This window comes from Phalacrocorax aristotelis, chromosome 4, assembly GCF_949628215.1.
Source record: "Phalacrocorax aristotelis chromosome 4, bGulAri2.1, whole genome shotgun sequence".
Lineage (NCBI taxonomy): Eukaryota > Metazoa > Chordata > Aves > Suliformes > Phalacrocoracidae > Phalacrocorax > Phalacrocorax aristotelis.
The window spans coordinates 20,847,783-20,990,735 of record NC_134279.1 but is presented as its reverse complement, the minus strand read 5'-3'; the positions used below and the strand labels follow the sequence as shown (position 1 = coordinate 20,990,735).

The following is a 142,953-nucleotide window of genomic DNA, read 5'->3' as shown; positions in this document are numbered from 1 at the left end:
TTTCAGTGTGCTGGGAAAGTGAGTGATTCCAGGACTTTATTTTTAGAGACATCTCAGAGGGTTTCAGGACTGCACAACCCATATGGAGAGAGCTTTTGTGTGAATACTGTATAAGCTAGCTAAATTCTGTCATCTCCGGGTAGTTAACATGAACTGTCTTTTGCCATGGACTTCAGCAAGCTACAGTTATCTCTTAGGAATCCTGTTCTGAAGGACCTAACCCCTTCAAGTTTTGTAAAACAAATTTGCCTTCCCCTAGAAGCATGAGGTAATAAAGCTTGGATCAGAAGGGACAACACTGAGCATCCGGCCCAAAAACACCCATGTCTTTTCTAACAAAAGAAAAAAAAATATTTCACCAAGCATTTGAAGCTGCAAGGAAAAAATATTTTAAAACTTCGGTGGAAATTTACAATAAAATCTAAATCTACAAGATTCCTCTATCCAAAAACAGTGAAATCTAAAGGAAGGAAAACATTTCCCACACTAAAAGTAAAGACCATTTTTACACAATGGAAAAGAAACCCAGAAGAAAACACTTCCAATACAAATTATTTGGCCCAGATCAATACTGATTTTCTCTGGAAATAATTTTATGGCCACCCCTCACAACTGCAAATGACAATGGAAGTTGCAACGTTGCCTTTTTCCTGGTAAATTAGCAATGACATTTTCCTGCCATCTAAAATAAAAAACTCAGTTTAAAAGTATCAGCTTTTCATTTATACACTGCTGTTGATAGTCCAGCCTGGAGATCAGTACAACTACACCATTACCTATGACTTCAGATGAACAAAAAAAACCCCCGAAGGATAATTCCTTCCAATTCCATATCTGAGAAGTACTGTCTGATGTTGACTATGCTAATGCTTACGCACCATTTTATCTTACTGCCTATGTATCTTTTGGGGTAATAAATGAACACATACAGCCAGAAAAATAACATGGAATGTATTCCTCCACTCTCCAAAGGAATCAGCTACAGGAAATGCTAAAAAGGTCTATCTCACTACTAATTATAACAAGCATGTTGATTAAGTTGTCAATTTACAAAACAAAAGCTCCAAAGGATGATCTTTTTCAATTGCAACTGTACCGTCTGCAGTCTCCTGAAAGAACTTCTGAAAAAAAGTACATCACTACACAGATGTCACAGGGTTGTGGCAGAACCTGATGTACTTTGACAGAAAAAAAATCACCATATTAGTTCAGGCCAAGCAACAGCAGTGTAGCCACTGACTGAAATAGCCTGAAAGCATCCATACACCTGGTGAAAAATGCTGGGAGACATCCTTAGTACGTAAATCCTCTCAAGACTAGCGTGGATTCCATGCCGCACTGTCATTGTTATGGTTATATGTTTCTCTTCTTGAGATGCGATTCTCCCCCCTGCCCTCCTCTTGGGATCTGTGTGAAAGGAGACCCAGGTATAAGGACTGGTGCCGCTTTGGTATCATTAAACAAGAAGAGGCAGGCTGTCGCTCACAGCCATCTCTCCTTCCAAGCTCTCTTCCTTTCCTTCCACTACCAATTTCCAAACCTAGGCAGCATATTTGCAGGGAACATAGGAATGCTATGCTAGGGAATCAACCTATAGCCCCACAGAACAGGGAATACGGGAATCCAGCAGTTTCCATCATAGTTTCTCCTCCAGTGTGACTTGCAAGAACTGTACAAATTCAAACAGTGATTCACCCATGACAACAAATGACCTGGCCAAAGAAAGAAGGGATTTTTCTGAGTGCAGTCTGCCAGATAAATCAATCAGACATTTAAAATCCTCCATGTGAGAGGTTTTTTTTGGACTACGTATAACAGATGCTGATTTTCATCTTTACATTTCTCTCTCCTTTACTCAGTATTCATAGAAAAACTTCATGTACTTCTTGACTTCCAGACTTTACTTGAAATGTAACGTCCATGTTAAAAGGTCATGAATATTTACTGCAAGGCCTAAGGGAAGACATTAAGGACAACTTTCCTCTATTTCAGAGACTTTACTTTTTTATCTGAATTATAGGAATGACATTGCCTTAAAGCAGCAAGGTTGGGCACTTGTTCCCATATATCTGTTGCTACATCAAAGCTTGTTTGTTGCTTCTGTTTCCGTAAGATCTACTGCAATATTTGTGCGTGCATATATGCCCTTGAAAGGAGGTCATTCACAGCTTGTGCAGCATGATCTATCAGTGTCACAAAGACTGAATGTTCACCCTGCAGTCATCCCCTTTCTGCAGGAAGGAATGGATGTCCCTTCTGTTTCCTTAGTGACTAGCTTAATGGACTTTCAAGCCATGACTGGAGCCTGTACAAAAACATGCAGGTGCCATTTTATGGGTGCTTAGGAAGGACTACGGCATCTTAGTGATCAGCCTCCACGGCGCTCTGATTGCTACAATTCACTCGCTAGACACAAATATCAGCATGATGGAGAAATATGGCTGCTGAGGGCAACTGAGTCAGGAATCAAGGCTTTACCAAAACAAGACATTCCTTTAAAAAGAAAATGACAGTGCTACTTAGAAGCACTAGAAATTTAATTTTGGAGAACATATTACTAACAAATGGTTTCTCAACTAATTCTACATAGAGCCTTGGTTCTCTCTTCTCCTTCTTGTTCTTCATAGCTGCTAGTTATTTCTCCCTTACATGGCTCAGGTTAGAGCTCTCACTGGCCTCCATTTGAGCAAGACACAGCTGCCTTGAGATTTGAGTCTTGACAGGTTGACTTTGGTGCTGTTTGTGCTTATTCACTGATCAGCTTTCTGTCCTAAATAAAAATGTTGTGCAGCCCACCAGAAAACAAGCACAGCATTACAAGCAGTAGCAGATACTGCTTTCATCCATGCACAGCAAAACATTTCAAAACTTAGAGGTCCTTTTTAAAAACAGAAGCTTGCCCTGAGTAACCATCATATCTCTGTAAAAGGCAGGCATTTCCAGGATGCAATATACCACAGATTGCTTGTGTGCATTAACTAACAGCATGTCTGTGCTCCACTGAGTAGCAACAGAGGAAAGTATTGAATACTGGGGACAAAATGTGGTTTGGTGGCTGCTCCCAGATTGCTTTTTCTCTTTTTTTCAAATAGAGAGCAAATATTTGTAAAACACACCATTTATCTTTTACAAGGCAATGGCTTGACCACCCTCAAGTGTGCACCACACACTCTGATGTTTGCCTCCCTCAGTGTCACAACAGTAGCCCCTCATAGGAAGGATGCTTTTCAACAACACATGTCCCTGCAATCCAAAAGTAATTCATTCCTCTGCTCCTTATCCAAGAGCATATCCTGCTGCAGTAAAATAAAGCAGAGCACATTTTCTTTTCTCCTCCCAAACTGGGACTTGCTTCCAAACCACAGATTGCACTGAGGCCAAAGCTAGGCATTTTTCAGCTCACGGCAAACTGCAAAGTCACATCTCTCAGGAGCTGTTGTTGTGAAGAAGAGGCTGAAACTTTTCTTGAAAGGTGCACATAATCTTCATGGATGCCAGGAAACAAGGCCATATCTTCTACACTTACCTTGCTACTCTGTTGTGGTTTAACCCCAGCCAGCAACTAAGAACCACACAACCACTTGCTCACTCCCCGCGTAGTGGGATTAGGGAGAGAATCAGAAGAGTAAAAGTGAGAAAACTTGTGGATTTAGATAAAGACAGTTTAACAGGTAAAGCAAAAGCCACACATGCAAACAAAGCAAAATAAGGAATTCATTCACTACTTCACATCAGCAGGCAGGTGGCAGGTGTTCAGCCATCTCCAGGAAAGCAGGGCTCCATCATGCATAACGGTTATTTGGGAAGACAAAATGCCGTAACTCCGAACTTGCGCCCCCCCACTTCTTCTTCCCCTAGCTTTTATGCTGAGCATGATGTCATTTTGTGTTCAATATCCCTTTGGTCAGTTGGGGTCAGCTGGCCCAGCTGTGTCCCCTCCCAACTTCTTGTGCACCTATTAGAACATGAGAAGCTGAAAAAGTATTTGATTAGTGTAAGCACTGCTTTGCAACAACTAAAACATCAGTGTTATCAACACTATTCTCATTCTAAATCAAAAACACAGCACTATACCAGCTACTAGGAAGAAAATTAACTCTATCCCAGCTAAAATAAGGACATACCTAAAGCAAGAAATGCAGCTTTTAGAGGTCAGTTAAAACTAGTTTCACCTCTAAAAATAGCAAAGTGCATTCAGCTTCATGTCAAATAGTTACTTCTCTATTTCTTCGTGGTCCTCAGAGGTTTTGCTATGACCAGCTCACTGCGTCTTGCAGCCAAATACATGATACGAAGTCATGCTTTATCAGAAACCATGTCACCAGTTTCCAGGAGACAGTCACACAGCATATAAATGAAACAACATGGAGTGTATAAATGAAACAACTTCACGGTTCGCTAAAGGGTCCAAGGAATTTAAACTATTTTGATGTCTGTTTCTGAGATGCAGTTCAAGTCACAGCATATTCCTTGGATTACGTGCTTCCCAATGCAAGAAAATTTTCTGTGGCTGTTGAGTAAGCAGCTGAAAGTCCCCATTAAATAAAAAATTATTGCTTGAGGAAAATCTCTAGTAGGTTTTCTTCTTTTTCTTTTGAAACACTTCTGGTCGGCTTTGTCAAAAAAACACATGAGACTAGATAACATCATGGACTTTTGGTAGTGTTTCCTGCCTTTGACAAAGAAGGAAAAAAAAAAAGGAAAAACAAAACAGACAAGCTTCCATGGCTTTGGGACAAAAAGACTTAAGAAAGGATGTAAGTATTTTTATTTTACTCTTAGATTTTCAGTCCTTTTTTTATATTTTTGTAGTTTTGCCTTAGATTAGAAATCTCTTTTTCTTATACGAATTGAGATTTTCATTGAAACGATCCTGCCCAGAGATTTTAAATAAGGTAAATCTTAAGATAAATCTTACAGAAATAAATTAACATACTTTTCCTGGTGCAGCCAACACGCAGCAGCAGTTCAGAGAAGTTTTGTATATTGAGAGGAGTCACAACCCTGTGCATTAACCAGTACCTCTCCTCTGCTCTTCATGGTGCTCTGCAGATCCTGCTTGGTCCTGCTTTTTTGCAAAAAGCCCTACATAATCAAGCTTTTAATTTCTGGCAAAGCCCACAGCTTTATCATGTCTAATTGCTCTTGTAGACAGTGCTGCAAACCCAATTAATGAGATGACTCTATATGGCAGCATTATTTCTGTCTGTAAAAGATTTTTGTAGTCTGAATAAAACCAAGAATGGTCTTTGTGCATTTTTCTAGTGTCTTGCCTCTGAGTAGAAGACAAAAGAAGGCCTCTAGGCAGTGTTTGCCTTGACCCATAGCCTCTTCCCCTTCAGGGAGTAGAGTAACACCACTCGCTGCGAACGAAGTGTAGGAAAAGCGACAGCTCACTCATTGAGCTCTGCAGAGAAATAGATCACTTAACATTTCAAATAGAAAGGAATGTACTAGATGGAAATTGGCTGAGAAGATGGAGAACTTTATGATATTTGTCATCTCTATTTTCCCAGTCTAAGCATAATATGCTATACCTACCACGATAGCTCATAAAGTGCACAGCTTCTACCAAACCACCAGTTTTTACTGAGACAGTAATGAACATAAGATAGATTTCTACTAGTCATAAAACCAGAGAAATTTCCAACACTAAAATACAAGTGAATATACTTCGTAAATTAAAATACTCAGATAACTTGGAAAACTGGATGCTTCAACACAAGCTGTAAAAAGCAGCAGTCTTGTAAAAACAGTATTTTCTGTGAACTCATATCAAAGTTCATTTTTTCACCGTTATAACTCCTTTGAGATCAATTTTTTAGCTAAAAATCCTGACCAATATAAAAGCAGCAAAATACACACTGTATCCACAACTCAGGGAAAAGTCCCACAAAACTCAAACTGCATTTTTTAATGTAATTTTTTTCCCCTTTCTGCAAATGATCTTCAGTGTGTCATGGAAAGAATTAGTTTTATGCATGTTGCAAGTCAAATCAAAATGCAACATCTTGCTTATTATTTATATTTTAGCATTAAAGATACTTTAGATCCGTCCGACCTACAGTAGTGTGAAATCCATTGACAGTTCAGGTAGTAATAAGTCTTCATCTATGTGTCAACTTTTTAATGTAGTCTAATACCATGCTTATTTAGTCTTCCTTGATGAGTGTAACACTTGATTAAAAAAGACATCTACCAAACTGCCAGCAAAACTTAGACCCTGGATATGGGGAAGGCAGACTTCAGGCTGATGAAGGAGCTAGTTAGTAAGGTTCCCTGGGAATCTGATTTTGAAGGTATTGGGGTCCATAAATGCTGGTCACTTTTTAAGAGCCATGTCTTAAGAGCCCAGAAGCAGGAAATTCCAAAGCGTTGGAACTCAGGCAAGTGGGGCAGAAGGCCAGCTTGGCTGAGCAGGGATCTTCTTCTAGAACTTAGGTGGAAAATGAAAGCGTACAGATATTGGAAGCAATGACAGGCAACTTGGGAAGACTGCAGAGATGCTGTTCGCCACTGTAGGGAGAAAATTCATGTGGCCAAATCTCACTTAGAGTTCAAGCTGGCCAGAACTCTGAAGGGCAAGAAGAGCTTTTTCCTAAATATGGGGTTTTTTCAGAATGTTAACCACAGACAGAGGATCACAGATAATATTGGTCTGTTACTTGATTACATTAGTCACATCACAAGTAGGGATGTAGACAAAGAGGAGACATCTAATGCCTTCTTTGCCTCTGTCTTCAAAATCAGTGATGGGCCCTGGGACTCCCAGAGCCCTGTGTTGGAAGATCATGACTGAGGGAATGACAAACTCCCAGCTGGCCCTAAACTTGTTCAAGACTTGCTACTCCAGCTGGATGGGCAGAAATCTATGGGGGCCAATATCCCAGGGACTGAAAGAGCTGGCCGATGTCATCACAGGACCTCTCTCCATTATTTTTCAACAGTCTTGGGAGTCTGGAGAGGTCCCAGTTGACTAGAAGCTTGCAAATGTTCATATTTTCAAGCAGGGTAAGATGGAAGACCCTGGTAATTATAGGCCTGTCAGTCTCAAATCAGTGACTGGTAAAATTATGGAGATTATTATTCTGGGAGTTATTGGAAAACACTTGAATGACAATGCAATCATTGGTCATAACCAGCATGGGTTCACAAGAGGAAAGTCCTCCTTAACTAACTTAATTTCCTTTTATGACAAGGTCACCCATATAGTTGACCAAGGGAAACCAGTAGATGTGGTCTTTTTGGATTTTAGCAAAGTTCTTGATACTGTCTCTCACAGTATCCTTCTAGATAAACTGTCCAGTACACAGCTAGACAAGTCCATTTTATGTTGGGTGAACAACTGGCTGATGGGTCAGACTCAAAGGGTTATAGCAAATGGGGTTACATCAGGCTGGCGGCCAGTCACCAGGATTCCCCAGGGCTCAATTTTAGGGCCAGTGCTTTTTAATGTTTTTATAAGTGATCTGGACACAGGAATTGAATATAAGTAAGTTTGCTGACAGTACTAAACTAGGAGGAGCTGTGGATTCCCTTGATGGAAGAGAGGCCTTACAGAGAGATGTGGATAGACAAGAGAGCTGGGCAATCACCAACCATATCAAATTTAACAAGGGCAAGTGCCGGATTCTCCACCTGGGACAGGATAATCCTGGTTATGTGTACAAATTGTGGGATGAAAGGCTGGAAAGCAGCCCCACAGAAAGAGATCTGGAGGATTGGATGGATGGCAAGTGGAATAGGAGTCAACAGTGTGCCCTGGCAGCCAAAAGGGCCAGATGTGTCCTGGGATGCATTAAGCACATCATAGCTAGCTGGTCAAGGAAGGTGATTGTCCTGCTCTGCTCTGCACTGCTGTGGCCTTCACTTTGAGTATGCATGCAGTTTTGGGCACCTCAACATAAGAAGGGCATCAGATTATTAGAATGTGTCCAGAGGGTGACCAAGATGGTGAAAGACCTTGAGGGCAAGACTCACAAGGAGCAGCTGAGGTCACCTGGTTTGTTCAGCTTGGAGAAGAAAAAGCTGAGGTTGATCTCATTGCAGTCTACAACTTCCTCAAGGGAGGACACACAGATCTCCTCTCTTTGTCTCTGACGACCAGTGACAGAACACGAGGAAATGGACACCAGTTGCATCAGAGTAAGTTTGGATTGAACTTTAGGAAAAGGTTCTTCACTGGTCGGTCAGTGGAAGAGGCTCCCCAGGGAAGTGATCACAGCACCAAGCCTGTCAGAGTTCAAGGACCATCTGGATGGTGCCCTTACTCATATGGTTTAGTTTTAGGTAGTCATGCAAGGAGCAGGGAGTTGGACTCGATGATCCTTGGAAGCTCTTTCATAACACCACGCATCAGTGGAAATAAAATAAAATAAAATAAAAATCTCCTTCCACAGTGAATATAACATGTGCTCATTCATTCCTTTATATAAAGGGTTAATTAAAACCTGAGATCCTTGCCTCAGTTTTATTCACCTGAGACCAATAACCAACAGTGGGAGTTGAGTTGAGGACAGGGATGTTTTCCTATGGAGGCAGAAAAGCCCCTAAGACTTCTAATTATATGAGAAGTGTTTTCTCCAATTTGTTTCTCATCTCTCAGTTAGAACAGCCAATGGCAGGTATTAATTCCTACCTTCTCAGCATGTTTTTCCCTCTTTTTCAGATTATTTTTTATCTTTCCAGAAAATAAGTGGCTGTTACAATTTCACCGTTTCACAATTACCCAGGTGTTTCAGGATGTTTATATTTTTTAGGTAGCCACCTGCCCTTCAAAGATGCTAGGTGCACTTTTCAAGGTTGCTTCTGGTTCACAGGCCTAGTTCCCAGGCTGGGAGGTATTTTCTCTTTCAGTATTTCAGCAGATATCTTTACCTGTTGAGTATTGTTCCCCTAATAAACAGATCGCCTTTATGGCTCCTCCCACCACCTGCTGCAGCAGAGGGAGATGGAATGTCACTAGAGAGTCCTACCTACACAAGCTCTGCCCTCAGTGATGACACAGGAGGAAGGCAGAGGAAGATGGTGCCCATAGCATAGTGAAGGGTATGGAATGGTACCACCCACCCTCCCCCACCATGGCATGTTGTGCATGTACCACACGTATGTGCCTCAGTACCCAGCCAGAGAGGACACAACCTCAGTGACAACACAACTGTGAATGAGAGTTGGCAAGCCGATGTGAGAAGCCTGGCCTAGGTCTTGGTCTGCTGCAGGTATTATCTCTGACTTTAACTCATCTTGAAACAGTACTTCAAAATTCAACACAGAGAGTGATTATGTTATCACAAAGCAGGTCCCATTACACAACAATCTGAGGAGGCCTTTTCTAAGTATGATGCCATTATATTAAAATACGGGATGAAATAATGGCCGTAGGCCCAGCCAGCACCTCAGGAGGGCTCCTGAGTGCTGGGAGAAAGGAGAGGCAGGGAGCAGAGATGGATCTGGGAAATACTAAGTCTCTAAGCATCATAATGCAGTAAGCATGCAACAATACACTATTCAGCACTGTCACCTTCATGCAAGCCATCAAGAACTTTGGCTGAGTTATTTTATTTTGTAATTTAATTGTGCCTAAGCACCTTCATAAAAACAAAGGAAGACAAGCAGCACAAAATGTAAGCTTCATTTTAAACACAAACTCAGAATTCTTTCAGTGGGAAGGAAAATACTGCCATCCAATTCAGCAAGACATTTATATGATCCTCATTTAATAAACTGGTTTTGCTTGCCATCACATGGAGCAACATGAGGTGCTAACTGCCTTCACCACAATCAGCCCTCGGCCAAAATTTCATTTCAACAACTATGATATACATCCAGTTCTTCAGAAAAGAACAGCCAGCAAATGTACTCCTGTTCCACCTGATTCTGGCATACAGGTTATCACTACCCTTGCTAAAGAGTGTAGGAGCTCATGGCTGCCTTGACAGCCCAACATCACGTACTGTCTCTGAGTTGCAGCATGACAGGAAATGAAAAATGGGAAGCCTACAGTGATAGGGAGAAACTCTGTTGTACCTAACAGATGTGGTCTTTGCCACTGTGCACCATGACAAAGGCCAACTGGGCACACATCTGAGAAACAGAAGATCCTGGCAGACTGTCTGTTTCGAGAGGCAATCTAACAGCGAAAACCCATCAAAGGTAATAACAAGCCCAGTGGTTGTCCAAGATAGTACACCTGATATTGTGCTATCTTGGGCAACCACAGGGCCTGTTATTTCATGTTTTTTGCACCACATGGGGCTTTTGCTCTGAGAGCTTTGATTATGTAGCCCAGGAGCAGGCATACCTAACCCTGCCTGTCCACAGAGGTGCAAGAAGCATCTTTCCTCATACTTGTCTCACCAAAGCATGGCTGAGGTGCTGAAATGCATCAGAAAAGCTGCAGCAGCTGTAACTGTGACCAAACTCAGGGAGAGACATGGGTAAAAACAACTTGTCTGTGTGATCTAAAGATTTGTACTTTAAGCAGACATTTAAAGGCCTGGGAAGGGACCAGAGTGTCAGTGGGGTTGCTGCTCCTTTAGGCAGATCAGTGAATAACTTGTATTTCCCAAGGAGCTCAGATAAACATAATTTCCTACTAAAAATGATGCTGACAAAAATTGTACATGCCTAAAAATGACAACAGCTGCCAAGCATCAGTAATCATTCATGACAAAATATGATTTTTTTAAAAAAATTAATATATCCTCTGATGTCTTGCATTGCACAGAAGATAGGGCACTTCATTTGTTAGTGTCCATAGCATCAGAACATCATGACCCTTGAACAGATGGAGGAGAGGCTTACAGCATGCAGAACCACGTTCTAATGGCTAATTAAAAAAAAAATTAGTTAAAAGATTCAAACCAAGGAACAAATCAAACACTGCAAATTACTCATGGTCTAAAAGGGGCTGATTTTTCATCCTGTAATTAAAATACACAGTTAGACTAGTAACTACTAGACAAGCAATGAAAAAACTATGACTATAAAGAGTTAATTTAGGTTTTGTAGTTAAGAACAACAAAGAGTAGCCAAATAATCAGCCAAGACTGGTCATTTGTAATAAAACTTCTGACAGCAACAGCCAACAATGTCCATGAAATTACGCCAGTGACTAACTGTCACCCTACTGCCCATGCCAAATCATCCTGACAGCAGTTCTGTCATCCCGCCACCAGGGTCTAAGATGATGACACCTGTCAATGAGAGAAGCGTACTCTCAGAGCACCTCCATGTAAATATTTTATCTCTATGAGGTTCTCCCTTCTTGAAAGCTGGTATTAGTTACACAAGCCCTATTTCTCCAGTAAGACTATATAGCTTCTGCTAGTCAAAAACACACTTTAATGACTAATTCCCAGAGAAGTCTGGGACCCAGCAAATTCAGTTCATGTGTGTAAAGTAGTCCATCCCCTGAGTATAACAGGCAGTGCTAATAAAGCTTGAATAATAAATGGATTAGGTGAAAAACTGCCTGCTCTAATCCAGCACTATCAACCACCAGTTCAAGACCAAACCCTCTGTGTTGGGACCTGAAGAGATGCAGCAGGATAACAGGATGAGCCATCAAAGCAGCAGGCCCAATAGGTAACTTTGTTGAAGTGCTCTTCTAAAACAAGAGGAATTGCATTTTATATCAAGTCTCTCTGTAACATGTTGGGGAAAAAAAAAATCTCTTTCAGCTTAGAAATGAAAGCAAGTCTTGTACCAATTTAACAGTATGACAGCAAACACAAGGACCTGTTTGTATAGGGTAGTGTATGAAAGAAGCATAAAATAAGAGAGATGCATCATAGTTGCAGTCTTTCAGGTTGCAATTTTTTTCATTGCCAGCACAAAGTAAATACCATCCAAGTGACGTCAGGAAATCTAAAGATCAGTGTTATGACCCCCTCTGTGTTTGGATTTTTCTAGGCTATGGGACAGCTAGAGTCAGCCGCTCATTCTAATACTTCAATGTCTTTTGCTATGTAAAAATAACTGTAAGCAGATATTTTGTTTAAAATACTTAATTGAGAAATGTTTACAAACAGAAAATACATTGCTCTTTTAGCTCTAGCAGTTTTTGCAGCCAAATTAGAAAACCAGAAGCCACACTAGGACTACTGATATGAAACACAGCCCATCTTTGAACTCCGAAACAAAACACAAAGCAAAGTTGACACTGGCAAGATAATGTACATACTGCCATGCTCAATCCACAGACCTGAGGCACAGACAAACTGCCTCCCCAGATGTCCAACAGTCTCCTTATGCATGGAGAAGCATTAGCAGTATTCAGACATCATGGTCGTCTATAACTTCCCTGGCACTGAGAGCAGGACGCTTAGGTTTTTCACCAGTTCCAGTCATTTCCTCCCACAGCACAGTTCTGCCTTTGACGCAAGAGCTGCTACCAGGAGTATTCAGAAAGGGCCACGTGCCACTGATGACACCATCAGCTGCTCCAGAATACAGCTGATGTATTGCAGATCCCACTGCTAAGACCCCTTTCCACTCACAGCAGCAGCAAGATGAAGGTCTCCACAGCAACGAATCCCGCTGATGTCCAAATAAAGGATGGTAGCACGAAGGATGTCAATAAAAGAGACAAAGGGGTAATATGAACAGAGCCATCACAGCACAGACACCTTGCTAATGCTGCAGGAAGAAGCTCCTACATATCTCCTAAGAGATACAACACAAAATTGCTGGCAGTGAAAAAAGTGCTAGTGGGCAGACATGCCAGCCAATAAAGCACTCAGTACTTAAGGACTAATATAAAAGCCTGCACAGTACTGATACTTCAAAGTGCCACTGAAAGCAGAGTACTTCATCAGGGTAAAATACAGAGCTCTGACAGCAAAGATGTGAAAATGCATTGCAGTAATACAACCAAGCATGCCCTGGAGAGTAACACAGGGAAAGGGAACTGATCACTGTAGAGGAAGAGCAGAGGAAGAATCCCTTCATGAAGAGAAACCAGAGTACACCCCTTCTCTTCCTGAAAAGGGAACACCAACAAACACATCACTGGTAGTAGTTTGCTGCTGTTAGGCCAACCTGCCCCTCCTCTTAGGCCAGGATGTAGTAAAAACTTCTGATATACAATGTTGTAAAACAATGGCAAAGTGAGTCCAAAAGCAACTAATCAAGTAAGGCCAGTTATGAAGTGATACGGTACATGCAGAAGCCATGCCTAGTCCCAGTCATTACTCAAGGGCTGATCACTCACATCCTTGAAACACTGATAAACACTATGCCAAGTGTCTGGATTAAGTAATTTTAAAACCAGTTTTGGTTTTGAGTAGCTGCAGTCCTGCATGTGTCTTAAATATAAGCTATATTTATTCCGAGGATGAAAAGAAGTAGGATGAAGAGCTTTGGAAAGAGGACGCCACACCACAAGTGTTTGTGAGTTGGCTCTCAGCCAAAGGGCAACCTGGAATCAGGATCTGGGGGTGAACAGTGGCTGCCCGTCAGATAAACCCATGTCTCATGCTAATTTTAAATCAGACCAAATAAAACATTGTTTTGCCTTTGGATATCTTCCTGCCTCCTAACTGATGAGGGACCACTCCAATAATTCAACCTCACTTTTGATTTCAGATCTGTCTGTGTTGTTTGTTTCCTATAATTTTTGCAGAGTAGCTGTTACAGAGAAGCAGTGATAAAATAAATTAATACCCGAGGCATTGTGAGCCTCACGAGTACTTTACTCTTTTAAATAATTTATAAGCTGCATGGCCTGAACCGAAGGACAGAGGATATACTGCAGCAGATGATGTTTTTTAATAAGTTGTAAAATATGCAACAACCTGGCAGAGGACTTAATGGGAGAGGAGGGAATGACATAAAGAACAGCAATTCTGACACTCTTGCAAAACATTACAAATGAAAAAGAAGCCTGTATTTGACAGCATTGCATTGTCAGAGCTGATGTGAAACATATTCAGCTAATTGTTTGAAGGCTTCAGTAGCAGCCTCTGAAACTTCCCAGTATGGTAGGCTCCTGTTCAGTCAATTTACTTGCCAGTTTTCCTTTGAACACCTTCATTTCCCCTCGTCTTTGTTCTAGGAAGGGTAGTATCATAATAAAATCACATGCCCAGGAAATAGGTCCCAGCTATAGGTTATTCAGTGGTCCTCTAATACTATATCTCAGCTCATTGCCTCATTTTTCCCTGCCCATGTGATAGTTCTTATATTATACACCTATGCAGGGTAAAAAGGAGATAGGTTGTCTGAATATCTTCAAGAGTGCTCCCTAGCCCTCAGATGCAGTGCCAAGGCTGCTGTCTCAGACAGCAAGCCTCAAAGCATCTTGCTTTGTGCTTGTGCTCATAGTGCCTCTATGGCATTTTTAATGTAACCCCTGCATTTGCATGACTATTTTGGCTTCCAGAAGCTGGGCTGCATTGTTGAAAAGTGTTTCAACAACTACCAAAATGCCAAGCAAAGAGAGAGTTGTGTGAAAGAGCCTTCTGCTCCTCAAGGGGACATATCAATGTGTGGTCAGGTGTCTGGATTCGACTTTTGCCTTATACTTTAAACAGCACTGTCTTGCCTTTCCCTTTTACAGCCTCAGTGGTGTGCATTTATCTCAGTCACTTCGTCAAGCTGTCATGGGAAACAATATTTAACATGTAGCATCAACATCAACTTCCATACACCGGGCTCAAGGGACAGCTTTCCCTTCTCTTCCTCTTTAATCTTTGCAATTAACTTGCTCTTTTCCTTTGGGAATGATGATTATTGACATTCCAAGCTAGGAAGAAAAAAAAAGAAAATGCAAATACTGTCTTTGCAAAAATTCGTAACAATCAACATACTAATTGCATGTGCAAGCAGCTACACAAAAAAAAAATCTATTGTAATAAAAAATGCATTAACTAAATATATTGATAATGCTGAAAAAAACTGTTTTGCTTCTAAAATTGCACCCATTTAAAATTAAGAGAAAAATCCCTAAATGTCTTACTGTTTACACACTCACTGGCCTGTGCAAATAGGCGTACTCAATGGAAAAATTTGTATAGCAAGTGCAGAGCCCCAGTGTATATGGGTATTTGAATAGGCTGCCAAAGGAAGGTAAAAGCCAGAAAAAGCTTTCTGACCTGGCACCTTCAGTAGGAGTACAAAGTAGACATTTTCCATTTTACAGTTTGTCATGGTTTAGCCCCAGTCAGCAACCAAGCACCATGCAGCCTCTCACGCACTCCCCCCTGGTGGGATGGGGGAGAAAATTGGAAGAGTAAAAGTGAGAAAACTCATGGGTTGAGATAAAGACAGTTTAATAGGTTAAGCAAAAGCTGCGTGTGGAAGCAACGCAAAACGAGGAATTCATTCACTGCTTCCCATGGGCGGGCAGGTGCTCAGCCATCTCCAGGAAAGCAGGGCTCCATCATGGGTAACGGTTACTTGGGAAGACAAATGCCATCACTCCAAACATCCCCCCTTCCCCCTTCTTCCCCCGGCTGTATATGCTGAGCATGACGCCATATGGTGTGGGATATCCCTTGGGTCAGTTTGGGTCAGCTGTCCCAGCTGTGTCCTGTCCCAGCTTCCTGTGCACCTGGCAGAGCATGGGGAGCTGAAAAATTCCTTGACTAGTGTGAGCACTACTTAGCAACAACTAAAACATCACCACGTTATCAACATTATTTTCATACTAAGTCCAAAACACAGCACTGTACCAGATACAGTGAAGAAAAATTAACTCTGTTCCAGCTAAAACCACGACACAGCTTGTCTCTGGCTTGAGTGAGAGACTGATGGGATCATTAGAAGGCGAAACAAGCACTGAGTCCCAGTGTTGATAGGGCTTTGAAGAGTTTCCAAGGGAAGGTGCAGGCAAGGAATAGCAGGCTCTTCTTACTCCTTCTGTTTGAGGTCCCTTGCTGGACGTTTTCTATTTGGAGCTAGTCTGGCTAGAGTGGGGGCTTTGAAGAGGTCATCAACCCTGGGGCTCTGTGCTTCCTTCCCCTTAATGATTCCCTCACTCTCTCAATACAGCCGGAGCCCAGATCCAAAAGTGAACACATCCAGCAGTGGCTCCAACACCGAAGGTGCCAGCACTGCAACCTGTTGCTGGACCGCACCTTCCCTTGGAATGCACTGCACAGCACCTCGGATACTTCAGCTCTGTTATTGTTCATGAAAAAAATAAAACCATGAGACATTACAAGGCCTATGCAATCCTTGGAAAGGTAGGCATCTGGCCTTGGCCTCCACCTTACCCATGCTAGTTTTTGTGTTATTCTAGAGAAACAGTATTTTCCTTGTGTAGACAGTAGTCCATCCATTATGTGTACCTGCAGCAGTTACTGATACTTCCAAAGACCCTCAGTGGTTCTGGTTGTTTACTTCTGTGATTCCTGATTGTACCAGAAAGAAAAGGTATTGTATTTTCTCACAAAATACCTCATATGATCATCTCCAGAAATAACATTTTTCCAAGGGACTGACTCTTTTTTACAGTTCATATTTAGCTTTTGTTCCTACAGCATCCAATTTGTGTTTTTGTCAAGCTTTCTACCTGTTGTAAAATATTTTTGGATTTTTTTCCTTCCTGCTCCACAACTTCCACACCAACCACCAGATGCAGCTCCCCCTCACTCCCACCCCAGACTGAGGAAAATTTTTCCTAGGATATCCATTACATAACAGCCGAGTTGGTCCAGCTGTCACCTGGTCAGACACATCTGAGAATTTCTCTATTCCCTGGAAGATAACCAGAAACACCTCCTGTGGTGTGCTGTTCTGTTGCCCCTTCAGTGAAATTACCTGCAATATGGCTTAATTTAAAATGTGTCAGAAGAAGTTGCAGGATACATAAATAAAGCAGTTGCTGTCTGCTAGGTATGGACACAGTATAAACATATTTCTTCCCATGGACTTCCACTCTTATGCAGCATTGTTATGGGGTTCAGTGAGTTGTTTCTCCAAGGTCACTGAATAGCAGAACACAGGAATCCCAGGCTCCACAATCACCATCAGTGCAGGACACTTTCTTACAACTACACAGACAAAGGTGTGGCTAAGGCAGGAATTAGTGGAAACGCTGACTTTTTGGGCCTTTAATTTGTGTAAGTTATAGTGCACGAGACTCAGCAGCTTACAGGAGAAGCATGCAGTGCTGCATAACTTGTAGTTTCAGTTCACATTAAGACTGTCTTCAAAGCTCCTGCCCGGTGGTGTGCCAGATGCCAGGTGATGTTAGCACCAAGACTCCTGAGGGAACTGGTTATTCTGAGACTGATAAGTATTCCTGTTCCTTTGCATGAGTCTTGTAGGACATTTCCTGCATTTTTTTTAAAGCTTATATCAAGTGTAGAGTGTGGCAGACTAAAAAAAAAGGCAATAAAAAAGGGGTTGTTTTTTAACATTACCATCTGTGGCCTAGCAGAGAGCACCATTTTGTTATCAGTTGCTTGGCTTTCTCCCTTATCAACACAGTCTCAGACTGCCAGTGAGACCTTGCTGGAGATATTCTCACTGTTTGCCAGAAGTATGTGGCTGTTATGGCCCAAGGCCAGTGAAGAAGCTGACTTTACCCGCGCATGAGTCAGCAAAATACACAGCATGCAACTTGCAGCGCCCAGGTAACCACTGTAAACTGATTTCTGTATGTGTGGTGTCACGTCTGCTGACTCAGCCATGGGAAAAGAACGGTGCACTGAAACTGTGGTGCACATTGATACATACTGCTGCATGGGGCATCATTTTGCCTGCAAGTCAATTCAAATGCTCTGTATAACAATCAGTAAGAGTAAAGGCAGTAAAAGATTTTTCCACTTATTTTAATGAAGGCTGGACTGAGCCCATAGAGGAAGACACTACATGTTTTGCTAGGGTTTTTTTTCCCTGCCTCATTGTAAACAGTTGTAGAAACTTCCAGCTAGGAAAGCCTGTGCAAACTGATGATAGCTATACACAGTTGAAGAGTGTGCAGACTGTGAAATCAGATGCTTGCTCTTCAGTCTTTGCACTGGAAGCTAATACTACTACGCAGCATCAAAGGCTGGACTTTCTTTTCAGGGTTTAGGCGAGCACTAAACATTTTATATATATATACACTTGTCTTTATGTCTTCCACCGTTTTTTTGTCATAAACCCCCCCAAAACATATTCCATGATATAGATAGTATTTTTCTATTTCATTTACAAGTACTGACATTGCTTCTTAAAAATGCAGAAATAGCAATATGATAGTTATTAAAACTAGATATTCAATAGGTGTATCTTTAGAGTGTCAGTTGTTTACAAAGCAAGTGTAGACCTTTAAATCATAGTTTAAACAAATAAGCTTACAGTGCATCACATTCACTTTTTACAATCTCATCCCATACAACATATAGTCAAGATTCTTCAATCTGCATTGTACTTGTCCACATGATTTCAGCCATCCTGGGGACAGAGCCACTATCTTGCAGCTGAGTTGCTTCCCTGGATGCCCCACAGAAAGTGATGATTTCCCCACTGAACATTTTTTCTCAGATATGTTGCTCTTTACTCAAGCCCTGTGTACTTTGGTTCATTTTATTTCTGGGCTGTATGGACAGGACTGATGATTTCCAATAACAGAAGTGGCAGCTCAGTCAGTACACTCTAAACATTCTTTGAACTAAACAAAACTGTCTTTAATAAATAGCTGTACTTTAGACACCAAATCAGAACCAGAGAAGTTATACTGTTATAAAAAGAGAGGGAAAAAAAGGCATTCAAGCTAAAGAGGTTTAAAAGTGTTCTGGATATGTTGGGAGACTGGAAAGAAACAGTTATGATGATTGTATTGTACTTAGTGTTACAAATAGTGCTATTATTTTTAATTTTAAGGTCACTAGTTTTTTCTACTTTTTCTGTCATGCATTTCTTCTATGTGAGTTCGATTCTGTGAGTTTGTGTGAGTTTGATTCTGACATGGATTTCTCATATGCTGTGTGAGTTCTCTCCTCAGCGTTATTATGCACCATTTTACCCTTGTGTTGTCTCAGCTTTAATTCTGTTCTGTAGCTCTGAAAAATCCAGCTCTAACTGCATCCTCCAACCCACTACTCTTTGACACACATAGCTCTAATTGTGCCTTTTTTTCTTTTTATATGTGCAGAGAAAAGCCCACACTTAGAATAATAGAATCATAGAATGGTTTAGGTTGGAAGGGATCTTTAGAGGCCATCTAGTCCAACCCCACTGCAGTGAGCAGGGACATCTTCAACTAGATCAGGTTGCTCAGATCCCCATCCAACCTCACCTTGAATGTTTCTAGGGATGGGGCCTCCATCACCTGTCTAGGCAACCTGTTCCAGTGTTTCACCACCCTTATCGTAAAAAACCTTTTCTGTATATCCAGTCTAAATCTACCCTCCTTTAGTTTAAAACCATTACTTCTTGTCCTATCACAGCAGACCTTGCTAAAGAGATTGTCCCCATCCTTCCTATAGTCCCCCTTTAAGTACTGGAAGGCCCCAATAAGGTCTCCCCTCAGCCTTCTCTTCTCCAGGCTGAACAACCCCAACTCTCTCACAGCCTGTCCTTGTAGGAGAGGTGCTCCAGCCCTCAGATGATTTTTGTGGCCTTCCTCTGGACCTGCTCCAAGCGGTCCATGTCCTTCTTATGTTGAGCACTCCAGAGCTGGACGCAGTACTCCAGGTGGGGTCTCACCAGAGCAGAGTAGAGGGAAAGAATCACCTCCCTCGACCTGCTGGCCACACTTCTTTTGATGCAGCCCAGGATACAGTTGGCTGCCTGTGAGCACTCATTGTTGGCTCATGCCCAGCTTCTCATTCACCAGTACCTCTAAGTCCTCCTCTGCAGGACTGCCTTCAATCCCTTCATCCCCCAGCCTGTATTGATATCAGGTGTTGCCCTGACCCAGGTGCAGGACCTTGCACTTGGCCTTGTTGAACCTCATGAGGTTCTCACAGGCCCACCTCTCCAGTTTGTCTAGGTCCCTTTGGATGACATCCCATCCTTCTGGCATGTCAACTGCACCACTCAGCTTGGTGTCAACTGCAACCTTGCTGAGAGTGCAGTTGATTCCACGGTCTGCATCACTGATAAAGATATTAAATAGGGCCGGTCCCAGTGCAGACCCCTGAGGGACACCACTCATCTGGACATCGAGCCATTGACCACTACCCTCTGGATGCAACCATGCAACCAGTTCCTTATCCACTGAACAGTCCACCCATCAAGTCTGTATCTCCCCGGTTTAGAGAGAAGGATGCTGTGGAAAACTGTGTCAGAGGCTTCACAGAAGTCCAGACAGATGACAGCCATAGCTCTTCCCTTGTCCACTGATGTAGTCACTCCATCATGGAAGGCCACTAGGTTGCTCAGGCAGGACTTGCCCTTGGTGAAGGCATGCTGGCTGCCTCGAATCACCTCCCTATCCTCCATGTGCCTTAGCATAGCTTCTAGAAGGATCTGTTCCATGATCTTCCCAGGCACAGATGTGAGGCTGACAGGACAGTGGTGCCCTGGGTCCTCCTTTCTGCCCCTTTTAAAGATGGGCACAATGTTTCCCTTCTTCCAGTCACTGGGGACTCCACCTGACTGCCATGACTGTTCAAATATCGTGGAGAGTGGCTTAGCGACTACATCAGCCAATTCCCTCGGGACTCTGGCATGTATCTCATCAGGTCTCATAGATTTGTGGATGGGACATACATCTGTGTTGTATGACCCAGCTGTACTACGTGCTAGCTCCTGGAAACACTAAACACAGCACATTCAAAGAGATTATGGTACTTGGTGATCCGATTTCAAAACATGCTTAGAGTCACTCTGCTGTCTGTCTATAGGAAGAGAACATACCCTTTCAGGATGGATTTGCTTGTCACTGTTCTGTGTGGTGCTTTGGTGTGCATCAAATGCTGCATTCAAACCTATCATAACGTAACTGAGTCTCAGCTAAGACAACCTTCTGGGCATTCTCTGAAAGCAGTTTTTATGTCCTCCAGAGAAAAGTAGCTTTTGGAAATGCAGGAGCATCTCTTCAGTGGACGTACAAACAGGGTGTTTCGCTAACCCACAAAACATAAAATCATTCTGCTTGCTTATGCAACAGAGCTGCATGGAGCAGTTTCCTGCCATAAGGCCTTATCCTAAATTCTTATTGATGAGATATTTCATTTCATAACAAATAAGTAAAAATTGAACCCAAGTGGAAAACAAGCAAATGTTAGGATTTTATAAAACATAACATGGTTTCTTTTTTCTGTCAACAGGAAGGAACAATATATGGATTGCACTGGAAGAAGGCAAATGCCTAGACTTCATGTTACTACTCAGCTGACAGACAAATTATTTGTCCAAAGGGAATTGAGAGAAATATGGCTTCCAAACAAGTCTGTCTAACTGGCTTGCATAATACTGAGTGCTACAATTAAATGCAGCGTGTGCATACAAAATGGAAACTTTTCATCCTAAGTAAATGAAAGCTATTTTAGCAAGGTAGGTGAGACTAGATAGTTGACAGGTCAGCTGTTCTAGGCCACATCCTGACACAGCAGTGACTGATAATTCTTTGCCACATGTAGCAATAGAATGGCTGGGGAAAAACTGGAAGCTATGGTACCTATGTTTCCCTGAGGAACATAAATCCAGCTGTATCATGCACATGAGGTCTGGGTAGGATCCTCTTGTTCCCTACACAGGTCTCTGCACTGATCACCCAAGATCCTCCTCTGTACCATTCATCTTTTCCCTAGGTGCACAACAAAGCCTTGGCAAAATAAGTACCATCTTTCTCACAATGGAGCTGCCTACATATTTGCATATGTATGCACAAGATTTTATAGAAATAGACATTTAGATCTGGTCAATGCAATCCACTTGTGCTCCCACATGAAAGGTGCAAGGAATAAAAGCTATTGCTGGTCCTCACTGGCCCTTGACAGCCCTTTCACAGCCATACCAACACTGGGGCCCTGGGCTTGCCCATGCTCCCAGGGGTCCCAACAAACACTCTGTGTGTATCATTTTAACGAGAGCCTAGCAACAAAATTGAAAACGTCCCAGGGATTGCTCCCACACAAAAGCTGCCAGCATTAAAAGCTATTGCTGGTCCTTACCTTCCCTTGGCAGCCCTTTCACAGCCAAACCAACACTGGGGCACTGGCCCTGCCAAGGATCCCAGTGGTCCCCAAATATTCTTTGTGTCTCTGTCATTTTCACGAGAGGCCAGCTCCAAAGTTGAAAACATCCAAGGACTTCTACCACATGAAAGGAGCCAAGAGTAAAACTATTGCTGCTCTTCACCTTCCAATGGAATCCTATTCACAGCCACACCAACAATGGGCCTCTGGTCTTGCCTAGCCTCCCAACATCCCAAAAGTCTCTCTGTGTCTCTCCCATTTTCAACAGAGCCATGCTCCAAAATTCCAAACACCCAGGGATTGGTCTTACATGAACTCTGCCAGCACTAAAAGCTATATGTGGACTTCAGGTTCCCGTGGTAACACTTTCACAGCCTCATCAACAGTGGGGGTCTCTGATGCCTAGCCCTCCATCTGCGACAAAACTGTCTCCGTCTCTCTCCAATATTCATAATATACTAGCACCAACCTGAAAATGTCCAGGGATTGCTCCACACAAAACAGGCCAGCAGTAAAAGCTGTTGCTGATCCTCACTGGCTCTTGGCAGCCCTTTCACAGCCAAATCAACACTGAGTCTCTGTGTCTGCCTAGCCTCCCAAACACCTGAATATTCTCTCCATCTCCACCTCTCATTTTTACCAGAACCAGTGTCCGAAATTGAAAACATCAAAGGATTGCCTCCAGAAGAATGGTGTAAGCACTCAAAGCTACTGATGGTACTCACCGGCACTTGGCAGCCCTTTAACAACCACACCAACATTGGGGCTCTGTGCCTGTCTTGGCCTTACAAACATCCCCAAATTCTCTCCCTCTCTGCCTCTCATTTTCACCACAGATGAGCTCCAAAATACAAAAAGTCCTGGAATTTCTCCCAGACAAAGGTGCCACAATTAAAAGCTATTGCTAGTCCTCAGCAGCCCTTGGCAGCCCTTTCACAAACACAGCAACACTGGGGGTCTGTGCCCACCTAGGCTCTCAAAAATACAAAGATTTTCTTCCTCTCTGCATCTCATTTACACCACAGATGACGGGCACCAAAATACTGAACATCCAATGATTGCTTCCACAACAAAGTTGGCACCACTAAAAGCTACTGCTGGTCCTCACCATACCTGGGCAGATCTCTCATAGCCACACCAACAGTGGGGCTCTGCACCTTCATAGCCTAGTGTCGTGGTTCAGCCTCAGTCGGCAACTAAACACCACGCAGCCACTCGCTTACTTCCCCCCATGCCTGTTGGATGGGGAAGAGGATCGGAAAAGAACTTGTGGGTTGAGATAAGAACAGTTTAATAATTACAATAAAATAATAATTATAACAATAATGATTATTATAACAATGACAATAATGATAATATAATAAAATGGAAAAGAAAAAAAAACAGAAACACAAATGATACAACCACTCACCTCCCGCTGACCGACGCTGCCGGTCCCCGAGCCACGATTGCTTCCTGCCTCCCCCAACCAGCTCCTCCCACTTAACATACTGGGCATGACGTTACATGATATGGAATATCCCTTTGGCCAGTTTGAATCCGCTCTCTCAGCTGTGCCCCCTCCCCTCCCGGCTTCTTGTGCACCCGGCAGAGCACGGGAAGCTGGAAAAGTCCTTGACTAGTGCAAGCACTACCCAGCAACAACCAAAACATCTGTGTGTTATCAACATTGTTTTCATACTAAGTCCAAAGCACAGCACTATGCCAGCTGCAGTGAAGAAAATTAACCCTATCCAAGCTTAAACCATGACAGTCGTCCTCCTTGTCTTCCTCCTTGTGGCCTGCTCTTTGGCCTCTTCCTCTGGCCTGCTCATCAGCCCCATCTGCCTCCTTGGCATCTTCTTGTTCATCAGGCTCATCCTCCTCGTTCTCTTTGTTGGTGTTGTCCTCCTCGTTGGCATCATGGTGAGCATCATCATTGTCCTCCTCATTGGCGTCATCCTTCTCCTCTTTGGCCTCCTCATCGTTCACCTCCTCGGTCTGCCTCTTTGGCCCCCACCTTGGCCTCGACATCGTCCTCATCCTCGGAGTCGTCTGCCTCATCCTGTGTCCTCGGTCTTGTCCACCTCATCCTCCACCTCATCTGCCTCAGAATCATCCTCGGAGTCTGTCGCCTCCTCGTCTGCATCGTTGTCCTCGTAGGTGCGTACTGCTCGTCGGACTCCTCAGTGGCAGCAGCGTCATCCTCATTGGTGTCAGAATCCTCATTCTCCTCCTTGTCAGTGGCATCCTTCTCGTCCTGCTCAACAGCGGCATCCTCTTCATCTTCCTCATTGGAGTTGTCCTGCTCATCCTCCTCAGTGCCCTGCTCATCCTACTTAGCGTCTTCCTCGTCCTTATCATCCTGCTTGTCAGCCTCATCCTTATCGTTGGCCTTGGCCTGCTCGGTCTGCTCATCAGCATCATCCTGCTCCTCGGCCTCATATTACTCCTTGGGCTCAGCCTCGGCCTCAGGGTCATCCGCCTCATCATCCTCCTTGCCCACCTCGTTGGCCTCATCCGACTCATCCACATCATCCTCGTCTGCCTTGACAGTGCGGTACTGCTTGTCGTCCTGCTCATCAGATGCCTCATCAGCATCGGCGTCCTCAGCAGCATTGTTCTCCTCATCCTCCATGGCAGCAGCGTCCACCTCAGTTGTGTCATCCTGCTCATATTTCTCGTTGGCGGCATCCTGCTTGTCCTCCTCAGCATCCTGCTTCTCTTCCCTGTCAACTGCGTCCGCCTTGGTCTCCTCATCCTGCTTGTCTGGCATCGTCCTGCTCGTCGGCCTCATCCTGCTTGTTGGCCTCATCCTGCTCATCGGCCTCTCGTGCTCGTCGGCCTCTCCTGCTCATCGGCCTGGTGCACCTCATCCTGCTCATTGGTCTCATCCTGCTTGTCAGCCTCATCCAGCTCATCCTGCTTGTTGGCCTTGTCCTGCTCGACCACCTCCTTGGTGTTGTCCTCCTTCTGCTTGTCTGCCTTGTCAGTGTTGTCTTGTTAGTCCTCTTCATCCTACTCGTTGGCATCGTCCTGCTTGTCCTGCTCATCCTGCTCATCCTCCTCATTGGTCTCGTCCTCCTCTTTGTCCTCGTCCTTGTCCTCGTCCTCCTTGTTGGCGTGCTTGTCATCCTCCTGCTCATCTGCCTCGGCAGCAGTGTTCTGCTCATCCGCCTTGGTGGCAGTGTCCTGCTCATTCTCCTCGGTGGCCTCATCATTATCATCCTTCTCCTTGTCCTCCTTCCTCATCCACATCCTCATCCTCCTCGTCGCACTCCTTGTCGTTCTCCTTGTCGGCTTCCTCATCATCCACCTTGTTGTCCACCTCATCATCCGCCTTGTCATTCTCATAGTCATCAGCTTCGTTCTCCGCCTCGTCGGCCTCGTCCTACACCTTGTCCACCTCATCCTCCACCTCGTCTGCCTTCTTGTACTCGTCGGTGTCATTCTGCTCATCACATCATCCTGCTCATCCTCTTCGTCCTGCTCCTCGCCCACCTTGTCCTCATCAGCCTCCTTGTCCACCTCATCAGCCTCCTTTTCATCCACCTCCTTGTCCTTGTCATCCGTCTCCTCTTTGGCCTCCTTGTCATTCGCCTCCTCCTCATTGTCCTCATCATCCTCCTCCTCATTGTCTTCCTTGTCGGCCTCCTCATCAGATGCCTCCTCAGCCTCCTCACCAGCCCCCTCCTGGCCTCCTCATCAGCCCCCTCCTCTGCCTGTCCTCAGAGTCATCCACCTCATCTGCCTCATCCTTAGAGTCGTCCACCTCGTTGTCAGAGTTGTCCGCCTTTTTGTCCTCCTTGCCATTGTTGTCCACTGCCACATCCAACGCCTTGTCCACTGCCTCATCTGCCACGTCGTCCTTGTCCACCTCGTCCGTGCCGTACTGCTCATCAGCCATGTTGTCCTGCTCATTGGACCCCTTGGCTGCATCGTTGTCCTCGGCGGCAGCATCATCATCATTGTTCTCCTCAGCCTCCTCGGCAGCAATGTCGTGCTCGTCTGCCTCAGTGGCCTCATCCTCCTCGGTGGCCTTGTTGGCCTCATCCTGCTCATCGGCCTGGTCCACCTTGTCAGCCTGGTGCACCTCGTCCCACTTATCCACGTCACCCTCCTTGTCTGCCTCATTGGCATCGTCCTGCTCGTTCTCCTCATCCTCCTCATTGGCTTCGTCCTGCTCGTCCTGCTCATCCTGCTCCTCATCACCATCCTGCTTGTCCTTCTCGTCAGCCTCCTCGTTGGCCTGCTCATCGGCCTCCTTGTCGGCCTCGTCCTGCTCATTATCCTTGTCCTGCTCATCTGCCTCTTCCTTGGCATCGTCTGCCTCATCCTTCTCATTGGGGTCGTCCTCGGCATCGTCCACCTCATTGGGGCTGTCTCAGCACCATCCACCTTGTCATCCGCCTCATTATCCATCTCATCATCCATGTCATCCGACTTGTCTGACTCATCCTCAGAGTGATCGGTGTCGTCCTCCTCCTCTGACTTGTCATCCTGCTCATCAGACTCATACTGCTCATATTGCTTGTCGGCTTCCTCATCAACTTCCTCGTCAGCTTCCTCGTTGGCTTCCTTGTCGGCCTCCTTGTCAGCCTCCTTGTCCACCTCGTCCTTGGAGTCATCCTGCTGGTCCGCATTGTTGTCCTTGTCTGTCTTGTCGTACTACTTACCAGACTCGTCATCCTGCTCATTGGACTCCTCAGTCACGGTGGCATCCTCAGCAGTGGTGGCAGTGGTGCCAGCAGTGTCTTCATCCTTCTTGTCAGCAGCATCTTCCTTGGCAGCAATGTCCTCCTTGGCAACAGCATCCTCCTCGCCCTTCGTGTCATCGGCGTCCTGCTCATCCTCCTCAGTGGCGGCATCCTGCTTGTCAGCCTTGTCCTCCTCATCCTCCTTGTCCTTCTCAACAGCCTGCTTGTCAGCCTGCTCACCCACCTCTTCTCAGAGTCATTGGCCTTGACCGCCTTGTCCTTGGAGTCATCCGTCTCGTCCTTGGCATCATCTGCCTCGTCAGAGGCGTCATCCTTGGTGTCCTTGTCAGGGCTGTCCTCGGCATCATCCTCAGGTCTGTCCTCGGCATCGTACTTGTTGGGGCCATTGTCATTCTTGTCCTCTTCTTCCTCCTTGTCTGCCTCATCCATCTCAGGCGCTGCCGATGATGTCAAGGAGAAGGACGACGATGACGACGAGAAGGCAGCCACAACCAAAGACTACAAGAAGGCTGACAACAACGATGACAATGAGAAAGCTGCCATCGCTGATGAGAAAGCCACCGTCACTGACAAGAAGGCCGACGTTGCTGAAGATGACGAAAAGATGGTCGACATCGACGATGACAACAAAAAGGCCGCTGACACCACTGATGACAATGAGAAGACCAACAATGAGAAGGCCAACAACAACAAGAAGGCAGCCAATGACGATGATGATGAGAAGGCTGGTGATGATGACACGTGAAGTCCAAAGATAATGACAACAATGATGAGAAGGCTGACGAAGAAGACGATGAGAAGGCCGACGCCAACATGCAGACCGACGCCAACAAGAAGGCTGCCACTGACATGAAGGCCGACGCTGATAAGAAGGCCGATGCCGATGAGAAGGCCACTACTGACGATGAGAAGACTGCTGAGGATGATGAGAAGGTCGATGAGAAGGTCAATGATGACAAGAAGGTTGACGACGACAAGGTCGATGATGACTACGATGAGAAGGCTGCCACCACCGCCGACAAGGAGGCCACTGCTGCCGTCGACAGGAAGGCTGCCACCACCAACGACGAGAAGGCAGACAACGACGACAAGAAGGCAGGTGACGGACGATGATGATGATAAGTTCGACGACAAGAAGGTCAACGACAACAACAAGGCTGACGATGATAAGAAGGCCGATGACAATGATGAGAAGGCTGCCGCCACTGATGACAACGAGAAGTATGACAGTGAGAAGTACGACGAGAAGTACAACAACAATGATGAGAAGGCCGATGCCAATGCAGACAACAAGAAGGTCGACAATGACACTGAGAAGACTGCCTCCGCCACCAACAAGAAGTCCAATGACAACGAGAAGGCTGCTGCTGCTGACAACGTGAAAGCTGCTGCTGCTGACAACAACGAGAAGGCCGCCACCGATGATGAAAAGGTCGATGAAGATGAGAAGGTAGACAACGACAATAATAAGAAGTTTGAAGATAAATACGATGATAAGTTTGATGACGATGGCTACGATGAGAAAGTAGACAACAACGACGATGAGAAAGTCGTACACAACAAGGAGAATGTCAACGACGATGATGAGAACATCAATGATGACAACAATGAGAACGATAACAATGACGAGAACGATGACGACAACAAAGACAAGAAGGTCAATGACGAGAGGATGACGAGAAATTTGTCAATGATGACAAGAAGGTCGATGATGACAATGAGGAGAAGGTCAATGACAACGAGGAGGAGGTCGGTGACGACAATGATGTTGACGACGGTGATGACGAGGTTGACAACAACGACAAGAACAACAATGATGACTACATGATCGATGATGACTATGACAAGGAGTAAGTCAATGACCACATCGAGTAAGTCAACAATGATGAGTAGGTCGACGACGTCGAATAGGTTGAAAATGACAATGATGAAGAGAATATCGACAATGATGAGAAGGTCAATGACAACGGCAACTAGAAGGTCAGCAAAGATGACGACAAGAGTATCAACAACAATGACAACGAGATGGTCAATGAAGACTAGGATAAGAAGGTCGACGACGATGATGACAACAAGAAGGTCGACAACGATGATGATGTGAAGGTCAGTGACAGCAACGATGAGAAGTTTGACGATGACAATGAGAAAATCAACGATGATGGCTATGACAAGAAAATAGACAATGACAATGACGACGAGAAGGTCTGCAACGATGATGAGAACGTCGATGACAACTACAAGAAGGTCGATGTTGACAACGATGACAATAAGGACAACGATGATGAAGTTGAGAATGTCGACGGTGACAACGATGGACAGGACGAAGACGATGACAATGAGAAGTTCGACGACGACAATGAGAAGGTCGACAATGATGACGAGAAGGTTGACAACAACGACGAGACTCTCGACAATGAGAAGGTCGATGATGACGAGGATAAGAAGTTCAACGGGGATGACAAGGTCGATGACAATGACAAGAAAGTTGACAATGACGACGGAGACGAGGAGGTCGACGACAAGAATGTCGACAACGACGAGGAGGAGAAAGTCGACGATGATGAGGAGGAGCTCAACAATGACTAGGAGTAGTTCGATGATGACAACAAGAAGGTCGATGTTGACTACAACAGGAATCTTGACAACGGGAAGGCTGCCGATGATGATGAGAACCTCGATAGCGAGGTTGATGATGACAACGATGAGCTCGATGATGACAGCGATAAAGTCGACAACGACTATGAGAAGTTCGATGACCACAAGTCGACGATGAGGACAAGAAGGTCATTGACGATGACGACGAGAAAGTCAATGAGGACGAAGACAACAACAAGATCGACAATGATGAGAAGGTCGACGATAACAACGATGAGAAGGTTTACGACTATGATGATGACAAGAACTTCAGTGACAACAAGAAGTGCAACAATGACGAGAAGGTCGACGACAGCAAAGGTCAATGAAGAAGGTCAACAACAATGGTCGACAATGACGACAATGACATTCGACGATGACATTCAACGATGACAACAACGGTCGACGACAACATTCGACGACATCGGTCAACAATGACGATGGTGACAGTCGACGACAACGATGACGGTCAATGACGACGATGACGGATGATGACGATGAGGGTCAACGACGATGGTTGATGACAACAATGATGGTCGATGACAACAATGCCAGATGATGACGATGATGACGGTTGACGACGATGACGGTCGACAACAGTCAACGACAATGGCGACAGCAATGGTCAACAACAACAACGACGATGACAGTCAACAACGACGATGGTCGACAATGACAACGACAACGATGATTGACAACGATGGTCAACAATGACAACGGTTGAGTATGAAGACACCGGACGACAACGATGACGACAGTCAACGTTCAATGACGGTCAACAAAGATGATGACAACAGTCGACAATGACGGTCAATGACAACAACGACAGTTGACAACAATCGGTGACAATGATGGTCAAGGATGATGGTCGACATCAACGAGAGTCGATAACGACGATGATGACAGTTGAATATGAAGATGGCCGACAACAGTGATGACATTCGACGATGACGATGGTCCACAATGACGATCAATGATGACAGTCAAAGATGACAATGGTCGATGACGGCGACTGTCAATGACAGTGACGACTGTCAACGACGACGACAACGGTCGACGACGACAACGACAGTCAATGATGACAACGACGACGACATTCAACAACCGATGGTGGTCCCAGGCATGTCCCACGCATGTCCAAAGCATGTTCCCATGTCCCCCAGAATGGGTCTACGCAGGCATGTTCTGCCTGAAGGACGCCTTCCCCCGCATCACCCCACATCCCCCTGTGTCCCCACGTCCCCATGTCCCTCCATGTCCCAAGCGTGTCCGAGGCGTGTCCAAGGTGTGTCCCAGCCATGTTCCCTCCCTCCAGAATGGGTATGCACAGACACAGCGCCGCCTGGCCGTGTACTGCCTGAAGGATGCCTTCCTGCCACTGCGGCTGCTGGAGAAGCTGATGGTGGTGCTGACGTACACAGAGTGGGCACATGTCACCGTCATCCCCCGGGCTACCTGCTGGCATGGGGGCAGCAGGTCAAGGTGGTGTCGTAGCTGCTGCGCCAGGTGGGCACGGGGGCTCTGGGGGCACTGGGTGGGACTGGGGGGCACTGGAGGCACTGGGGGCTGCTGGAGACACTGGGAGGGCACTGGGAGTGGAACTGGAGGCACTGGGTGGGACTGGGAGGGGCAATGTGGGGGCACTGGAGGCACTGGAAGGGGCTCTGGTGGCACTGGGGGATGCTGGGAGAGATGGGGCGGTCGGGGGACGTTGGGACCCCAGGGGGGTTCAGGGGTGTTGGGGTGCCCCGGGGAGTGCCAGGGGGTGTCAGGAGGTGTTGGGGTGCCCTGGGGTGTGGGGGGTGCCCCGGAGGGGTGTTGGGCTGCTAGGGTGTTGGGGGTGCTGGGGATTTCCAGAGGTGTTGGGGGTGTTGGGGTGCCCCGGGGTTTGGGGGTGCCCCGGGGGGGTGTTGGGGTGCCAGGGGGTGTTGGGGGGCACCGGGGGTGGTTGGGGCACCCCCACTGACCCCCGGGCAGGTGAGGTAGGAGGAGCTGCTGATACCAGTGGTGAAGGTGGGGGGGGATGGACTATGAGGGCACCACTGTCATCAAGCCCCTCAAGTGAGAGGCTGCCCCTCCCCCATGCCACTCCCCTCCCATGCCCCGCTAACCTCCCCCATGGCATGTAATGACCTGTGACCCTCCATGAACCACAGTGACCCTCCATGACCACATGTGACCCCTCTGTGACCACCCAGTGACCTCCCAGTGACCCTCCATGACCCCCTGTGACACTCTGTGACGCCCTGTGATCCCCTGTGACCCAACATGTCCCCCTGTGACATCCCTGTGATCCCCGTGTGACCCCCAGGTGACCACCCCTGTGACCCACCATGACCCCCCAGGTGACTCCCCTGTGGCCCTCCACGACCCCCTGGTGACCCCTCTTTGACCCTCCACAACCCCCCAAAGACCCTTCTGTGACCTTCCATTACCCACTGTGACACACCTGTCACCCTCCATGACCCCCCAGCGACCCCCCTGTGACTCTCCATGACACTCTGTGACACCCCTGTGACCCTCCATGACCCACCGGTGACCTCCCTGTGTCCCTCTATGACCCCCTGCTCACCACCCCATTACCCCCCATGACCCCCAGATGACCCTCTATGACCGCCTGTGACCCCCCTGTGACCCCCCATGACCCCCCAGTAACCCTCCATGACACCCTTCGACACTGCTGTGACCCTTCTTGTCCCCCCTGTGACCCTCCATGACCCCCCGGTGACCCTCCATGACCACCTGTTACCCCCCTGTGACCCTCCATGACCCCCCGGTGACCCTCCATGACCCCTCATGACTGTCCATGACCCTACATGACCCCTCAATAACGATCCATGCCACCCTGCGACCCCCCATGACACCCTGTGATCCCCCGGTGACCATACATGACCCGCCTGTGACCCCCACGTAACCATCCATGACCCCCCCGGTGACCTTCCATGAACCCCCAATGACCCCTCTGTGACACTCTATGACCCCGTTACCCCCCGTCACACTCCAAGATCCCCTGTGACACCCCTGTCACCCTCCATGACCCCCTGTGACACACCTGTGACCCTCCATGACCTCCTGGTGACCCCATTGTGGCCCTCCATGACCAGCCTGTGACTCTCCATGACCCCGTGACACCTCTGTGACCCCCCCATGACCCCCAGGTGGCCCCCCTGTGTCCCTCTATGACCACCCGGTGACCCCTCTGTGACCCTCCATGACCCCCTGTGACCCTCCATGACCCCATGGCGCCTCTGTGACCCTCCATGACCCCCCGTGACATTCCATGACCCCCTGTGACCATCCCCTGCCCCAGTTTTGCATTTCCCTACCAATGTATTTAAACTATTATACTTTGATTCTAATCCTAATCCTTTGATTAATTTTAAAAGTGATATTTTCAGTTAGGAACAGCAACCAAAAATCTGAACAGGCACTGTTTTCCTGCAATTTTTAAAGATATTAAAAAATACACTTTTCTGTGCGAAGCACTTAAAAACAGTATCCTTCATATCATGAATTATTTTTGTTAAGCAATCAAGAAGAGGCTGGTATCTGTAATGCAGAACGTCAGGTCCAATTACGTTTAAAAATATTATTTGCAGAAGAATTTGGCTTTATAAAGCTAAAATAATACAAGTTAGCCAGCATAATACAAATGGAATCTGCCTGGAGCGCATGAACCAAAGCTGGAGTACAAAAAAGGGCTTTGCTATTTCAGTCTGCCTATGACAAAATGTCGTGGTTTAGCCCCAGTCAGCAACCAAGCCCCACGCAGCCGCTCGCTCACTCCCCCCTGGTGGGACGGGGGAGAGAATCGGAAGAGTAAAAGTGAGGCAACTCATGGGTTGAGGTAAAGACAGTTTAATAGGTAAAGCACAAGCTGCGCGCGGAAGCAAAGCAAAGCAAGGAATTCATTCACTGCTTCCCATGGGCAGGCAGGGGTTCAGCCATCTCCAGGAAAGCAGGGCTCCATCATGCGTAACAGTTACTTGGGAAGACAAACACCATCACTCGAAACGTCCCCCCTTCCCTCCTTCTTCCCCCAGCTGTGTATGCTGAGCATGACGTCATACGGTATGGAATATCCCTTTGGTCAGTTTGGGTCAGCTGTCCTGGCTGTGCCCCCTCCCAGCTTCTTGTGCACCTGGCAGAGCACGGGGAGCTGAAAAAGTCCTTGACCAGTGTAAGCGCTACTTAGCAACAACTAAAACATCTCCACATTATCACCACTGTCTCCAGCACAAATCTAAAACACAGGCCCATGCTGGCTACTACGAAGGAAATTAACTCTATCCCAGCTGAAACCAGGACACAAAACCAATGTCACACACTAATTTCAAAGGGGGGAGAAGTCAAATTTAATTGTGAAAACAGAAACAATATTTCATTTACAGTCTTTTAGAGAACTACTCATACTAGAATATGATGCTCTTGTTTACATAAAGCTTCTCCTCAGTAAGGTCCGCTGAGGGTCTCAGGATGTCCCCTGAAACGTTAGGACAGGCAGAGCAAAAAATTCCCCGTTCCTTTTCATAGTTTAAAGGCCTGCTGAAAACTGACAGTGGAGTAGAATTCATTTTTAAAAAGTCAAATTATGCCATGTTTGAAAAGTAATTCAAGAATGTATTTGAGAGAGACTGCAAAACAGAGCACAAGAGGTGGGGGTACCTGGCGCCCTCAGATCTAATCTGGGAGAGAACACAGCAGTAGCAGCAAGAAACTGATACTCCCTTTAAGGCCAACTTAACACATTTTGGTTCCATCATCAACTTTAAGGAAAATAGCAAAGAAGTTCCTTCAACAATGACTTTTGTCCTACATCCTGAGGTGGTGGTGACAGCTAAAGTCCCCTTCCTTCCTCTCATCAGGAGCCACCTGCCACCCCAGGTATGGCTGACATGTGTTCAGCACCTCCTCCCTCTGCTTACGGGGGCTCAAACCACCATCAGCCACCTCAGCAATAGGAAGAGGGGGAAATAATCATCACCAAGTCACTTTGGGACAAAACAGGCAAAACTGTGCTTATGTCCATGTAAAGTGAGCAGGTGCTTCAGGTTTCATTGGCCGGGAAGACACAGGGAGCTCAGCACGCAAGGCTTGGGATGCGCACCAGGGACATCCCAAGCACTAGGAACTACGATCAGGACTACTTGAAATGCTCCCTCTCTGCTCAGTGGCCTTTTATTCAGTGACCATTTAACATTATAATCAGCTAGAGTAAGTTATCCATCTCTTTGGAAAGGAAAAACACTTAACACTTAAACATTTGGCTTAAAAAGGAAAAAAAATCTATTGGATGGTTAACCACCGACCAACACCTCTCTCCAACACTGTGAATTCAGCACTTGAGCTTCAGACAGGAAAAAATAAACTTCTCAGCTCTACGTGCTAAACCAAATCAGGGAACTAACAATTATTTAGAAAAGCACTGATTATATTTCAGCCCAATCAGTTCCTTGAATGCACAGGACAGGAACTAGTGGCTGGCAACTGCCGAAGCCCACACTGCTCTCAAGAAATGGTTTGCAGAACTGCCCCAGCCTGACCCTTGAGTTGTTTGGTGACAGCATGAAGGCAGCCTCAGCCTTCCCTACCTAGCCATACCTCGGCTAGAGCCCACGGGGAAAAGAACTCCTGAAATCAGGAGTCTTCTCCCTTTGGCATTTCAGCTATTCCATAAATTAAACATGAACCAGAGGCCATGGAATAGGGATTTCTAATAATCCTGCCACTATAAAAATATTACAGCCTTTTCCTTTTTGCAAGCCATCCTTAAAATAATCCAGACAAAAATCCATCAGGTCCAGCTGAGAGCCTAAACCACAGGGTTATGAAACACAGTTTTAAGAAACAAAAATTTTTCTTCACTCCATACAGCAAGAAAACCACCAACTTCATTCAACCAAACATTTCACAGGTTGTTTGTGCCTAATGTAGGTCACTAGTTCCTAAGAAAAGCCTCATTAGTTCATACTAATGACCGGAAGACTCACTTCGAGAGCTTATTCTACGACGGATTATTAAAAAAAGATTCAGACATGCCTGTAACAGCCAGAATAAAAGCCTATCATGCATACCACATCACTCCAGAATAGTTTATAATATCTCCTATAATTGCATGTATATTGTTTTATAGTCGGTAACAAAGATTCGTAGCAATGAGAAGCAATTCACATTGTGGTTGGTTGGTTGAAACATCTAGCCACTGATTCGAATGGATCACAAGGTAAACTACTGCAAGTTTACAGCATACATGAAATGCACTAACGATTTGATGTATGAAATCCTTCAGAAGCTCTAAAAATACCTTTTCATTAAAAGTAAGGCATTTTCTTTAACACTCTTCATACAAAGTAATGCACCAAGTTTTACCCGCTTACGTTGTTTTCAAAGGAGCAACCGAAGTTCAGCATGTTGTTTTTGAACAGGAGGTTTCTCTTTGCAATGAGAAACACTACCCAAAAATTAATATTAAAATCCTCATCGTTACCGTTCCGGTTTGACCTGCCACCACAGGAGAACAGAAAGGAGTCCCTGTTGCCATTTTTACTAAAGCAGGGCACTAATAGCATTCCCCTGCATGCTGTATTTATAGAAAAATTTCACAGGTAATACTACCTAAGGTAAAGTAAATGCTAACAGTTTTTGTTGACCAAAGTGAGTTCTTGCATTCCAATTTAAAGAAATTAAAAAAAAAAAAATTACCCGACCAACCCTAAAATAACTTTAAGTCTTGACAATAAGCTATAAATATTTTACCAGTAAAAAGCATAAGTCCATCTTCTCCTTAATAGTGACAATCATTTAGGCATTATTCACTTTATGAAAATTAACTATTTGAACTCAGCTTTTCACCAGCCTTAATGTTTTTTTAAGAAGCGACTTGTCCCACAACAGACAAATGGGAAGACAGTTATTTTATGTAGTTCTCCCACCCTTACTTGTTTGCACTCTTATCTGGGAAGTTACAGGGTTTTTTTCCATTTTACTGGAACCTTCCTCCCCATCCCAGTGCATGCCGTAAAATTCTCTTTTCAGCTAGGGTGTTGAAAACCGAACTGTCCCTCCATTTACCAACTTGTGTCTTCAGGTGCTCAAACTTTTACAGAAGTCTTTTCTAAATATTGTTCACATTCTTCCTACAGAGATTTTCCAGTTATGGTATGACAACTCATCTACAAGCTTAGTTTCACAAAGGAAAAACCAGAGGAAGAGAGGAGACATAAGTGAGCAGTGTATGGCAATCAGAGAGATGCAAGATAAATGAAGCAGCCCAAGGGACAGATAAAGAAAGTGATAAATGTGAAGCAGAAATACTCAACAGATGTTCCACAGTTATGGATACTTCCCCAGTAGGATAATATTCAACTTTCTAGAGCCTAATTTAGCTAGCTTAGTCCACCATAATCAAGGAAGAGAAAAAAAAAAAATCCTCTAAAAGGAGATTCAGAATAGAAAACCTTTATTACAGTTGCTAGTTAAGCGCAGATTTCGTTAGATGATATGAATACTGTCCCTGACTCTATCCGTCTTCAGTTATACCAGTCTACACCTAGAGACTCACGCAATGATGTTATATGCATGAAAATGGCAGATAATAGGCCTGTTATGAGACGCTTCAGATCTCTACAAGCAAGCTCGAGAAAAGGAAAAAAAAAAGTGTAGTTATTTTCACAAGGTCCAACTGTGAACAAGTGGTATAATAGTAAGGGATAAGGTCTGTCCAGCCCTACACACGGTGTGTCTTACCCTGATGCCTAAGGTTGCAAAGAGCTGCAGTTTGCACAGCTTCTCCTCCTTCCTCCATCTCACACAAATGAATGCCTGGAAGGATGTGTTTGTTCTACTGACTAACATCATTCTGAAAGCCTCTGAATAAGTATGAGCAGTTGCAAGTCACTTTGAGGACTTTTCAGCAATCTCCAAAATAATCCCAGCATCAGAGCGTTTGAATATGCACCCAGAGTTTGGTAATCTACTAAGCAAAAACAATGTACACCAATCACGTCAGGTGCTTTTTTCTGCTTGGCATCATTGTGCCATCAGGTCAGCAAAAGTCCTGCACAAAAAGCAGTAACTCCTGTCCATTACAGCCTATATTTGTTTCCCTAGGCTGCAGACAACTGGCATTGTAGTGCCATTTGAAGCTTAACATGGAAAAGATTGGCACATTTATATACTCATCCTCCCCAAACCTAGTTACTCACTCAAACTGTGTTTGAAATAACAGAGAAGAGACCACACCCTTCAGTACTTACAAAATTAGAAAAGAACCTATGCTACGGAAGTCAGGAGTCCAAGAAAGCACGATTTTGGGCTAATTGCTTTTGCTATTCCAGTTGATAATACCAAAACCTCAAGCCTTAATACTAGAGTTGGGAAGGAGTTTATAGCGGCAATCCAAGAACTAAAGCCACAGATGTGACAACACTGCCCAATCCAAATAGCAGCTTGCCAGTCTGTGCATTTTGTAACACTTGTTCTTATGTGAAGAAAAATTGGTCTTAATTTATGGTCTCCAGACACAGCGCACACTAGGAGGAGAACAGCAGGAAACTTACCAGCGTGAGGCAGTAATCAAGAGGAACAGCACAACAGAGCAAGTAATAAAAAGGCACAGAAAACTAGAATTTAGAGGAAGCTTAAACCTTGGGAACAGAGTTATGTGGCACACTACTATTTTTGGCCACAGTATTTCACAGAATTCAAGATACCAGTAGTGGCTTGTAAATTGCTTAAGTTGAGGCAAGGAGAAAATTCCAGCCAGGTATAATTGTAATTAACTTTCTAAAATTGAAATTACCCTGATTAAGCACCTACCGCCAAGGCTGGGGTTTTTGTTCGGTTTTGGTTTGGTTTTGGGTTCTTTTGCACATCCACATATAATCACACATTCATGTTATCTGTATGCAGACATATGTGCGCATACTGGAGCTGGAGACAAACATCTGCTGGCACCTTGCACTTCCGAACATACTACAGGAAGCCTTATAGATTAAAAGAAACAATTACATTTGAAAAAGCAGAGGTTTAGTTGTAATGATAAAAGTACTTGCATCTTCATCTCCAGAAGTAACATCAAGCCACCATCTAATAAAAGTTATTATTTAAATTAAGTATTCTTTTTTAAAGTAAGCCTGCATTTCCCGTGGCAGTTCTGAAATAAAAATAATTCTCTACCTCAGAAAAAATGCAGATACACTTTTTTTCCACTAAATGGAGACAACACAAATGATGAAGATGGTTAAATACAAAACTGAAAGGTATTTCCAGAAGGATTTTACTCATATAATTTATTTAAAAAAAAAAAAAACACAAATAGCTGTTGACTGCAGGTAAACACTGAACAAAGTGGTACACAGAGAGCACAGAACTTTTGAATCAAAATACCATCTTATATTTAAGTATTATGCCAATGGAAACTAGCTTTTACATAGCTTAAAGGAAAGGGATACTGGTTTAAGCCTGTGTGTGTAAGACCACATGCTACTTGTTAAACCCTTCACGTGGTCAAGAGACAGAGGTCCGCCAGATGGGGCCTGGATGAGAGAAGCAGCCGAACGCTAAGGTGACCTGGCAGCAGGAGCCCCTGCCACCTCCCAGGGCGGGACTCGGGTTACACAGCAGTCCCAGCGGGACTTGGCCCTGGCAGGGAGCCTCACATGAACTGCTTGAGAGATCCATAGGGTTCACCCTGGACTGAGGCACACTTGTTACGAACAGTTTACAACAGTCTTCTCTGGTGACCAGTGGCACGAGGGAACTGTTCTCAGAAGCAAGTTTTAACGTCCCAGAAATGTCAAAGGAGATCAGGGAATGCTGAACCGGGGAGAACACTCCCTTGCTTTAGAAACGAGCAATTACTGAGGGGAAGTACAGCTTCTGCTGCTTGATATGAAATGCTTCAGCTAACACGTGATATCCTGATTAGAGGTTGGAAGGAAGATGGCTGAAACAACATGTAGAAGTTTCTCAACAATTTTATATCCCACAGGTTTGTTTCTGCCAGCTTCACCACATGGCAAAGAATAACCACTGCAGTGAGATTTGACAAAGGACACCTGAAACGACCTTCAGAATCCCTTACAAATATCAATGTAACAGAAGTGGTGTTCTAATACTGTTTTCTTCAGTATGTTGCCAGAGAAAATAGATCTAAGAAATCAATAATTTCTAAATAGCACATCCACTTCCAGTCAACAGTTACATTTCCTCTTATAAAATAGCGACCACTAATTAAGTGAAATCACTGTGCCTAGAACTAGATGCTCAGATTTGATCCACTTATGCACATTTCTCAGGGAAGATGCTAGCTGTTTCCTCTTCAACAGAGCAGCAGGTATTCACTATATGGAAGATCCTACCCTATCCAACAATTAACAAATATTCTTAGATAAGCATTGTGAAAAGAATATTCAGCCACCTCTGGATACAAGCAAGTTCCCACTCCTTAAAGGGAAATTTTGTGATTGCTTTGTAGAGCAGAGGTAAACAATGCAAGACATTTTAAAATATCTTGCATCTCTTGACAGCTTTAATTCACTAACTTAAACTTATACCAGACTACTTCCTTTCTAAATGAAATGGTTTAAATGTTCATAGAATCAATCATAGAATGATTTGGCTTGGAAGGGACCTTAAAGATCATCTAGGTCCAACCTTCCCTTTTGGTGGAAGGAACACCTTCCACCAGACCAGGTGGCTCAAAGCTCCATCCAACCTTGAACACTGCCAGGGGTGAGGCATCCACAGCTTCTCTGGGCAACCTGTTCCAGTGCCTCACCACCCTCAGAGTGAAGAATTTCTTCCTTACATCTAACCTAAATCTAACCTAAATCTAACCTTTCAGTTTAAAGCCATTACTGCTTGCCCTGTCATTACAGGCCCTTGTAAAAAGTCCCTACGCAGCTTCCTTGTAGGTCCCCTTCAGGTACTAGAAGGCTGCTGTAAGGTCTCCCCACAGCCTTCTCCAGGCTGAACAACTCTCTCAGCCTGTCCTCGTAGGAGAGGTGCTCCAGCCTTTGGATCATCTTCGTGGCCCTCCACCAGACTCACTCCAACGAGTCCCTGTCCTTCTTATGTTGGGAGCCACACAGTGGTCCAGGTGGGGTCTCACCAGAGCAGAGTAGAGGGGCAGAATCACCTCCCTTGACCTGCTGGCCACGCTTCTTTTGATGCAGCCCAGGATACAGTTGGCTTTCTGGGCTGCAAGCACATATTGCTGGGTCATGTTGAGCTTCTCATCAACCAGCATCCCCAAGTCCTTCTCCTCAGGGCTGCTCTCAATCCATTCTTGGCCCAGCCTGTATTTGTGATTGAGATTGCCCAGCCCATGTGCAGGACCTTGGCCTTGTTGAACTTCATGAGGTTCCCACAGGCCCACCTCTCAAACCTGCCAAGGTCCCTCTGGATGGCATCCCTTCCCTCCAGCATGTTGACCACACCACACAGCTTGGAGTCATCAGCAAACTTGCTGAGGGTGCACTCAGTCCCACTGTCCATATCACTGACAAAGGTATTAAACAACGGTGGTCCCAATACTGACCCCCAAGGAACGCCACTCATCACTGGTCCCCACTTTGACACCGAGCCATTGACTGCAACTCGAGTGCGACCATCCAGCCAAATCCTTATCCACCAAGTGGTCCATCTGTCAAATCAGTATCTCTCCAATTTAGAGACAAGGATGTCGTGCGGGACAGTGTCAAATGCTTTGCACAAGTCCAGGTAGATGACATTAGCTGCTCTTCCCTTATCCACCAACACTGTAACCCCGTTATAGAAGGCCACCAAATTTGCCATAGAAATGGAAATTTTTAAGGCTTAGGTATTTTAACTAATACCATACAATTAATTTTTATATGTAAATAGTCATAGTCACTTCAAATATACTTACTTGTACTTTTTATTAGCTATAGTACTTTTAGCAGATTGGACCAAGTATTGTTTTAAAATGTTATTCATAATGGATCATTTTGCAGACAAGCACAGGAGCTATTCACACATTAATTAAAATCCCATTCATACCTAGCCCTTTCACAAAAGTCAGCCATTTGAAGTGCTGTACCATTTCTCAAGTTCATTTGTTAAAAAGCCAATTAAGATGCAGCCATTCCTCACTGGAGTCACCAAGGAAAAAAGTAAAACCAATTCCAGAATCTGCTAATACTTTTCAAGGTACTGTGATAACCTACCATGAACTAGCAGTCAAAATACTTTTAATCTCAGTTTGACCTGTGTTTTAGATATATCCTCTTAAGTAGATGTTTGTTTTCTCGAACACAGTCAAATGTAGGGTGCAGTAAAGACTCCATGTTTACATCAAGCTGAAAACCGCTTCAGTGGGTTCCATACTTGCTACAGCTGCACTGAAGTCTTCCCCTCCAAAGCAAGAATTAGAGTGAAGTTTCTCTTTCATGATAGGCTGGCAATTTTTTTGTTAACTGAAGACACCAGATGCAAATGTTTACTGCTTTCCTATCAATCAAGAAATTGCAGTTGCTTTATGTGTGTCCCTTCCAACTTCAGCTGAACAAATCAAGGGTATGAGGATAAACCATTGCTCTGTCCTTACAGGTTAGCATGAAAAAAAAATTGCTAAAAAAATCAAGCTAAATTATAATCCTGTATTTTGTGCAATTTATGGATAGGTTTGCATTTGTATTATCGTGATTTTTTAAAAGTACTGTAAACCAAAATATTTCAAACACCCTGACAGTTCAAAATACTGACTATGTAGCCACTAATTGTTTGATACCAATTTGATGTTTCACTGAATTTTGAAATTTTTAGGCTAGTATATCCTTAACACTGAGATCACGACAACATTTTAGTTGCTATGCAAGATTGAAGGGTACTGAGGCACCCATCTGCCAACCTGACAGGGAGTCACGAGAGGTATGCTGCCTTCCAGGAGCCACGGTCTGAGACGTTGCTGAGAGAGTGCCACAACTCATCAGGAAAACAGACTGCTATCCACTATTACTATTTCATGTAGGCATGAACGACACTGAGAGCCATAACCTGGGTAAAATCAAGGAAGACTTTCGAGCCCTGGGGGAGCAAGTGAAAAACATTGGCGCCCAGGTGATCTTCTCTTCCATTTTGCCAGTTCGAGGGAAGGGAGCAGACAGAAACAGGCGCATAATGTATATCAACTCCTGGCTACGTGGCTGATGCTACCATGAGGGGTTTGGCTTTTATGACAATGGGGTGTTCTTCAATGACAACAACATGCTAGGGAGGGATGGAATCCATCTGACTAAAAGGGGTAAGGGAATCTTCAGCAGTAGGCTGGCTAACTTGGTGAGGCAGGCTTTAAACTGAAGGACTTGGGGAGTGGGATCTGCTGCGAAAACACTCACACCAGCACATCCAACGTGGGAGTAAGTCAGGCCAAACAGTGTGGTGATAAAGGTTCCTTAGCTGTCTCCCAAAAGGTGAAACAAAAGAGTAAACACCTCACGTGTATGTACACGAATGCATGCAGTCTAGGTAACAAACAGGAGGAACTGGAGCTCCGTCCCCACTCAGAAGGGTATGATATCACAGGAGTAACTGAAACACAGTGGGACAACTCCAATGACTGGGGGATCACAATGGAACGGTTACAGGCTCTTTCATAAAGACAGGCAAGGTAGAAGAGGTGGAGGAGTTGCACTCCACATTAAGGAACACCTTGAATGTATTGAAGTGAACTATGGTGATTGTGACTGCTCTATCGAATGCCTCTGGGTTAAAGTCAAAGGGGTCATCTCCAAGCAGGACCTCACAGGGGGCATCTGGTATCAACCTCCTAACCGCAATGGCAAAGCTGACAAAGCAATATTTGGGGCACTAAAGCAACCCTGGTCCTGATGGGTGACTTCAACTACCCAGACATCTTCTGGAAGAACAATACAGCAGCTCGTATGTCATCCACCAAGTTCCTGGAATGTATAGAGGGCTGTTTCCTGATACAAATGTTAGATGTGCCAACCAGGAAGGAGGCGCTGCTGGACTTGCTATTCACAAACCGAGAAAGCCTGCTTCGTAATATCTCGGTTAGTGATAGCCTTGGCTGCAGTGACCACAATATTGTGGAGATTGGGATCCTGCTGAGCGTGCTAAAGGTCACCTCTAAGACACGGGTTCTCAATTTTAGGAGAGCAAACTTCAATTCATTCAGGGATCAGTTGGGAGGGATTCGATGGGAAGCTTTCATGGATGACAAAGGAGCTAGTGAGTGCTGGGAGTTCTTCAAGAACTCTCTATTGGAAGCACAAAGCCAATTTATCCCCTACAAAGGAAAGGGAAGTAAGCAGAGCAAGAGGCCCCCTTGGCTCAACCATGACCTCCTGGGTCTACTCAAATCCAAAAGGGAAGCATAGCAGAGATGAAGAAGTGGAGGGTTATCCATCGAGAGCTACAGGGGCATTGACAGAGTGTGCAGAGATGCAGTTAGAAAAGCAAAAGCCCAACTCAAATTAAAACTGGCTGTAGACGTGAAAAATAACAAGAAAGGTTTCTTCAGACAAGTCAACCATAAGCAGAAAAAGAAGGAAAATGTAGGCCCACTGTTAAACGGAAAAGGAGAGTCAACCACCAATGATGCTGAAAAGGCAGAGGTCCTCAACACCTTCTTCACCTCTGTCTTTACCAACACTGTTGGGTCCCAGGCTTTGGGAAAGAAATTTCCTATTGATCCAAATACCAACCCACCATCAGTGAAGGAAGAGTTAGTATTTGAATTATTACAGGAACTTGACCCCCTACTAATCCATGGGCCCTGACGCCATCCACCTGACGGTGCTGAGAGAGCTGGCTGATGTCATCGCAAGGCCAATCTCTATAATCTTTGAAAAGTCATGGAGAATGGGGGATGTCCCAGAGGACTGGAGGAAGGCAAATGTTGCCCCTATCTACAAGAAAGGCTCGAGTGAGGATAACTATAGGCCCATCAGCCTTACTTCAATCCCTGGGAAAGTTATGGAACGAATCCTCCTGGGGGCCATCACAAGTCAACTGAAGCATGTGATTGGGAAAAGCCAACATGGCTTCACTAAAGGCAGATCGTGCTTGACAAACCTGGTGGCCTTCTGTGACAAAGTGACTTGCCTGGTTGACACGGAGCGGGCAGTGGACATTGTCTACCTGGACTTCTCCAAGGCCTTTGATACGGTCCCCCACAGCCTCCTCCTGAAGAAATTATTGTGTTATGGCCTAGACAAGTGGTCTGTGCAGTGGGTGGGGAACTGGCTGACAGGCTGCACCCAAAGGGGGGTGGTAAATAGCTCCTTTTCCAAGTGGCAACCTGTCACAAGTGGAGTCCCCCAGGGATCGATATTGGGCCCAATGTTATTCAACATCTTTATAAGTGATCTGGATAACGGCATCAAGTGTAGTCTGATGAATTTTGCGGATGACACCACGTTGAGTGGGGAAGTAGACACTCCAGAAGGGAGAGCTGCTCTGCAGGGAGATCTGGATAGGCTGGAAGAGTGGGCCAGCAAGAACCTTATGAAGTTCAACAAGGAGAAGTGTAAGGTCATGCACCTGGGAAAACATAATCCAGGAGTGCAGCACAGCCTGGGATCCACCTGGCTGGAGAGCAGCTCTGTGGAAAGGGACCTGGGGATCCTGGTGGACAGGAAGCTCAACATGAAGGAACAGTGTGCTGCTGCGGCCAAGAAGGCCAACAGGATACTGGGTTGCATCAAGAAGGGCAACACAAGCAGAAATAAAGAAGTCATTATCCCACTCCACTCAGCGCTTGTCAGGCCACACCTGGAGTACTGTGTACAGTTCTGGTCCCTGCTATACTAAAAGGATGTGGACAGGCTGGAAGGGGTGCAGAGAAGGGCCACCAAGATGATCAAAGGACTGGGAAGGCTGCCATATGAGGATAGGCTGGGAGAACTGGGTTTGTTCAGCCTTAAGAAAAGGAGGCTCAGAGGGGATCTCATCACCATCTACCAGTACTTAAGGGGCAGCTACAAACAAGATGGAGACTCCCTTTTTACACAGAGTCACATGGAGAGGACAAGAGGGAATGGACACAAGTTGCTCTTGGGGAGATTCCGATTGGACACCAGAGGAAAATTTTTCACATTGAGGACAGTCACCCATTGGAATAATCTCCCCAGGGAAGTGGTTGACTCGGCCACGTTGGACACCTTCAAGAGTCGTCTGGACAGGGTGCTGGGCCATCTTGTCTAGACTGCGCTCTTCCTAGAAAGGTTGGACTAGATGATCCCTGAGGTCCCTTCCAACCTGTGATTCTGTGATTCTATTGAAGTTAGATTGGTCAGAACAGCTGTAGTTATTTAGTGTGAATATCTTAGGAACAGCCAGTGAAATAAAGTGTTTAGATTCCTTAACAAAGCCTTAAGAACCAGGTCACTGAAAGAGCTGTTTAACCGATCACATCACATGCTCACCTTAATAGAAGAGAAACAGAATGGGGCAGTAAAAGAAACTTTTCATTCTACTAGTTCTAGACAGTAACTGGTGCCACAGGCAGCATGCTTTTAGAGACCCTGACTTAATAAACATAATTATCTTATGCTCATGATATATCAAGCTAAGACCTGGATTAGTTTCCCTGCAGGACAAACTCCATTAGAAATACTGACGCTTGTTCTTAATGTTCTGTAGTAAGAGGCAGAGTTTTAGAACCCACAACACACACACACATGCAAAAACTGCGTTCGTAAGTTAACCTTGCACTGCAGCAGCTTCTGAGTTAGCAGCAGCTTCCGAGTTAGCAGCATCTTCCGAGTTAGCAGCAGCTTCCAAATTAGCAGCATCTTCTGAGTTAGCAGCAGCTTCCAAATTAGCAGCAGCTTCCTGCTGTGCTTCCTCCACAGCAGGGGATGCCTCTGGAGCCGGTAAGTCATTTTCCCCTCCAGTTTCTGGGGATGCCCCAGCACTCTCATCCTGTGCTGCAGGTCCAGCAGCAGCTACTGCATCAGCCTCTTCCGTGGCTGTCTCTGCTTCAGCGACTGCAGCCATCTCTTCTTCATCACCTTTTAAGGATTTATTTAATACAATAAAGAGAGTAAAATGCATGCATGCAACACAAATTCACCAACTACTTCTTACCCTCACCCTCATTTAAATTTAAAATGGGAAACTACGCTTTGGGATCAGAATTTACTAAGTCAAGAAATCAGTAATTAATCCCCCCATATTGCCTAATGTAGTGCCAAAAAATATGTTTACAAGATAAGGAAACCATATTCTTAATTACCGAGTTTCATAACTGCTTCAGTGTAATACGAAAAGGAACTGTGGCTTAAAGCAAGTGAGTGCAAGAGATGAGAGCGCAGGGAAGGATCAAGAAGGACCAGAGCAAGTGTTGCTTCAAACCCTATAGGCTGAAAGGGCCAGTGATAACGCGCACATGGGCGACACAGGGAGCAGGATTCTTGTTCAGTTCGCACCCAGCAGTGGCATTACCACACTGGGAGCAAGACATTTGCCACCACACTGAGAAGGTCTGATGGAGTTTACTATCCCCCAGGTTCATAGCTTAGAAGCACTGCAGCCCAAGGTACGGCTTCAGTTTGCACAGGGCTATTTTCAAGGTGGCTGACTAGGCTGGCAATAGCTACAGTAATGGTGAGCCCAACAAGATACCAGTTTTCAGCTGGGTTTTGTGCTATCTCTTAGCTCTACGCTGCCACAGGTACTCTGCTATCCCTATTCACCCTGCTGTGGGTCAGGCTCTTTAGAATCTGAAAAACCCAGTGCTTCCCAATCATGCATTACTTCAAACTCAGCTGAGACAAGTCATTAAAAACTAACAGCACAAGGCAACAGAGATGCACAATCACCATGCAAACATGCGCTAACATCACGTTAACAAAAAAAAGTTATACACCGAGTGTTTGTTGCAGGTTTACCACTACAACCAACTCACCATGTGAAAAAAAAAACAGAACTGGAAATAAAGTTTGTAATACAGTGTGAACTAAGTGAGAATAGAAAGGAAAGATCTTAAAGAGACATAGTCAGAATTTATTTTAGTCTTTTGTATCTGATAAAAAACCAAATGGGTCAATTTTAATTTTTGGTTTTCTTAAGCTAGTGCAAGGCTATTTTTGTGTGTTCAGGTTTAAACACAAGATTGCTCAAAGCTTTATTATTATTTCAAAGCTGTTCAACGCTGTATTATGCAACCTGATCATGTCCCTTTAAGAGAATGCTAAATTTCAATACAACTAAATTGATTACACAAAGAACAGACTAACAGCCAAGCTCAGCATTCAGCACACTTTATTGGACAGTCAAATATAGAGGGCATTCATTCAGAACAGCCAGCTTCTCCATCTCAGAACTGCCTTCTACAAAGCAGGTTCAGTAATAAGCTCAATATGGTTCGGCCTTGCAAACATAGGTAGTTCTGTTAAAGTCTCACAAGTATGGAGTTTTACAATAGAAGGTATAAAGTCATCCCAAGGTAGGCTGCAAGGTATGCAATGGTGAACGACTGTCCTTTGTTTGTATTTAACTTCCTCGGGTTTGGAAAGAGATTTCCCTTGTATTTTAGTCTGGAAAGTGTAAAAGCAGGGCATAGATTAGAAAGATTGAATCAGCTTGCATCAAGTTAAAGAGAAAAGTCATTGCTAAAAAAGAAGGAAATCAGGAACAAGTTTAAAGGAGATACGTGTAAATGGAAGACAAAACTCAGTATTTGCTAAGTAAGTCAGCAGAATGTTCTGCAAGGCAAACGTCATTTTACAGTTCAAACGATGTCCCAGATTTCCTACCGCTACTTCAAGTCAGGCCTCTGCCAGGGGCTCTTTTTAATCCCTCCCTACATTTGAGAGTAGCTTTCAGTTAAGAAGAGCTACAGAAAATTTGCTATTAGATCTTTTTTCAAATGTCTAATATCATTAATTAAAATACCATTAAACATCATTTCAACCCACTAATAAACAAACAAGCCTAGAATAGTATTTGAGCATTTATTTTCTTTTGACAGCCTTGTTTGCTACATGTAGTGCTCTGAAATAGCCATTTTGGGTTTGGGCACATGGGGAGAATCTTCCTCATGACGAGAAACCACAAAAATCATGTGGATCAGGAGAGTCTCTCTGTGATCAGCTGGTCCCTAGTAGAGCTTCCAGCTAGAAAGTTCTTCTCTTACCATAGCACATGTAGCAAATATGCCATGAATGTGCTGCTTGGCAGACTGCTTCTCTGTCCACCACTTCATATTGCTACCAACGCTGTTTTATAGCTTATTTTAAGCTTGATTTTATGTGACCCTAAAAAATATTAGATTACTTTGATAACAGAATTCTCAATCGCTCCTATCAGCGATGCTTACTGTGAGGAAGTGTAAGGACTAACTGAATCTAAACGCATGGGGAAAGAAGCTGCAGTGGCACTTCTGGGAAAAGCAACACTATGGTAACACTGTGTGACAAGATACACACGAAAATATGACTATGCAGGGAACAAAGGGGAAGAAGAGGATTTCACAGGAAAAGTAAGAACAGAAACCTCTTTTGGGAGGACATGGTTGGGAAAGAAGGAGGATTTTAAAAGGAGCTGATTCAACAGTAGTTTTGCACTGTGAATTGGAATTAGCTACTCCAAAGTCCAATTGAAAACTCTGGGCTGAGCATTTATTCGGAATTCCAATATTGAAAACAAGTTTCATCTGTGTTCACTTGTACGGGCCTCAGAAATGTTTTGGACTTCTTACTGTCAGTAATAAGGAACGCAGCAATCGTCTGCCATTGGTTGTAACACTTATGTCAATTACTAAACAGCGTAAGGCATCAGACTATGGGATGTCTGGAGCGTGCCCAAAATCAGAATTAAGTAAGCTGCAGAGCACTGAGTACTCTTACCCCAGCCTCGGGCAACACAGCTATAGCCGTTAGTGGGTCACAGCACCACTGCTTCTGTGGGTATCCCACTCAAACAGTTTGGTAGACTAGGGTTAAAACTCAGTACCTTGCAGAAGTGAACCTTAAGAGAAAAGAGGGAGTATGCTGACATCATTTTGAGTGGCCTGGAAGGTTCGTTAAATGCTTGCATACCTACCGTGTTCTTCTGACTGTGTCAGTCAGAACGTAACAAGCATAACCCTCATTTCTTCTCTGAACAGCAGTGACTAGGTCACTAGGAGAAAATACCTACTGTGGTCCTGGGTAGATTTTATATTTCAGGGACAAGGGTTGCATTAAAATTGTGGCCAAATTCTCAGCATTTAAAGAATTAAGTTTAAAATCCATTATGCTTCCAGCTGCTTAAGAGAAAGGAAATTAAGGTGTTTTGCCATTTTAAATCTTAAAATCTGCAATTTTACAGCTTTAAGACTAAAGAATGTGTTTAGATGTGTGTGGAACTTTAAGACTAACAACTTCAAAAGAAATAATTTTCCAGGCAGACAACTCAAAGCATGTTCTTACATTGAAAACAAAACTTAAACTCAGCTTACTGTATTCTATTCTTTGTGTGCACACAAATATCTTAAATCAACTCTCTAGATGTCAGCATCAGAAAAAAAAGGGAACAGTTTCAAGTGACACGGCTTCATTAATTTATTCATTTTTTAAAATAATTAAATAAAAATATAAAGATCCTTAAGAAGTCATTTTTTCTAATTGCTTTTCCTAGCAAGGCCATGCTTGCCAAAGTTCTAGCTTTTATATTAATGCCACCATAACACTAATTGATGTAGACAGAGACGACATTCCATTACAAGTATTTGAACTAACACGGTCTAATTATTTAAGCATGAAGAGCTAAGTAAGGATTTGCCATACATTTAGGTGGTGTCTGCTTTTCACTTAATCCTAAATTAAAAAGGACAAAATCAAAGTTGTGGGACAAGAAATGTGTCCAATTTACAATATTTTTTTAAAATGTAGGTTTTTTTCCTATTGAACTGTGTTCCCTGATGGCACGTGGCCTGGAGCCAAACTGTTGACCGAGAAAAAGATATTATCTCCTTCCCCGTCAATGAACAGAAGAACAAAACTGATTTTGACAGCATTATGCATTTAGTCAAGTTTCATTAAGCTTCCAGTAAATCAAATGCAAATACCCAGTATACAATTAAGGGCTCACACATCAACCCTTTCCAGCCAACAAGACTCCTGCAGGTTAATCACAGGCCAGATTCACTGCCTAAATATTAAGTCCATTCCCAAAATTTGTGCAAAGTAGCTTTGTAATAGAAAACTGCACAACCACCTTTGTCTTTACTCCCACTCACAGAGCTCAGAAAAGGACTTGGACACGGTTAAGGCCTGATTAGACCACCTAGAAATCTGTTCCAGATCCTCATGTACCCCAGGGAACAAGAGAGAAGAGCTCAACTCACCCTTGCTTGACCAGGGTTTGTTTTTCCGTGCCTCAGCTCTCTCATGAAGAATATTTATATGTTCAATATAGTTGCTGCGGGATGAACTGACTATTCTGTAGGCCTGAAAGGAAATTATACCCAAAGTTATTGCTAGATCTCTACAAAGTTACCAAACAAAAAGAGGGGAAAGGGAGAGAAGGGTTTTTAAGCATTTTAAGCCAATGCTACTGCTCATCTTAAAAAGCATATCAAATTATGCTAAACAAGGTTAAAAAAAAATCTGTTTTGCTATACTAACATTTTATACATTTCATATTTCTCCATTGTTAGAAAACAAATACAATATACCATGCAGCTTTTGAAGTGCTGCGGTAGTTCAGGAATTGAACACAGTATTTTAAAAGTCAATCGGAGTCAGATTATATAAAAAAAAAAACAAAAAACAAAAAACAAAAAACCTATGGTAAAAAGGTGACAGCAAGAGAATTTATTATTCCTCCAGATATGCAATCATGCACATTTGATATTTTGAACAAGCAGAAGCTACTTACCATTCAAGAGGATTATTTTGTGGGAGAGTACTCTCTGGGATGTACTAGTCACTATCTCAAATCTGGGGTGGGTGAAAGGAAGCTATGAAATGGAGGCTTTAGGGACATGAAGCACAGAGCCTGATATATTTAGATGCAGGGAAGAGAATGATTGCCGAAACGCTTGACAGAAGCAGATGTTTACAAAACTTTAATGTGCTTTTTCTAAGTAAATAATATTCTTATCTATCTTTGTGCCCCAATTAATGAGGTTCATAATCTTCCCCTTGCGGTTTCAGACAGCTTACTTCACATCTGCCTTGCCCGCTTTGAGACATTCTTAATGTTTGTGGTTGACAAGAAGAGGCAAGGGGTTAGAGGTGGGTGCCTTACACCGTCTTTGGACACATCCATTTCACATAGTTTTAAATACATTTTCCACTAGGAATGACAATAGCACTAGATATCAAAGTAGCAATAAAACAAGCAAGCAATAGGCATTCAGTGTCACTAGTTCTCTTGAACTGATTTTTAAGTCAGACTGTATTTAGTTTTATGCTACGACATCCACTCTCTATTGACGGTTTGCATCTTGACCATATTCCTTAACCCAGAACACACCTTATACCACGGCAACTCGCAAAGCACAAACAGATCCATTCCCAAACACTTACGTAAACTAAACCACCAAAAGCAGCAACACCGGCAAGGAGATAGTAAATCATGCTCTCTCCAGAAGAGCCAGGAACACTTCCAGATGACATCTGGCGAAGAGGCGCTATAAAAACCATTATTGAAATTGATGTAAGATGCTACTAAAATACAATCACAAAATAGAATGACAGAATCTGAACTTCATATGGGAAAGGACAATTTAAAAAGCTGTAACAAAATGGAGAGGTACAGCATAGCGACGTTTAGTACAAGTGAGTAACACAGGATGTGGTCCCTAACTGAGTGACATCCATGGCTGAGCTCTTCCTAAGAGTACAATTTTCTGTGAACTACACTAAAAAATAAGCTAAAAAGTTCCTGCCTAAGGTACTTGAAAGAATTGATCTGTCTTGCTGCAGTCACAATCAGCAGAGGTAACAAATCATCTTCAGTTTAATAACAGATCATTTAAAAAAAAAAAAAACCTTTTCCTTTGAATTCATGTTCTTTAATTCTCAGACAGACTGCTGACATTTACACATTCATAACTTCAAGTATTGGCCAACAGGGCAGACAGGCAGGATTACACAATTTTATCCCTGATCGAGTATGCATTCACTGTAACAGCAGTGTTAGCCATTTATTTTTCTTCCCTGTTTCTGTAGCTTTGATGCTTGCTATGGGCTTGGATTTTTCCATGCATATCAAAAAGAGACCTGTGAAACCCACATATAATTCTGTTTGCCAACAAAGCTTTCAGCTGAATTTCGTGATTTCATCCCAGATGAGTAGCACAGATGAGAAACACTGCATTGAAAGGGCGCCCATTAAACCTAAAATGGGTCTGAGGTTGCAACCAGTAGCTGCAAAAATAGCCTCTATCTCAAAATATTGCCACCGTGTGCCAGATTATGTTTAGCATCATCTGTCTCGTGACACACTTTTCAGGCTCCTCTTCAATCGCCAGGCATCCTAATGGATCTTCTTACATTCACATATACGTTCCGTGGTGGTTTCTCATGAGTACCTTCTTCCGAAACGCCGGGCATTATAGGCGGGAGAGCGCTCGGCGAGCCTGCAACCCTCCCACGCGGACGCAAGGGTTTTTTTGATACCGGTTACACAACTCCTGATGCGCCAAAAGCCATGGCTGCAACACACCAGGCTGATTCACGCTCCCTCCCGGCAGGGACAGACAGACCGACCCATCCCTAAGGAAACCACTGCTTTGACTATCCACCCAAGGGGGGGGTTTTATCCCCTTATTTATTTTCTCTTGCGGGGTGGAGGCGAGGGGAGCGGCGGACCCCCGCGGCGCCGCACCTGCCCGCCGCCCAGCCCGCTGCCGCGGCCCCACGGAGCCGCTCCTCCTGCGGGCGGCCACCACCCGGCTCCCCGCAGGCGGGGGCTGCCCGCCGGGGCGCGTCGAGGGGCACCCATTGCCCGCCAGCGGCGGCGGGGGGCGATGACCGAGCGCCCGGAGCCGGCTCCCGCTCTCCCGGCCGCCCCCTCACGCCGCGGGGAGCCGCGGCCGAAGGCTGTAACGGACCGTCCCAACGGCCGCGCCGCGCGCCCGCCGCACCTGCGTGTCCGTGTGTCCGGCCCCCGCCCTCCCGCCGCCACAGCCCCCGGCCCACGACCTTCGCCTGTCACCCCCGCCCGCCCATCTGTCCCCTGTCGTCCCCATGACCTCTACCCGGCGGCGGGTCAAGCTCCCAGGTGGCCCCCGCGTACCGCGCTGCTTGAGGCGGCTCGCGGCGGAGGGAACCCTGCTCAGGCGAGAGGCCAGCGCCTGCGAGGCGGCCCGGCAGAGATACATGGCGGCGGGAGCCGAGCCGAGCCGAGCGGACAGGACGAGCTACCGGACAGGACGAGCTACCGGACAGGACGAGCTACCGGACAGGACGAGCTACCGGACAGGACGAGCTACCGGACAGGACGAGCTACCGGACAGGACGAGCTACCGGACAGGACGAGCTACCGGACAGCGGCCGCGGCGGCAGACGACACCGATCCCCCCGCCCCTCTCCCCGGAGGGGCGGGGACACGGCGGGGAGGGCGTGGCCGACGCCAGCCCCGCCCCCGGGCCGCGTGACCCGCGCACCTGTGCGCGCTCCCGCCCTCCCGGCTGGGCCGGCGGTGTTCCAGTGCGGGGGCGGCGGGGCCAGGCCGGGGCCCTAGGCCTGCGCTGCGGGTGCACCCGCGGGGCTCGGGGCCGCGCATCGCCGCTGGAGCATCGGCTGGGAAGCCAACGGCTGGCACTCGGCCAGGGCAGGAGCTGCTGCTGCCCCCAGAGCACGAGGAAACACACCAGGGGGTGCACTGATCAAGACAGCAAGGAACCTATCACTGCTTTACCAAACCAGAAACTTCTTGCAGAGTGCTCTTTTGCCAACAATTCCTGGAAAGAAATCTGGAGAAATTAACTGAATTCACAGCAAAGGGCACACAAACACTAGGACTTCCAACAGCAAGATGCTTGGGTAGGTAGATCACTGCTGTGGGATCCTGTTAGCTGTTAAAGTCATGGCACCCCAGGGGCAGAGCCACACAGCTGTCCTCCTGCCTGCATGGTTAGATGCTGCCCCCCACTACCTGTCCCTCCTCCATAAATAGCTTTGGTGGTCCCTCAGTGATTATTTAACACCATATTCTGCCAATTGTCGTTACCACATCTTTCTGTCCTTTGACTGACCTTGATGCATGAATGTGAAGACATAAGCCTTGAGGCAGCAGCACTCACATCGGAGACTGACGCTAGCTGCGCAGTCTCATTGGTGAGGTTGCAGGCACCTTTCTGGCAGCGAGCAATCCAAAAAGGCAGGCAGGGGAAAGCCAGCCTCCTCTTCCCGACAAGCGCAGGAGCCCAGGGTAAGGCACCACACACACTCCCCCTCTACCACCCCACAAAAACAGCAGAGGACAGGCACTACCCCCTCAGCTGCCAGCTACTGCATTCTCAAGGCCTAGATCCCTGGAGAATAGCAGGGTACAGCTCCACTAGACAAGCCTCAGATAGCTGCAAGACAGAAAAGAAGCTGTGCCCGACAGGACCTACGCAATAGTCACTGAGGAAGGGACAGACTGATGAGCTGCAGGTCAGTTAAACAGTCTCCAAGACTGAACTTTCATCCTTGCTTTCTGAAAACACAGAAGGCATTTCAACTTTGTGTGCAGTAGCAAAAGCAAAGCAAACTTCCAGGCAAGGAAAAATAATAAGGACCCACACAGAATGTAAAGGTTGGCCACGTCTGATTTTTGTTGTCTCAAACAAAGCTTCATTTCTGTTCTGGGGGGGAAGGGGGAAAAACCCAAATTAATCCAGACCACAAAGGACTGAAGAACAGCAACACTTGGGGAACTAGATCACGCTTGCAAACAGATGTGTAACTTTAATTATGGCATCTCTAAGTCATTAGGTCAAACTTTGAAAGTCTACCTGGTCAAGACTGAGATTGAAGCTGCTGCTTTGATGTGTGAAGTAGAAAATGCCCACTTCGGCATCTGTACAGCTTAGTTTTACTAGGTTTCCCATAAACCCCATTCTTATGTTTGCTTCTAACTTATTTTATGAATTTAGCAACGAAAATGATGGCAGGGCAAGAGTACGCTTAACTTCTGGAATATTTGCTGAACGTTTTCTGATGTCTAATTTTATAATACACCTCCCAAAACAAGAGAGTTGTGAAAAATAACACTGATAAACTACAGAACAGAAACGCCACATAAAACACCTTCAAGACCAGAAGAATGAAATATAAACAGCTAAAGTCTTCATAAGTTTCTTCCAGACTTTATAATTCATTTCATAATTCTGCACGTGAAATATATGAACATATAGCTACTTAGATACTTCGTACTTCTGCTGCGCTCCTTTATTTGTAGATCAACTGGTGATCATGTCACTTCTTCCCAAGTATATAGTCAACCTAAGAAAGAGGGGAAAAAAGTCTCAGCAACAAGGATAATAGATACAATTAATACAATTAGAAACGTCTCACAACATACTGTGTTTTTAGCTCGCGAGGAATATTTATAGGAAAAATAATCACGGCAGTACAAGTTTTTCTAAACCTAGTTTAAGCAACTCTTTCACACGGCACACTAATTGCTCTGAGGCCATAATCCCCAACAGGATTCTTAGCTGGCAGAAACACAATTGTGCCTTTTACATTGAAAAGGAGAACAACCACATATGACTTGCACTATAATGCAAGTCTACGGGCATTGACTTTAAATCATTCTTTACAACATACAAGTGAATCTGAGAAAAATGTTTCCCACTGTAAACCTGTTAAAATAAGAGAGAAGCAAAGACGAGCTATTTTTAGTGACCTTGATCTCTTTGCTACTAAAGCACTCGTAAGGTGTTCTCTTTGCAACCTAAATTTATTATAGGCAGCGTAAGAGATGTGTTATTTTCCAAAAGTTTGCATGTCCAAGACAGAAAGCCGGCAGTGAATATGGACACAAATCAATATATAAAAATATAAATCAGACACCTTCTCACTTTAAAACTGGGAATGACTTAGAATAGCAAAAGCTAAGACATAAAGTATAAAAGAAAATAATAAGGGAAGAAAATAAGTCAGTCCCACAGCTTGATTGCTAACAGAAGTCAAATATCTGCAGAATTTGTGTTCAGCCAAAAGCATCCGTATGTACATACTTACTATGAACAACCCGTACACTTATGTTGTGCCTCTTTTTTTCTTCTTTCATATTCCATTACATCTTCATTATGCTGCTTGAAAAGCTATAAAACAGCAGTATGTGATAAACAGCCATACAAGGCCCAGCCGGAACCAGAGAACAGAAAGATTTATACAGAATATAGAATTCCCATTATCAGCATACAAACCGATACATAACCGGGATAGAGTAAATTATCTGTAAATTATCAATTGTCCAGCAAGGCTTTTTTTTCCCCCCTCACATCTCTCATGTATTTTCTGCTGGCTGATTGAGGGGGGCAGAGGTTCCTACTGTCAAACAATCCACCTCCACCCCAAAACGAGGGAAAACTCCAAAGGGAATCCACCCCACCCTGAAAAGTGTTGTCATCATGGGGCGTGCTGCTTATCCTGCATATTTCCTCCTGAGAGCTACTACACCCTACTTGCTTTATCAACATTGAGCCTGAGAGTTCTCTGAAACAGGGAACACCTTACACCTGCATTTTGCTCAGGAAAAAGGGGCCTTAGTTACCTACGGTTAAAAAATTAGAAGACAAGATATTAGTAGTCTGATAAACACAACATTATTTGGGCACATCCCTAGGTCTTTTTCTTTGTTTAAAAAAAGAGCCACTGGGGAAAATAACATTAAAGCCTTAAACCAACAGGCTTGAAGAATTAATTCTTCTGTGGTGTGTTGCAAGTTTGCAACAGAGAGATTAGTAAGTTGTGTTTTTATTCATAAAAACGAACAACATAAATTTGGGAAAACATAACTAATCAACACATCATGCTTCCATCTTGACACCACCCGTTAACCCCATCAACTAAGAAGGCTGTAGTCATGGTTTGAGACTAGTCAAGCTCAACAAAACCAATCAAAAACACTTACAAGAGCCCACAAGGCAGCAGAGGTGCTAAAAGCCAAGCCAACTCCAAACCAGTTCGGTTGGTCATAATTACGTCTTTTTGCAACAAACGCAGAACGAGTAAAAGCTAAAAAGGCAGAAGATTACATACATGTTAGCGTTTCACAGGTTTTAGACTACCAAGTCAGTTACTGACACTTGTACAATCAGGGGAAAAAACCCCAAACAAACTGCAGTTTAGAAAAAAAACCAAGCACATCCAGTTATCGTGTATAAACGGATGTACTGTGGCGTGTATCCCCTGACGTGAGGGAGAGGAGCGGGCACTGCCAGAAGCCCCGAGCAGGGCCTTTTCTCCCTTTTCTTTGGTCTGCACCTTGGGTCTTGCTCCTGCCTCCGCCGCCTCTTGCCATCCCCCTCTGGAAGGCTCCTGTCCCCGGGCCTTCCTGAGGGGTGACGGCGGGTCCCCCCAGCCTGGAAGCAGCACCAGCTTAATACAGAAAAAAAATCAACAATATCTAACTGGCTTGTATTAAGCACATAAAAAGAGGCAAATCGACACCGCAGTTGCTGTAGTCCGAGCCAAGAGGGGAGGAGCGCTCCAACCAACGGGCAGGAGGCCGCCCCCCGCCAGCAGCCGAGATCCCAGGGCGGCAGGGCACAGGCTCCCGCTCGCCTGCACTGGAGCAAGATCGCCGCCACACCGAGTCCCGGCGATGTGGGCCCCACTCCGACCCCACTCTGCTGCTGCTGCTGCTACCACCGCCGCCGCCGCTCACCGAGGCTCGGCCCTCCCGCCACCAGCCGCACGCCCTTCACCGCCCTCAGCGCCGCCGCCGCCGCCATCTTGTCGGCTCGGGCCGGCACCGCCCACCGCGATAGGGCGGCACCGCCCCTCCCTGTACCCGCCCCGCCCCGGCAAGGCACGCACACGCCCGGCGGGGGCGAGGGCGGGCCCGGCGCGGGGTCGCGGCGCATGCGCGGTGTCGGCCGTGACCCGGCTGGGGAAGCCCTTCGTGGTGGCCATTTTGGCGGCGCCTCTCTCCGGCCTGCTCAGTTACCACGTGAGCCGCCGCCCGGGGCTCGGCGCGGCTCGGCGCGGGGCGGCCCGGCGCGCAGACGGCGGCCGTGGGGGGCCGGGACGGCGGCCGGCAGGAGCGTAGCGGTGTGAGGGACGGGAGGACGGGCGGGGGGGGTGGGGAGGTGAGGCGAGGCGGTGGTAGGAGCAACAACAGCCAGACTCCGGCGGGGAGGCTCCCGGTAGCGGCGACCGAGCAGCGGGGACGGGACGCAGCCCGCCCGCACACCCGCCCCCCCCCCCTACTCGGAGCCCTTCGGCGGCGCCGGAGCCAGCGGCGGGGAGGATGCCGTCGGTCAGCCTGCCTCCCAAGGAGAACGCGCTCTTCAAGCGCATTCTGGTGAGTGGCGGGGCGGGAGGCCCGGGATCGGGGCCGGCGGGGCGGGAGCGGGGATATGTGTGTGTCGGCGGCCCCTGCCCTGGCTCATCCCCCGGCGCTGGTGGCGAGCAGAGCCCCGGCGCCATCGCCCCGGCCCTGGCGGCGCGCCGGCCGCCGGCTCCTTCCTGCCGGGGCAGGCCGGGCGGAGGGGCGCCTGTCACCGGCGGCCCGCGGAGGGGCGTCGGTAGCGGTAACCCTGCCTGTCCGCCCGCCCGCCTCCGCCGGTGCCCGCCGCCGGGCAGAGCCGCGGGGCCACGGCCGGGCCCGAGGGGCTGCGCCCAGCCCCGGCGAGGCTCCCTGGAAATCCCACCGTAGTCGCAGGTTCGCCCGCTCGCCCTCCCCAGCCCCTCTGCTGACCCGCCCTCACTCCCCTTTCTCTTTTTCTTTTTTTTTTTTTTTTTTTTTCCCTGAAAACTCAGATCTTTGCCGTAGAGAGCAGCCAGATTTGTTGGTCGGTGGGGAAGATGGCTTTCAAAGGAGGAAGTGGAGAAGGACGAAGGTTTTGAAGTCTTTCCGAAGTTTAACTTAGAGCTAACTCTCTTGTTAAAGTTTGATGGTCGGGTTTTTTTGGCGGCAGCCGGCACACAGAAGAAAGAAACTGCGGTGGAATTTAGGCGATAAACCTGGTTTTTATAATGAGATTAAGATCATGTACAGTCCAAATACTGCCGAAGTGTATGCGGTTCACTTCCATCTTAAGGAACTTGTACTGGGTTTGATGTGGTGTTGCAGGAACCTTCTGTTTCTAAGGACTTGGGGTGAATTGAAAATGACAGAAATATGTTAATGAGCAGCTCCAGTGGATTTATTTAGGCGATTCTGTACTCTGGGTCAAGCACTCTATTGTTTTCTCTCAAAAAAGTCACTTTTTTCTAAAAACCTTATGTCTTCTTTCAGAGAGGCTTAGGCTACTATACTGGATCCCTCCAGAGATCAAGCAAGATGAATACTGTAGTCTTCTTGGAGTCACACCACTCTTATGGTTCTGTAAATTTCTGCCGCATGAGGCAGGGGGGATGTGTGTACTCTTCCATCGCTTCTTTTTTCAAAACATTTTGTGAAAATGAAATAAATCTGTGGAACTGGAAATCCCTATGTACAGGCATCTCATCATGAGACACGCAGCTTCAGTTAGGGTTAAAAAGTAGATACAGTGAACTGTAAAGCTTATTTCTACTTGGAAAAATTCAGTCCTGCTTGGGAGTTGGTAGGGCCTTGTTCTCAGTGTGTAATTTTTAATGTATTATGAGCTGGGAAAGTAGCAGCCTTGTTGCATGTTCACCTGTCTTCCTTTGCATTGAGGATGGCTCGTGTGGTTACAAGACAAACTGAATCGAGGAGCCTGTCTGTGTTTAAAACTTACTCGTTTGGGGTTTTTGTGGTTTGGTTGTTTTTTTTCTTTTTTTTTTTCCTGGGCTTGGCGCATGGCTGGCTGAGTATTTGTGTGGAGGGCGGGAACAAGGGAAGAATAAGAGTTTCTTTGGAGAAAATGCTGTCTCAGCACATGTGAATTGAATAAAGCTTCACAGTTTGGTTCAGGTCTGAAAAAAAGAAAGGTGTGCTCCAGTCCAAGCAGATTTCTGTAGACTGAAGCAGTTTTAATTTTGTCCTTTTTTAACTGAAAATCTGTAATAGAAATACAAGAGTTTCAGGTACTGGGTAGGCTAAAGGGTATTTTGGCATTTTGATGTCTTCCAGTCTCTTGCAGGTATGAGCCTGTGACATGTAGTCCAGTGTTAAGACTGCCTGCCGTGTGATTAGTTGTCTTTGTAACACATGGTGAATAGAAAAAGCTTGAAGTTGTTTTTTATCACACTGAAAATTTGGCTAATGAGCTACTTGTCTTCCTTGTTATGGGTAATGACCCTACTTTGTGAAGTTTTGATTACATGTTTGACTTGATGAAGTGAGATGTCTTTTAGAAAGTCCCATTTATCAATGCAAGTCCAAAGAAACATTACTTCCCTACTCCCGTGTCTTCATTCCACCTCCCTCTTCCTGCAGCCTCTCCTCAGTCTACGCCTTCTTTTCAGAAGACTGTAACCCTTCATTATGCTGTGTCGTCTGCCGCCTCTTCCTTTGGCCCAAGGGTGGCTGAATAGCAGGTCACTGGAACAGGCTCCCCAGGGAAGCGGGCGCTGCACCAAACCTGTCAGAGTTCAAGGAGCGTCTGGACGATGCTCTTAGTCATATGGTTTAGTTCTGGGTAGTCCTGTGAGGAGCAGGGAGTGGGACTTGAGGAGCAGGGAGTTGGACTCGATGATCCATATGGGTCCCTTCCAACTTGAGATATTCTATGGGTCTAAGAGGAGCCAGGGTCTGCCTGGGCCGCTGGCTTCCCAGCGGGACCTCTGAGCCCCTGGCCAGGTAACAGGTGGTCAGATTGTCTGGCCTTGGGTGGGCACGTGCTGTCTCCTGGCCCTGGCAGACCACCGAGTTGGCCTGTTGAGCGTGCCTGGATGAGACTCTTTCCAGCAGATGGTTTGAGAACCAGCCCAAGTGGTACTGAAAGGATACATTACCCTTCAAATAAATCATTACTGGTACACAGGCTGTTCACAGAAATACTAAATCATTCACATTCTGATTTTCGTGGAAGTAGTAAACACAGGAGTTACGTAGGTAACAGCCTTGTATTTTTGTAAGAGAAGCATAAAATGAAAACAAGCAAATGGATTTTGTGTGTGTTTTAAGTTCCTGAGGCGTCAGTTCTTTGGCATTTTTAAGAGGTATGCCTGTAACGCAAACAGTAGGTGTTAAGGTCTTACAAAAACTACACTGAGCTGCCCTGCTTTCCATAGTGAAACGTAATAATTAGCTTCCAGAGTTTGGGGTTCTTTTGTTTGTTCAGTAGTAAACATCTTACATGATCAGTAAACTACTTATGCATATGGGTTTGCTTGCAAGCCAGCATTTCCACTTACCTGACAAATTCTGAGTTGGGAAGCGTGTGCACTTTGCCTTTGTGTGTTGCAACACACTAACTAGACAAACCTCTTCTAGTCACTTTACAGGTATGTGGAGGTTCTAACAGAAACATTTTTCCATTTGAAAGGCATTTTACAGTTTAATGTCCCTGTAGTACAAAGGGAAAGGAATCTGCATGATTAGCTTGAATAAAAAAACACCCACAGGATTATTGGTCACCGTTCTGCTTAAACTTGCACTTCCATTAGGAAAAAAGTTTCTAGCTCATATTGTTCTTATAGTTTTAACTATTTGCTCTTAAGCCTGCAGGTAGATATTCCTGTTGTTCTGCTCAAAGGTTCTGTGGAATTTAAAAGAAAAATGGATCTCCACAGTTTTCTCTTTTTGTTTTTGATCCTCTTGAACACTGAAAATTAATTGAGTCCATATCAGTCTTTTGGGCGCACATAATCACCAAGCAGCCCAGAGATTATTTGAGAAGAATTCAGGTAGAGGCAGAGGAAGGGGTAGAATAGTGAACACAGGAGTTGAAGGAATGGAGAAGTTGACCTTTTGGTACCCAGAAGGCTGGATGTACTATGAAGTAATGGAAAAAGCAGTTTACTGCATTTTTGTCCCCCCTCTTACTAGCAAATGTAAAACTAGTAGTTGTAGGGAGTAGGATTGACTGATTTTGTTTGGGGTTTATTTTAAAGTGGGGTTTATTTTTTTTTTAAGTGTAACTGATGAACGTTCCTGGCATTTTGCCATATTACTCTATTATTCAGCCACTGTATCTGGTCAGGTAAAATTCACCAAATATGTTCAGTTTTATTTCACAAATCCCAAAGACAATATTCAACTAACTTTTGCTTGGATGTAGAAGTTAAATATATTGAAAATGTATTGAAGAAATATTAAATACAAAGCTATTAGAGGTGCCATGTATTATGTGGAGGCATTTTTCGGTTCCTTTAAGCAGCAGAGGATAAAGTTCTTGGAGTCATGAAGTTCTGGCAGAGTAGGACAGTGCGAATACTTCTCACTGTAGTTAGTGGTCTCAGTCTCTAGATGAATAGGGTTTGAGCAGGGAGGAAAAAGTCCAGGTATTCAAGAAGTGAAACATCATTGTATTTCATGATGCAAACAAACAATTCAAGTGAAGAACTAAGTTTGTTCAGGACTTGTTTAAATAGTTCTGCTGATTTATTACTCTAGCACATACTCTAGAAGTAGCATACTGAAGAAGCAAGATGCCATGCTGGTCTGGGCTTGTGTATGTTACGTTGTATGCGGACCAGAGTTTCTCAGTTTGTTCAGGACTACTGATTATTTGTGGTCTTTGTGATGTTCAGAGAGCCATACAGCTTCCATCTCTGCATCAGTTACCTGATGTGCTAGGCAGGCTTGACGAGGCATAGCCAGAACCTATGTACTCCAGTGGGACATTACAATAACCAAGGTGTCTGTTGCAAGGGTTGGGGACTGAATTTCACCTTTAGTTCATCATTTCTATGGTAATGCTGCTGTGCTTGAGCGTATTTGTCTTTGAGCTCATCTTCCTTTCCATGCTAGCTTTGACAAGTGTTCTACTAAAAGATATAGGAACTTCCTAATGACAAAAAAAGCCTGTTGAACAGCATCTCGTCAATGGCTCTGCTGTAAATATGCCAAGTCCCTCCTGCTGGGCCATCTTCCTGTTTCTTCATTCCAGAATCTGCTCCCTGTCCCTCCACTTTCAAACTAGACAGACCTGTGCTTCTCCTTCGCTAATACTTGTACCAGCACCAGTCCTTTAAAAATAATGTTCCGTCTCATAAAAGTTCAGGTGCTGGCTTAAAGGTTGCTGGGGTGGCAGACTTGGAAATCTCCTCTTAAGTGATCTTGATTCAAGATTGAAGGCTGATTTCCAGAATTTCACTTTTATCAGTAATCAAATGAATTAGCATATTTTGTATGCAGTCATTGTTGCATTTGCATAACTGTACAGTAATCAAGTGTGCTCACCACTGCAGTTTCACCAAGTACTGTCTTGTCTGAAACATGGAATTGTTAACAAGACTTTTCCAATATCTTGGCTGTTGAGGTGTGAATCACTTGTTTTTCCTTTGCCAAAAGGAATGCCCTGCTTGGCTTTGCCAGAAGTAGTAGGAAAAAATATGTCTTGGTGTAAACATGGGAATGGAAGTAAAGAACAGAGCTGCTGCTTTAAGCAGAGTCACTGTTCTTGACTTTTCAGAAGTATTTCTAAAACTTGCTAAAGAAATTAATAACTGTTTGAGACTCTAGGATACCATTAAGGAATCACTTGAGTAATACTGCTGTTACTAAAGTCTGTTCACCAAAATAAGCCATTTCTTGTCATCGGGGCTGTCAGAAAATGTAGAAACAGGATTCCCCACTGTAGGTTTCTGACGAGCAGCATAATTTTCTTCCTTACCTGTTTCAGTTATAAAAATAAAAGACTTTATTAGTAGAAATGCATCCTAATTTCTTCACAGTTGTAAGATCATAGTCAGTCTGCTGCTGGTGTGGCTATAGGTACTCTTGGATGAACCCAAAGTGGTTTTTGTAATGATCTGAAACTAGTCTTATCTGGGGCAATGGACTTGCTCCAGGTTACATGGTACTGCCCTTTGCTTTGGTTAGAATTTGATCAAAATGTGTTTATTCCTGCTTTTCAAAAGTTTTCTTAACGAATTTTTGCTGATTGCACTTTCTGGGCATCTTAGGTTTAAATCTTTTGCCCGCAGAGGCACCGTGCCAATGCAACAAGAGTGGTGATAAGGGGTTACGTCTTTTCTGATTTTGCTTGTAGGGGATTTAGAGAAAATGAACAATTATTCATTGCCACCCTTAAAACTGCAGTCAGTGACATTTGTTACAAGGATTTGTGTTTGTTTCTATGGTACTACACAATCAAGTTAGCAAGCCTTGTAATGTTGAAGAACAACCTTTCTTATCTTACCACATTTAACTGTTTTGCAGTGGCTCAAGACAACATCTCACATACCTTGGAGCTATGGGTAGAAAACATCAGTAGCCTCATGACAGTGTTTTGGTCTGTGTTGTAAGATAACAGCTGACTCAAAATGTCCATTTATGTCCAAAGCAACCTATTGTGTGGACTCCTTTAGCCCTTTTCATGCTGTATCTTGAATTTTAATTTATTTACTTATGTAAGTCATATCATATGATCATTAAAAACCAGGTATATCCTATCCATACCAGCTCTTTTGGGAGGTACAGTCAGTTTCATGATAAATTCAGAGGTAAAGCCTGAACACAAGGGTTCCAGGGTAGTGGAGAGGTCAGCTGATCTTAGTTGACATGGCCAACAGAACTGGTGTTGAATAATGGATTTTTCAGCAAGAGTCTTGCTTTAGTGAGTGAGGGCTTCTAGTTTTACTTCTAGAAGAGCAGCTGTTTCCAGCCACATTTTGACAAATACAGGAATGAGGCCAGTTCAAAAGCATAGGCATAGCATAGATTTTTTTCCTGCCTCAGTATTAAATTAAAAGGTACACATATTTCTTATCTTCTTCCTAACTAATTTCAGTTTCAACTTGTTCTGTTGCTCTGGTTATATTCTACCAAGCAATGCTAGTCATGAAGGTATGGGTCACTTCCAAAAAGTAAGGCAAGGTGTACAGGAGGAAGATTTCTTAGTCCCTTAAATTAGGCAATTGCTTAAGCTGTTTCTTATACAGAGCAGTTCTTTTCATTAACACCACAGAGCAATGGAAGAAGGTGATGGTTTCAATTTGACAGCAAAAAAATTATGCCAAGTTTGCCGCAGAGTTTTTCAGCATTAATGTGCATCTGTAATGTTTGTATTGGGGTTTTTTTTTTTCAGTCATTGGGTTTACACATCTTGTAACTCACGAAACTGAGTCAGTGTCATGGAAGCTTTTGCCTAGAGCTGTTTGATATGGTTAGTGCTCAAAAGACCCACTAATTCATGGTGAGTAGTTGCTCCTAATGCTTCCAGCTTTCAGAATCTTCTTTACTACATTTAGCTTGAATTAGTGCACCTTAGTGACTTGACCTGATCTAGTCCAGCTGTAGAGAGAGTAACTGTGCTGGAAAACAGCCTTGAGCTCCTCAGCGGCTGGTCTTACTATCTTTTTAAGTTGCTGCATCTGAACTGTGCTGGAAGAAATAGATAGCATCTGCGTGGCAGACAAGCATATCATGCATTGTAAGTGCACACCTTAGTTAATGCTAAGGCTAAGTATGCTAACACTTTCTGCCGCCAAAGGTCTTACGGCACTGTAGTTGCCAGCATTGCAATGTAATGCCGCAAGTGTACGTGTTCGTAGCTGCTGCTGGCAGAAACTGCGGAGTCCCCAAAGGAGTACGTTGCTGTGGTTGGAAGGATTTGTCCACCTTGGTTCTTCTCAAGCCTCACAAACCCCTCACGGAAGAGGATAGCAGAGTATTGAATCCCTGAATTGTTCTGGCAGAGCCGCCTGTTCTCCATCGTACTTTCCCCTGGGGAGTTTCAGATGCAAGTAAAAATTTCACCTGTGCCCATGTGCAGACCACTTGTCCCATCTGCTAACTCTTGTATGTGATGGGGAATAGTCTGCAATGTGTTGCCTCTTCGGATAGCGTGGGCTATGTCACCCACTGAGGAAGAGGGGCTGAGTGCAGTGGACCAGCAATGAGAAGTTAAGCTTGTATCTCCACTGTTTCTTGGGGTTGAGTCCAATTTTGATACTCATTTGGTGGAGAACATCATGTTCTTTGGCTAGTCCATCATAGTATTGACTAAATTAGGATGTGTGCTTTAACAGAGGTACTGTCAGTGAGAAGTGATTTTCTGTGGGGTTTTTGGTGGTGGTTTTGGTGGTTTGGGTTTTTGTTTTGTTTTAAAATACTCAAGTTCGTATTTGTTTTAATTCAGTTAATCTGCAGATATCGGAGTTTAAAAATTGGCATTAAATTGGAGTTAAAAGTATGACCTGGGAAAATACATAATCTTAGAAGAGAAAACAGCTGAAAGCGCTTCATGTTGTTTTTTGCAAAATTCTGTCTTTTTAATGGAAATTGCACGTTATTGTTTTGTACTGTTCCAGTTCAAAGGGCAAAAAGGTTGGGAATGTGGTGCCATCCCAAACACTTGGGTCTGCTATATCCTTTTGATTCTCAACGCACTCTTTAGCTGTGCTGGTCCAAATAAGAATAAAAAGAAAGCTGTCAGTAACACCCCAGTGCTCCCATTTGTGAGCTTGGGGAGTAAATGGTACTTTAGTACTTTTTTTCTTGAGGAAAAGCCTCTAGTTTTGCATGCTTCCAGGTAAGAAGACAAAAGGCAGCTTCTCCTATATGTTGTTCTCCTTTCACTATCTTCAGCTTGCCCCTGAGACACTTCTTTCTCACCTGTTTAATCAGCTGCAAAATCCAGCTGGATGGACTCCTATGAGACTTTTTTTGCTACTGCAAAGTGGTTTTAAAACACTCTTGAATCAGCTAGATTGGGCATACACATCTTCTCAAGTGCCCCTGCTAGAAAGGCAGTTTTCTGCTTTCTGTGTTCTGATCTAGGTGATCCAGTTTAGGGATGCGAGCACCAGAACATGAGCCCTCCTCCCACCTCAGACTTGGGTTTCTAGAGAATATGGGCTAGCTCTGTTCCTTATCAATTTCACTGTCAGTCTCTGTCTAGTAATTGCCGTGCATTTAAATCCACTGGATAAATACTTGCTGGTGAGAGAGCAGTGCACATGCAAATTCTTTGCTACCTGCTGTGATCTTGCATGATTTTGAAGGAGTCGTACTCTGTCTGCCTCATCTTATTAATTCTTTGTAGAATTGTATTGAAGCAGGTGCTATTTAATTTTTATATATACATATACAATTAGTTAAAGGATGTAAAAAGAATCTTGATGGTTTTAGACTAGGCTGTAATCCTGGCCACAGCATGTACAGAAAAGCTTGTTAGGTATCTTAAAACATCTGGTAACTTATTAAAGGAAAATCTTTGAAGGGCAGCAAATGTGTAATAGAGATTCAGTGCTGATGGGAGTCAGATTCTTTTCTTTTAAAGCATTTGCCTTAACCTTGCTTTTCAGAAGTTTAGCTTTTATGTTTTCTCATTGCATGATGTCACAACCATAGCTGGAGCATTTGTCTGTCAAGCATCACAAGCAGTCTCTGACTGCTGGCTTTGGAAGTGTATGTGTGCAGGAGTTCAGCTTAGAGGAGGCAACTGTGCTCTTTTAGTGATCTCTGGAACAGAGAAATATGTTGCTTCTGCAGAACAGCTGTCCCAAAGTAAGGGTGGGAGGCCTGGGAATGACTACAACAAGCTATTCATTTGGGAGGAAACAAACCACCCAGATGAAGACCATTTCTGCTTCCAGCAAGCCTGTATCTTTGTCCCAAGGATACTTGAGATGTCACCATTCCTGCTTCTGTGATTTATTTTTTTTTATTGCTGCTGCTTTTTTTCCCTCTTACTCAGAAACTACTGACTCCCTTAAGGATTTTTCTCTCCCAGGCTGTGTATTACTCATGCTTATCTTTCCTTGTGTTATTCTTCTTGTTCTTCCTTTCTCCTTTTTGATATTTACTGTCTCCTTTTAAGAAAAATATTTTTCTTTCATGTTTCTCTTCCTTGAAGCCACGAATTCACCAAGGTTTGTACCAGCCATGCTGCATATGCATATGCTGCATTCCTGACTTCCTTCTCTCTCATTCACAACTTTATTTAAGGTAGTTAGTCAGTAACCTCTTTGGAGAAGGAGATAAGTATATGCATGGCTTCGAGTAGTGGAATCTCAGTGATGCTGTTGGACCCACTTTGATGAAACAAATCTCATCTGAAGGAAAAAAGGTGACCTCAATTTCATTTGTTCCTTTCCTTGCACTGTTGAAACCATACAATGTGTACATGGAATACATACACAGCATAAGGAAACTCATAAAATGACACAGTTTGAAATGTTTCCACTAACAATGAAATAGGCTTAAAGTATTAACCTGAAAGGTTGGAGAAATGGTATATAGGAAATCACTCAAACTTGTCTTGATCTAGAAACACCTGAACATGGAGACCTGTGATACTTCGCTGGGGGATATGTGCAGCAATGGCTAGTTCTTCATGTCGTACTTGAGGTGATACAAGTACATGGTCAGTTCCTGATAATTTATTGGTCCTACCCCGTGTTCTCTGGGTTGTTGGGAACCTTTCCATAGATGTTAAGTGGATATAAACATTTAAATTTTTCCTCCCTGCAGCCTAAAGAGTGAGCTTACTCTGTTATAAAGTATCGTAAGCTCTGTATTAATCAGAGAGAAATCTATGTGCAAATATTTCCTGTCTCTAGCATATATACTATCTTGGCTGACTTTCCTTAAACTTCAAGGTGAAACACTGGTTGTTACAGTATGTAAAATGGAATTGTTTAGAGATAAGATTTCATGTTTGTAGCCAGCATCTGAACAGCTGTACTTAAAGACAAATTGCAAAACCCCAAAGTATCCCTTCTGCTTGTGACAGTGCCTTAGCTATACTGGAGACACGTTCTTAAGTTCCTGTGGCTGCACTGCTTTTGTGACAGGTTTTGCTGCTTTCACACCTACCTAGGTGGGAGCAAGTGGCAGTTCTGCTTTGAGGGAGGAGGCCTGGGCGGTAACTTTTATGACTGATGATTTCAGTTTGTTTAAAAAAAAAAAAAAGGCTTGATCCTGTTGTGTTGTCACCTGTAAGCTCTCTGTCAGCTCTGGCCAGTGGCTGATTAAAGTGACTCATCCAGGCACTTGAAAGCAGGTAATGACTAAAAGGTGTAAATAATAACCAGTCAAGTTTACAGGGCAGGGGGCGGACAGGAAGATGCCTATACAGATTTCCTCTTACCTAACCCTTAATCTTCCTTTGTGAGGTGGTTGCCCTGCTAACTTTTCCTGTCCTTGGTGATAGAGGGAGTTGTCCTTTGGAAGTGTTCAAAGTCAAGCAACCATGGCAGGGGCATTGTACTAGATGATCTTTGATGGTCCCTTCCAATCCAAACCATTGTATTGTTCTGCTGTTGAAACATTACTCTCTGAGTCCATCTTGTTTTGGATGCCCTTTCTGGGCATCTTTCTTTTCCTACTCCTCCTCTTTTTATTTCCGTGATTCCTTTTCTCCAAAGGGTGGCGACAGGATAGGGGGAACAAGATCCGTGGTTTGTGATGCGTCTTGGTCTTCAGCCTTGATATTTCAGCTGTATGACTTTTGTGCCTAGAAAATAATATATCTGCTTAGTGGTATACCAGGTTTTTTTACATCTTTGAACTTTGTTGTTGGTATTTCCATTGGTGCTTTGGAAGAGAAAATTGGACACTAAACAGCACCTTTCATGATGCAAAGGCAAAATAATGCAGGCAAGTTGAGGTAGATATGCCATTTTCTTTTTTTTAAGTACTTCCATAACATTCACATAACTTTAAAAAGTTTTATTTTTAGAACTTTCTGCTTGATGCGAAGACCTGTTGGGTCTGCCTCTCCAAACTTTTTTGATGAGAGTGCTTAGGGGACATGCCTATGAATGCTCTTGCATAGTTAATTTGGAGCAGATGGAGGAAAGGTTAAATCCGAAACAACAGCTTATTTACAATGACTTGAAAACTGTCAGCTGTTACGCAGTTTTACACTCCTGTCAGCCATCCTGCCACTAGAACTGGTCAACTAGTGAGTGAGACCCTGTTATGAATGACCTCCTAGTTACCATAGGATTTGTGTCTGTGTTCAAACAATGTGTGTTTCTTTACTCTTAGATCAGGGCACTGGTATAACAGTAAAATGAAACCTAAGACATTCTTAGCATTTGCTTAAGTGACTTAAAGTGTATGAATTGATGTTTACAACATTAGTTCTTCCTCCTTTGGCTTCTATTTAAAGACTAGCACAGGGAGTGGATTGACAGATGTAAAATACTAAAACTGGTTTTAAAAGTTCATGCTGTGTGCCATTTTGCATTGCAGTCGCCTTGCATAATGACGTGAGGCTCATACACAAGCAAATTTTAAGAGTTGGATTTAATAAAACTGTAGAAGAATATTTTCATTTGTAAAATGGCAAGATAATGTTAGTGTATACCAGTTTTAAAGATTTCTATGGATGTGAGATACAGGTGGTATTTCAGAGATAGTTTAAGCAAATTTTCAATTATTTAACCAAGCTGAGTGGTGCAGTTGACACAGCAGAGGGATGGGATGTCATCCAAAGAGACCCAGACAAGCTGGAGGGGTAGACCTGTGAAAACCTCATGAGGTTCAACAAGGCCAAGTGCAAGGTCCTGCACCTTGGTCAGGGCAACCCCCGGTACCAATACAGGCTGGGGGATGGAGGGATTGAGAAAAGCCCTGTGGAGAATGACTTGGGGTACTGGTGGATGAAAAGCTGGACATGAGCCAATGATGTGTGCCTGCAGCCCAGGAGGCCAACTGTATCCTGGGCTGCGTCAAAAGAATCATGGTCGGCAGGTCAAGGGAGGTGATTCTGCCCTTCTGCTCTGCTCTGGTGAGACCCCACCTGGACCACTGCATCTAGCTCTGGAGCCCCCAACACAGAAAGGACATGGACCTGTCGGAGCAGGTCCAGAGGAGGGCCACGAATGTGATCTGAGGGCTGGAGCACCTCTCCTACAAGGACAGGCTGTGAGAGGGTTGGGGTTGTTCAGCCTGGAAAGAGAAGGATGCGGGGAGACCTTATTGCGGTCTTCCAGTACTTAAAGGGGGACTATAGGAAGGATGGGGACAATCTCTTTAGCAAGGCCTGTTGTGACAGGAGAAGGGGTAACAGTTTTCAACTAACGGAGGGTAGATTTAGGCTGGATATAAGGAAAAAAATTGTTACAATGAGGGTGGTGAAACACTGGCACAGGTTGCCCAGAGAGGTCGTGGAGGCACGATCCCTAGGAACATTCAGGGTCAGGTTGGACGGGGCTCTGAGCAACCTGATCTAGTTGAAGATGTCGCTGCTCACTGCAGTGGGGTTGGACTAGCTGACTGCTAAAGGTCCCTTCCAACCCAAACCATTCTATGGTTCTTTCCTGCCTGTGTGGTTGTTGGAGGTTGTCTCGTGGTCTTTCTGTGAAAGATAATCTAGCCAAAGTGAGTTATAATGCTTACCAAGATACATTATGACATAAGGTTTGCTCTTATGGTAAAGGAAAGTTGAATATCTGTAGGCACTTTTGCTTCCTGTGGTATCTTATCTGAGAAACTGCTGTATGATGTGTCTTCAGTTATACATCTAAGTTTGTGTTCTTACTAACATATACTTAGTAACATTTTTTCTGATGATGGGAAGAATTTTTAATTCCAGGAAGCTCATTATACACAGTTCATTAAAATGTAAGTGCTTTTTCTAGAAGCTCTAGCTGCACTGATGCTTAATTTTGGGGGTGTAGAAATATTTTCACTCTAAATATTTTTAATAAATGTACTCTGTTCTTCTTCAACAGAGGTGTTACGAACATAAGCAGTATAGAAATGGGCTGAAGTTCTGTAAACAGATCCTTTCTAACCCCAAGTTTGCAGAACATGGAGGTAAGTTTTCAAATGGCATGTGCTCTCTGGTTTCCCAATACTTAAGGATAGAGTAATAATTTGTAAGTTTTACTTATAGCATTTTGTTATTGTTAACCTTTTGCACTTAAAGCAGTAAGAGCATCCAGAAACCTGCACCATGTTAAGCACTTATTGTTGGTAAGATTTGTAATTTTAAAGACTGGTATTACCAGTAGTTAGTAATCATAGCTTGCCATTCTTTATCTTCATGCTGCAAGTCTAATATTCATTGTAGCATGGTGCAAGTTTCTTAATACAAGTATGCATTGTGTAAATCAGTTTTTTGGGGAAATAGTTATTCGCTCATGTAGGAGTGCAAGATAAGAGGAAGAGATTGATTATTGTTCAGCACTGTATGTCTGTTAGCTCTGTGGGCTCCTACTTTTTCTGAAAGAATAATCTTATTATAAAAGAAGTAGTCCCTTGCTTTATTTTCCGTCGGTTCTTACTACTGGGTTGAGAGTTTCTTTTCACTGTCCAGAAATGTTTGGTTTTTTTTCTTTGCCAAGTAGTTTGGCATGGCTGGATGTGTGGAAGTCTGTGTTGTAAATAAATACTTGAGTAGTAGTTATAATGCTCCTTTACAGTAAAAAAAAATACCTCTCTTGAAAACACTTGTAGAGCAGACAGTTTTTAGCTCCTTTAAAATAAAATGCTGCTTCATGTCTTGGGGGCAGTAATGCATAAAGTTCATTGTTGTGTACGATATGCTTAAGTGAATAACCTGCCAGTACAGTTTTCCACATGAAAAAAGAATGCAAAATCTTGATGCTGCTAACTGAGTCTAAATTTGTGTTTATACTATATTTAGAGTTGCTATATTAAGCTTAAAAAACAATGAAAATGAATAACTGACACTTATTTAATCTTTTTGTGTGTGTGTGTTAGAAACCTTGGCAATGAAAGGACTAACATTAAACTGTCTAGGGAAGAAAGAAGAAGCATATGAACTTGTGCGTAGAGGCCTAAGGAATGACTTGAAGAGTCATGTCTGTATCCTTTTTGAAACAGGGCTTTCACTTATTAATGGAAAAAGTTTATTTCTACGACTACTTGATCTATAGAATTGCAACAAAGTCCAGTACTGTTAGGCTTCAGACTGGAAGTTCAGTTTTAAATTTTGTTCCCGGTACAAAAGAATATTTTGTCTAAGCTATCCAAAGGGCAGATGCTTTGCAGCTATACTTGCAGTCACAGTTAGCTCAAGTATTATTCTGGCTTGCATTATATAAATTTTTTTTTATTATTAAGCTGTAACTGTAAACTTGTGGTGGGCTGAACTAGGCATTTAAGCATGTGGTTTGCTTTAAAAACTTTAGTAGTTGCCGTCACACTGATAAGGACTTGTCATATATTTAGAATGCAGAAACTGAAGCACTTCAGTTGTCCCTTATTCAAAAATGTGTTTGAGTTAAGCCTGATAGTCTTTTCAGAGATCCTGTCACTTGGTGTCCTCCCCCAGTAAGCGAAAAGTGCAGTGTACAGCCTATTATATGCACCCCATATGTATAACTGGCAAACAGTCCTCTGTCGTCAGTTTGCAAGCAGTTTCTTTGTACATCTAAGGAAAAGAATTGTAATAATGTTACTGTCCGTTTATAAAATGGCTTAAGAGCTTTATACCAACTGTTCTGTCACTGACATGTTGGATCTGTTTTCTCCCTCAGATTCAGTAGTATCCTTAACAGTTTTCCAGGTTGGCATGTCTATGGCCTTCTTCAGAGGTCAGACAAGAAGTATGACGAAGCTATCAAATGTTATAGAAATGCACTGAAATGGGACAAAGACAATCTTCAAATCTTGAGAGATCTTTCGCTGCTGCAGATTCAAATGAGGGATCTTGAAGGTTACAGGGTAGGTACACATACTGCATTTACTATCAACTTCTAGGGAACTGCAGCAAAGGGGACGAAATGTTTAATGAGACTTTTAAAAAAAATATACATTTAGATCCAGTGTTAAAACTATGTGCTACTCAATACTTCATGAAAGTAAAAGCAGACATGCTACTGAGCAATTCCTGTAAAGTATACAGATTTATTGGCATGTTTAATGATTCTTCAGCTCAGTGCAGAATTTTTAGCTTTTTTTAATGCTGTATAATCCAGCTGTAGACAATCCCCAGTCTTTTTATTATTTTCTTGGAAACATTCCTGCAGGTAAAATGGCAATGTGTTCAGAAGATGACTGTTACTCAGGCAAAGGAGTTTCTATCTTTTAATAACTTTTTACCACATATCCACCCTCCTTTAAATCAGTGGCCACCAGTTTTCTCGTGGCAGCAGGTAACAATACAAAGCAAGCAGTGTGCTGCATGAAAGATCGTATTTTGCTTCCCAGCCAACCTGGGCATCAGTGACAGCTCCTTTGGGGTCCAAATATTTCCTAACGTTTCCTGTGATCAGAACTCTTGAATATTCCTCTTCTTTCTTGAATACTCAAAATGTTTAGATTACTATGTGGTTTTCTTCTGTTTATTCTGTAGTAAAGCTGAACACAGTTTAGTAACTTCGATTGGAACCCTCTTTCTGCCTGTTATTGCAGCACCCAGTTACTTCATACCTTGTGTCGGTTTTGTGTATTTGCTGTGTAAGGTGATGTTTCATGCTAACTAACCTTTACAAGGTGATAGTGTCGTGGCTGTGATACTTCTGTAAAGAACAGCACAAACTTTCTGTTTTCTCTACAAATGCTATTCTTAATGTAGTTAGATTTTTTTCTCTTGTCTTCACAAATTGCAAGCTGATGTCTACCTTGCCAATACCTTCATTTCTTAAAAAGCAGCCTCTGTTTAGTATGTATATTGCAATGATGTTTATGTGGTTCAGGCAACATTGTAGTTGCTGCCATGATCAATGTATGGCTCACTTAGGGTTAGACAGAACAGTGACTGTAGATTTGTTTTTCTTGCTGTGCTATCCAGAGAAATATGACAATGGTCACCCTAACTGTTTATAATTCAAACATTAATTAATTGATTGAAAAAAACCCTTAGTTCCCCGTTTTTGTGCAGGGAAACTTGTCTAGTTTTGAGCTGATGTAGACTGGTGTAATAAGGTATTCCTTTTCTCTGCAAAGAAATAGATCTTTGAGATCATTACATGAGAAACCTTGGATAATATTTTATGTTAGGTTTTCATCTTTTCAGGTTTTCCTTGCACCTTTAAAATTGTGGTTGTTAAAACACGTTAGTTGGTCACTTCAGATGATTTACTTTTCAAATTAGGGTAATGTCAGTATGCCAAGAACAAGTTTTGTTCTCAGAGGTGCGTGGAACCACCAGCTAACATAGTGAACTTATTCCTGAGTTAGGACATTTTGTAATTATGGTGGGGTGTTTTTTTTTTCATTTTAGTAATTTAGAAATTTGACTCCTCTTGCTGAGACAAGGTAGCCAAAACTTAGCATAGCTGCCAAAATTAATTTGCAAATGTGTGTTCTCTTGGCCTCTGGATAAATGTGAATCCAAAAGCATAATTGTGCTAAACATACAAGTAACACGTGGTTATAGAATGCATTAAGGATTAAATGTTAACACACTTAGAAGACAGTAATTCATGACTGCTCATATGTTAGTTTTTGAAGAATGTGAATTTACTCTCCAAAGTGGGAAAAAGGTTTTAGGGATTTTTTTTCCCTTCGCTTTGATTTCTATCCACTCCTACTTTATAATATTTTGAGTGGTCTTCATTCTAGTCAAACTGAGGTAATTAGTTTTAGTTCTTTGTTAACCCTGCTTCTGACTGGGCCTTTTTAATATGTAGTAACTTTTTTCCTTTTATTTTAAATTACTTGAAGATGTGTTTCAGGAATGTGTAGCAAAACAAGTAATAACTTTCTCCTCAGATTAAAACAACACGTTATCAAGCAAATCTGTTGCATCTTCCAGCTGTAATTATCTTCTTGCCAAAGACTAGGGATGCACTTGCATGACTTATTTTGCCTAACAACACTTGTAATGATTTAATACATATGTACTTTCAAGGTGAATTTGGAACACCAGTATGTAGTTAATGTTCCTGCATCTCAAACGAAAGTATTCTTAATTGCATTCTGTTCGTAAGCGGTAAGACAGGAAAAGCACGTGTGTCATACGTTAACGAAGTTAGCCTGACTCATCAGTATTCAGTTGGACATGATACATTATTTTGTGTGGGTTTGTTTATTTTCAGTCAGTCAAGACCATCATAGTGTGTTAAAGTTTACTCTTTCTTTTGGTTCAAGAAAAAAAAAATTTGCATACAGAAAACTACTTTTTGATGACAATCCTTAAATACTGGAATACTGAAGACAGAGTTTTGCCTAATGAGTTCTACAGAACATCAGAATAAAGTCAGGAAAATTAGTAGCTACTTTTTTGCAGGAAACAAGATACCAGTTGCTTCAGCTCCGACCTGCACAGCGAGCGTCATGGATTGGTTATGCTATTGCTTACCATCTGCTGGAAGACTATGAAATGGCAGCAAAAATTTTAGAGGAATTTAGGAAGACACAGCAGGTAAGAGGAAAACACAAAATTCCTGTATGGATTGCTGCTTAAGCCAAAAATAAAACACTGCTTCCTTTCATGATGTGAAAACTTTATGCAGTTTCTTCAGTCAAATGATTTAAACCCCAAATGCATTCTAGAAGGCTGAGCTTTCTCATGTGTCTTGCTTTCCTATGTAGACGTCACCTGATAAAGTAGACTATGAGTACAGTGAACTGCTGCTCTATCAAAATCAAGTCCTCCGGGAGGCAGGACTTCATAAAGAAGCCTTGGAGCATCTTTGTACCTACGAAAAGCAGATCTGTGATAAACTGGCTGTTGAAGAAACAAAAGGTAATTACTTTTTGAAAGTGCATTTAAATGCGTAGTATACAGTGGAATGCCTGTAACAGTCTGCTTTTCCCATCTTTTGGAACTTCATCTTGGATTTGTTTTTAGATTGATTTATTTAATTCTGCTGTAGTAAACTGCTTGTCTTGCAGCTGTTTGGTGCCTATCATACTCTTCTCCCAGGTTGATAAGACATCAGCAGAGTACAGACGTACTGCTCTGAAACTTTTGAGCTGGTGGACATTTCAGACAGATGATCCCAAATGGATGTCCTGAAATTCTGTTTGGGGTAGTGTACCCAGGCCTATGCTATTATAGCTTTGAGAGTGGTCCTGACAGGGAGACCTCTTGCTGAAAGGGCAGAATCATCTTTGCCAAGGTAGAAGGCTTTTAATTATACTTGCTCACTCTTGCAGTGTATGGAAATAGGCTCTGTAGCTGAGCAACCCAACATAGGCTTCCATTATTATAATCCTAGTGTGTGGTATTATAACAGCAATATAATGCTGTATCTTATATTCCATAGCTGCAGTTGCAGAGTGCTAGAAGTTCATTCCTCCAGCTCTATAAACAGGTGCACTTTTTCAAAGCATGTTTTGTTCCTCTTCTGCTTGATGCTTGTACAGTCCTTCTGTGAAATTTCCAATCTATTGAAGGTACTGTTTGTTCATGGCCCATGTTGGAATCTATTTGGATGATTGCTTGAAACAAAGAGAAGAAATCTTTTTACTCTATGATGTTATTCACATAGATGTTGTAGCTAGCTCCCTATTCCTGCTAACAGTAATCTCACTGTCTTGCGGAAAGGACTAGGAATTGAGTAGCAATAGTGTTACGGAAGGTGTGTGGCACTTCCTCAAGGAAAATGATTGCAGGCAACTCTCCACTTTTGCTGAATACATTACTTGGTTTGCATATAAATGGAAGTGGATGTAGGGATTACACTATCACAGACCATTTTTCAGACATAGTAGTGGGAGTTTTGGTTTTGGGGTGGGGGTATTTTTTAATTACTTTTATCTGAAAGATCTTTTGACATAATATGTGTTCTTAAGTTTTTGATAAAGGTCCAAGGCTGGTACTGAAATTGGATTTTCAAATAGGACTTCACCAAAAAAAAAATCCCAAGACAAAACACAAAACCTCCTAGCAAGTTACCAAAACGAACAACAGAAATACTCTTTGCAGTCTGTGCACTTTCAACAGAGTACAACTGATTATTTTTTTCAGGGACAGCTCTTGATGTGTTGTTAGGCCTAGCTTAGCTGCTGTGCGTGCTACAGAAAAGCCTGCTAATAAATGTGTTGTCTATGAGTTTTAAGTGTATGTGCAAAAGCCATTGTGGATGAAGTACAACTGAGGAACACTGAAAATAGTATTGGTATTTCCCACCATTAGATAAAAATCAAAACTTTTACCTCAGAGAAGAAAGTTAGGCTTGTTTTCCAGATTCTGTCATTCTCAGTGAGGGAAATATGGATGTTTTCCCTGGCATTAGATACTTCATGTAGTCCTCAAGTTATCCTACCTGGGGGAAGCAGCATCTCTTGACAAAATCACATGTTAGTTGTGTGACACAGGGAAGGAGAGGTAATGCTGACTTGTATTTTCCTCTTGAAACTGGATGAGAAAACATTACCTTAATGCAGAATTACACTGTATCACCTCTGGTGTGTAAAATTTTAGTGCCTAACAGTTGTCAATAGAAAAGCTTTGTAAAATATGGTTTCCCATTTTGAAATGGGAAATTGACTTTTATTCCTACTCCAGGATCAGCAAAGATGCTCTATACAGTTGTTAGATCCAGACTTCACTTTCGACAGTTGTATCTTGTAATGAAATATCATGAAAAGGAAACTTGATTGCAGAATCTTGAATTCATTAATCAGATCAGTGGCTTGATTTAAAACACTGAAGTTAGTTTTATGAAATACAGACTGAAGAACCATACTTTTATTTGCAGCTCTGCAGTTTCAATTTGGTATTCAAGATGCTCTATACATGAAATACCGTGTATTGCTTTTAATTGCCTTCTGTAGTAAAAACTGTGCTTTAAGTAACCAGTCACTTCAGTAAGTGAGGAAAAAAAGCCATGTGCATCTTGCTTTTAACATTAAATTTCAAGTAAGTTTCAAGAGTTACTGGCTGAGTTGTAGAATCTTACTGTAATTGCACTTATTGTCAAAGTAAAAGCATATCGTCAGCTAGTTTGTGATGCCACTGTGATAATTTTTTCCTAAGAAATTAGAATTTACATGGAGTTAAGGATTATCTAATATTTTCCTGTAGCGTGACTAATATTACAGTGCTTCAGTTTCTTGTTACCTTAATTTAAAACTTCTTGGATTTCACGCAGGAGAACTCCTGCTTCAGCTTGGCAGACTTGAAGAAGCAGTTGAAGTCTACAAAGGACTGCAAGAAAGAAATCCTGAAAACTGGGCCTACTACAAAGGCCTGGAGAAGGCACTTAAACCGGGTAATGAGTTGATATGTTGTAGTAAATAAGCTGTTCCTGCACATTTGGAATTTATATATTTATCAAAAACTTGTATTGCATTAAATAATAAAACATATTGTCATAATGTTTTTTTTAAGAAAGGCTGGGAGTATTTCTTGGTGTCGCCATGTCTTATTTAAAAGGTGCAGTAATCTTTATACATGGTTGAAAGAAGAGAATTATTTCTTAAAAGACAGTTTTGATTTAGGATTTTTCTTTTACTGTCTCTGTTACCTTAATCTATTGTTGTAGGTAATACAGGTTTTGGAAAAAGAGGCATGATTCTCCTGAATGTTTTTTTTTTGTCCAACATTTTAGCAGGAACTCTTTTTAAGACGAGAGAAGCAGTTAGTCTTCCACTCCTGGAAGAGGAATTTACAGATACTGAATACGTGAAATCATTTAGTACGGCAGTTTTAAAAAGGATAATATGGAAATTAGTGTTCTTTAGGAAGTATATAGCCATTAGTTGCTATATATGCTGATTCTTTTTTTAATCAGATATAAATCACTCCCACCCCTTCTTCCCTTCTTGGCAAAAAGGAAGGAAAAAGTAAACTGTAAAATTCTGTTCCAGCTAATATGATGGAGAGGCTAAAGATCTATGAAGAGGCCTGGACTAAATACCCAAGGGGACTAGTTCCAAGAAGATTACCATTAAACTTTTTGTCGGGTAAGTGCATTTTTGCTAGGCAGGTAGTGATCAACACTTGTGTTTCTTAAATATTAATGTTTTAAGAGCATAAACAGTCTCTAATTGACAAGTAATGTGTGGTAAAACAAAATCAACAGGTCTTTTTCCTCTCAAGGTGAAAAGTTTAAGGAATGTCTGGACAAGTTTCTAAGAATGAATTTCAGCAAAGGTTGCCCACCAGTCTTCAATACTTTGAGGTCATTATATAAAGACAAGGAGAAGGTAGGTTTTTCCCCCCACTTTTTGCACAATATACCTCGTAGCTGTGATGCATTAGAGTTGAAGAAGCTTTTTTTCTTCAGTGATCACTTCATCAGCACTGTTGTATATTATGGCCTAGTATATCTAGAAAAAATGAAGTATAAGCATACGTAGCCTTGTGTCAAGTTGGTAAATGTAGAAGACTAAGATATACTTAATTGTAAGCTGCATAAGTGCTAACCAAGGGAGGCTTGGTCTTAACTTATTAAAAAGAGAGGTGAGATTGAGTGTATTCCCATATGCATTATAATCAAGGATATTGCAGAATTCTCTTACAAAAATAACTAGTTTGGGTAACACCAAGAAGTTCAAGTTGAAATAAAGTACATTCTTGCCCATAGATACATTTTTTTTTTTTTTCTTGTCTTGCATGTGTAGGTGGCAATCATAGAAGAGCTCGTGATAGGTTATGAAACCTCTCTAAGAAGCTGCAGGTTGTTTAACCCAAATGGTGAGTGCCAAGACTGGCATACTTCATGGAAGCAGTGCCTGGTGTAAGCATTATGTGACCATTCAGAGGCAGGAAATTAGTGGGGAGTGAAGAAATAGACATGACGGGGTTTTTTTCCTTTCCTCCCTGCAACCTTCCAAAACAGAACTGAACCATAACCATCCTTAGAATGGATCTAAGCTATCAAATATAAAGTCTGTACTCAAAATCTAGTTACTTGTTCTAAAGGTTTTGCTGGATCCACAGATTTGATCATCTCTCTGCATTTTTGAGCTCGAGGATTCTATTCTTAAGGCTTGAGTTTATTACTGTCCAGAAAAATGAAATTTGAAAGCTATGTTAAATCTTTAATTGCAGAAATGTTAAACAGAAAGGGATAGATACTGATAGCACAGTCTTCAGGGGGAGGGGTTTTGGACTTTACGTGGGGCTGCGTTTTGTGTTCTTGGGGGGTTGGTTTGAGTTAAAGCATATTTTCCAGGTTTTGACTGACAGCTGTTTTGTTGTGAGGTATGGTTCTACATGTATTGAATCCAGGCTTCATAGTTTCCTCTCTGGTAGCTTTATGATGTTTTCTTAGTCATTTGCATAACTACTTCATAACAGAAAATCTCCAAGAAAAAAAACCTTTCTGCATAGAATATCAACAGAGGATAGTCTTGAAATTTTGGTAAATGGATTATAATAGTGTAATAATCAGGACAGCGTGAATTACTATATGTTAACACTTTTCAGGATAATCCTAATTATTAAACAACTTTTTTTTTGAAGTTACAAACAGTTATTTCCCTGCTTTGCAGAAACATTAATGCAATACTTCATTATGAAATTCTCGCCTTAAGTTGCCTGTTATACATTTCCCTTTGATTTAATGCTATAGGCTAGAATATAGCCACTCAATACCAGTTTGAATTTGTTCAAGCCTTTATGTGCTTTTCTGCTATAAGGAAATGGCTTACTGTTATTTCTGTTTAATTAATTATTTTGCTTTTATATTAAATTTCACTCAAATAAACAATTTTCTGCTACCTTAAAATGAACAAATGAAGAAAACAAGAACCTTTTGGCAGTACTGGTGTCTTCCCCCCTTGCCCCCCGCCCCCTGCAAGGTGCTATGATTCATAGTCAAAACTGAGTAGGGAAGTGAGCTTTTAAGACTTTGGTAGCAGTTTGGATTTCAAACAGAGCCTTTCTAACTTCCTTGACTGTTTTGTAACTGACTGTAAAACTGACTTGTTCATAGGAATGTTTTCTAAGATACCTTTAGGTGAACAGTGAGGATAAATTTTGTCAAAGGTACAAACAGGAAATCTTTTTGAAGCTCGGGTTTGGAACAGGCACCCTGTTTTGTTTCTGACCCACGAACTCGCTTTTCCTTTCCCTTAAAACCACAGAAGGGAACAGCACATACTCAGGTCTTGTCAAAACAGGCTTAAAAGTTAATGGACTTACCTGGACCCAGGTGTTTGAAAACACTCCCAGATCTGTTGTGACAGCCTGATACCGGGTCAGAATTAAATTCAGAGGCTATATTATTCATAGCACTCTGCTTCTGGCATGTTTTTTAATAAACTGAACAAAATAACCTTTTCCTCCATTTTTCTCCCTCCAGATGATGGTAAAGAAGAACCTCCAACCACTTTACTCTGGGTCCAATATTATTTGGCTCAACATTATGATAAAATTGGACAGCCATCCCTGGCTTTAGAATATATAAATGCTGCTATAGAAAGTACTCCCACTTTGATAGAACTCTTCCTTGTGAAGGCAAAAATCTATAAGGTAAGTTTGTCTTGTTCTTAGTGACCACAGGTCGGTTGGCTGTTACAATGAAAGACTTTTATGTATGCTTATACTTTTGTGTAATGTTTTTGATGTGAATATTGAAGTGTTAAACTTGTATTAAGCAAGACACATAGATAATCCATGGAAAATTACTTAGTGAATTTTAGTGAGTTTCTAGGTAAAGCTATTGTTTGGCTACTTGGTTTTTCTGACGCATGTAAATAAGCTCCTGTGAAGATTTTTAAGTCAAAAAAGGACAAATATACTGCAAAATGTAAATTCTTATTTTACAATTATATTTTTCATATTAAAAATCACACTAATAAATTTAGTTGATGTTTTAAATGTCTTCCGCCTGTTCTGACCCCCTGTTTTTTTAACTACTTAAAAACAATTTCTCAACTACACTATGATATTGTATCAGAATGGGATTATCCAAAGTGACCTTTAAGCATTTTCAAGAAAAAGGTCTACTACCAAAAGACCTGTAATTCCATAATGAGGGAAAGCAATTTTTCTGCATTTTTTTCTTTAAATGTCTCTTGCTTTCCTGAAGAAAGCTGTTTATTAAAAACTGTCTAAAAATTAATTATATTAAACGGTGAGTAGGTAAAACGTGCATGTTCTATAATTACTGAATCTAACTGGAATCTCTATCTCTTTAAGCATGCTGGCAACATTAAAGAAGCTGCAAGGTGGATGGATGAGGCTCAGGCTTTGGATACAGCAGACAGATTTATCAACTCCAAATGTGCAAAGTATATGTTGAAAGCAAACTCCATTAAAGAAGCAGAAGAAATGTGTTCTAAGTTTACAAGGGTTTGTTGCATTTAACTTATAGGTCTTTTGAATAACGTGGGCCCAATCCCTTGTGGAATAACTTTTTCTGTCAACTTTCCACTCACCTTTACTATAGTCTTTAAGTTCTGTTTCAGAGCAACTATGATTGCTTGCTTCACTAGTGGTAGTCAGTATCAGGCCTTGAATTAATCTTGGATAGGCATGATTCCATAGCATTAAGTGAAAACTCTAAAGCTGGGATTTGATCATTTTTTGCCAGGTAGGAAAAATACAGCATTGCCTGTTTTAGAGATAACTTCTCAGAAAATTATTTTTTCAAAGTAGTCTTTGGGTTTAATGTTTATTCTTTAGGATCTTTGAAATATCTGATGAAGTTGCCCACATCTCTTATTTTCTAATGGTAGTAAGTTAGAGAATTCAGACTTCCCTTGGAACAAAATTTCTATGTGGCTACTAGGTAAGAGGCTTTTTGAGATGTCTTCCTTTTGTGAACAAGCTGTCATGGCCATGTTTAACAGTGATGAAGGGAAGCTGCATATTGTATCTGTGTTTTAATTTCCTTTTTTATTCTGGCCGCTTACGCATGACTAATTAGCTGGCAAAAGAAGTTTGCATTATGCAGATTGCTTAATTTCATGCATCAGTGTTCGTCCCTGCAGTAACCCATTCTGATAGGTTTGATGGTCTCACAGATTACTTTCTTTTAATTGACTTCTCTTGCTGTTACTCTTTCTGTAACTGGAAGTCAAAACAGCTCAATGTAGTCTTTCCAGAATATTTGGCAAATGTAAGCTTTAGAATACTGGCAATATCATTTATGTGTTGTCAGTGGGAGGCAGGCAACAAGCTATTGGGACCTACCTGCAGAACTGAAAGCCGCCTTAGTTTGTTGTTCCATTTTTCTCTTCTCTTGAAAAGCAGGAAGAACTTGCAGTGGGGTAGGTTGAACAGGGAGGGGGCTATTTATAGGGGAAAACTGAAGGATTCTTGTGAAATGGAGGCCGTGTGCAGGCAAATACGGAGGCAGGGGATGTTCTGTTTTATATAAGCTCAGTACATTTACGTTGAGTTTTTGATGCAAAACTGCTATGAATCTAGGTTAATTGACCTCAAGTAGCTTTAAGATGATGTCAAAAAGCAAGCCTACCAGTTGCCCAAAACTGAACTTCAAAAATATAATTTAATAATGTTGCTCTATGTAATATTTTTCATCTCCTTTTGATCTTACGTCTAGTGCTCAAATACAAACTTCTTAATTAAAAAACAATAATTAAAGAAGACCTAATTAAGCATAATGAAAATGGAACAAACAATTTTTCTAATTTTTAACTGCCTAAATCAGACTGGTTTGAAGGCTGCCTTTCTCTCTCATTTGGGGCATTGTCCTTATGCTTTGAATATTATCTTTCATCGTCCCAGCTTTGGCTCTTGGCTGATTCTTGAATATCCTGGTTTTCACAGGATCAGAGTAAAGTCAGAATAGCTGCATTCACCCCAAGTACTGACTTTGATATTAAGCTTGAAAGGCATATGATAAATTCTACAGAACTATGCAAGTATATACAAATACCAGATTTGAAAAACAACTGTTATCTCCTTTTCTGAAGCGGAAGGTGTCGAAGCTACCAGTATTCCTTTTGCTTTGCCACTGCTCTCTAGTAGTGATCACATAAGAACTAACCTATTACTACTGTAATTTACTACAGTTAGCTCAATCAGCAGGTCTCTGGAAGACATAGATGGCAGTTTTACTTTTTAAAAAAAATCCTGCAGGTGTCAGTGTCATGCCACATGCTAGAACTTTTCTGCCACTTTTATTCATGCTGCAGTTTGTTACTTGTGCAAGCAATATTAAAAACACTGAATGAATGTTCTCCTGTCCTAAAGGTGAGGAACTGTCACAGTTAAATGGTCACTACCTGGCTCTTCATTGTGTATTTGTGACTATTCCAATAAATGGAACATAGGGGAACTTTTTTTTTTTAATTAACAAAAAGAGCAGGTCCATCTTAACTTGCACTTCTGACTTTCAGGACTCCAGTTTTGAAATTTAGCCCTCTTTTTGATAGCCTCTTTATTTGTGCTTTTAATTGGAACAAGATAAAAGAAATAGCAATTAACAAATTGAATAAGACTTATTGTTTTTATAACGCTGTTTTTGCTTTTAGGAAGGAACCTCGGCAGTAGAGAACTTGAATGAAATGCAGTGCATGTGGTTTCAGACAGAATGTGCGCAAGCTTACAAAGCAATGAACAAATTCGGAGAAGCACTTAAGAAATGCCATGAAATTGAGAGAGTAAGTACCAAGTTAAACTGCCTAGGTTGGAAAACACTAGCTGAAGTTTACTGTGCTAATGTTTTCTTTCTGAGCAGTAAGAGTATACTTCATGTAGCTTCAGGAGAAATTTCGCTTCATGTTGGCTACTGGCAAGTTGATTAAATTACATTTCCTCCTAAAAATGCCATTGTAAACTGTGTGTTATAAAGAGATTCTATAAAATCATTTGAAGATCCAGGAAAGAACAGAAGCCTCTAAGAAATTATTTCTTTTGGGCAGGGTACATAAAAATAGGTATCTGGGTACAAACCAAGAGTACGTGTACTTTAAGTCTGAAAAAAACATAGCTGCGCTGACAAGCTCAGCCTTAAAATAAAGATATCACATTAGTTATTGTTAAGCTACTGTATTTTAGAGGGAGAGAATAAATGTAAAAAGCTATCAAAAATACTTGATATCTTCTCCTTTAAAAAAATAATACTAAGCTACAGTTTAAAAGTAATTGTTAGAAATACGGAGTAGGAGCAAATAATCAGGAGTTTGTCATGGAGATTACTAAGGCGTCTCTCTAGGGTCTGCATTGTTTGATATATCAATAAATGATCACAGAAAGGGATTGAATAGTGCAAAGACAACACTGTCTCAATGCCAAATGATAAAATGGCTCATGAAACGTAATGTTCAGCAGTGCAGTCGGTGAAGGAGGGACAAGAAGGATTCTTTGCCTGTGCGTAACTAGTAAGAGGTCTTACATGAATTATTGCTGCTCAGGAAAGAAATCCTGGAACCATTACAGACTGCTGCAAAATCTTGTGTTGCTGTGGAGCAGCAGTCAAAAGGACAGTGTTGGGAATTAAGTGACTAGAGAATTAGTACTTCTGTTATATGTCGTAATGATTACATCTGAGTATCACACCTCTTTAAAAATGTGCTAGTAGGATATGTGCCGTGTAGTAACTTCGACGTAAAGAGAGTGCAATTAGCTTGTCACGCTTACTATTTTATCCTCAGCTTTGACAAGCAACAATTGAGTTTAGGATGAAGTTGTATGAGATCACAAGTACGGGGAGAGTTGAAGAGGGGAATGACTTTTCACTGCTTCTCAAACAAAAATGAGGGGACATGAGGTGACAATGAGGAAAGCAGATCTTGAACAAAAGGAAGTACTTTCTCATACCACGTGTGATTTAAGTGTGGAATTCGTTGCCGCAGTATTTAATGGAAGTCAAAATTATACTTTTGACTGAAAAAGTTAGAGGTATTCGTAGAAGAAAAATTCAAGTGCTGTTTAAATACAATAAATGTAGAACCTTCGTCCCTTAAACTGCAAATTGTCAGAGGATAGTTACTGGTAAGAGATTGTGAAATGGGTGAATTTTTGTTCTGACCTAAGATGCCTTCTGCCTTTTCACCATGACTTTATTTGTGGAGGGTTTCTAAAAGTTAGGTTGTATTTGTCAAACAGCAGGCTTTTACTAAATTATTCTTTTGGGGAGAGTGTATTAAAAAAGTCACGGTCAGTATCTGATTGTTAATACTTGCAAAATAATGTTACGTTATGTTGTGTTAGCATTTTGTAGAAATCACGGATGATCAGTTTGACTTTCACACTTACTGTATGAGGAAGATTACCCTTAGGTCTTATGTGGACTTGTTAAAATTAGAAGATGTACTTCGGCAACATCCATTCTACTTCAAAGCAGCACGAATTGCCATAGAGATATATTTGAAACTTCATGATAATCCCTTAACGGATGAAAATAAAGAACATGAGGCTGATACAGGTATTCAACACTCCGGATTTATTAAATATGCAGTTTCATTTAATAGTGGATATTTTATGAAGATCCAGGATTCTTATAGTTGTCAACTGCGGTAGCCAAAAATAAGACTTTTGTCACAACTCAAAGTAAGCAAATTGTAACTTGGCTTGCATATAAAAGTAGCTGTTCTACTGAAAGTTGAACTAATGCATGTTTTTATTTTGGTTATTGTAAAACAGTGATGGTTTTTGTAGTGACAGTTGTGATTCTTAAGTAAAAACGTGTTTGTGTTACAAAATGGCTGAGAAAACATGGAATTCCCATGATGGTTGGACCATGAAATAACAGATTGAAGCAGGTGTGCTTGGTGGTAGCTCTTTCTATGCATTTTATCAGTATGCAAATATTTGACTAAGTAGCAACTTAAATTTTATCATCTCTTGCTTCTGATGTAAAATAATGTTTAAACCCATCAATTTCTTTTTTCCCCTCTCATCTCTGATTGGAGAGCAACTTAAGTGATTATGGCTTGGGGCACCTCAAATGGTATGAATAGAGGCTGTTGAATCCTTCAAGGGGAGTTTGTCAAGTTTTAATACTTCTCAGTTCATTTCTGTGGCTTCAGTTGCAAATTAAGACTAGTAGAAGTGTAACAGAATTTCTTCTAGCCACTTTCTGATGTGTTTTTAAATTACTTCTCCATGCTTTAATTGGAGGGAGGAAGGAATCTGAATATGAATCAAATGTAAGATGCCTGTAGGGCATTAAAAGCAAAGCTGGAACTGTCTGTGCCGAAGTGCAACTATTTCACCATGGTTTTTTACACCATTTAATTAATACATTAAACATAATTTGTGTAATTCCTAAGGAATAAATCAATGTGTATTCGTGTGCGCTTTTACTCCTGGCAGTGGATTTTTTGGACTTGTGCAGTAATTACTTTGTCCTGTCTTCAGCGTGTTATACTATTGTTCTAATTCCTGTCGCCCTGATGTCACAAAGGAATTTGTGAATTATGAAGCAGCAGTGTAGACTGTAAAATAATCTATCAATAGTAAATAAGCTTTTATAAATGTAATGGCAGCATTACTAGTTGGTAGATATGGTTTAAAAAGATGATGGTATCTGATAACTGATTGAGGCTGTTAATATTAGACGTCAACATTGTCTGGTTTTGCCCTTTGCGTGTGTACAGCGAATATGTCTGACAAGGAGCTAAAGAAGCTACGAAATAAGCAGAGAAGAGCTCAAAAGAAAGCACAGCTGGAGGAGGAGAAGAAGAATGCTGAGAAAGAGAAGCAACAGAGGAATCAGAAAAAGAAGAAAGATGACGATGATGAAGAAATCGGAGGACCAAAAGAAGAACTTATCCCTGAGAAACTGGCAAAGGTGCTTACTAATGTAATAATAAAGTCATAGAAATTTCCAGAAAAGTTACACCAAGCGCACACGCTATTTGAAAGCCATTCAGATAACTTGTTTGTTTTTTGTATGGCTTCTCTTCACAGGCAGAATTTTAAAAAGAATTCTTTTCTAGGAATAGTTTGTTGGATATATTGTCAGTAATGTGATGAAATCACAGCTTTTGTGCCTCGTTCTCAAAGGCAGCAACTGAAGTCAGAGACATTTGCTACAGGTGGAATTATCTTTATGTGTGTTTTGCACTAACTTGTTGATTATACCCTATTTCTAGTTGATCGGATGGAAGTCTTTCTATTCTATATGTAAGGTGATTATCATTCACTATGTCCCATATTATTTTTTTATTTATTAAGCATAGACAACCTGTGAAGGTTGAGACATTCAAACACTGAATGCTTTAACAGCATTTGTTTCCATTTGTTTTGAATGGCGAGGAAAAAACAGGGTAAAGAAGCTGTTTGGAAATAGCAGTAGACTAGACTGAGATGGATTTTGAGATCTGGATTAGGAACTGTAGAGAGAGATAAAGGGAAGGTGACCCAAAAGACTATTCTTGTGCTAAAAGTTGTACCTGTAAGGAGCAGGTAAACATCTGAAAAATATGGGGAAAGATAATGAAAAAATATAGAGAGACTGGAAAAGTTAATTTATAGTAATAGTATAGTATCCAAGTACTGATAGATACGGTATCCAGTATTTCACATCACACATATAATGAATATTATTGGCTCTTGAGGTGATGATATTTGAAAGGTGAGACAGTGAACTTCACTCTGTAGCCAGGAAGCAAGTGACTTAAAAACTTGACTAGTCATTTAAGAATATTGTCAGTATTGCCATTGTTTATCTCACAAGTTGGAAGAAACAGCACTGTAATTGCAGTGCTAGTTAAGACTGAAATGGTCGCAATGGCCTGTATTGAAATTCAGTTCTGGAGTGGAGGCATGTCATGGCATATCCCAGGAAAAATCTAGGTGATTTTCCTTAGATCCCTTTTTCTAATTCCCAAGATTATTGGGAATAGTTGCAGCCGTATAATGCATTCCTTTGGCAAATCTTCCCTAATTATATTCCAAATTTAATATCCAAACCATAATATAGACACTTCCAAAATCAGTTGGTTCCTAACACTAGAATACCATTTCTGACATAGTTTGTCGCTTGCAGGAAACAGTTGCCCCTAGACTTCTTTGGATATGTAGCTCTGGCATTAAAGGCTTAGCTTTGAAATCTGTTTTATAGGTTCCACATAGTTGAAGTGCACAGTTGTGACTGATGTATGGAAACTCATAACAGCACATATAAATGATGCAATTTTTTAATGAAAACTGCTGTAGTGTATGGTGAGCAGGAACTCCATAAGGTGCCCATCATTGTCTTCAACTCAGTTATTTACAATGAAGTGTGTTGCTTCAACATTACTGAACTGTTATTGACAGACAACAGTTAAATTTTGTGTCTGATTCTTAGAGAGTAGCTTATGTTCATAAAAATGTAAATATGAAGGACAACAGACAGTTCTTGTTCAAATTATCCCTAACTCCTAGATGCAAGAGATCTGTCTGTAAAGAATCCTCGCACAGAATTCATGTGTGTTAAAGCTGTCCATTTACTAGATTATGCTATATGAGACCAGGAGACCATCAGCAATATCTAGTTACTTCAAGCTCGCTGTTAGCATCTTGTCTGGGAATGTTGCCATGACCTGGCAGCTTTCAGGACCCTGTCTGAAGCTCACACAGACGGACTCTTTCGTGGGCATAAAGTAGTCATTTACCAACATCTAAGGTGTAGATTGGCATGGGGAGCCATACTGTCCATTACCATGCTGGTTCAGCTGTTTACTACTGATATATGATAGACGGCAGAGACCTCTGTAGGAAAATATGATTTCTACCCATCGCAAAGCAATTTTTTTAGACTTGACAGTGAGTGGCAGATGCAAATTTTGTAACAGAAGAGGGTCTAAGCACCTTATGCATTACCTTATGAAAGTAACTCTGATGCAACTCAGAAATAGCTAATTTTGTTGTTGTAGAGTTGTTAGGTTTAAACTTTGTGGCTTAGTTGTGTGTCACTTCCTTGAATCTGTAGGTTGAAGCACCTTTGGAAGAAGCCATTAAATTTTTAACACCCCTGAAGAATTTAGTAAAGAACAAAATAGAGACACATCTTTTTGCCTTCGAGATTTATTTTCGAAAAGGTAGGTGAGAAAGTAATGAAAGAAAGCAATTTGCAATGACTATTAGAATTTAACAAAAAATTATTGTTGGGGTATGATGAGTCAGTCCCCCTCGAGACACATAACTTTTCATTTGACTGACACCCCAGCCATGAGCAGTCTGAAAATCCAAAGTTTGAACGCTTGGTGGTTATCCACTTTCTCTGCTGTGTTTAGATCTATAAGCAATGAGAGAGGCTGTGGTTCATTCTCCCAGCTTGCATTTGCCCTAGTAATTTGTTTGTATCTATGGTTTGCAGAACTACACACTGTGAAGAAGTGGTGTACAGTTGCTAATGAGAACCGGTCTTTTGAAACACTTGACTTCTGAATGCTTGTATCGTTTAAATATTTACGCTTTAAGAACTTGTGCACAAACTTTCATACTAGTTTAAAAGGCTTAATTCACTGGTTCAATAAACTCATGTTAGAAAAAATGGCTGTTGCAGTACACTCAGCTTTAATTTCTTCTGACCATTCTAATTTCAAACACTAAATACTCCTGCAACATAATGCAGAGAGTTCCAACCACAGGTTTTGAACGTTTGTCAACGCATTCTTTTCCAGAGAAGTTCCTTCTGATGCTTCAGTCTGTGAAGAGAGCCTTTGCTATTGATTCTAGTCATCCTTGGCTTCATGAGTGTATGATTCATCTCTTCAGCAGTGGTATATATCTGTTTGATATGACTCCATCTGTGCATGCTTCCGGATGATGCCTAACTCACATACAGCCGTTGATTTTTAGTTTATAAACTGTTAGCACAGTTAATTCAAAATATTTCATGCACATATTAGAATGCTTTTTAAACAACTGATTCATGCTAAAATTAATTATGTTTATTATGACTGCAGCTGGATTTAGTAGGTATCCTGACAAGTATTACTAAGTCTTTTTAACACTGACTAGTACGGTGAACCTCTGAAACAGTGAGTGAGTGAAGGAATAGAAACTGCAGAGTTAGGAACTGGCTTTTCTGCTGGCAGCCTGTGTCAGTGTGCGAGGAGAAGGTGTAGAACTACGTCCTTTTTGTTAGAAAGTTGGAAGGATTCTCTCCCAAACATCACCCTTCCCGTTGATGGCTACAGACTAGATACATATAAGAACAGGCTTTTACAATATCAATCTTTGGGCCTAATAGATTTTAATCAGTAAAGGGGGAGAGTGTATTTGAGTAAAAAGGCTTTGGCTGTTTCTAAGCATCAGAAAACTGTTACATTTAAGCTTCTTCTGACCAGTTCCAGTAAGGAAAGGTAGATACCTTTTCAAATTTTATGCATCTTCCTTTGAGATTTTTCCTAATTTTATTAGTAATATAAATGTGACAAATATTAAAATAAAAGCATAAAGTAGATTTTACTGTGATTACCTGTGTTCACCTCTATTAATGTCTTTTTTTTTTTTTTTTTCCCAATTCAATAGTATCTGAAAGTAAGGATCTGCCTGATGCAGTTAGAACAGTGTTAAACCAAGAAATGAATCGGCTTTTTGGAGCAACTAATCCAAAGAACTTCAATGAAGCTTTCCTTAAAAAGAACTATGACTCACTACCACATAGGTTATCAGGTATGTTGCCTTTATCCTTTTTCTGTCCTGCTCCTGTATTTTCTGTGCTTATCTAGCAGTAGCATCTCAGTATCAGCATCAGTAATGTAAAAATCACTCTTTCCATCAGGAATGCTTTTATTCTCTCAGTTTGTGTTTTTGTGATTACGCAACCACCTGTGTCTGTGGTTTTCTTCGATTTTTTTTTTTTCTTTATGCTGCTAAAACAAAATTTTTGGGCCTCTCTGCCTTGTTATCATTTCTGATGCATGACGAATATATCCTAAGACTGTAACTATTTAATGCATCTGTGAAATAGTTCATATGAGCTATAATATGTGAAGTAGTATTTCTGAGTTGCAAAGGTTTTTTTGAAATGTGTATTTGAGGAGGCCCAAGAGAAATGCGCTGAGTGCTCAGCAAGCCAGGTAATGCCCAGAGCTATTGGTATGCCTGACAAGAGGAATTTAGGTGGCGCTGATTACCTGTTACAAAAAGCTATCTGTCAACAGTGACCACATATTACAGTGCGTACCACATGGGAAACAGGATGGAAACCACCCAGGAGAGCGGCATTACTGTTGTGGCTCAGTCTGGGCTCAGACCTGGTCACAAAAAGCAGTGAGTTTACTCATGCAACTTTTCTGTCATCAAGTCCCCTCAGCTACAGCTGTGCTGTGGGACTCAGAACTGTGTCCTGACACCATGTTACATATAATGAGAGCTCTGCATACACATCTCTCTTAGCCCCGGTTTCTGTGTGAAGGAGGTGTGAGCAGTGGTGCTGGAGGGAGCTGTGGTGTGTTGCAACAGGTCTGATCTGTTATCTTTGCTGCCTGGGATTCCACAGTACACTGCAAAATGCTCCTACCCTGCAGTCTAGACAGTGCTTATTTGTTTTAATGCTACCTTTCTACTTGCTCAGCTGTCAAGCTTTAATGTTCCAAGCGGTTCCATTTTGAACTACTACTGTAGAGTACAGTACCATCTCTTAGTCCTATGTACAAACATAAAATAGAGATAATAAGATGGTTTTGGTCATCCACTGGGTGATGAAGCTTTTTTTTCCTCCTGTAGCTGCCAAAATGATGTACTATTTAGATCCTTCCAGTCAGAAGAGGGCAGTGGAGCTGGCTGTGACCCTGGATGAATCCCTCATTAACAGAAATCTTCAGGTAACATATTTATAAATTGTAACCAACTTCTGGTATATCTGTGGAAGCTTTACATAAATTACGGAGGTAAGAGGAAGCTAAAACGATTGCTGTGCCTTATGGCAAGGAGGTTGGGTTGCCAAGTGAGAGAAAGGGGTATCAGATTCACCTGAACTGAAATGTTTAATGTCCTTTCGCACATTTAAATTAATGTAGTTTTGTCATAATACGGAAACAGCTAGCTAGTAGCAGAAATCATGTTATTGCCACAGGTAGTTATTAAACACAAGAGAATTCACATGGCGAAAGGTGCTAAAGCTCCCCAGTGAGAAAAGATTGTAGCCTGTCCAAGCTTTAGCTGTACACAGGCAACTGTTCACATGAAACAGATTGATTTAGGAGCGGTGTAGGCTCCATGAAAGCTTTCTGTGTTCATCCCCCTGCAAGCTGTGTGAATTATCTTAGTTTTAATAAAAGATGCATGTGCACATTTTGGCCTTAGTATGTAGTTAAGTAAAAAGCTTACCAAATTTTGAAATTCTGCTCCATCCTGGTGGTTACGGAATAATCTCCCTGTACTACTGCCACCATGCCCCTTTCCCTGCTCCCTCATCACCTTCTTGGAAAGGCTATCAGTTCTGACTTGCAGCTCAAGGTATTTGAGAGAAGTTAATTTTTTTAAGTATCTTCAAATGTTTCTTATAAAGACTTAATAAACACACTGGCAGAACCTTACCTCACTAAGCAGGGAAGCAATAAAATGTCCTTTCTTTTTTTTCTACTCTTTTCTAAACTATTTCTGTATCCCAGTCAAAGAGTTTCCTTTGGCATCACTGTGAGTGTCCAGCACATTTAATTAAGTGTTAGAGAAATTCATTGGCAAGCTGTGCAAACTTTAGGACATTTTGTTTCTCTCAGTTCCCCTGGCACTATTTCTTTATTGTGCTCTTTGTCTGGGGACTGAAGATTTTTTTTTACCTTTATTGCAAGTAAAATTGGTGAACTTTCTACTAAGACTACTCTTTTGTGGGCAAAAATCAGCATTTTCCAAAAAATATCCCTTTGGAAATATACTGGGTTCAACAGAATTTTAATTGGATTTTAAGTTCACAGTAGAGTTTTGGACAAAACAGGGCGGGGGAAAAAGAGACGAGAAAAGACAATTCGCCATGATTTATAAAACTGCTTAGGATCTTAAAGATTCAGATCCTTTCTCTAGCTGATCTGGTTATGGGACACAAATGTGTGTCTTTTATATCTGTTTTCTTGTTTGGGGTTTTCTTGTGTGTGTTTGCATTAATGTTTGAGCAGTCTCAAGGAGCTTAAGATCATCATTAGATTTAGAAGACAAATTAAATTGCCTCAACGGCATTCTTTTTGCCTCGTAGCTGTGTTTTTTGCCAGCAAGTGAGATTCTTGGAATTGGACTGGGGAAAGATTAACATGTAACTAACACTGCTTGGTTGTTTTAGAGGTGTTATCTCTGTAGGACTAAAAGAAGCATTTACTGACTCAGTAGTGTATGAAGACAATATATGCAGCTTTAATAAAACTGAAAAAGTTCAGTTTAAGCATTCTTGGTGCTAACATAAAGTAAGAGTTGGAGTTCTGAACTTTTAGATGGGAAATTGAAAGTGTCCTAAACAAATGAGAATCTGAAGGAGTCTAGGCATTCGTTGAAAGGCATTCTTATGTGCAAAGAGATCAAATTTATTACATTTCATTTTAGTAAAGACCAGCTGTCTCGGGGCACGTTGCAGGCATAAATCTAGATATATTTGACCTTCTGTGGATGCCAGTGTCGCAAAGAGCAAATGTGAGGAAGAGGGGTTGTTGAAGAGAACTTCATAACCCCATAGCGGGAGGACAGAGCAGTTAATCTCAATACACAGAACAAATAAAAGCTATAGTAAATGTCAGAGGAATGTAAAAAAAGACTAGCACATGCAACGTGACGGATGTTAAATGCTGCTGGGCTTTAGTGAAGCTCAGTAGGCTGGTTTCTCGTGTTTGGAATGCAAGTTGGAAAAAACAGGAAATCTTTTTCGCTTCTAAATCATGAACAAAAATGGTTACAAAGCTGCAGATGTAGCTGAAGGATGTGATAATAACTGAGTAATCTGGTTTGATTCACTAGTTACAGGCACGCTTCACTAAGTCACATATCCTTACATGTAAAAATGGTTGGGGTTTTTTTTCCCTACCAGAAATGTTTTCACGTCTAATTATAGTTATTCAGCTGATGCTGTTCGCTGATGCTGATTACGATTCTTCCAATTCAGTCTGAAAGCACGTTCACAAAAGTCATTATTAGGAAATTATAGTACATATTCTGGATTCATTGTTTGTATTTGCGAACATTAAAATTCAAGTGCATGTTATGTATTGCTGGAATGTTCAGTGCATCCCAAGATTTGAGGTGGGGCACCACAAGCCCAAAAAACACATAGAGTTGCAAGTAAGCCTGGTTCTTGGCTGCCAGCTAGTAAGAATGAATTTTTTATATATATATATATTTTTTTTTTAAGGAAAATAAGGAACAGGTGATGAATAAGTATTTTCATTTTCAGTCAAGATTTGTAGCTGTTTCTTAAATCCCTTTTTAAACTGCATTATTTTGAATCAGGCTACACTGGTATTTCATGCTGTATCTAGTTTAAAAAAAAAAAAAAGTCATTTAATTGAAACCTGGAAAAATACTTGGAGTTTGTTCTCTTTGTAGTGTTGTATTTCTGGTTTGTGAGTGTTCGGACGAATGTTTAAGAAACCATAACACTTCTTTATTTTTCTCTTTAATTAGACTTGTATGGAGGTATTAGAAGCTTTATGTGACGGTAGCCTTGGAGACTGTAAAGAAGCATCTGAAACTTACAGAGCAAATTGTCATAAGCTTTTCCCTTATGCTTTGGCTTTCATGCCCCCTGGATATGAAGAGGATATGAAGATCACAGTTAATGGAGATAGTTCTGCAGAACCTGAAGAACTGGCCAATGAAATATGAACAACTTTATTGGAAAAAAATGACATTGGACCATATCTGGTGTATAATATTTTTGTCACGCACCTGCTGAATTGCTCTAACTTACACAGAGAACAGAAGGAAAAAAAATGTTGCCTTCAAATAGTTTTACTTTTTTTTTATCCTGCTGACAAAGTATATATATAAAAATATCTAACATATTACTGGATATAGGTTGTTCGGTTTCTTAAAAATTAAAAGCTGCTAAAATTGAAGAAAAAAACCCCTTCTCCTTACCTACCTACCCATGTTTTTAAACTAATTTATATGAAATCTGGAGGTGTGTAGCCCTCAGAGCAGGTGTGTGGCAGAAATATTACTTTAAATTTGTCTTGTGAGATTACTGTTATCTCAGACAGCAAAAATGCTGTTTTAGCACTGGATTCTTTCACTGAGCACAAAGAGTTGTTGGGGCTTTAGCATCTGACTGATTTTGATACGGGGATGATTCTGTCCATAGGAAGTATGCAATGTGAATCAGAATATACAGAGAAACCTGCAACATACGTGTTATGTTGTGGATGCTGGGACATATGGATATCAAGCAGAATTAAGAAACATAGTGTGTTCAATAAGCTTGTTGTGTCTCTGAAATTCACTGTACACGATCAGTTTGGTGTTCTTGCACCACAGTTTTTAACGGAAGGAACCAGTTAAAACTATCTCGCTCTGAATTAAACTTGGGGGGTGGGGAGGGGAGAATCAACATTGCTGTTCTTGAGATGAACCTATTGGCGTAGGTTGGCCAAACTTTTTAAAACTGTAATGCAAGAACCAAATAAAATTATGCACTGTGATGTGGCACCAACGAATTAGAAAGATAGCATGCATTTTTCACATAGAGTGAAAACAAAATGAGAACATACTATGGCTTGAAGTTGCAAAGAGGAGAACTCCTGACTTACCATTTTGACTGATCAAGAGACTAATAGTTTAAAACCTCAGCAGGCCTTGTTCACGTTATGCAGAAATAAAAAAAAAAAGTGCTGCAGTTTAGATACCTCTGGAACTTTTCCACAGTGTCACAGGTTTGTAATACTTGAAGCCCTACATTTCTAAGAATATATTTCTTGCTCAGTTGTTTCAGGCAAGCCCAAGACTTTGTAACTTTTAAGGGGCCCAAGATTTTTTTTCAATAACAGACCAGCTTCTTATTCCTGCAGTTACAGATGTAATTTCCTTTGTCAAACATAAGGTACCAAATATAATGCAATAAAACGTTTTGAAAAACAATTGTGTGAATATTTAAACCAATCTCTGTTGTACTTTGAAAATGAATGGGTTCACTAGAGTGCAGCTCAGGGTTGGCTTACTGTGCTGTCCAGTTATGCTAATAATGTCACTGCTGATGGGTGGTTGTTGAGTATAAAATGCAAATGCATTATATGTAAATACTGAGTGTCTGGGAAGTCCTATTAACACAGAATGCTTTACTACTTGGCTTTTAAGTTCCACCAGTGTTGGCGTTGAATTTTATTTTCCAAGTCAAGCTTCAGTCTGCAAGTCTACTGTGTTAATAATATAGATAAGTGCTCAAATGTTTTTTTTTTTTATAGGCTCATCATATAAAACAGAGCAGAAAATAAACTACAGCTTACAAAGTGAGTGCCTTCTTTGCTGCAGGAGTTCAGTTACAGAGTATCTGTCGTGTGGATACACAGCCTTCCTCTTCCACATCATGGAATTCAGTGATTGACACGTACAGTTAAGAAATCCAGGAAGACTTATTGGGGTTTGTAGTTTTCTAACTGTCAGAAGAACAGTGTTTTGTTTCTTGTATATTCAGCACCACTTTCTTTTCATGGTTAGACTATCCTTGTGTATGTTTGCAGTGTAGTTCATGTCAGAAATGTAAGTTGTATTGCTATATTTGTATATTTAATCTGCTGGGCTTTTAGGGACTAGAATACCTATAGAGCCTTTAATTGACTCTGGTATTTATGTCTAGATCTCAGTCTTTTCTGCAGCCTGAGATACTTGGACTGCATGTCTTCTGCAACTACTGAAGATGGTTCAATCTTGCCTACACAAGCTATGAGCTTTTGGCCTTGCCTCTGAGTATTTCTGCCCTTTTCTTGGCTTCTGATGCTTAGCTGGAGGCAGATACGTGCTCACTCTTTTTAACAGATTGTGAATTGCATCAAGGAAATTTCTTTTTTCCAAATTCTGGGTTTTGGGTGCTGTCTATAAATGGGATTATTTCCTTTTTCACTGCCTGTTTTTGTGTTGAAATAGATGAACTAAAAGCAAGAAGTTACTTGTTCTCTTTCATTATGCAAGCGGGAAAGGATATTTCTGTGGGCCTTCCAGAAGCCTCCATCTACACGTCTATTGTGATTTCCCCAAAGACACTTCTTCATAACCCTGCTGAAAGACATCCATAGTGCTTCAGAGATGATGCTTTTGGATTAAAGAGGTTCCTCATCCCATTCCAGAAGATGTCAGTCCCAGGAAGTGAAACTAAGTCAAGAGTTTACCTGAAGAAGAAGGTTCTTTAATTGGCAAAGGAATTGCTAATGCTTCATCTTCGCATCTCTCCTGTTAGATGCAGTGCTGACTTCTGTGGGAGAGTTTTAAAGAGCTGGAAACAAAGTTACAATCCAATGCAATGAGTCTTGTGAAGTAGTAGCGCAGAGTGCCATGCTACAGTGAAAACCTCCCTTTGCGTGCTGAGATCCAAAATTGTAATCATTGGTGCTTGGCTGCCAAAGCAGGTGAGCAGGGATTGCAGTCGTGGTCAGAGTGACTTAGAATGTCAGCTTACTGACGATGTGGTCTGGTTCAATTTTTCATGATCTTCCTTGGAGAAAGATGCTTTCACCATCAGTGGAGCCACTGGTGATGACATATGCCATGGATATCCTTCCAGGGTGGGGGTGGGGGGGGGAGTTCAAAAAACAAACTTTCCCTAGGTAGAGACTGTAGATGGTGCAAATGCACACTGCATGAAGCAGTGCCAGAGTCAGAAGTGGACTTAAATTTTAAGTAACTGAAAGTGGTTTTTTGCCCCGAGATGATAGGTGAGGTACTCACTTTCTCCCTTTGGAGACCAGAGCATTCAGACATGTGGTATGTGTGAACAAACAGGTAAAATAATCTCAAAATTATCTATTCAGTAACTCATTTCTTTCCATCTTAAATGCCTTAAAAGCTTCTGTATTCTTCTACAGTTAATGGGGTTTTTTTTAATAGAGGTCTTAATACTTCCGTGTTCATAGGGGAGGAATCGTGTCCTGGTATGTGATGTGTCAGCCAGAATACAGAAGGAAGTTTGTTGCTCAGTTTTCTCTCCTATCATAGGGAGAAAATTCCAAGTTTCCCAGGGAGCTCTCTAGGGCTAGATGAGGTACATGTAATTAGCTTATTAAATCTGCCTGTAGTTGTTTGCTTTGGTTTATTTTTCTAGGTCTGGAGGTTCTCCAGCTGTACAGTAGGCCCTGGAAGTTGGTGTAGCACCTTACTCTCCCGACAGATTGATTTGTCAGTGTCTTCATAGAAAGAAAACACCGATGAGAGTAGGGTGAGATCAGGCCCGAGAAACCAGGGGTGCAAACACAATTTCAGTATCATGTGAGCAAGTTCAAATATGAAAACTTAAGACCTTTGTCTAGCATGATGCCTTTGAGGGTTCGAGCAATGGTGCCATTGTTCCTGCAGTGCTGGCATCCCATACGCCACAGCTGTGCTTTGAACGTGTGCCACTAATGCTAACAAAACCAATTGATAGAACAATCCAGCTCAACATACCTGAATCAAAATCATTTTATTTTTCCCTTTTTTCATGGTAGCTTTAAATGTTCTTGTAAGTGTTCTGTACTGGGTAGCTAGCTGGCTTTGAAAGCTTTCCCGTCTTCTCCCCCTAAGAAGGCTTGCTCTCAAAATGCAGTTTGTACCCAAGTGGTAATGTAAAATAGCTTGAACTGTATGGAAATAAGCGTTACACTTGTCTGATAACGCACTGCTTTGGGATTCTGTGGAGGAAAACAATGCAAATGTAGTATAATCAGGCAGTCATATCGGTAAGGAACCGAGCAGTGTATAAGCTCATTAATGGAAGCTAAAGTTCCAGACTGAGGAAAATGGTTGCTGAGCTTGGGGAAAGACTCCTGCTTCCGGGAGCGTTCCAGTTGTGAGCGGTTCTTGGATGTGGTCAGGAGCAAAGGGCGTACGCTTTTACAAAACTTGTGGTCATGTGGTCATGATTATATTTCCTGGAAATTAAAGCTGCAGTCTACAAACACCAGTTTTAATGCCTGTTCTGGGCAGAGACTCTTCTTCCCAAGAGCTTACAGCCAGCAGTGCGAATGGCAAGGAGAACTGATAGAGCAGCTCGGCAACAGGAGACTGAAGTGAGTTATAAGGAAGTGGCATAATAGAAATTCCATTTAGATTAAGTATAAAATAGCTTTTTTATTACTAGAAAGATTACTGAAGCTGTAAATACTATAAATGCAGTCTTCCCATGCGAAGGAAGCTGTAAATGTGTATTACTTTGAGTGGTACAAGCAAATAGTAGTATGTTCACAAAGATTCTAGCTTTGTATGTTGGTCTTCAAGTAAATTGTGGCAGAAAAATCAGAGGACAAAGATTGTCCAGTTTACAAGGGACCATATCAAAGGGTTTGTAAGAATATTGCAAGAGAAATATTACTAGAAAACCCAAAGCATCTTAGAAAGCGTTCCTAAGATGTTTGTTGTTTTAATTTAAAATGTTACACCTGCTAACTGTTCATAATAAAAGACAAAAAGTACTTTTACAAAATATTTCTGCCTGGCACTGCCCATTCAATATCTACCTCTACTAGTCCTAGTCTAGTTCAGCTACTGCATAATTTTAGCCATTTTTTAGCATATAACATACGAAAGAGTGTCATTTACCTGGTTGGTGAACAAATGTATGATGATGGGTAATGTTTAGTTTTAAACTGTAATGCAATAAACCACAAATTTAGTGGAAGTCCTATTGTTGGTTCACTGCAGCAGCATATTTATTGCTTCATTGCTGATCCATTAAAAAAAAAATTATAAATTCCACCAAGTTACTTGCAATTGTACTGGGATTTGCTTTCCCTTCCAGCCTTCCTAACTGGTGAACAATGTTGTACTGTGTTTTTATGCTCTTCTCTGGTGGTAGCAAATATCAAAACTGGCAGGAAGTCAATCAATGAATAAAAATGCTGAGTTCTGTTTGTAAATGAGTGCTAGTGTTTCCTTGTGGAGTTCACCGTCCTCCTTAGATGCCTACCACCTTTGTAATAAACGATCCCTTGATTGTTCCCTTAATTCCCCACTGTCTCCTTCCATGCTGACGGGTTGGAAATTGGGGTGTGGGTCTCGCAAAATGGAGAAAAGATCAGTAGGGAAAGGCTGTGGCTCCCTTCGGAGTCGGGCTGGAAAAGAACCACCTTGGCAGGGAGCTGTCGTTCCTACCCTGAAGCAAATTGTATGTACATATAAAAAGATCCTTTGCTCTTTCAAGCTACAAAGAGCCAATATGTGGGTTTGGTAAGCGCTCTTACTGAAGGGTTGAATAAAAGGGGTTTGAGAGGCAAGCTGAATGAAGAAGCATTTGCTATTTTCCTCAGATCTGGGGAGGGGGGGAAGTAATAAGTCTCTTCACCACCCATAAGACCACAAAGCTTTCCTGACCCAGCATCCCCAGATGTCTTGTTTTAATCAGTCAGCAGACAAAATAATATGGTAACACTGACAAGTTGGAGCAAAAGTAACTAGCTAGCAGCTGACATAGCATTATAATAACCTACAGTGTGTTGTGAGCTTGACAGTTAAAATGAGCTGGAAAAAACTGTTAACTACTGTGTGTAATGAATAACAGTTCTGATTAACGCTGTCTACAGCGAGCACAAAGGGCTCCAGCAACTTGCAGGTTCTGTATTTTGTTATAAATGCTGGGGTGGGAGATACTGAAGTGATGACAGCAACATCCTCATGTTCCCCCCTTTTGGATGTGAAAGGGGAGGTTGCAGTAATGGTTGCTTTGCACAGACCATACCCTACTAAAAAACAGCATCCCTTCCTTATCACTGTCCTCGGTAATTTTGTTTTTCTTTTGTGAGAGGGGAGGGGCATTCACACTGGGTAACCACCTGCCTTGAACTTTTAATACTTTCAGACTTCACCCTTCCATTTCTGGGAACAGCACCTCATGACTGCCTACAAGAGGACTTAAAGCACAGAAGATATATGAGGAGCCAAGGTGGTCTGGCAGTTCATACGTTATTTTATCTGCATAAATCTGTCAGGACTGACTTCATCAGTACCCCTCCATTCCATCAGGTATAAGGATCTTCCTACCTTGTTGTTATGCTTCTGGAAGCTTCTGAAGGTCCCACGTGCAGCAGCAGAAAGACTGCCTCTCTTCGGTCACTCCATCCCTCAAAACACTGAAGGGACACATGCTAATTGCCCAGCAAGACCCCTTCCTGCTGCTGTCAGATCTCACCAGATGCCTGCTGGGAGGTGCATAAACACTGTCCTAAAATCAAAAAAAAAAAACCCCAACTGATCGACTTGTACAGTTGGCAATGCAATGTCAGTGTTCTGCTCTCTTTATTTTATTTTTTTTAATTTTTTGAAATAATATGTACAAAAGTAATGTTCTAATTTGGACTGCATGGCCTTTGCAATGCCTAATCTGCTGTGAAGCAGGCAAAAGGGGAATCCCGCTTGGTCTAGGACTTGGCTGTCCTGTAGATGAAGCAGTCAGCGGCACTCCGAAGCTGGACTTGGCTGCTACTTTATTCACATCTTGCCTTCATGCAGGTAACCCAAGGGATGTGTAAATGCCTCTTATTTAGGGGACAGTAAAGTGTGAGTAGATGTGGAGCTGTTGAGTGGTTCATGCAGTAAGCAAGTGCAAGTCATGGGTTTGTGAGGGCTTTTTCAGGCCCTTGCAGTGTTCGTCATTTTCTCCTGAACTTCTCAAAAGCAAGAGCCATCTCTCCATTCTTCTAAGACCCCACAGAGATGTACTGTCAGCCCCTGAGAGCAGGAACAGCTCCGTTTCACTGGGTGTACTTTGTAAGATTTTATCACAAAAATATAGAACTTAAAACCAGACACTCCTCATAATGTATTAGACTACTTTTATTAATTATCTTCTATTTTTTCTTGCAGTTGTCTTTTTCATCTAGAAGCATTTTTAGAAAGTTTTAGGAAAATGTTGGCTTCTGGCTGTTTACATCATGCATTTCAAGCATTTTTTTCCTCACAGGACTCACCAGATAGTCACAATTCTGCATCTCACTTCACTTGCAATAGCAATAAATGTCTTAATGAAATACAACTGGAAATATTTTTTAATGCATTTGAGCTGGGAAAACAGTCTTTGCTTTGTTGCGGCATAAGCTTGTTTGTGCTTTTGAATTCCTATTTTGTCCCTGGATGGGCATCTTTCCCCCACCTGTCCTTTACCTTCTGTTTAATATTGCAGGACCCTGATGGTAGGGGGTGGTAGCCCTCTTCAGTTGGATTTTGATGCTCTGGCAAAACTTGGCTGAGACTTCCTTATACTGCCGTATGTTGGGTACAGCGGCATCATGGGCTGTCCCGTGCGCCACGTCGCCTGTCTGATATTCTCCCCATGCAACAGTTCAAATGCAGTAGGCCTGACCCCTACCCTCTTCCCCAAATTCCCTGGGACTCCAAACTAAAATACAGAAAGCAAACGGGGATAGAGAAAACACAATTTTTAGCTCCCGTCATTCTCAGGCAAACAAATTCCCTTTTTCAGGCAGTCTGGCTTTGCTTAGTTTCTTTCCCCCCCCGAGTGGGTTGACCCCAAAGCACCTTCAAACTGGGTAAACCCGCTGTGTGTCCTTCTGGCTTTTTTGCCAGCCCCAGTGTGTGACCATGTTTCCAAAGCCCACAGCAGCTGGTTAGGCTAGCATGAATCACGGGGAGATGGGGGAGAGCAAGTCTTGTTCAGCTCTCTGATTACCAATGTCTTGTCTCAGGTTTTTTTCTGTGTTTTCCACTCCAATTAAAGGCACAAAGGGAGAGGGAGCCAGGAACACCACGCAGACTGGAGAAGAGTTTAGCTGACAGGGGCCGCCACACAGCTGACTCTTATCCCTCCGGCTCCCTCTGCCGCTTGGGTTGCTGGAGATCTGCCTCCCAGGGGGTGATGCCCTTGACAGAAGTGAGCTGGAATCACTGCACAAGGCAGTATGTTTGGGTAAGGAAAAAATGTCCACCAGCAGAGAACACAAAAGGATGCAAGACACTGGTTTTCAGACAAAAATATGAATGAACAGCTTGAGAGCCTACCAAATCTTCTGGCTTGGTTGCGCCGAAATGGACGCCTGAGAGTGAAGCTGTTTTGCCTTTTATAACTTATTTACAGGTACACAAAATGTATGCGCACTATGTGGATAATGTACAGTGACCTAAATTTACCTTTACATAAAACCCTGAAAGAGAAGGGAATGGAGGAAAAGCCTTGCGCTGCGGCTAGGTGAAAGCTGAGGAAGCAAAGTCAGCTGAGTGCAGGGCTGCGAGTCCTTCATCTGGAGGCATGGGCTGCTGCTGAATGTTAAGAAAGGGCAAAAGAAAGACCGATGCCACTGGAAGAAGTACAAGTAGGAACTCTGAATGCAGTAAGAAACTTAAAAACCTGATAGCAGGAGGGACATCTTAGCAAAACACTGGGAAAATACAGCTTTTGCCTCATGCTTATGTTAACAATATCCTCGGATGCGTGGGCTCCCTCTGGTTTGGGTGGGTTTTTTGCTTTTTCTATATACATTATAAATTATTCTTCCTGGTGAGATCACAGTATTTTCAACAGCACAAATCCGTTCTAGTATTTGCTTTCTAATATCCTTTCATATGTAGTCCTCTTAAGAAAGCAGATTTGTGTGCCTGACACCTTGAAGACTGATGTTTTTTCAGAGGAGATGTCCTTGGAGCAGTACTTCAGCACTGCTGTGGAACCACGGTACTGCTAGAGAACCAGGTTAGTCATCACAGCCCATTGGGTCTTTCCAGTCTCTGGGTGGAAACCAACGACCGATGCTAGTTGCAATGTTTTGGGGTTTTTCTGGGCAGTAGGAGAGCAGAGGAAGGGTTTGCTATTTATAAAGGTAATGCTGATTTTACTGAAACCCCCAATCTTGCTGCAAACAAAACTGATGTTGCTGGTGTAAGTGGGATTTTACCAAAAGGGACGGAAGTAGGAGCAGTTCCCAGTTTTGTTCATAGGTGGGATTTTTTTATTCAATTGTTTAATTGAAACGGGAGTAGGACTATGCCCTTGATAACAAATGAGAGCCTGGGAAGAGAAAGAAGAAAGCTTATTCTTGCAGAAATAAGTAACAAAATCATGCTCTGGTATCATTCTACTTGAAGAAAAACCTGTCACCAGAAAATAAAATGCACAACATATCTTCTTATCAAACAAAGTCTTGGGCCTCAAGGACTTCAGTCTAGAGCTTACACACGCTGGCAAATTGTTGGCAGAGCACAGTACAACTGTGATTTATCGGAGGCCATGGTGCAGACAGGTAAGTATAGAAGCTTTGTGACATTTGATGAACCTTTCTGCAGCACTGCTTGGGACACGCAGAAAGCCCTTGAGCACAGCATGTACAACTGCAGGGAGAGAGAAAGCAGGGACGCAGCTTTTGATTTAACACACACTTGGTGGATCAAAATGCTTCAGAACAGCTTTGCTGACCACTGGTGCTGTCTCCACCCCTGCTGCCAAGATGCTCCCCGTTAGGTTTTCGGATGCCCCATGGGTGAGTCACCCCAACGAGGCAGAGGGCATGCCCAGCATCGGAGCGGGGATCCACAGGCTGCCTTGGTACAGGTTTGGGACCTGTGGAGAACCTGTGTTTCAGTGATAAGCTCTTGCCATGGAAGTGATTCAGTTCTCACCTCAGCTACCTTGATAGGCCAAATGGCTCATTGTTTCAGTCACTGTCATCTGAAAGCTGCACAACGCTACGCTTCCGCACAGACCCACATGGCCAACAGTGTTTGAAGCACTAAAGATGCAATCCCACAGCCACTCCAGCTCTTATGAGAAGGGATGTCAAGCAAGTGCTCCTGTTAAACTGTGACTCATAAAGCTGCAGATGCTGCCTTTAGCACTAAGGGTCCAGTTTTTCTCTGCCCGTGTTTGGCAGGGGTTTCTCACGGCAGGAGGTAAAAAGTTTCTGCCAGGCAGACTATGATGTTATGTCCAGTGGATGAGGCCTATTATCATCATCCAATCAACCTAAAATACACACTGATCTGAACATTAAAGCCTGAGTCTCTCATCAGGCAGGCAATGGGAATAAAATCCAAGCATAAGCCAGATACGTAAAAACTTTTCTTTCTTTTAATTTCCTTAAAGCTTTTAGTTTTATAGTTTTGACAAGAACAAGGGCACGGAAGTGAATGAGAAAGCCACATTCCAGTAACTGGCAGTAAAAGCAGCTGTGTCAAAACTTTATTTCAATGCAAAGATAGATGAGGCATTTGGCTTTGTTATTTCCACAGGGTATGTTAATGCTTGCTTTTTCAGTCTGCTTTAAGAACCTGACATACAGGGTCCTTAAATCCTGCCGCCTAAAGAGCTGTCCTTTGTTGTTGCAAGGAACATGTTAATGGGAGGTCAAACTCTTCTTAGACTTGCAGAGTCAGGTCTTGCAGTAGCAGAACTTTTCCTTGCCAAACCACAGGACTTTTGGCTGCAAAAATGGAGGGCGTGAGGCCTCGCACAAAAGGACAAAGCCCCCAGAGGAATTCAGAAGTCAGAGGTACAGTATCTCTGCAGAAACATTAAAAACATTTTTAAACCGCCTGTCCTTAAACTATCAGGATCAAAAGGACATACCTGGAAACTTTTTGATCCCTTCAGAAAATAACAAGCAACATGAGACAGCCTTAGACTTGCACTTTTTTCCCTAACTTGTTACTTAATGTAAAACCCGGTAGACATAATTTTTAGATATTGACCACTCTGCATTTTCATGGGACTGACAAGTTAAAATACATCTTCAAGGGAAGACAGAAATAACTGTTCTTGAAATTCTGAGCAAATCCAGAGGCTTGCAACTATTTTCAGAATTCCCTTCCTTAGAAACTTCTACATCTGCTAAACAAAAATAACTGTGAACTTAGGCTCTTGTACATTCATTCACTGAACTCATCCGAATAGCATATTAAAAGTATTTGTCCTTGCCAAAGAGGAAAAACAAAGCTTTTTCAAATGCTTATATAGCAAGAAGCATTTTTAATTTATACTGTTACTATAAATAAATTCAACTATATTTGTTGGTTTCCAAATGTATTAAAAAGGAACATACAGAAATAGTCCATGCTGGATGAAATGTAATGATCTAATCAACATCTTTATCCCTACATATAGATCATAAGTGATGAAATTTCCAGTACTACACTGAAATAGCTCATATAAACGTGACTTAAGCCAAGATTCTCCTGAGATCTCCCTGCCTGGGAATTACTGCATTAGCCATCATTTTTTAACCCATCGCTAATTAAGAAGCTTGCCTTAACTGGCCCTGTAGCCTGCTGTTTCATGGCTGAGGACCTCCAAGGAATTGTATGATCCTCCTTCTCTTTATAGAGAATTTGCAAAGGAATACTGTACCTCCAACTTTCTCTGGCCACACCCCTGTATTTACCAGAGTGAGGAGCACTTTGGTTCCTGGGGATTTCCGGGACGCAATTCCACCCGCCCCAGCGGTCACCAGGCGGCTGCATGCGCCTTGCCATGCCCCTAGCGAGGGGCAAACAGGAGAGCGACTGGGAAAGTGTTAACTGGGCTTTTTCCTGTAGCATTGAAAACACCTCTCAACATTTTGGAAAGTGCTGTTCGGGCTCCCGTTTGGAAAACATTGTAACCTAGCACGTTTTATTCAGGCCTGGCTTCCTCTGCTGAAAAAGGCTTCACCTGAGGCTTCACCTCAGGGCAACCAAGTGGCATAAAATATCCTGAGGTAGAAAAACATGGCAAAAACCTCAGCTGCTGTGGATCAGAGTTGCTGAGGCATCAGTTTTTTACCTTGCTGTAGAATTAAAAGACAGGGCTTTACTGATAAATTTGTTTAAACTTCAGAATAACTCCTGTGCACTTGTTGCTCTAAGATAAACACCTTTCAGAGTGAGAAGAAGCCATTGCAGAAGATGTATGAATCCCATTCAAATACTAGCGTGAATGTTCCCTACAAAGAAAGCTGGGAAGAGATTTTACCACTTTCACTGTTTATTGACTTTTCACTCCTCTTTGGAGTCCGGTGTCATATGAGTTAATTATTTTTCTTTTTTACACTTGAAAAGCAAGAGTGACCTAGTTCAGTGTACTTCTGACTTAACCATAGTGAGACTTTCTGTATAAGAGCTGCCGGGATTGATCTAAAAATCCTTCAAGCTATTAAGTGTATTTGTAAGGTGCTCTTATGTAGGCACTGCAAAATAATAATAATTCAAAAAGAGAGCTCTGTAATGTTCTGATATAATTTAAGTTCAAAAGGTGCTTTAAAAACAAAGAGATTTTCTACTTTTCAGCTGTTGGTAGAGCATTCTACAAACAGAGGATCAACTTTAGAGTAAGTCGTAAGATAATTTTTAAATTGCAGGTAAAATGTATGAGGAATACTTGTTCTTATACAACGGCAGACTTTGCACGGAACAGTTTTGATGCAATTTCTGTTTGTGAAATCCCTCCCCACAGATCAGCAGAAGTCACAAGGGTATAAAACCAGGCTTTCTTCTCCTGTTGTTCTTATCATCGTCCTTTAAGCTTCCTCTTCCCACAGCAGGCAGCAGAGCAGACGAGCTGGATTTTGGCTCCAGCCACGCTGGACAATTATGATTGTCATACCAAAACAACACTGCCTCAGTTTTGCATGGGTTTACGTACCCAAAAGTCAGCAGGCCACAAACATAAAGCAGTTGTTCACGCTTCATACGTAATCTAGTTTTACACCGCTCAGGCCATACCTGACAGAAATATAGCTTGTCCTCCTGTGGAGCTACTGCCAGATGGACTAAATGACATGTACTGATGCCTCTCAGGCCGCAGCATGGAAAGTTTTGACCTTTACCATTAGCAGATGCGTAGCATACCCAGCATACATGAAGCTTCTGTTATCCTTCAGTTGAAATGTGTGGCTAGCAATTAATTGTTGATCACGGTGGGACAGGTATCTCTCAGCCTCAACTGGATTTGCAAACAGTGCGTGTTCCGCCTCCCGTTCTGCAGAATGGGAATTTCTGGTCCAGCTGGCAGAGTGTGCAGAACAGGGCAGCTCGGTGAGGAGACAGCAGGAGGTCCGCACCAACTGCCAGCCTCCCTGCTTGGGGCGTTTACCCAGTATCACATCACATCACAGTGAGACCCTGTGATGGGACTGAAAACTGAAATTAGATTTTCTGGATCTGATGCATTTTAGCCATCACCTATTCCTACTTCCCTGCTCTGGGTCTGACCAGACATGCCATTCTGAATCACAGAATGCTCTCCCCGGAAAATTTTAGTCACTGAAAATACATTCCCATTAAGAAATTAAATTTTGACAAACTGGGATTTTGTCATGTACGCAGTTTACAGATTTAAGCAGTCTCTACACAGCTTAGGAATTCTGGCTGAAACTATGAAGCCTGCCCATGTAAATCAACTGACCTTTCCATCTCCATCTCACCTCAGTTCGGAAGGGCAGGGCCAAGCACAGAACAGAGGCATTGACTGCTGTCCTCTCGATGGGAAGCAACCTTCCCCCGAACCTCCTGCTCTGGAGGGACAGCTTTACTGGAGAAAGGCAGAATGGGTGGGATGGGTGAAGTCACCTCGTGCCAAATCACTGATTCCTTACTGATTTGTTAAGGCTGATCAGGAAGTCTCATGACTGGAGTAATAGGGAAGTTCAAAAATTACAGTTAAAACTCCCACATGTGCTTTTGCTAGCTCAAAAGCTAAAGTAAGCCGCTGCAAGGGAAGCAGGCAAATATCGAGTACCACCAAGAACCCTGAAGCGAATGAGGAGCTTCATTAACTGCACTCAGGATTTTATTTTGACCCCTGGAAGAACTGTGCATACTTTTAAATAGAGAGTACTTTACTCTTTACTTAAAGAGTACTTTACTTTCTGTACCCAGAAACCCTGAGCAAAATCTTCACATACTGCCCACGTCTGGGACGATTTTTACACTCTGCCCAGCTCAAGCCAGTAAAGGGTTTTTCGGAAGCTGGATTCCCCGAGGATACTCACTCTCCATCGGGAAGCATTAGCAGACCATGACTCTCAGAAGGTATTTACTACAAGTCCATTCTTTCAGGAGCAATGGGCCAGCTGTGTTCCGGAGCATCCCCGTGAAGGTGGTTCTGCCTGTCTTACAGCTAACAAAACAGGAACTGGGGTGGCTGTTGACAGTATTGAGAGGCAAATTCATGGGCAAGGTGTTGCGGGTGTCAGTGTAAAATTAACAAGAGTATAAAAATCTAATGGCAAAGAATGCCTTTGGCCACTAGATGGTGTATCGATTCTGCCATTTAAAGAGTCTTAGTTGCTGAAATAAGAGATGTTCAGAGCTGTTGAAGAGCTCAGATCTAATTATAACTCGCTTTGGCCCTCTTGGCGTAACCCAGATCAAACTCAGTTAAATGAGCTGTTGGCAGAGCCTGCCAAGCAGCTGTTTAAACTCTCCTTTTAGCACGCTAGCCAGAGCTCAAACCAGAGCATCCCCCACTAGAATTAGGATTTCTCTATTTCTTTAACCATTAGGCTATAGGGGTGCGCTTGTTTGTGCTCCCTCTCCTCAGCCAAACACGTTTTACATTCTGGCTGCAAAAAGGTGCAATTCTGTAGAAGGGACGGAAAGAACTCAAGAGTAGCACAACCTCCTCGCCTTCCTTAAATCTTACTTTCACAACAGAACAAAATTACTCCTCCTCTTTGACAGAATACATTATTTGACAGCATAAATGAAGGCATCTTGTCTCAGAAGAGAACTACAGGGTGGAGGCACTTCTCTACAACCTTCCATTAGGTTGGTCCAAGGGAGCGGGAAAGGAGAGTAACAAGAATTAAGATCTAAACACTCTGGAGTGCTACAGGTGACTGTGCTAAGCGGCTCCTTCCTCAGTGCACAAGGTTTCGACACGGTCTCATTTTGTTTTTACATTGCACTGAGATAAGCACTGTAACTAAACTCAGGGCATTTTTTCTTTCTGTACTCTAGCCTATTGTTTTCATATATGAGCAACAGCAGGCTGCTCAAAGCACTACCCTTCAACTGCATGACAGTTGCTCTATAGGGAGCAATGAATCAAGGATCACTTCTTATTTGTGCAGGCAGAAGGCCCGAGGGGTCAGAAGCACATGTAACAGGATAAAGAGGACTCCCAACAGCTATATTAGGCATCTAATCCAAACTTTGGGAATCCTGGCTCAGCTGTTTGCAGGCCAGACAGCCACCGTTAGGGTAACAGCTCTCTCAATTACTGCAATCTACATTTGCTTTTCAGTGCAGGGGTTGAACTCCTTAAAAAAATTTTTGCTGGTGGAATTGCTTAAACTTGATGCCTACATCCTACCCCTCTCCTCGGTTGATGCCTTTGGTGAGTTTATTAACAGATTCTTAAGGCAATGCCATACTTTCTTCTTATTGTAAGATAACGTCAGTCAGTTTTGGTCCAAGTGTCTCCCTGTTGGGGATGAACTTGCTGCCATCTCACAACTGTAAATGACAGAGGAATGGCCAGGCTGGAGCACAGCAATGGTGGAGGGGCTGGCGAAGACCCCCTTCCCCCTTGCTTCCCCACGGCACGCAGGCAGCCTCAACAGCAGCCTGCCAAGCAACGTGGTCATGCTGCCCCATGCCAACCTTGGGCCTGGGCAATGATAAAGTCCAGCGCTGGCAAAGCGAGAGGCCTAGGCTGCCTGCACCGCACCACAAAACTGTCACAGGAACTTTTCCCCATGGCTAAAAATAGATCCCTCATGACCTCAGCCTTCCTCATTTGGGGCGCTCCAGTTAGGCCCCGTCTTTGTGCGCCTTTAAGCTGCAGTACTGAATGGCTCTAGGTCTTGAATCCTTGTCCTCCAGCCAAGTGATTTGGTCAGAAAAATAATCTCTACAGAGATCATAATCTTTTGCATAATTTACCTCGCCACAAAGGTGATCAAAGGGCTGGAGCACCTCTCCTATGAGGACAGGCTGAGAGAGTTGGGGTTGTTCAGCCTGAAGAGAAGGCTGCGGGGAGAACTTACAGCAGCCTTCCAGTACTTGAAGGGGCCTGGAGAGATGGAGAGGGACTTTTTACAGGGGCATGTTGTGATAGGACACGGGATAATGGCTTTAAACTGAAAGAGGTTAGATTTAGGTTAGATATAAGGAAGAAATTCTTCGCTCTGAGGGTGGTGAGGCACTGGAACAGGTTGCCCAGAGAAGCTGTGGATGCCCCACCCCTGGCAGCGTTCAAGGCTGGATGGAGCTTTGAGCCACCTGGTCTGGTGGAAGGTGACCCTGCCCGTCGCAGGGGGGGTGGAACTGTATGGTCTTTAAGGTCCCTTCCAACCCAAACCATTCTATCATTCTCTGATTCGTCACCAAGGCAAACACCTTACAAACGCAGCCCCCCGCCACGGATGCACACGCGCACGCAAACCCCGCGCCCGGGGATTGGCGGGCAGGGGAAACGCCGCGCCCTCGCGAGACCTGTCGCCGATCCCAGCTGAAGAGGCGGGAGCAGCCGGGACGTGACGTAACGCGACGCGACGTGACGTGGCGCGGGGCACTCCTGGCAGCCTGCAGCGCGCGCTGTAGGCGGTCGTTTACTCCCCGGGGCGGCGGTTAACGGTTGGCGGGGCGCGCGCCCGTCCGCCGCGCGGGAGGGAGGAGGAGGAGGAGGAGGAGAGCGGGGCGGTCGCGGCCGCGGCCGCGTTCCCGTCCCCGCGGCGGTCCGCCCGGGCCCCCGGAGCGATGATGGCCGCGGCGGCCGACCTGGAGTCCTCGCTGGAGCTGAGCCTGACGGGCAGCGGCGCGCTCCCCGGCGGGCTGCCCCCCCCGCGCTCCCGCATCTTCAAGATCATCGTCATCGGTGACTCCAACGTGGGAAAGACGTGCCTCACCTACCGCTTCTGCGCCGGCCGCTTCCCCCAGCGCACCGAGGCCACCATCGGCGTGGACTTCCGCGAGCGCGCCGTCACCATCGACGACGAGCACATAAAGGTACCGACGGCGGCGACGGGGATGGGGCGAGGCGAGGCGGGGGCTCGAGCCTTGCCCCGCCGCTTCAGGGTGCGGGTCGGGGGAGAGGTGCTGCACCCGCCGGGCCCTGACCGGCTGCTGGCAGGAGGCAGCGCCCGGCATTGGAGCATCGAGGTGCTGGAGCGTGTCCAGAGAAGAGCAACGGAGCTGGCGAAGGGTCTGGAGATCAGGTCTGATGAGGAGCAGCTGAGGGAGCTGGGGGTGTTTAGCCTGGAGAAGAGGCTGAGGGGAGACCTTATGGTGCTCTGCAACTACCTGAAAGGAGGGTGTAATGAGGTGGGGGTTGGTCTCTCCTCCCAAGTAACGAGAGGAGATGGCCTCAAGCTGTGCCAGGGGAGGTTTAGGTTGGATATTAGGAAAAATGTCTTTACTGAAAGTGGTCAGGCATTGGAACAGGCTGCCCAGAGAGGTGGTGGAGTCGCCATCCCTGGAGGGCTTCAAAAAATGTGCAGACGTGTCACTTCAGGACATGGTTCAGGAAGCCTGGGGGTGTTGTGTTGGCGGTTGGACTTGATTTTGGAGGTCTTTTCCAACCTTCATGATGCTACAACCACTGTAGGCAGCAGCTGGGGGACCAGGAGAGGAAGATGCGGGTGTTGACGGATGACAGACCGGGGCCGGTGGGCCTCTGCCCACCCTGAACAGCTTGCCTCCAGAGGCCCGGGCAGGCAACAGGGCTGTGCACGCTTGGCGTGAGAGCTGGACATGCTGGCCTGCCGCACCGCTGGCAGGTGTGGTGCTGCACGAAAGGGTTCAGAGGCTTTCCTGTCATGCTGCTATACCCCAGCAGTCCAATGCAGTTGTGTCGTATAGCCGATAGCCTCAGCTCTATCTGCTCTGCAACTTTGTGTAAAACTATTTTGCCCTATTGAAAATGTACTTTGTAGGTGTCTGTGATGATAAAAAATTCTACTGTAGGCCAAACCCTTGCGCAGCTTTTGGTAGGTGTTGATAATTTCTCCTTAAAATGGACTTCCATGTAGATCTGTTATTTACCAGCATTTTAGTGTTGGCTGTGCCTGGTATCAGCAGCTTGTTGGCTCCCAGAAATTCTGCTTCTGTGTATATTGAGGATCACGCTTAACCTTCAAGTCCACAAAGCTATGCAGGTGCCACTGTTCTGAGCATTTTGCTTTAAAAATGTCCCATTAAGAAATTGTTCAGGAGTGAACAGCTGCATCAGTGATAGCAATGCATTACAACTCTTCTTTTTCTTTTTTTTTTTTTTTTGGCCAGTAGGTACATAAATGCTAGTGGTAATCCCAACATTTTCAGATTAGGCTACTAGCTGCTTACAAGTGCAGTTTGTTTGCTAGGAGTAACATGGTTTTAAACAGAATCCCCTTCTACTTCTATATTACAGTCTATTCCTATGAGCAAAGTTTAACGTTAGAAAAAAGGAGTAACAGTAGTCTTGGAACTGTACTTTTGCATTTATTATCATCAGACTTTGTAATTACAGCTTACAGTCACGTAGCTGAAAGCTACTTACTAATTAAAGAAATTGCAGAGGGCCTGTAAGTCCATTTGCTTTCCTTCTCCTGTCTTTTTTTCACCTCATATTCTTCTTTTTAACTAAAAAAGAAAAATGAGTAAGAGTCTTTGTTACTCTTTTTCTTTATAAAACCACTGAATAAGCGCTTCTTTGGCTGATAGCTGAGACACTGTACTCCCTGGCCTGTTGCTGTCCATGATGGAGGAAGGAACCTCCTGAGGCTTATCTTCTTGTCAGCACCATCTTATTGAGTGGCATTTTCACCACCTCTGGATTATGCCTGGCCTTTGTTGGAGAGAAGGGAAGAACATGGCCTAATTCACAGTTCTGAGATGCTTAATGTAGGTTATTGTGCCATTTTGTTATGTATTTTGTGGTAGCCTTTTTTGCTGTGTTCTTGAAAATACTACCTGTTGAATATAGCAGTTCTGCTGGAAGGAGGTAGAGAACTGCAGGAGGCTCTTTTGAGACACATTGGTTTCTGGGAAGTTGTGTTTCAGCTTTAAAAGGAATAAACTCTATCGTTATGGCCAGGACTCTAGCTCTTAGGGGGATGCAGTGCATCATCAAGTATGCACCAATTTTTGGTTTTTGCCAGCTCCTCCCACCCATCTTCACCTTTCTTGCTTATAGCAGTGAGCTCCAGCCATGCCTGTTGAACCAGGAAAGAGGGAAGCTCAGAGGATCCGAATTACTGCTGTTCTTGGTGTGTCCTGGAGGGCTTGCTGAGCAGAGGGATTTTTCCTCTTGTGTTGAGGGAGATAGTGAAGCAGTGTCTTCTCTTTCTCCCTTTTCCCTTCCCCCAGCCAGCTGGATGGTCATTCTTGTGCTGCTACAGTACTGAGTGTTTCCCTTGCAGCTGGAAAAATGCTGTGTCACTGGCAGCAACACAAGCACAGTTCTCGCCGGGGGTCTCTCACACAGGAATTGTGTAGAATTCCAGGATGTAGGGATGAGTGTATTCCTGTGTAGCTTGTATGGTAGGCTAACAGCTTCATACGAAACAGCGATGCCTAGATGTGTTGAATTAATCAAAATTTTCAACAAATGAATTTATTGCATTATTGCCCTCTTCCTAAATTGATGTAAGTATTGAAAATTGAAGAAAACAATGATGTCACTCTTTACTGACCTACATGAAAAGAGCAAAGGATGCAAATGAAATTCAAAGAAGGTCCAAACGTCATGTTCTGTACCTTTGAGCTCTTTAAGTTTTTTTCCCATGTCTTGTAAAAGGAGACATAGTTTACCATTTTATCTTTATTAAAGACTAGTTAGGTTTTTACCAGTGTGCTCCAAACCACACCTGCTAAGGGAGTCTTTGTTTAGAAAAGAGCTTTTCTGGATGCACAAAAAGGAGTCTGAAGGTGGGAGGTTGATAGCTGACTCTATGTATTTAAGTACCATTTGTATTTCCTAGGGAGTGTGACAAAGTGATTCTGTCCACAGTTTTATTAGCTAAATTATGCTGTTAAACCAGACTTTCAAATCACACATTTTAAAGGGCTATTATAAAAAATGTGCTCCCTTGAAGATGGGTGGTATTGAACTAATAGTGAAACAGTAATCTTAATTCATCAATGCATGTCTGTTAACGAGAACATTTTCAGTGTTGTTTTTTAGTAGAGCAATTTTTTTTGGTGGGCCAGAAATGGAATGGTCACTTCAAGTTCACCTGGTAAGAGGAAAAAGGAAACTTCTAAAGTGTGACATTTTCAACCTCGGGGAAGGATTTGCCTCTCAGTGCAAATGATTCCATGCCAGGAATATTAATAATTTTTATTTTATATAATACCCTTCAAGCTTGAAAGCTGCATGTAAATAACATTTAGGAGGAACTGTAGTTGAAGCTTAACTTGGAAGATACGTAAACCTTTAATTTAATTTCCCCTTTTCTACCCAAGGCTGGCAATACACTTGCAGATCTGTGCTTGACTGAAGCATGACTGATTTCTGCTCTGTGAATGAGATGGGGAGAGAAGTGTAAGCTCACAGCTGCCTGTGAAAATGTGCTTCCTCTTTAAATTAATTTGATATAGCACTTTCCAGCGTTCTCTAGTGATTCCTTAACGTTATGTTGTCTGAACATAAGGATTACTTCAGTCTGTGCTTCTTTCTTCTCTCTTTAATTTGTCAAATTCCCAATTAATGAAAATTTTCCGTAAGTCTCCTGAGTTTATAATGTTTTTCAAGTGCATAGAACTAGAAGTGTATCTCATCTGGGTAGGTGAATGAATCTTACCGAACTTAGGTGCCTATATTTAATCAGATTGTCTAGACTCCCTTAACAGACCATGGAGATGAAGTCAATTGTGTTTAGAGTGTAAAACCGTTGGCAAAAAGCAGGTATTTGCTCTAAAATGAGATGGATTGCAACAGACTACCGTTTTCTGCGATCAGAGGCTAGGGTGACTTGCCTTGCTTTTAATAGCCTTAATGACCCTTTTAGAAGCAGCACATAGATCTTTATGAGTCTGCGGATCAGAAGCTGCAAGTAACTAGACTAGACTACAGAAGCCAAGCTGTTCTGATGTTTTCATGTAAACTCGCAGTTCCCCTGATGAAACCAGTAACCAGGTGCCATTTCCACCTGCTCCAATCTGAGTTTCTCTTGAGGATGAGTGACCAGGGTTGAATATAATATTTCAGAAAAGGTCACACCATCCTGAAACATCACTTACTCTTTTTTGTTCACCCTATCACACTGGTGATTCATAACATCCTGTGATTGTCTTGTGTATCTCGATCAACATTCATTTTAATAGTTTTCAAACTGATGAATCCTGCCCTTATAGGAAAAGTCTTCATTATTAGTCACTGTTATCAAGATATTGTGTCTGCTTCTATTCAGTTTCACCCTGCTTCTACTGTTCCAGCTTTCAAAAAAAAATAATGTGTGTGATAGTGTAATCCTCATCTCAATCAGTGATGCATCTTAGATTCTTGCCATTAGCAAATGTCCCTGGCGCTTGGGTTTCTTGTTTTTTTTAATATCAAAGTCACCGGTGAAAACGGTAAACAAGGCAACTTTCAAGACACTTATGACTTCTAAATAAACATTTGGATCAAAAGAACAGCGAACTATGGTAATAGGAGAAAAAATTCATCAAGGGAAGGTAGCGGCTGTACCTTTTATGGGAACAGATGGAATTTTAAATTTACCTTCATTGTTTACAGGACACTTAATATTCCTTGAGTTCTGAGTCTGAAGAAAAACTCTTCCTTCATTCCCATGGAGGAAACATTTCTTCCTGACATTTCTTGCTCAAAAATTATAAGCTGAAGTGCTAATCAAACTGCCTCAGCTGTCAGGGATCAGCTTACAGGACAGACGGGAAGCTAGGACTCAGCTTTGACCCAAGAAATGGAACATTGTCTCTCAGTGTTAACACTGTCACTAAGGTGTGTGTGATAGAGCCACAAATTAGTTTATTTAACAGTGTGCAGTTAATCTGGCGTTGTAGGTGAACTGGCTCTGACTGCTGTATGTTGCTGTCCTGTGTCTTCTGGAGAGCACGTTTGTTAAAAAACAGAAATCACTGTGTCCAATAAGTGCACAATTCTGTAGCGTTCTCTGCATTTGAGGACTCCAAGCTTCCATTATACCAGCATGACTGATGCATTTAAAATTTTTATTAGTTGTTGCTCACATCTGCTTGTGCTTCAAGGCTTGTTTTGTCCTGTTTTAATCCAAACCCGAGAAGTTTGAAGGCATTACAGTTCTTCTGAATGTTCTTTTGTCCGTTACACTGGCGAGGCTTTAAACAAATATGTTCCGCCTGTTTGGGGTGGAATGATGTGTACCTGGAAACAATAGCAGCATGCTACAGCAGGTTTAGGTTTTAGTTTTAGTTTGGGTTTTTTTAATCTTTTATGAATGCTTTGATACTACAAACCACAGAACGGTCCTAGCTTAAGCATTAAATAAGCTTAAGTTAGAGGTTCGTCATGGGAGGGTTTGATTCCAATAGATGCACTGCAGAGATTTCTTTGTCCTGTTTCTGTTGGCAGTGGTGTTATTCATGCATGGTTTGATTTCTTCCTACTTTCGTATAATACCGCAATAGGCAGTTAAGTTCATGCTAAGAATAAAACTTTGGGGAAGATGATGTTATTTTTGGCAATTAAAAAATAATGTCAGCTGAGAGTTGCGCTGTGAAATACATGTTGATTTGTCAAATAAAAATGCTATTGCTGAGACTTCAGGATTTGTTTCTGTTTTACAAAATACATACTCCAATAAACTTTCAGAAATTCATATTTCTGATCAAGTGGCATATTCATTTCTTCCTGGCTTCAATTGTGAGCAGCTTTGAAAGTGAAAGTTTCTGAAATTATGTAAAAGCAACAGTTACTTCAGCACAAACTTTTCAGTATGATTAATTCAGAAGAGTGGATTTCTGTGATCATGTGACTTCCCTAGCTACGGGTAATTTGCATTATTTTCCAACATGAGTAATAAAACATTTTTTTTCTCTCTCGTTGCCTTTCCCTTTTCAGATCCAGCTATGGGATACGGCAGGCCAGGAGCGCTTCAGAAAAAGCATGGTGCAACACTACTACAGGAATGTACATGCTGTTGTGTTTGTGTATGATATGACAAACATTGCCAGTTTCCACAGTCTGCCATCATGGATAGAGGAATGCAAACAACACCTTCTTGCCAGTGATATACCACGGATTCTTGTTGGAAATAAATGTGATCTGAGGAGTGCCATTCAGGTACCTACGGACTTGGCCCAGAAGTTCGCTGATACTCACAGTATGCCATTATTTGAAACCTCTGCCAAAAACCCCAATGACAATGACCATGTGGAGGCCATATTTATGACACTGGCTCACAAGCTTAAAAGTCACAAGCCATTAATGCTTAGTCAACCCCCAGATCGCAATGAAATACATATAAAGCCTGAACCAAAACCTGCCATGATGTGCTGGTGTTAAATCACGCTGTTATCAGCTCTCACCTTGTCTCGTTTGCAAATGCTTCAAAATTACGATCTTGGCAAAGTGCCAGGTTTTGGTAGCAATTATAGCAAATCTCCTTGGCACTTTAATGTGGGTTTTTTTTCTGGTGTAGATGTGCCCATCTCATGTTCTTGCACTTTGTATTTGTACTTTCTAAATTTTTGATGTTTCACTATAAATGTATGCGAAAGTAAACTTTCAAGTGAAGTTTTGACAAAGCAGTTCTACTTGAGCTCTTGCTGCCTGAGATTGTTTTCATCACTTGTGGCAAGGTTATAAATAGTAAGCCAGTTTACTAACATTTTTGGTTGCTACTTGCACTGGAACAATCTAGGAGTGTTTTGTGACAGCTGGGTAGCTTGATTTTTGGGTCGGTGAGTGGGGAGATTTTTGGTATATGAAGGAATATTTGGTGCCTGCAAGCAAATTGCTAAGCAAGTACACTTTTACTTTAAAAACAAAACAACCCAGGACTGTCAGGTGAAGTTTGGGCTGTCAGTGTAGGTGCAAACTGCTAGCTTTTGGCCTGTCATACCACTGTAAACTTTGTCTGTTTCTTCATGGCAATGGTAAGAGAATTAACAAACTTGTCCCTACCTTGGGATAATTATTTGATACTTAAAACTTCATTAGTTTTTCATAATTAGCATGTAAAACTAAACTATGCATTCCTTCTTATGGAAAGTACTGTAGCACAGGATGATTTGGAATAAATCTGGGACTATAACTGTCCATAATTTCTCTGACCTTACTAAAACTTCAATGAGGACTTACTTCTAAAGATGCTGGATTTGAGTTGAGTGTCCCAGGGTAAGCAAAAACACTTAAGTGTGTAAAAGATTGAGTGGGGTTGGCAAAGGCATACTAGTTTTCAAAGGTAGGGGTTTCAGAGAATTTTAGTGATGATGAATGCTTTTCATATATCTTGAAAAAGTTTTTTACAACCAACTCGACAACATATTTTAGGGATGGAAATGCTTAGGACAAAATGTTAGGAACATGGGACTTTCTTAAAATACTTCTGAATACAAAATAAATTAAATCTTGAAATATGGAGAAAATCTGCCAAATACATCATCTGTTACAGATTTTTGAGTTAAAAGCTGCTTGTGTAATGTCATGGCTGTATGTGGGACATCCTTGGCATTACTAATGTAAGTTAGTGGTGGGTCAGATGAGGGAAATTACTCCTCTAGAACCATCTTTGTTCTTATAATTGCAACCATGTGATTTCAGTTCTGTCTGAAGGTCAAGTTTCATAATTACAACGGTGCTAGGTTGCACGAATTACATAAAGTGAAATGTAAGCTGTAGAATGCAATCTATGACTTCATATGCCATGTCAAACAGTGGTTTGTGACTTAGTTTTTGAAGGAATTGAAGTAAAAATTAAGATTTTTTAAAAATTATTATTATTATTTGCAATGTGTAGTGTGTGATGCTGACTGGAAACTAAACAGAAGGGCCAGTTCAGAAGCTGCCACCCTAGTGATCACATGAGAAACAAGTTATTGAAAGAAGATAACTAATACTATTTAAACTATTACAATTAATAAGGTGTAATTCTACTGCAAGTTATACTGACGAAAGAAAAATGCTTTGACTTTTTTTCTAGATTTAGACAGAGCATTCAATTTGGTCTAATATGATTAAGATGCTTAAAAGGAATCTAAACAAAAGGTAGTATCTTTTTCCTGTATAAAGCTGCTACAACTGTGACAGTAATTTTGTTTAGGAAACATTTGTAAAGGGGAATTTTTGTACTCACTCTGAACCTTACATGACTAGAATTTGGTTTACAGTCCTTTCAGAAACAATCAGCTTTTTAACACTAGTGTCCTTAAAGATTTTTTTAAGAAAAGGATTGATCTTAAATTTATGTGTATACTATTGTAAATAAATATGGTTTACAGTCCTCTTGGACAACTTGTTTTTCACTCATGTCCTTAATCTTTTTTCTCAAAAGAATCCATCTTAACTGTTTGTATATCAGCAAGTGTCCTGTGTTGTTTGGGTTTTTTTCTTCAATAACAAAAACAGAATGAAGAATTCCTCAGTCAGTCAGGTGGGGGTTGAGGTAAGGAAATTATGAAGCTACGGTGTTACTGTTGACTTTGATATCAAACATCTGCAAATCTGTTAAAGCTTTGAGTTATTCACAACCTGTAAATAAGGGCCCTTGTGTCATTAAAATTGCGTGGAAGCGGTGTTTAAGTATGTAATTTCATCTTCAGCACAACGCATGTTTTAATGGTTGCGCCATAAAGGTACCGTGGTCATTAACGCAGGATTCAGTATGCTTCCTGGCTTTCAGTGCTCACGTCCCGCCCACAGAATTGATGTCAAAAGTACTGAATACTTTGTATATGTATTTTCACTCTACCAAATTGTAAAGTTGGGTTATTTTGTATGTGTTGGGGGGAGGGCAAAACACGATCCCAGAAACCTAATAAACTGGCTTTGCCGCAAGCTGTTATCACTTGTTTTCAATAACTATTCTGGGAATGATGGTATAATTTCTTATGATAAAATCCACTTAAACTATAAAGGAGGAAAAAGAGTTTCTAGTTTTTGCATGTGAGGGCAACAGTTTAGTGAAGGACTGTGACAATGCTTGGACTACTGTCGGTGCTTTCTTGCAATGGCTCAGAGTTGTTTTGGAGCATCTGAAGCACCCATCTGATGATTCAGAGGCGTGTTTGGCATTTGTTTCAGATTCCAGAGGAGTGGGAAGTGATACGATAGTTATAAAACTAGGAGTTACAGATTCTTGAATATATGTCAAGGTCCTAAAGGAGTCTTTTCCATTACTCTTCTCTTGGTCTCACCTCGTGTTCAGAAATAAAAGCTCTTAACTTCACATACAGGTGGGACTTCTTTGGTATCTTAGAGGTCAGTCTTGCAGGTTTCTGTGTGTCTCACACACACCCCAAGGCTTTGATTCCAATTAAGCTGGCTTTTTGGTAAATATCGTAACCCTCCCCACAAAGGAACTCTCAAATCATTTGTGTTTATATACTGTTTCACTACGGTCCTATTTACACTCCTCTTCTAGTTCCACGCTTCATAGTGTATCAAAAACAAACAGGTAAAACACCTTTTAGAGATAATTTGCATCTTAAATATGATTGCAGTCGTCACTGCTCACACAGGCTGTTAATTCTACTGAATGATTACAAGAATGTGTCAACTGAACGTGTGTACCTCGTGCTTTTGGACCCTGGGCATGACCAGAACGGACCTTGGTGGATGACCAACGGCACGATGCAGTTGTAAGCCTTTGTCCTAGGCCGACGCTAGCTATGTCATCAACCTGCCTAGGAAGGAAGCAGTCTGCCGTGTAGGAAGGCAGGAGGCTGACATGCAAGTTCTAGATGTGTCCTTGTATTCCTGTGTTTACTTGTTGTGCATTGGGGTTTTGGGGTTGTTTTTTTTTGATGTCTCATGCCCTCATCATGACACTATAGCTAAGAAGCATCAAAATACACGGGGTTTTTATGTGTGCTGTAATCTCCCCAAAGCAAAACATTGCTGATCTAATGAAGGGTCTAAAGTACATTGTCATTAAAGAATGTGAAAGATGAAATATAAACCAATAAACCAATAATTACAAAAGACAGCCTTCCTGATGCAGTGAGGCTAGATTAAAGTAGTATCTTTCACCTGTTATCGTATTTCATCTCTATGGCTTAATGATCTAAAAGTTAGTTAAGCTCTGGCTTTGATGGAAGGGAGTAATATGGGAGTCCATACAAGAATGAGGGCAGGGGCAGCCCTGCCTCCTGTTCCCTCTTTGACTGTTACCACCTTCACCGGTGACTCGGGGGAATGTTCCCACCTGGAATCAGCAAAACTGGACAGCAGAAAATACACCAGTAGCTGTTTTCCCTCAAACACTGCAGCTCTGCATAAAGGCAGAACGGCTCAGTGTAATGCTTGCCTATGGCTTTGATCACTCCTGGACCAAAAGTTGCTGGTTTGGCCTTTGTCTCCCATAGCATTTGATCACATGCTGGGAGGGCGGCGCCTCGACTGTGCAGCTGGTCATAGGCTGTTGTTACCTGATATATCTGGAATGATGCAGCATAATTGTCATCTTATAAATTGTAGCCCTGCACTAACATTTCCCCTGACTGATCATCTCCTAACCTGCTGCTTTTATAAATACGTTGGGAGTCATATTCCTTGTCCTCTTGGTGAATATTTTCACTTCAACCTGAATATGTAGTTCTAATGGTCTTTTTGTCCAGAGCCCTGCTTTCAAGGCCGTTGACCAATGTTTCATAACATCTTGGTTCCCACATAAAAAGTCGAGCCACATGTCATTTTAAAGTAATGGTAATGTTACTTTTACAACGGCAGGCTGGTATTCTGTGCAAACCAACACAAACAACATGTGATCTTAAATCTAAAGTTGTAGATAACATTAGAAATTGGCATTATTCTAGGACTCACAAAAAAACCACGCTGTTTTGAGTTTGAGGTTTGGTGGGTTTTGTTCATCTGTTGACGCTGGACGCCCTTCGTTCATCCGGCTGAATGGCATCCTCAGCGAGGGCTGTGAAGCGACATTGAGAGGGAAAGAATTGCTGCTGGTTTCCAGTGATGTCCTGGGACTGGTGGGGCTCTGCGCAGCCTCCCAGCTGCAAAGTCAGCACCACAGAGGCTGACACCTATTGAAGCACTTGCTGCAGGCAGCTCCTTGTAGTTTGGGAAGCTATTTCCAGAGCCCAAAGACAAGCATGTAAAAGCTGCTGGCTGTCCAGGGACACCCACTGAGGTGCAGAATCCTGCTCCGTGCAGGTATTGTCTTCTGCCTTTGCTGAACCATCTCTGGTTAATGAGAATCTTGAATGATTGAATACTTAGATGACCATTTAAAATGAATGAAAAGCAAATTTCCCAGAAATACCAATGATAATTTCAAGAAACTCATAGTCCGCTCCCCATCCTGCTCTTCTCACCCCTGAAAAACAACCTGGAAGTGATGTGATGTTACTGAGGCCCGGGGACTGAGGTATAGTTGTGCTCATTGACCAGAGACGTTGCTTGTAGTTGCAACGAAGAGCGAGAATGTCAGATAGCGTCTCAGGCTTAAGCAGTAGCGCACACGCTGTTTGACTGTATCTTAGTACCAGCAGAAGCGGGGCAGGCCGGGGCTGTGCTCATCTCCATGGAAAAGGCTGCTCTGTGCCTCCAGCTCCGGCCGCGATAGCAGCCTCACCTGCGCTCAGCCCAGACAGCTGCCCATCAGGCAGGCAGATGGCACTTAAAAAATGGTCTGCACCCATGCACCCCCCTCCTTTTTTTTTTCTTTTTTTTTCCTTTTTTAGGGTGGCAGAACTTGCAACTTGCTTTACCAGCAGGTATATAGGAACTGGTATTGCCAGTATCAAACATTCAAAAAGAAGTAGCCTGTTCCCTCCCCTCCCCCCCCCCCCAAATTAATTATAATAAGGTTGGCTTTTAAATAAATGGACCATCTAAAAAAAGAAAAAAGGTGAGGGGGCACATGTGTTGGATTCCTGCCTGCCTGCATCTTATTTTGAAACCTGTAGGGTGCACTTGGGTCTCATGGTCTGTGTTTCCATTAAGAGATGGGAGTTCAAAATCAGACATTGCTTACGCATTTAAAAATAACAACGGCAAAAAAAACCCGGCCAGAATCTTCAGGTAGTTACTTTCTCCCAGAGAATCAAGGAAACGCACCTGTATCTGACACACCACAGATCTCAAGAGGCCTCTCTCTTCTTTTATCTGCCCATCATAATCCAGCTTTCTGTGCAGTCAATTCATGTCAGGGCCTGGTTTAAAACAAGTAACTCTATGGGACTGCAAAGAGCTTGCTGTGCAAGCGGAAAGCGGCAGCACTGCCTGCGTTTGAGGGTAAAAGCAGTACATTAGATAGTCAGCTCTTCATTTTGGAAGGTAATGTTTTTGTGGGATTTTTTTCCTTTCTACTAATACTAATATTTTTCACTAGGAGGTATACAGAGTATCAAATTTTAAAAAAGGATAAGCATTGTCTAACAGCTTATAAGCTCCTTTTCAACTAAACTTTCAGATGCCAACAAACCCCTGAAAAACAGGGAAGTGTTGCACAGTATAGCCATAAGCACGCAAAATCACAACAGTAAAAAGTCACAATAATGTGGAGCCTACAGCGCCTGTGATTACAGCCTCTATTTCACACACACACAGAGGTGTTAAATAAATGGGAAGAGGCAACTAGTGTAAATGTAAGCATATGAAAAGTAAGCGTCATAAGACCGTGGTCTTATCTCAGTACTTCCTTTTTTATTATTATTTTTTACTCTTTGCATTGACTCTTTGAGAAGGTCACAGCCAGAAAAAAAGCTGTGAGGCAATATGGTAAATTCCCTCTTAAGGAATATTTTTAGTTCTTTATTTTTTAAAAACATCATACTGTGCAGCTAAACCACATGTTGTAAAGCAGAGGCCCTGTCTGAAGACTGGTTTCCTCTCCCACGGCCAAGTAGCCTAAGTTGTCACTTTGCACGCAGACCCCTAGGCCTGGAGACACTTTCCCTCAGGTCTCTTGTTTTCCTCCGTCCCTGTGTGGCAGCAGGCTGATGTCAGGATGTTGGTAATGTGCAGGCTGCTGAATGGGTTTTAAACCCTTGTCTTCAGCCTTCATCAAGGGAAACCAAAAAATCAACTGAGGCTTAGGGCGAGTGAAGCTGGCATAAGAAAAGTTCAAGCAAAATTATGTTGCCTGTTATGCACCACAGTTAAACTGGAAGCCCTGGCCATGGGGTGGTGGGACTGCTGGGATTTTCTGAAGGTTTAAGAAAAAAGACTATACACGTTAATAGAGGAGAATTTCTTTTTGCCTGTGACTAAATGTGTGGGGGGGTGGGGTGCTACAAGTACTTGGTGGTGGCGTAGGGGAACATGCGGTATGTGCTGACCCCGCCATTACACTCATTCCTAAGCATTTAGGGGTTTTTATTTTTGGCTTTTGGCCAGTAAAGCCTGCCATGCTCTCCAGCCCCTGCCCACCCAGGGGAGACCCCCCCAGCCCTGCCTCACCTGCCCATGCCTCTCCTGGCAAGGTTGATGGCCTCCCTGAGGCTGGGGCAGGCAGGCTTGGCTTTTTTGGGCCAGTGCAGAAAGGTGGAGGTACGGGTTGACATTCTTGGCTGCTCTTAAGTAAAAGCCTGGTCACCCCAGATATCCATTTCTGTGCAGAAAACAAACTGCTCAGGGGTGTTGAGGTGCTGCTGTTCTTGTCTTTGTAGTCCTCTATCCCCTGGTGCTTTGCTTAGTCCAGGAAGGGCACACAATGAGAAGAAGGTTAAACTGACCCTAAAATACATGCAACAGCTTTTCCATTTACTCCAAGATATTTTTAACCTGCTCATAAATCAGAGGCAATGACGGGCTTCTGGCTTCAGCAACTAGAGATTCAGCTGCAGATGAAAAAACATTTGCTAATCAGCGGGGGTTTTCAAGTTCCTCTGTGTGATTATTCATCCTCATTACTACCATGAAGTACTAACTTCAATACCGAGCTAATATCTGAGTCATTGTGATGCTGCTGCTAAAAAGCACAATGTTGGCAGCCCTTGTGATGGGCTTCTAAGACTTGCAGTAGTTGTGCTTTTCTCAAATTTCAGCTGAAGCAAAATATTTAATTTCAAAAGTTTCAGCTTTCATTAAATAGGTATATTTCATTTTTATGCATGGTGATAGACAGCAATATAGAAATGTATCTATTCAATACATATAAAATGATGACCAGAAAATATGTATATTCACATATTTTTTATTTTGGCATCATAAGCATGCTTTGGCAATGTAATGCAACGCATTGTTGGGGGGGTGGTGGGTGTACACAGTTACAAATTTTGGGTTCAGTGGTGAGGTGACAGTGTGGTACGTGACACTTGTAGGAGTCCAGCGCTAACACCTGCCTTAAGCTCCAGCTCTCAGGCTTTATGGGTGAAGGGCTGTTTGACTTCACCATCCCTGGAGGAATTTAAAAGACATGTAGATGTGGCAGTTAGGGATGTGGTTTGGTGGTGGGATTGGCAGTGCTAGGTTCCTGGTTGGACCTGATGATCTTAAAGGCCTTTTCCAACCTAAATGAGTCTATGTAGCAAAGACCTGGGTCAATCAGGGTTGCTAGGCTGCCTGCCCAAGGCAAAACAAGAGACACATGAAGCGACTCCTATGAAATATGGCTAGGGCAAAGCACTTGGCAAATGAGAACGATCAATCAGCCTCATGGTTAGTAGGTGGGGGGCAAGGGCTTAACAATAGTTGCATGTACTGTTTCAGTAAAAACACTACATATAGAGCAATTATTGATTAAAACAAATTTTGATGAGTGTATTTAAAAACGTAGTGGACAGAAGTCGGAAGATGAAACAGTGGTTTGGGTTTTTTTAATTAACATGACATGTAATGGCAATCAAACAGACCGCACATATTTCTGGTAGTACTGAAGCTGTAACTATAAAAAAAAAAATAAAAAAAGACATTACTGCAACACCTCTGAAAGTGGAAGTGACCCTGTGTAGTCTTATAGTGTGTTTCAGTTGGAGTGACCTGAAGAAGTGCAGGACACTGCAGTTGCTATCTTTACAGAAAAGCTGCTAGGGAAGGCTGGGAAGTGCTGCTTGCTTTGATGGGCTTTCCCTCCTCAAATTAGAGTTAAGCCCTGGGACTTTCCCCCATATTTACATGCTGTTAGTGTTGGAAAAATCATAGAACCATAGAAAATCTCAAATAGGAAGGGACCTATAAGGATCAAGACATCACTTAGACCGACTCCAAAAAGTATATGCCGTGCTCTGGTTACATTAGGTGTATTTTCTGCTGCTAATAAAAAAAAAAAAGAAAACCTTCCTCCTTTCAGCCAACACCCCGTTCTGTTTTCAGAACATGTCTGTATTTTGATTTACTACTACTCCTCCTGTCCTTTCTCAGCTCTTTTAAGGCTCTCTTCTGTAGCCTGCTTTTACCTTGCAGCTGGCAGTACGTTTGCATGCACTGCAGGTTGCTGGATGAAAACGAAGCAGCCAGCCAGGGAGGCTGATGCAAGAAACTGCTGTGCCAGAGCCACTGAAACTGAGCAAAGGCTTTGGGGAGAAGCAGTTGATTTATCAAGCCAGGTAATCCTTCGCCTAAAAAGTAGTACCCTTGTGTGGCAAGTGGCTTATGTATTTCCTTTAATGAGCAAGAACTATGTATGCTGGAGTCATTCCCCATATGAAACATTTTAGGCCAGTTCATCTACCTATAGTGAAGTTTGACATAAATTTTTTAAAAGTGCTTCATGCTAGAACAGGCAGGGCTACGGAGCCCGCAGAGCTGTGATTTTTTTTTTTTTTTTTTTTAAATCCCCCAGCTTCTCACTGCTTTTTGCCAGCAAAGGACAAAGAAATTTGTGCCCAGCAAAAGTGACTGCTTTCTGCTACCCCGGCCCTGAGCAGCCCAGCAGCACAGGGGAAGAACTGCATCAACTGTATATATCCAGAGCTTGCAAACTGCCTTAGAGGTGAGGAGTGGTGAGACTAAACCCACATGTTGGTAGCAAGCAGCATCCAGCACATGCCACATCAGTCTGAAACCATTCCTAGTAATGAGGCTGAGAAAAAAAGCAAAATGTTCCTGTCAGAGAGCACGATGCAAGCATTGGATTGCAAGACTGGAAGTGAAGTTACAACTCTGGAAGGCAGTTCCAGCTCTGGAGTGCTCAACATAAGAAGGACGTGGACCTGTTGGAGCAGGTCCAGAAGAGGGACGCAGAAATGATCCGAGGGCTGGAGCACCTCTCCTACGAGGGCAGGCTGTGAGAGCTGGGGTTGTTCAGCCTGGAGAAGAGAAGGCTGCGGGGAGACCTTATTGCGGTCTTCCAGTACTTGAAGGGGGACTGTAGGAAAGATGGGGCAACCTCTTTAGGAAGGCCTGTGGTGACAGGACAAGGGGCAATGGTTTAAACTAAAGGAGGGTAGATTTGGACTGGCTATATGGAAAAAATTTTTTACTATGAGGGTGGTGAAACCCTGGAACAGGTTGCCCAGAGAGGTGATGGAGGCCCTGGAAACAGTCACGGTCAGGCTGGACGGGGCTCTGAGCAACCTGATCTAGTTGAAGATGTCCCTGCTCACTGCAGGGAGGTTGGACTAGCTGGCCGCTAAAGGTCCCTTCCAACCCAAACCATTCTGCGATTCTATGAAAAAAAAAAATCCCAAACAAGCTAGTTGTCAAAAACATACCTGAAATGGTTCTCCGATCCTCACTGTGATGAAGACCTCTCCTTTTCCCCTCCTCCCCCAGCACCTTCTAGCCCTTTCTGTAGTGGGGAACAGCTTCAGCAAATACTTTGCCCTTAGCTGAACATTAACTCACAGAACTAGTTTCCACTATTAACCTTCTGATTACACCCTGTGATTAACTCTGGCCACTGCTGCTGAGAGGGTGGCAGCCTTCACTTTTACAGCCCGGGGATTTTGTGCACCTTGTTTTGTGTGTCAGGGAATAGGGTAACATTTGGCTAAGCTTACTCAAGGTAGAAAAGTGGCTTTTTTGGACATAAATGCCTTGGCTTTGACTTAATACAAATAACACTAACACAAAATGAGCACAAAGTGCTCGACGCCGGTGTAATTTTGTTGTGCGGGACCACATAACCGGGGTCCGTAGCCCTGACAAAAGCGAGGTGCTGGCGTCCTGCCTGCACGCCTCCCAGGTTAAATCAGCAGTTTCTAATACACCCGAGAAAAGAGCCGGATGTTTGGCCTCAAGGAGACCTGACGCACATTTGCATCTATCATTCCTCTTCAAAATGCCAAGTTATTGCCATTTCTTAGTGGTGAAGCATAAGGTGCATGCGACTAATGTGCAGCACCCATGTGTGCAGGGTGTTTCGGTGCAGAACAAGCTCTGGGCTCAGGTGGAACCTGGAATTCCTTTTTTATTTTTTTTCCCTTGGGCTTTGTTCTGCCGGCACTGTGCTGAGGTGTACCCGCTGCTACATCCGCCCTTCGTCACAGACTGCTACCCTGTCATGTGTAACCGTGCCTCCCTCCAGCAGCCACGGGCCTTCGCCCATCCCAAAGGGGAAATCTTGCAGTGCTGGGAAGGAACAGGGAAGTCGGGTTGGATCCTGGGATCCTGCCAAAGAGGAAAAGTCTGTGGGGAAAAAAAATGAGGAGGCTGTTTCTACTGGAGGAGCTATGGATGTGTGTTTGCATAATAAATAAAAATCCATCTGACTTCCGTCAGTGAAAGCTGGGGGTGACACAACCCACAAAATGTCCCTGGAGATGCGGGCAGGCTCTGGGAAGGCACCGTAACTAGCATGTGGAACAGGCTACTAAATATAGCACTGGAAGCTGCAATCAGGGATATGTTTTCTGCAATGCCAGCCAATTAGAGGGAGTGACATTAAATTGGTATAGACTTTCCACCAATTTCCATATTGCAGCTCTTTCTTTTCTAGACACTCCTTTTGTAGAAAGAACTGTTGAAATCGTGTGTCTCTAGGTGATCTTTGGTGCTGATACTGCGATAGCAATGCTGCGATTGCACCACTGGAAGGAGTGCAAGAAGAAATACGGCCATCAAGGGCTTTATAGCTGCTGCTAAATCAATTACATACATTTTTATTTAGAAGTAGCATAGCACATACTTCTCTTTCACACACTCATACTTCAATATATCCTGTTAAGGCTATTTCACAGCCAAAGGAGTACCTGCCACTCTGGCAGAGGTCTGCCTGCTGCTGAATGCCACTGATTGACCGCTTCCACAGCTGGCTGGGAGGAACGGGCTGGGTCCTCAGCTTGTGCCTCAGAGCTGTGCCAGGAGGACCTGACCTGCATCAGCTGTGGTTGCACCTGCCCTGCTGGACGGCCGCAGATCTGAGACCCTCATCTCAGGAGTTACCCTTCTGAGCCCATGGAAACAGGGCGGCATTCGAACAAGGACCAGTGACACGTAATCTCTGCATGCTTGCAGTAAAATCTAATTGCTCTGTTCAAGCAGCAAACACTGTTGAATTAGACTCAGTATGTACCACCTCATACTGTAATGACTAGTTCCAGAATAGTATATCTGGATGGGACCGTAGCTTCCACCCAGAAACAATGCAGTGGTTGAGCAGTGCATTTTAGCAACAAACTACTTCTGTCAAGTTTCTCCTTTCAAAGGCAAAAATCTGTTTTAGACTAAAGGAGAATCAAAGCCACACTGCTTTTAGCTACTAGCAATCACAATAACCTCTCAGGGAGTCTTACTTTCTTTTAATCTACGAGAACAGCAGCTTATGTTAATCAAGGAGAAAAACCCCAACATTTCATCGCAGACTGTTTGGAGTTATGCCAGAAGCATCTGAGGATGGGGAAAGTAGTCACACTCGGTGCTTTGATGCTCGCTGACAGGCACTATACCAGAGGAAAAAAGCACAGCATCACTTTTTGAATTACAATGTTTGAATTACTTTAATATAGGCATTAAAACATTGATACCTTCAAATGGACATCCACAATGACACCAACTGTGTTTTGGTTGATGTAGGCAAACATATGAAGGTATTTTGAGGGGAAGCCAGAAAGAATTTGGCTACTGTGGCATGTAGTCAAACTTCCAGTCGCCAGAATAGGACCTGCAGCCCCGAGTTACACTGCTGGCCTGAGCTGCGAGGGACGGGGGCAGCAGTTCCCCCAGCCAAAGCTGGGCAGCAGAGGAAGGGCTGCGGAGGGAGGCTGATGGTTAGGGCTGCTCTCTTGATCCGACCACCTTTCTTTATAATCTCAGCCATTAATAATCGTAATGGTTAAAGTCACTAACAGACACTTGGTAAGCACCTTACGTACAAAGGGGTGCCAGAGTCCACTAGGACTTCCTCAATATGCAGCTGAGGGTATTTTCCTGTTTGAGATTACAAGAGAAGGCATAAACCATCTTCAAATATAAGCTCTTAAAAATGTGAAGAAATTTAGTCCTAGGAATTTTACAAATAATTTCGTAGAAACTAACTGTCCACCTCTGCACCTCACCAACTGAAGAGACTACAAAGTTGGACGGGATTTGCTAACTTACATATGCCAGGATTAATTGCATCCCATAATGCTAATTTTTTATGAGGTAGCTGTGGCAAGCTGTTTTGGAACCAAGGGCATTTTACGTGCACATGCGATAAGCATGAACTCACTCAGAGGACTGCCTGGCATTTTGCCTGTACAGTGCTTTCATCAGGCAAAGGTCTTCATTTAGGTGTCCAAGTCCCTTCACTAGTGTTATGATAAATATTTTAGTCTCTAGAAAAAGAAGAGAAGAATTTAATTCCCTCTTCTCTTGGGAGTGGGAAAGGCACCTTATATGCTGCAACGAGACAAATCTTATCTGAGGTCATTCATGAAGTTACATACCTGATGGTGGGCATGACTTAATCCTACTACTCACAGCACCTTCTCAAGATGGGAACATACTTTCCAAGTCCTGTTCAAACGAATATGCTGTGTTAATTTACACAGTGGGATAAGTAATCTACCACTTCATGCTCAAGGTCTGCAGGCAAGATACTCACTCGACAGGCACCTCTAAGCCTACCTGAAAGTGAAGCGTAAAGTACATACAGGAACTTTATGCATCTCAGGAGATGATGGAAGCTGACTGGAAGCTGTGGTTCCTCCAACAAAGGACCCTGGGCTAGATCTGCAATAAGTTTTAGCAGAACAGCCCCCAGAATAAGCATTTTTTTAAAGCTTTGTCTCCAAAGTCAAAATAGAAGAACCTGAACTGAATTCAGAGTATCTGAGTTAGTCTGTCAGAGTTGTTACCACGACTCCAGTTCCTACCACACTCCAGCATTACACTTCAGCACTAGAACTAATTGTACCGGCACATGTACACCCCACAGAATCCACATTTTGACAGGGGTACCTGAATGGCATTGGCAAGGCTTTGTGTCATAAATTCCACCTGCCCCCATCCCTGCCAGAAGAAAAGGAAAAGCTCTCTGAAGCTCAGTAATGAAGTGGCTCCTTCATTATCCTTCACCCACTATCGTATCAATCAAATAATTCATTGGGTAAGGGAGAGAAATTGAGATAGCGTTTGAAGGGGGGAAATACTCCACAACCGGTTTCTTTTAAAAATGAGTTGTATTTAATATTTGAACGCCTAAGGCTAGCACTGCTAGACAAATTGCATTATGAATTCTAGTGGAATAAAACATGATTTAAGTACAAAAGCTGGAGGAAAAAATGCTCACGCTTTCCAGAGGCAATGAGGTATTTTAACTATACAAAGTCTGAAAGTCCAGAAACATCTGCAGATCTTCCCCTTTGCACGGTGATCTTTGCTGAACATTGGGCATTCAGTAGTTCTCTCTTTCTGTGTGTGTTTTTCAGAAGGCCAAGGAAAAGTGCATAACCATCTTTAAAGATGAAGGGCTTCTTACATCTGCCTTGCCATATTTTTAGACTAGTAGCTTTAAAACATTCGACCACTTTTTCAAGCCATTCTGATATATGGTGGAGGTTTGGATGTGTCTTCCTCTGCATCTAAGTCCTGGGCTGAAAACCGATCTGGGAAGTTACAAATTCTGTCCCGAGGGCCTGCGTGGGGAAGGAAAGAGGAAACCATTAAACCTGGTGTAGGTACTCGCACAAAATCCTGTGTTCCTTTTGGCTTGGAGTTTTTTGGTTATCGGGACTTTGGCCTGGGATGTAAAGCTTATTCAGGATGTTCCTTCCACATCCCTGGTGAATATCCAAATACATGGAGGGAAACAGTTACTCACTTTGTACAGCGCAAACCATTTCCACAGCCTGATTTTGGTCCTCACTAGGTTGCAACCATTCCTATGAATGAAACAAGGCCATCAAAAACCGCATCTGTGAGTTTGCCCAGGAAGGTTTACCTGAACTCATTCTAAAAGTCTGTGTAGTCCACTCCTCCTAACAAGTTTTAGTTTGAAAGTTTAAAGTCAGCTTCATGTTACACGCTCGGTATCTTTAGTAAAGAACGGCTGCCTTGTAACCTCTACCCATTAATTCCCTACCGAACAAGATGGTCGGACATGCATGTTTAATAGAGCATCGGAATTACTCTAGTAGAGGAATAGCTGGTATTTACTGAGTTCTCTTACCAGAGACATGCAGCTTGTGCCCCATCACTTGAGGTAGAGTCCTCATAAATTATCAGTAAAATGTGGTGTGTTGTTGCCCCTACACTTCACACGTGGTACAGGGGATATTTTTATTACTGAATTTGTAGTTGTAGGGATAAGGGATCTTGGTGTGTAAGTACCAGTAAGTCTCCAAAATGCTGTACCAGGAGCAACTGTTGGTTTAAGGGTGAGGGAAAAAGGCGCAGCTTTTGAGGAGAGCAGGAATTCATAGGAAATGGGACCACAGTAGCTGGAGCACTAATGGTCTGGAAAATGGAGATAACTTATGCTAGGTCTTACCCAAGACTGTAAATAAGAAGGGGGTAGTAAAGTAGTAAAAAGAAAAATACAAAAACCGTAACACCCTTCTAACACCCACTTAATTTCTTAGAATTGACCCTGGGTGACTGAGGTAGAGCTGAGGTTAGGTTTACAGAAGACAAACACATCTTCTCCACAGTTTCTCCCCCTCCTACCCACACTTAGTACAAATAAATGGGTGCCCTGGGTGCCTCACTCACCATCCCAGTTACACTATCGTAGCACGAGCAGCATGGAAGACTCCGGCATCCCAAGTAAGCCATCACCAACACAATAGCAGCACTGCAGATAGATGCCGCTAGCATGGCTATGTTAGCACCCTTGACTACTTTATTAAGTATGAACTTCTGCAAGCAGAAAAAGAAATGTTAAAGCCATATTCAAAAAGTGAAGCTCTCCACCAGAAAATATTCTAATGACTTGCAAGAATATTGCGATTGAATCATAGGAGATTGATTCCGAGTCAGTGTTATTTAAGGCTTTTCTTCCTGTGCTCTGAAGAACAAGCCAAGTGTGAACCTCAAATAGGAAAAGAGCAAGCAGTAAAATAAGGCTTCTGATTAAATGTAAGATTCTATGCAATGGCATCAGGTTTGGAAACAGCTTTAACAATGAGTAGAAACCCAAGGGATGGCTGCTCCTCTTCACACTGAATACGAGAAATGTCTTACTATACTGCACCTTAGCAGCCTGACATTTCAATTTGTCCTGCAATAAACTATTGAACAGCTTCATCTATCTGGAATACCTTCATCCCCACAAGAAGCCATCACTTGTACCAGGTTTGTGGCACAAAACAGCCAACTCATTCCTTCTTTTCAGCTTTACTGTGGAGGATACACTTGACATAATAGCCAGTTTTAACCAGCTGACCTGTAACCGCTGTAACTTTATCACCTGAGGTGCATGCTGGAAAGGATTTGAGCCTAGCAATTGCTGTCTCAGACCAGGCCAGGAATACGGCTGGCAGCTCCCCCTTTTCATGAGCAGCACCGTAATTGTTTATTTTCTGGCACAACCCAATCCCTTCTGTGCTCAGCAGCAGCAGCAAACCCCACTGTAGCGTGTTTAGGGACACACCTAGTATGCACGCCTCCGGGGACAAGCTGTTGCTCTCAAGCAGCTGTTTCTCAGACCGGTGTTAGCTCACATAGCCACCGAACTAGCCGTGCTGCAGGAGCTAGCTATAAAACACCTATCCGGCCCTGCATGGGTTTTGTGGTTTTCGGTACCTAACTTGATTCTTAACTGCAGACTTATACAAAGGTTCTAAAACAAGCACCCTGCTGCCGGCACCACTTCAAACTCTTATTTAGGCACCCTGGAAGTCTGGTTCTGCTTCCAAGTCATACCTAGCAATGTCTGCAGATTAAGACAGTCATGCTTCCCAGCAATAAGCATGATATCAGTACTTACGGTATGGATAACATGGACTGGGGCAGAACTCAGCTCCTCCTCTTCACCATAGTTGAGTGTGAGTGAGCTATAAACTATTACAATGAGGATGGCAACACAAGAAATTATGGAAGCAACTATCAGCACATTCACCTAGACACAGAAATTAAAGGAGAAAAAGAAAGGGAGCAGGAATTAAAACTATCCTCTGAAAAATCCATGCGATTAATACAGACAAAATGCACTAACAAGCATTGCACGTACCGGCCTTTGACCTCCCGTAACACTAAAAAGCACCTGGTAGCAACAGTCACTTGGAAGCCAAACACAGAGCAGTAAAGGTTTCCATGATACTGAATTTCTGACTGAGTCCCAAGTCTTAACCGCAGGTGCTGGCTCGACCCAAAGCCTTTGTTCTTAGAGATCTCTTGCTTATAAACCATACCTCCCCTTGGAGTTTACATGGCTGGAGAGACCTGCCTGGGAAATGTAAGCCAATTAACTTGTTTCCTATTTTAGTGCACGCAGTTCTTAATAACAGGAAGGAACACCAAAAGAAATGCATTCAAAAGCAAGTGTCTTTACAGATTTTTGCTTGTTATTAGAGCCAGCACTTGTCTGCTGCAGCAGAAAGTGAGGTAACGCTGCATCCTCCTTTTACTTAGGAATGTGGCAGCTTTTGTGAAGATAACTCGAGGAAATACGCTCTCAGTGCTTCAGAAGGACCAGCCAGCTTATTCCCTACCAAAACCATTTTCGATTGCCCTGACATTTTGCCGCTGTCCTGCACACACACAACCACCCACACACCCCCACCCAACCCCTACCCCCCTCGGCTTACAAGAACTGGGTTCTTCCTCTGAGAGGAAAACAAAGCCAGGACGCCTGGGACTCCCATCACCTGCAGAGCACAAAAGGAGCTGGTAACTGGGAGACAAGTATCAGATTTAGAAGATCAACTACTACAGAGCAGAGGGAAGGCCCTCGTTTTCAAGGCTTGGATCAGAGTAACTTAGGTCAGAAACGGAAAGAGGATTACTGATTTCTTCTGTTTTTCTCTGCAACAACTCCTGGGAGCAGGACACTGCATGAAATGCATCTTCCCACTCACTACCCCCACGACAGCAATCCTCCAACTGGCTTTACAGCTCTGATGAAATAATAAAACTGATTAAATAAGTAAGTCCAATTTAAGTGCTAAAAACATGCACTGCTTTCCCAAGTCTTTATGCATTTTGTAGATGGAAGAAAGGCATTACTGAAAGGAGACGGGCAGCCTCTGGATGGGAGAGCGTGCTTCAGTGCGACTCCCTTGCGGCACGGCTCGCCAGGGCACCAACATCAGGGCGCTGAACGCCATGGAGTGAGGATGCCCGCTGCCCACTCCTCGCTGCAGTACACGGAATTAGTGGCACTGTGCTGTGGGATGCAGATCATCACCCAGATGTTCATCTGCCTGATGTGAGGACGAAGCGTTCCCCTCCTAATCTTCGGTGGCCTCTCTGTGGTCATTATGCTTCTGCAAAAAAACCCTGTTGACTGCCACTATACCTCATTTTCTTTATTATCCAGTAGAAACGTATTTTATTTTGCTCCTTCAGAGGGAGGTTCGCTTGCACTCTCCTGCCTATACCACAGAGTAAGGTAACTTCTATTATCTGGGTCCAAAGCAGGAAACCAGGGGAGAGCTGGCAAGAAGTCCTGGCCTCCCTCCCACCCCCAAGCCGAGCACTAGTAGGTAGCAGTGGAGGGAAAAAAAAACAAACCCACAAAACAAAGCATAGAAAATATAGTGCCACTTTACCATCCCAGCCCAAACTGGAGCTCTGGTTTTGCTCAGCTGAGACTCTGTTCTGAAAATGCTGTCTATGAACCCGCTGACGACGCACACCGTGCTGAAGGCTATCTGGAACAGACCCAGCACGACCATGTTCCTCTGGTTAAAGATGAAGTACCGATAGCGATCCATTCTACTTTGATTCACACATCAACCCGCACACGCGGAGACCGGAAAGCTGCGCCGTGGCCCTCCAGGGAAGGGGAGAACAGCTTTTCCTAGGCAGGAGAAAGAAGGGACAGAGCATCAGCACGCCAGGAGCACGGGTGGGTGCGCAGGGACCTGCGGCACGGCAGGACCACGCGTGCCCCAGCGGCACAGAGTTCGTCTCTTTCTGATCGGCAGCAGAGAAAGCGAGCAAAGGTGAGCGGGCTTCTTGAGAAATCCCTCACGCTGCTGGGAGGCCGGTGCCCGGGACACCGCCTCTGATGTTTTCGGGTAGAGACGGGCGATCTCCACGCCAGGCCCCGCCGCTCACCTTTTTCCTTCGCGGGTTTCTGCGGCCCGGAAAGGTGCGCTTGGGCTTTGTTGCTTTGAGAAGACAGAGCTCGGCGGCTCGCCAGGAAACCGCTCCGACGCCGGCCCCCCCCTCGCTGCTGCCCGGCACCCAGCGTTAACGGCCCGGGACCCCGCCCGCCCTGTCTCCCGTCTGTCTGTCTGTCCGTCCGCCCGCCCGTCCGTACCCACCCCGCTGGCCCGCGGCAGCTCCTCACCTGAGGCGGGAGCGGAGGGGAGGGCAGGGGGCGGCCGGCCCTCAGCGGCGCTGCTCGGCGGCGGCTCCGGGCCCCGCCCGGCACCGGGGCAGGTACGGGGAAACCTCCGGCTCCGGCTCCGCCTCCGGGGGTAAAAACAAACAAACAAACAAAAAAAAGTCCCGAGTCGGTGCGAAAAGAAACCGAAGACGCTGGGAGAGGCCCCGCCGTGCCGGCGGCCCTGCCCTGCCCTGCCCCGCCCGCGGCCCCCCCGGGGGCGCCGGGCCCCGCGGCAGGCAGGGCAGCCCCGGGGGGGGGGGGCGGCGGGCTCAGAGCCGCCCCTTTGCTGCCGAACTGCGGCCTTAAGTGCTGCTCTCGCGTGACGAACCTGTCATGACTTGTGCGATCAGTTTAAGTTGATAGGCAAGGGCTCCCCTGGCATGCAGCTGCCCTCTCTCCTCTGGAAAGAGCCCACCCAAGCGCCTCTAGCCAAATCCGGCCCTACTAAGCACCGCACTAAAGCGTGCCTACCCTTCAGACATTAAGATTCAACTCACAGCTTGGCTCTCATTTCTCTAAACAAGCCCACAGCACCCCCATGGTGTGAGCAAAGGATGGTCACACCAGTGTTGGGCTGGAAGGCAGCCCGGCTGGGTAAAGCCAGCCCAGCGCAGCAGCATCCTTCACAGAGCTCGATTTGGAGATAATACAAACGCATAGCAAGCACTCACCCTTCCAGCTTTAGGACTGTGAAGGTTCAACAGGCAACGCCAAGGCCCAACAAGTCCCTTCACCACCCTTGCAAAGGGGAGAGCACAGCCTTCGCACCCCTACGCCCAGCACGCAGGCACGAGGGCCGTGAGTTACCACCGAAAGCGCGGGGATCACGGAGGAGGGCAGGGCAGGCACCCAGGCGCTGCCCCTTTCCTCGCCGCTCACCCAGCGGGACACGTACAGAGAATCAGGAGACAGAGCAGCAGGTTACCAGCCCGGAAGGCACTGCTGCTGCCTCAGGGTCAGCAACGGCAAAAGAAAAACATACCGGTTTAAAATACAACTGTTAAAGACATTTTTGGCATACACAGGGCAGGATGTTCTTCCATACCACAACACAACTGTTCACTATTAATACAGGGTGGCCTAGAAGCGTGTTAACTGTGCGCCAACCCCTGCTCCTGTGCATCGGCAATATCCATGGCTGCAGTACCCAAGCGAGGAGAAATCAGAGAAGCCCAAAACCATGACACACAAACAACAAGGAGAGACAACAGTTCTGTTGAATATTTTAATATCTGCATTGCCTTCATAGCGCAATTAAAGCAATCTTTAAAATTCACTTATTACAAATATTGTGTCAAGTCTATTTTCCCATTTTTCTTACTTCCTTGCACATACACCCAAACACACTATAAAAACCTCATTCATAACATCAAAGGAAGGGCAATCATCATTCATGTAAACATCTTTCTTAGAGTTATCCATTTTTTAAAATTCATGAATAAACCTACAGATGTTCAGTAAGGCTCATAGTTCGAGTACAAATGTCATAAAACACCTATCAAGTACTGTATACAAGTTAAATACTCCGGGGTTAACTGTTAGCACACATATAAGCTTACCCCAAGGATTATTCTTTAGCACTTAGTTCTTCAGAACAGAGACACCCAGTAATTATGGGCTGAAGAGTATTAAAATAGCAGAAGGCCCAGCATAAACTGTTAGGTAACACACAATTTTAGTCTGGATCTTAGCTCAAGAGTTAAATTCAGCACAGTTAGAGTAGGGAAGGTTTTCTAGGAGGAAATCTGCAGAAAGGAGGGATGGGTCTGTTTGTACACTATCACGGAGGGACAAGCTGAGAGGTATGTCCTGAAGATGTGACTGGCCTTGCTATTGCAATTATTTATGACAGCCATGTGTAATGCTGCATAAATACTTTCCCAAATAGCAGAAACGACCATTTGTAATTGTAAAGATCACTTGTTGCATCTCCCCTTAAAAAAAAAAATTATCTACTTATTGGTAATCAATTACACTTGCATCATACAAAAAGACATCCTTTCAAATTTGGTTTAGATCTTACTGGAACTTTTTTTTTTTAAATATTCATTCTACCATGAAAATATTTCATACAAACATCATTTTACATACAAATATGTTAAAACTTGTGAAGAGGGTCTTCCCACACGATTTTTATGGCTTGAACATTTAATTGCTTAGAATTTTTGTATATAGATTTATCCTGGAAAAAAAAAAAGTAGTTACAGTAATACTGGTAGAGAAAGAGGGCAGGAGCTTCAATTGCCTGAAGACAGAAGAGTGCCAAGAGGAGGGCCCATTCAACAGATAGTGTGACCTTAGTGTTCAAAAACCTTTGATCTGGGGCAAGTAAACATGCACTCAATCTTGCACCTTTTGTTTTTTTTTTTTTTAAAAAAATCCCTTATAAGACCGCTTAGAAATGCTTTGTCCAAAGATACAGTTCTCACATTTCCAGTACACAAAGCAGAAGGAACAAGCTCTCCCCAGGGCGCAGGTGACTGTGAAGCCCATTCACACCCCAGGTACAGCTGCTCCCACGCCTGCGTTCCTCGCCCAAATGCTCTCAGCATATGACAGTGCGGTGTAAGTGAGGAAGAGGCGTCTAATGCAGCACCCCAGCAGATAAGGAGACACTTCAGCAACATTGTTTTCAAAGCAATTGGGGTTTTTTGTTTGTTTGTTTTTGTTTTTTAAGTGCTTGGAGGTGAATTCCTTAGGCACCCACAGCTCCA

General features: G+C 43.1%; 5 protein-coding genes and 1 long non-coding RNA gene across 10 annotated transcripts; 2 read left to right on the top strand and 4 right to left on the bottom strand.

The window, feature by feature from the left end:
• Positions 1 to 41,296: 41,296 nt before the first annotated feature.
• Positions 41,297 to 53,939, bottom strand: MGARP (mitochondria localized glutamic acid rich protein). Of its 2 annotated transcripts, none has more exons than XM_075090562.1 (5): positions 53,873 to 53,928; positions 53,633 to 53,790; positions 51,919 to 52,022; positions 50,733 to 50,835; positions 41,297 to 46,413 (listed from the first exon to the last, which is right to left on the bottom strand). In XM_075090562.1, the coding sequence occupies exons 2-5, from the start codon at positions 53,715 to 53,717 to the stop codon at positions 46,103 to 46,105; spliced, it is 603 nt and encodes a 200-aa protein (XP_074946663.1). In that variant the 5' UTR covers positions 53,718 to 53,790; positions 53,873 to 53,928; the 3' UTR covers positions 41,297 to 46,102. The 2 variants fall into 2 exon arrangements, with proteins under 2 accessions (XP_074946663.1, XP_074946662.1); XM_075090561.1 differs by having other exon boundaries at positions 45,970 to 46,413; positions 53,633 to 53,767; positions 53,887 to 53,939.
• Positions 53,940 to 56,570: 2,631 nt separating this feature from the next.
• On the bottom strand, positions 56,571 to 58,436 carry NDUFC1 (NADH:ubiquinone oxidoreductase subunit C1). The gene is made up of 3 exons (XM_075090563.1): positions 58,223 to 58,436; positions 57,467 to 57,570; positions 56,571 to 56,654 (listed from the first exon to the last, which is right to left on the bottom strand). The coding sequence occupies exons 1-3, from the start codon at positions 58,419 to 58,421 to the stop codon at positions 56,571 to 56,573; spliced, it is 387 nt and encodes a 128-aa protein (XP_074946664.1). The 5' UTR covers positions 58,422 to 58,436.
• Positions 58,437 to 58,648: 212 nt separating this feature from the next.
• Positions 58,649 to 98,684, top strand: NAA15 (N-alpha-acetyltransferase 15, NatA auxiliary subunit). 2 transcript variants are annotated; one of them, XM_075090558.1, is made up of 21 exons: positions 58,654 to 58,861; positions 72,265 to 72,349; positions 73,259 to 73,363; positions 74,067 to 74,224; positions 76,734 to 76,868; positions 77,039 to 77,192; positions 79,546 to 79,665; positions 80,264 to 80,359; positions 80,496 to 80,602; positions 81,020 to 81,092; positions 82,705 to 82,874; positions 83,544 to 83,696; positions 85,847 to 85,975; positions 87,528 to 87,741; positions 88,916 to 89,109; positions 89,414 to 89,449; positions 91,237 to 91,345; positions 91,931 to 92,029; positions 92,784 to 92,927; positions 93,984 to 94,081; positions 96,861 to 98,684. In XM_075090558.1, the coding sequence occupies exons 1-21, from the start codon at positions 58,808 to 58,810 to the stop codon at positions 97,059 to 97,061; spliced, it is 2,634 nt and encodes an 877-aa protein (XP_074946659.1). In that variant the 5' UTR covers positions 58,654 to 58,807; the 3' UTR covers positions 97,062 to 98,684. The 2 variants fall into 2 exon arrangements, with proteins under 2 accessions (XP_074946660.1, XP_074946659.1); XM_075090559.1 differs by lacking the exon at positions 89,414 to 89,449 and having other exon boundaries at positions 58,649 to 58,861.
• A 15,200-nt stretch (positions 98,685 to 113,884) lies between these two features.
• Positions 113,885 to 123,255, top strand: RAB33B (RAB33B, member RAS oncogene family). The gene is made up of 2 exons (XM_075090557.1): positions 113,885 to 114,284; positions 120,319 to 123,255. The coding sequence occupies exons 1-2, from the start codon at positions 114,036 to 114,038 to the stop codon at positions 120,760 to 120,762; spliced, it is 693 nt and encodes a 230-aa protein (XP_074946658.1). The 5' UTR covers positions 113,885 to 114,035; the 3' UTR covers positions 120,763 to 123,255.
• A 4,744-nt stretch (positions 123,256 to 127,999) lies between these two features.
• On the bottom strand, positions 128,000 to 131,150 carry LOC142056178 (uncharacterized). Its single transcript, XR_012660251.1, has 3 exons — positions 131,034 to 131,150; positions 129,777 to 129,938; positions 128,000 to 128,778 (listed from the first exon to the last, which is right to left on the bottom strand). It is a non-coding gene; the product is annotated as an uncharacterized LOC142056178 (long non-coding RNA).
• A 3,755-nt stretch (positions 131,151 to 134,905) lies between these two features.
• LOC142056177 (uncharacterized) lies at positions 134,906 to 140,441 on the bottom strand. Of its 3 annotated transcripts, none has more exons than XM_075090554.1 (7): positions 140,201 to 140,441; positions 139,455 to 139,705; positions 138,492 to 138,551; positions 137,672 to 137,803; positions 136,456 to 136,602; positions 135,566 to 135,626; positions 134,906 to 135,380 (listed from the first exon to the last, which is right to left on the bottom strand). In XM_075090554.1, exons 2-7 carry the CDS (start codon positions 139,617 to 139,619, stop codon positions 135,277 to 135,279), a joined length of 669 nt encoding a protein of 222 aa, XP_074946655.1. In that variant the 5' UTR covers positions 139,620 to 139,705; positions 140,201 to 140,441; the 3' UTR covers positions 134,906 to 135,276. The 3 variants fall into 3 exon arrangements, with proteins under 3 accessions (XP_074946655.1, XP_074946656.1, XP_074946657.1); XM_075090555.1 differs by lacking the exon at positions 140,201 to 140,441 and adding an exon at positions 139,966 to 140,177; XM_075090556.1 differs by lacking the exon at positions 135,566 to 135,626 and having other exon boundaries at positions 140,201 to 140,432.
• Positions 140,442 to 142,953: the final 2,512 nt, after the last annotated feature.

Coding starts and splice junctions, on each gene's coding strand:
- NAA15 (XM_075090558.1), top strand. CDS start 58,808: ATGCCGTCGGTCAGCCTGCCTCCCAAGGAGAACGCGCTCTTCAAGCGC. Junction 87,742..88,915: donor AGAACATGAGGCTGATACAG/GTATTCAACACT, acceptor GCGTGTGTACAG/CGAATATGTCTGACAAGGAG. Junction 89,110..89,413: donor TCCCTGAGAAACTGGCAAAG/GTGCTTACTAAT, acceptor CCCTATTTCTAG/TTGATCGGATGGAAGTCTTT.
- RAB33B (XM_075090557.1), top strand. CDS start 114,036: ATGATGGCCGCGGCGGCCGACCTGGAGTCCTCGCTGGAGCTGAGCCTG. Junction 114,285..120,318: donor TCGACGACGAGCACATAAAG/GTACCGACGGCG, acceptor TTCCCTTTTCAG/ATCCAGCTATGGGATACGGC.
- LOC142056177 (XM_075090554.1), bottom strand. CDS start 139,619: ATGGATCGCTATCGGTACTTCATCTTTAACCAGAGGAACATGGTCGTG. Junction 136,603..137,671: donor CAGTCCATGTTATCCATACC/GTAAGTACTGAT, acceptor TTCTGCTTGCAG/AAGTTCATACTTAATAAAGT. Junction 135,381..135,565: donor AATGGTTTGCGCTGTACAAA/GTGAGTAACTGT, acceptor TTCCCCACGCAG/GCCCTCGGGACAGAATTTGT.
- MGARP (XM_075090561.1), bottom strand. CDS start 53,717: ATGTATCTCTGCCGGGCCGCCTCGCAGGCGCTGGCCTCTCGCCTGAGC. Junction 52,023..53,632: donor GAGCCGCCTCAAGCAGCGCG/GTACGCGGGGGC, acceptor TGGTTTTTATAG/CGCCTCTTCGCCAGATGTCA. Junction 46,414..50,732: donor CAAACCCTGGTCAAGCAAGG/GTGAGTTGAGCT, acceptor AATCCTTAAAAG/GTGATGAAGAAGAGATGGCT.
- NDUFC1 (XM_075090563.1), bottom strand. CDS start 58,421: ATGCGCCGCGACCCCGCGCCGGGCCCGCCCTCGCCCCCGCCGGGCGTG. Junction 57,571..58,222: donor GGCGGGAGGGCCGAGCCTCG/GTGAGCGGCGGC, acceptor CTGCCTTTTTAG/CTTTTACTCGTTCTGCGTTT. Junction 56,655..57,466: donor CTGCTGCCTTGTGGGCTCTT/GTAAGTGTTTTT, acceptor GCTGTTTTATAG/CTTTTCAAGCAGCATAATGA.